The 103,643-nt window shown below is 42.3% G+C and overlaps 6 protein-coding genes, 3 long non-coding RNA genes and 3 pseudogenes across 30 annotated transcripts; 4 read left to right on the top strand and 8 right to left on the bottom strand.

The window, feature by feature from the left end:
- Positions 1-1,324: 1,324 nt before the first annotated feature.
- LOC136355243 (uncharacterized) lies at positions 1,325-4,499 on the bottom strand (annotated as a pseudogene).
- Positions 4,500-10,753: 6,254 nt separating this feature from the next.
- On the bottom strand, positions 10,754-13,275 carry LOC9267284 (uncharacterized). Of its 3 annotated transcripts, XR_001542852.3 has the most exons (5): positions 13,108-13,275; positions 12,563-13,019; positions 12,436-12,490; positions 11,366-11,607; positions 10,754-11,040 (listed from the first exon to the last, which is right to left on the bottom strand). It is a non-coding gene; the product is annotated as an uncharacterized lncRNA (long non-coding RNA). The 3 variants fall into 3 exon arrangements; XR_003241011.2 differs by lacking the exon at positions 12,436-12,490 and having other exon boundaries at positions 12,563-13,042; XR_001542851.3 differs by lacking the exon at positions 12,436-12,490.
- A 2,498-nt stretch (positions 13,276-15,773) lies between these two features.
- LOC136355448 (uncharacterized) lies at positions 15,774-18,811 on the bottom strand (annotated as a pseudogene).
- Positions 18,812-19,930: 1,119 nt separating this feature from the next.
- On the top strand, positions 19,931-24,320 carry LOC9270601 (protein SMAX1-LIKE 5). Of its 2 annotated transcripts, none has more exons than XM_015768935.3 (3): positions 19,931-21,718; positions 22,768-22,987; positions 23,202-24,320. In XM_015768935.3, exons 1-3 carry the CDS (start codon positions 20,259-20,261, stop codon positions 23,853-23,855), a joined length of 2,334 nt encoding a protein of 777 aa, XP_015624421.1. In that variant the 5' UTR covers positions 19,931-20,258; the 3' UTR covers positions 23,856-24,320. The 2 variants fall into 2 exon arrangements, with proteins under 2 accessions (XP_015624421.1, XP_025878695.1); XM_026022910.2 differs by having other exon boundaries at positions 22,765-22,987.
- Positions 24,321-26,601: 2,281 nt separating this feature from the next.
- On the bottom strand, positions 26,602-30,431 carry LOC136355035 (uncharacterized). The gene is made up of 2 exons (XR_010739057.1): positions 27,325-30,431; positions 26,602-27,207 (listed from the first exon to the last, which is right to left on the bottom strand). It is a non-coding gene; the product is annotated as an uncharacterized lncRNA (long non-coding RNA).
- Positions 30,432-33,156: 2,725 nt separating this feature from the next.
- LOC9266355 (uncharacterized) lies at positions 33,157-36,136 on the top strand. The gene is made up of 3 exons (XR_010739174.1): positions 33,157-33,603; positions 34,721-34,807; positions 35,742-36,136. It is a non-coding gene; the product is annotated as an uncharacterized lncRNA (long non-coding RNA).
- Positions 36,137-41,171: 5,035 nt separating this feature from the next.
- On the bottom strand, positions 41,172-46,020 carry LOC4329315 (uncharacterized). The gene is made up of 3 exons (XM_015767698.3): positions 45,685-46,020; positions 44,153-44,357; positions 41,172-44,056 (listed from the first exon to the last, which is right to left on the bottom strand). The coding sequence occupies exons 2-3, from the start codon at positions 44,268-44,270 to the stop codon at positions 41,424-41,426; spliced, it is 2,751 nt and encodes a 916-aa protein (XP_015623184.1). The 5' UTR covers positions 44,271-44,357; positions 45,685-46,020; the 3' UTR covers positions 41,172-41,423.
- A 2,677-nt stretch (positions 46,021-48,697) lies between these two features.
- Positions 48,698-55,973, bottom strand: LOC9267918 (protein ROOT PRIMORDIUM DEFECTIVE 1). 15 transcript variants are annotated; one of them, XM_066307358.1, is made up of 6 exons: positions 55,649-55,973; positions 51,757-53,884; positions 51,308-51,541; positions 50,623-50,729; positions 49,964-50,177; positions 49,159-49,380 (listed from the first exon to the last, which is right to left on the bottom strand). In XM_066307358.1, the coding sequence occupies exon 2, from the start codon at positions 53,792-53,794 to the stop codon at positions 52,586-52,588; it is 1,209 nt and encodes a 402-aa protein (XP_066163455.1). In that variant the 5' UTR covers positions 53,795-53,884; positions 55,649-55,973; the 3' UTR covers positions 49,159-49,380; positions 49,964-50,177; positions 50,623-50,729; positions 51,308-51,541; positions 51,757-52,585. The 15 variants fall into 15 exon arrangements, with proteins under 15 accessions (XP_015626644.1, XP_015626645.1, XP_066163455.1 ...); XM_066307357.1 differs by having other exon boundaries at positions 49,964-50,158; XM_026023490.2 differs by having other exon boundaries at positions 49,159-49,373; positions 49,964-50,158.
- A 12,559-nt stretch (positions 55,974-68,532) lies between these two features.
- Positions 68,533-77,122, top strand: LOC136355462 (protein ALP1-like; annotated as a pseudogene).
- Positions 77,123-77,399: 277 nt separating this feature from the next.
- On the bottom strand, positions 77,400-79,118 carry LOC107277269 (glutathione S-transferase T3). Its single transcript, XM_066307630.1, has 3 exons — positions 78,637-79,118; positions 77,951-78,532; positions 77,400-77,688 (listed from the first exon to the last, which is right to left on the bottom strand). The coding sequence occupies exons 1-2, from the start codon at positions 79,102-79,104 to the stop codon at positions 77,954-77,956; spliced, it is 1,047 nt and encodes a 348-aa protein (XP_066163727.1). The 5' UTR covers positions 79,105-79,118; the 3' UTR covers positions 77,400-77,688; positions 77,951-77,953.
- Positions 79,119-80,937: 1,819 nt separating this feature from the next.
- On the top strand, positions 80,938-90,045 carry LOC9270332 (serine carboxypeptidase 1). Of its 5 annotated transcripts, XM_066307108.1 has the most exons (15): positions 80,938-80,963; positions 81,082-81,298; positions 83,588-83,736; positions 84,141-84,220; positions 85,204-85,326; positions 85,400-85,502; positions 85,663-85,700; positions 85,869-85,970; positions 86,089-86,169; positions 86,247-86,393; positions 86,554-86,622; positions 86,838-86,959; positions 88,503-88,616; positions 89,671-89,716; positions 89,818-90,045. In XM_066307108.1, the coding sequence occupies exons 2-15, from the start codon at positions 81,105-81,107 to the stop codon at positions 89,902-89,904; spliced, it is 1,455 nt and encodes a 484-aa protein (XP_066163205.1). In that variant the 5' UTR covers positions 80,938-80,963; positions 81,082-81,104; the 3' UTR covers positions 89,905-90,045. The 5 variants fall into 5 exon arrangements, with proteins under 5 accessions (XP_066163205.1, XP_015624267.1, XP_015624266.1 ...); XM_015768781.3 differs by having other exon boundaries at positions 80,938-81,298; positions 85,672-85,700; XM_015768780.3 differs by having other exon boundaries at positions 80,938-81,298.
- A 5,062-nt stretch (positions 90,046-95,107) lies between these two features.
- On the bottom strand, positions 95,108-96,153 carry LOC107279934 (uncharacterized). Its single transcript, XM_015768586.3, has one exon. The coding sequence runs from the start codon at positions 96,049-96,051 to the stop codon at positions 95,848-95,850; it is 204 nt and encodes a 67-aa protein (XP_015624072.1). The 5' UTR covers positions 96,052-96,153; the 3' UTR covers positions 95,108-95,847.
- Positions 96,154-103,643: the final 7,490 nt, after the last annotated feature.

Here is a 103,643-nt window from a genome sequence, read left to right as displayed (position 1 = left end):
TTGGCATGATGACGAGCTCAGGTACGTCCCGGGGCTCGGTGTCGTCTTCTTGGGTTGAAGGTCGTGAACCAGGAAGGATGCAGCCGCCAGTACCATATAGGGAGGGGCCTCTCGATTACGAGCTGCCAGTGTTTTGTGACTGCAAAGTGAAGGCGGCTAGGTGGATTTCGTGGAGTGTGGGTAACCCCGGGAGAAGATATTTCACATGCTACAATGCGCGTGTGAGTAAATTTCTATTTATTTTTGTTTTGGCTCATTTGTTTGGTTTCAAACTCATTCGACCTTGGATTATACATTTATTTGTGTAGACTGGTGGTTGCGATTTTTGGGAGTGGCATGACCCTGAGTGAGATCCATATTGGAAGCAATTGTTGCTTAATTTGAGGAATGCTGTGTGGACTGCAAGAGAAGAAATCAATGGGCTAAAGGCTCATCTCCAGGACAACAGGGATGAAGCCTTGAAGAACAGGGCAGTGAGCCGTAGCAAAGAAAGCAATGAGCTTGAATCATTGAGAGCAGCTCTTGAGCAGATAGAAGCTACAAACTGTTTTAGTTGATAGGATTACTCAACAACAGAAATGTATGAACATGTTGATGTATGCTTTAGCATTTGCTGTTGTTGTTTTGGTTGGTGCTATGTATGTTAGATTTTAGTGCAATCCTAAGTGTGAAATGCTAAGTGATGGCATGTGATGTATGGATGCATTTGGCAGTAATATGAGCCTTAAGAAATTATGTATGTGGACCTTGTCTGGTAGTTTGGAGTGACATTTGGAATAAATTGGAATGGCAGTAATGGCATTTGGTGATATAGCCTTAATTTCTGGAAAATGGTTAAAGTTAGCAAGCAACTTGTAATTGCAACATAAGTTTGCATAAGAACAAATTCACATTTATGGCATAGTAGCACTGCATACTGCTTTTCTGTGATCATCTCAGACATGAATAGATTGCATTGCATTTACTGCATTACTGCCTCAAATTCAGACATTAACACCAAGCATTGCATTGCTGCCCCAAATTCAAACATTAACATTGCAGGAGTATCTCAGGTCATAACATGCCATCAGGTACTACACAAAAGATGTCACATGTCTTAGATTACAGAAGTTTCATGCCATATCTTACTGCAGAAAAGATGGTGAACTTCTGCCTATTGCTATCCCAGTAATCTGGTCCAAAAGTATCCCCACTAAACAGGCCCAAAAGTATACCCACTAAACATAAGTACTATGTGTCCTGCTAAACATGTCCAAAAGTATCCCTAGGTTACTTTCTTATCCTATTCACTAGCATTCAACTTGTAACTGTCAACTTTCAACATCTATCCAGAGGACCTTCTAACTTTCAACTTCTTCCTGGATTGCTCCACTGCAACCATTCCAGCTGTAGCTGATGTTCTCTTTGCAGATGCCCTAGGTGATGTCCTTGTCTGTGCCACAGTCCTTGTCTTTGCCACATTCCTAGGTAAAGTTCTTGTCTTTGCCACATTCCTGGGTGAAGTTCTTGTCTTTTCCATAGTCCTGGGTGAAGCCCTTGCCCTTGTAGATGTAGATGCACTTGCCATCTGTTGTATAAGAACAAAACAACATCATTAGGTACAGTTGGGACAAGCTTCTATATTGCAGTTCAAAATAGAATAGTGAAATAAAAATACAAAGAAATAAGCACTAGTTACAGTTGGTGGAGCATCTGGCTGAACAGGTGTGGAGCTGGGCTGAGAACCTGTAGCCTGCAAGATCAAACTATATTAGCAAAAGCAGGAAAAAAAACTCAATGGGAAATATCAGGAAGTGCAGGAAAAAATTCAGAACTTGTAAGGGAAGTGTAACCTGCACATTGGGCTGTGTTTGAGATCTCTTAAGACAAGAAGCCTTGTTATGTCCAGGTTTTTTACACAACCTGCATGTCATAACAGTTCCAACCGTTGAGACTCTAGTTGCCTTTGGCTTCTCATGTGGCTCTCTTCTCCTATCCTTTTTGGAAGGCCTTCCTGGCATTTTGACATAACTAGGTGCCTGTGGGCTAGGCCTATCAGATTTGGGCCAGCTCTCCATCCCCTCAACTGGTTCCAGGCAGTAGCTATATGTCTTCTTGAATGAATAGATTGAGTAGCATGGTGCGATGTATCTGTCTAAACAGTTGGTCCTAAAATGTATGCAGGCTATAGCATGGCAGCAAGGGAGACCACTTAACTCCCAGTATCTGCATGAACATGTCTTTTTTTCAAGATCAACTGTGAACCTATGAGTTTGATGCTTCACTTCAAACTTGTCCATCCCATTGCAGATTGCATGACAAGAACTAGAATCTATGATGTAAGCATTCAGTTTCTTAAGAATGTTAGGACAAACTGATCCAACCCATTTATCCATCACTGTCCTTTGGGCCTGGATTCTAACCATTACTTTCCTTCTAATAGCTTCTAGCATGCTAATAATGGGTAGGAATCTAGCTTGAACTATCCATTTGTTGAAAGTCTCACAAATGTTATTATCTACAAAGTCACAGTTAGAGCCAAACCTGAACCATGCCCTACTCCAGTGCTTTGGATCAGTGTTCATTATAGCTCTTGCACCTTCCACAGTTTCTTGTGCTAGCTTTGCCTTGGCTAAGTTGAACAGCATCACATTTGGTGCCTTGGCACACCTCCAGAACTTCTTTTGCCACTCCTTTTTGCTGAACTTCTTCTTCCAATTGGCATAAATATGTCTTGCACAGTTCCTGTGTTCAGCATTTGGTGCCCAATTTTCTACAGCATTTAGTATCCCCTGAAAAACATCACAGAGCAGACAATACATCAATCATCGGAGCAGAAATTAATAGCAAACAAAATTCGATTTTCGGCTAAAGTTATGTACCTTCTGCTGATCTAAAATAAACACCAAACCATTACCATCACCCACTCCTAGGTCCTTGAACAGCAGATCACAGAACCAATCCTAGGAATCATTTGTTTCTTTCTCTACTATAGCCCATGCTATTGGGTACATTTGGTTGTTGCCATCCCTACCTATGGCACATAAGAGCTCCCCATAGGTTGATCCTTTAAAGAAAAAACCATCCAACCCAACAACTTTCCTACAGCCTGCTAGGAATCCCTGTTTGGAAGCAGCCAGGCAAATATATATCCTTTTGAATATAGGACTAGGCTGGTCAGTATCTAACTTGACAACAACTGTACTCCCAGGATTACTCCTCAGCAACTCTAACTGATAGTCAAAGATTCTAGAGTATTCACCCCTGGTGGACTCATATATCTTCCTGAATACAAATGCTTTGGCTCTCTTGCACTGCCCAACACTAACATTTGCAAACATTTCCTCTGAAACAGTGGACTGCATGCTCTGTATACTCCAAGTTGGATTATCTGTGATCATCTTCTCATACTTCTGAGCAATCCTCTTGTATGTCACTAGGTGGTTATCTTTCCTTGGTGGGCGGGTGTGTTCATCAACTAGACTAGCTATTTGCCAGCTTTCTGTCCTGCTATTCTTTGATAGCAAACAAGCCCATGGGCAAGTTGCCCAATCACACTTGGCCCTTGTTCTGTAACCTTCATCCTTTATAAACCTTATGAACCTCTTGCTGTCCAGTGCAAGCTGCACCACTGCCTCTTTGAATTCTTTCTTGCCATCAAATTTCATTCCTAGTGCAAGCCTAGCAATTGGCCTATTCACATTAAATCTGGGGTATTTGGACTTCTTTCTGACCAGCTGTCCATCACTATCCTCTTCATAGGAATCATCATCTGCACTGCTGTTGTCATATGGGCTAGCACTGTCATCACCCTCAATCTGAACCAAAGCTCTACTATTTGTCTGCCTAGATGACCCCTCACATATAACATCATCCAAATTCCCTACCTCACCATCCTTCAGTTTCTTCTTGAACTCTTTGTAAGCCTTCCTGATCTGCTGAACCTCTTCATCTTCTTCTAATGAACATGAGTCTCCACCAACATAATCACTGTCAGAGTCAGAAATCACAGGTTTCTTCGGCCTCTCTTTACCAACTACCACTGCCTTCCCCTTATCACTAGGTTCAGCTACTACCATTGCTTTTCCTTTATCAGGTGTACGAAATGCTCGCACTTGTTCCAGATCTCTCTTTGTCTTCTCTGGTGTAGACACTATGACAAGAACTTCCTTCCCTGTATTCAACTCAAACAAATCCTCATCTTCCTCATCATCCCATTCATCATCTGCAGGAGATATGTCCTGCAGTTCATCTTCAAAGTCACTATCCTCCTTGCTGCCAAACTCACTGGACCCCTCTGCCATTACTATCTCTACATAAATATCAGCAACACCACCTTCCCCAACATAGTTTGACATATAATTGCAGACATCATCATCAATCAAAACCCTCAACCCATCTGCAAGTTCTTTGCCAGGAAACAACCATTGCAGAAGCATGCCAGGGATCACTTCACAATGATCTTTCAAATGTCCAACTATCTCAGGCAGAGAGACCTTATCACGTTCGATGTAGGACATCTCCTCAGATCCACCAATATAAAAGGTTTCCCTCCCTTTGTTAATGAAATCCCCACCAAAGTGAAATCTAACAGGTAACATATAATATATATGTTATATGTTCTACATTAGATTTACTTGTTATATATTTGAACAAACGTTGCTACACAATGAGTTCTGTGTGTTTTCATTTGCAGAGGTACTTGCTTGGGCGAAAGAAAAGAGACCGAGCGTAAGGAATGCATGGATGATTGAAGAAGTTGATTGGGGACCAAACCAAGACCTTCTCCAAGTCTTCTTTCATCTCACCACGTCACTTTTGGTCCATAGAAGACAAGAGATAAAGTTCTATACGTTTTGGATTCGGATTCGGGCCTCCTGACAGCATCAACTTCAAACGGATCTAGCCGCTGACCTAGAAGGAATTGGGTGTGCGCCCTAGGGCAACCCTAGGACGTCCCTAATCATACTTAATCAGTAGCCGTCATCGTTTAGAGTCGGGTTTTGCTTAGATTATTCTGTCAAGAACAGTTTCGCCGCTAGATCGGTTTGTGGAACCCCAAATTCGAGTACTTAATCATTCATATGCAATTTGGTTGCAATCTATCTTGTTCTTGCTTGTGTTCTTCGATTCGCATGCAAGAATTTTCCTTCTCGGCGAGGTCAACCGGGTTTCGGCACGGTTGATAACCAGAGGAGACGTGGTGCTGCGATTGCGGGGCTCAGTAGCGTGTTCGTTCAGAAGCCGGATCGAGTTGTGTCACGACTCCGCCCAAATCGATTGTTTATCAATACCTATCGGAAGATCGGGACCTAACTTCCCTCATCATGACTAAAATTAGTAGTTTGAAGAAAAAAGTTGGAAGTTTATGTTTGTAGGAAAGTTTTGATGTGATGGAAAAGTTGAAAGTTTGAAGAAAAAGTTGGGAACTAAACAAGAGCTAAGTATGATGTGTATGCAGAATGGTGAGAATGTTTGTGTGTCTTTCAGTAATTGGAAAGAAATTCGTAGGCAAATTAGGCGAATTTCTATTTTTAAAAAGGGATAATAACGGGTACAGTGATTTACCCTAGGGGGTAAAAATGTTTTTATGCGACGCGAGTACGTGACTAGGGATGGCAGTCGGGCACAAGGGGCACGGGTAGTAACTACCTTGCCCGTGCCCGTGAGGTAATTTATGCCCGTTACTACATGACGGGCAAGGAGTACTTCCCATGCCCGTCGCCCGCGGGCATGCCCGTTTACCCATCCAAATATCAGTTCAACCATAATTCCCACAAGCAAAGACAATGTCACAATTTAAAGAAAGGGTATAGTTGTACCAAGTTCAATACAAGCATTATAAGTTCATCAATCACAACTTCAAATGACATAGTTTAGCACAATCAACAAACTTCAAATGACATAGTACGCCGGAGGAGTAGCACACCGGCTGCTACTGGCCGGAGTACTTGCATGCTTGCTGCTGCTTGCCGGAGTTGTCATTACTTCAAATCACTAGTAATCAAATCACAAATAACAGATCAAAATCAGAAGAGACTAGATCGAAAAAATAGATACCTAGATCTAGAGGAGAGAAGGGGAATAGAAGGGGAATACCTCGGAGGCTCAGCGCAGTGGAGGCAGGAGACCGTGGCGACGGAGGCCACAGATGGATGGGGGCCAAGCTGGAGGAACTCAACGACCGGCCGAAGGGGAGCTCGGTGCAGACAGCGGCCGCAGCTTCCTCCCGGAGGTGGAGCGAGCCCCTCCCGTCCCCTCACGGCGGCGAGCCGGCAACTGGTTGGTGGGCGACGGCTGTGGAGGATGCTGACTGCCGAGGGCCCAAGGCCGAGGAGGCTGGGACTGGGAGGAGAGGCGGCTGGAACTAGGACAAGGAGAGGTGGCTAGGGGGTGGCAGAGAATCCCTAAAGATTTTAGATTAGGGTTTTTATACTAAGTTGACTGAGGGCCCACATGTCAGTTGGTTTCGCGGGTAAACGGGCGATGCCCGTGTGCCCGTTAGGTACAGGTTTTAACCCAATAAAAAACCCATGGGTTCTAAATGGAGAACAAACCAAACTCTATTAGGATTTTTATTTTATTTTTTTTGATCAAAGGGCCTTAACCCTCCATTTCCATTAAAAGAAATGTCACAGATTACAGCAGAAAAAAAACAGAAAACAACTGCGTCTAGAGTTTATAAAAGCGACAACAGACATTCAACAGTAGACTCCTCTTCAACAGGCAAACAACTTTGCTCTTCTGTTCAAAAGCTAGACATTTCTCTCTTCTCTTCTAATCTGATCAGCTGCTTGTAATCCTTCTGAAGCTGGCGTGCCACCCATGTCGTGAATTGAACACCTCATTTGTGACCTGCTTTAGCAATTGGATTCCCCATTGCAGCTTTTCTTGATTTCCCACCTGTCTCTGCAGAATAACCCAATCATGCATCCATGAGCACGCTTGATATAAAATGTCAGTGGAATCTTGTGGCAACAACTGTTCAAAATAGGCTTTATTTCTTGTTTTCCAGACAGACCATAACACAGTTGCTATCCCTACCAACAGTAAGTGTTTTGTTGTTTTATCCCATTTCTGGATCCATACCCCCAAAGCATGTTGAATGTTTTTCACAGGTTGCAAACCAAAAGTACATGCCACCACATTCCAAGTAAGTCTTGTCATGGGGCAATCAAAAAATAAATGTTGAATTGACTCTTTTTTGTCACAGAACTGACATGTTTCGTTCCCTTTTTTCCAACCCCTTTTCTTTAGATTGTCTTTAGTTAGAACACTATCCTTCAGCAAAAGCCACAAGAAGATCCTGATTTTTAGAGGGATTTTATCTGCCAAATCTTTTTGTGTATCACCCCCATCATAGAAGCAGCCTCTTGCATTTTCATACCAGTATAAAAAGATTTAACACTGAAGATCCCATTTTTGGTTAGTCCCCAAACAGTTTCATCTTTGGAATCATTCAAGTTTACTTGATCACATCAATTTTTGATGTAATTCCAATCCCTCAAATTGTCTCCCAACAAGTTCCTTCTAAAAATTATACTACCCCAGCCATTTTGTTTAACCTCTGCCAGAGTTATATAATGTGTATGTGTGATTCTATATAGGTAAGGAATTTTTTTTTCCCAGAGACTTCCCCCCTATCCAGTTATCCTCCCAAAACAGAGTATTTGCCCCATTTCCTGGTTTTTTCTAGCAATAACTATAAAAGACATCTTTGATTTCCATAATCCCTTGCCAGAAATGTGAAGCCCCCTTTTTGATTTTCTAGGCTGCCAAGATTTTTTTTGATAGATTTTTTCTTTTCAATAGCTTTTGCCACATACCATCAGTTTTCTCCAGGTTCCAAAGCCATTTACCCAACAAGGCCTTATTCATAATGTCTAAGTCCCTAATTCCCAGACCCCCTTGCTCTTTTGGAGAGCAAACAACTAGCCATTGCACCAAATGGTATTTTCTAATTCCTTGGTCTTCTTGCCAAAGAAACCTTCTTCTTACAAAATCCATTTTTTCTTTCACTCCTTTGGGAATTCTGTAGAAAGACAACAAGTAAAGAGGTGTACTGCTCAAACAAGAGTTTATCAAAGTAACTCTTCCTCCAATAGATTGCAAATTCCCCTGCCAACATCCTACCCGTTTTTCCATTTTCTCCTCAGTTTGTTTCCAGTCTTTGTTCATGATTCTTTTTTGATTAATTGGTATGCCCAAATACTTTATAGGCAAATTACCTATATTGCAAGTGAAGATCTTACTGTACTCCTCTTTGTTTTTTGTTGCTTCTCCTAAACAGATAACCTCACTCTTATTAAAATTGATTTTCAGTCCTGAAAGTTGTTCAAAAATGCAAAGTATTTTTTTCAAGTTTCTAGCATAATCTAACTATTTTGCATCAGAAAGATTGTATCATCTGCATATTGCAGGATAGCAATAGTGTTCTCATTATCAATACCCAATCCCTGAATTAAGTTGTGTTTTTCTGCCCTCTGGATCAAAACTATCAAAGCCTCTGCAGCTATATTGAAAAGAATTGGTGACATGGGGTCTCCTTGCCTCAAACCTTTGTGTGTATTAAAATAGGGCCCAATTTGATCATTGACTTTAACAGCAACCTTGCCCCCTCTTATTATTTTCATAATCCAGTCACAAATTTTCTCAAGGAAATGTTTGGCCTGTAAAATTTTAAAAATAAAGTCCCAATTTATTTTATCATATGCCTTTTCAAAGTCAACCTTACAAAGTATTCCACTCTGTTTCTTTTGATGAGCTGAACTCAAAGTCTCATGCAAAATCAGTATCCCTTCTATAATGTTTCTATTTTTTATAAAAGCAGTTTGGTTTTGTGATATTAGGTACTCTATTACTCTACTTACTCTCATCATCAATACTTTAGTTATGATTTTGAAACTGACATTCAGCAGACAGATGGGTCTGAACTTTTGGATTTGTAGGGCCTCTTGTGTTTTTGGCATCAAAGTTATAATTCCATAATTTAATCTTTCCACATCAATAGTACCGCTCTAAAAATCCTCTATAACAGCCATCAAATCAGGACTGATCAGATCCCAAAAGTGTATGTAAAACTCAATAGGGAACCCATCTGGGCCAGGAGCCCTGTTTTTTCTCATTTCATCAATCACATTTTTAACTTCTTCTTTGGAAATTTCTTTAGTTAAACATTCTCTGTCTTCTTCTTTGATTTTGGTAAAATCATTCATGTCCAAGGACATAGAAGCCCCTTGAGCATGCCCAAACAAGTTTTTATAGAACTTTGTGATATATTCCAAAAGATTTTATTGCCCTTTAATTTCCCCCTCTTCTTGTATCAATTTGTGTATCTGTTTTTTTCTTTTTCTCCCATTGCATTTAGCATGATAGTACTTTGTGTTGTTGTCACCATCAATAGTCTCTTGATCTTTGCATCCTTGGAACCATTTGAGTCTTTCCTCTCTAATGGTGAAATTCAGTTTAATTTCCAGCTCTCTTCTCATCTCTCTGTCAGTATTTGTCATTCCAACACTCTCTATTTTTTTATCAAGTTCCCTAATTGTTTTTAAATTTTCATTCTTTTCCCTCCTGTATCTCCCCTCCCAATTCTTATTCCATCCTTTAAGTTTTTTCCTAACAGCCCTCAGCTTTCCTTGCCATCTCTCTATACTAGAACCCCCACCTCTATATGAAGTCCAGACTTCACTTACCGTGCTATCAAGATCTTCTCTCAGGAACCAGCTGGTTTCAAAATTAAAAGGGGATTCACTCTTAAAATTCTCTCCAGAATCAACCAACAAGGGGTTATGGTCAGAATAAACATGTTCTAAACATTGAACTGAGATATGAGGATACATTTGTTCCAATTTATTTGTAACCAGGACCATGTCCAATTTTTCAAAAGTTGGGTCTTCATGACAGCTTTGCCAGGTATAACTAGATAACCCCATATCAATTTCCCTTAAATTCCCTTGTTCCAGTATAGCATTAAAGATAAAGCTCCACCTACTGCAGCCACCTGGTTTGTTTTTCTCACTTGCATTTCTAATAATATTAAAGTCTCCTAATAACAGAGGATTTTTTTGTCCATTCAACTCCTGTGCCAATTCTCTTAGGAAAGTTTCTTTTTGTTCTTTTTGGGCAGCCCCATATACAACCATGAGATCCCAGACTTTGTTGTCATTTACATTTTTTATGGAAGTTTTTAAGAAGAATTGAGATTTCCTCACCTCTATGATCTGAAACTTATCTTCATTCAAACCAACTAAACTTATCTTCATTCAAACCAACTAGGATCCCCCTAGATCTTCATGTTACAGGTACCCAGTTCCAACAAAAATGTTTGGATTTGGTCAAAGTTTTCAAAATGTTGCACTACAAGAAATCTTATGATAGATGACGCTTCATTTACGTCACAAACATTGAATTTTTCATCACGTTTCATAATCTGTGACGCTCGCGTGACGAAAATTCATTCGTCACCTATCATGCGTCTCTAATGGCGTTTTATGACGAAACCTTATTTTTTCGTCATTAATTTAGCGACGATCCTTCTGTTGTCATAACTTTATGACGCTCATATTCGTCATTATCTAGCTAAAAAACATCATAAAATATTTTATGGCCCATTAAAATCCATGTATTGAGCACCCTGTTAATGGGCTTAGCCCAATGGCAAGCAAACTATTTTTAGCCCAATTCTATTATATTCATTTGCTTTAATATCAAATAATAAATAGGCCAAATCCATTGCAAAAGCCCATATAGGCCCAAACATTATACCACACCATTTTCAACCCATCATATCATATTCATTATATTAGAATCAAATAACAAGTGGGCTAAGCCCATATAGGCCCAACAATCAAACACTAACAATCCATATAGCACAAAGGTTACAGCCCAATTAGCATCCATCACAACCCGACAAACATCCAATACAACACAAAATTTAAACACAGCAAATCAGCAAATTAGCAAATCAACTGGTTAGCCACTCGTGGGAAATGCTTGAACTGCAGCAGGGACAGAAAGTGCTTGAACTACGGCAGAGGCCTCAGCTTGCCCAGGAAGCCCCTGTATCAAATACACAGTGCAATAGATTAGTCACCGATTACATGATAAAATTGCGCCTGAAAAACAACTGAAGTGGAAGAAATAAGTGGTCACGCATGCATGACAAGTGCCTATGTTGCTTAAAATTATTTTTTGATCTGTTTATTGTTATTATTTTCAACAAGTCATTGTAAAAACTTAAATAACACAGATTAACATCTTTCTATGAGTTTAAAATTTTGAGACTCCTTATTTATTTTAAAAGTTTTAACGACATAATAGCACATCAGGAAGTCCAAGCAACAAGACAGGGAAAAAATGGAAGGTATGCAGAAATGATTCTTACAGTATACAAATACTCCACAGCCCGTTCTGGATTGTTGTATGCAGCTCCCAGAGCACGCATAACAGTGTCACGGTCCCAAGCTCCTCCACCCATTTCAAGAATTGACTGAACAGTCCCTTCTAAATTGCTTCCAGCAACAAGGTTCGACGCAGCTAGACCATAGATATCTGCTTCGGTGCTGGTAGAATCAAATTATCAGTAGTATTGTCAAAGTGGTCTTTCATATCTTTCCACCAAACTATCTACACACAAAAAAAAAGAGCATTTGTTAGATAACGAAGCATCTTCATGAATGGACATTTTGTGCTCGAACCACTTTAGCCCATGTATGTATATATCCAAGAGTGCATTTACAGGAACTCAATGCCAAACTCAAAGGATGGCGTGTCAGATTTGCTAGCGTGATGTGCATTGATTACCATACATGCATGCCGACCAATGCACTAAACAACATTATATTTTTCTCAAATGTAAAGTTTAACTCCAATAAAAAAAATTTCTAAGCCATTTACAACACAAATCTAAAACAAAAATTACTAAGAAACAGAGTGAAACTAATGACTGGGTAGAGATAAATCAATAGATTACTTGTTTGGTGATTAAACGTTGCAACACACAGCATGGCAGTGGTAGGCCACCAATATCCAGTTGCTCCACGGCCATTCTGAAGGCTTGTTATAAATTGTGTTTTCATATAATGTTCCAAAGCAAAATTTTCCTAAAGCATATGGAGTTGGTATATCTAAACAAAATTAACAGGAACACCATATAACAGATTAAACCATCGATGCATGGGCAGCACATTACAATTATGCATTCTGGGGATAAAAAATATATCTCAAGAATTTAAGCTAGATAACATTTCTCAAGTACCAGAAGACCCTTTGTACAATAAATGATTTCTTCATGTGCATTAGATATGCTCAGCAGCAGCCAGCAAGCTATAGAAAGAAAATCTCAGTGTTCACACTTCTTTGAAGGGCATAACTACGGTATTTGTAACAGACGGTAGATGTTCCACTCACTAAATCAACACTACGTAGAATCAAAAAACATAGCTTACTAACTACCTTGCTTTTGCCATCTAATGCATTCTGGTCTGGCAGCCTTAGTGCCTTGCCTTGCCTGACAACAATCAATTAGTTTGCTACTGCTACTCATTCGGACTGAAAATAAAAGTAGTTTCAGGTCACTCACATGGTCACCTGACTTAAAATCAGGTGCTTGCAGTTGTTGTTGCAAGTAGTTATCTGAAGATTGCAAGGTGAGACTGACAATGGTGGCCAGCAAGCAGCTCCACTCGCAGCGATGTGGCGGCCACTGCCAGCTGCACCACCACCGGCCGGAGGAGATCGCCGGCGCCGAGAGCCACGAGAGGGACGGGTCGAGCGGCTGCGGCGGTGCTGGTCCAATGGTCGTGCTGATCCTCGGGTCCGGCGCGGCGTCGGAGGCTGAAGATGACGGCGGCGGCCGCTGGCGCTGCTGCTGCGGCTGTTCCTGTGGTGCCGGCGGAGGGGCAGACGCTGGCGACGGTCTCCCCCCGATCTGTGGGCCCTCTTTTTGGGATCTGGGCACCGTGTCTCCTCCCGATCTGCTCTTCCCCGACCTCGTGGCGTCGGATCGCTGCCGTCGTCATCGCCACCTCCGCCTCAACCTGGGGGACCACGCAGCCGCCGACTGATTCAGATCGGTTAAACTGTAGGTTAAATTGGGACGAGAAGATCCGCGTGGGAGGGTCTCACCTTGGGATGCTCCGGCGACGCGGCCACGCCACAGCCGGACGCCGCTGCCGCCTAGCCGCCGCAGCCGCGCGCCCGACGCGCCGCCTGACCGCCTCGCCGCCGCACCGCCGCTTAGAGGCTGCTGATGGTTGGTGACGGCTAGGGTTGGGGAGTGTTCTGATTTGAATCGGTGGCTAGGGTTGAGGGAAGCAGGATACGAAGCAATCGTTGATGCGATTTTACCAAAATAACCATGGTGTATGATCAAAAATTATACAAGTTCCCTGGACAAAAGGGTCATTTCATCGTGAAATATTTTTGACATGGGGTAGAGGTGGCCAAACGGGCGGCCCGGCCCGGCACGGCACGGGCACGGGTCCGGCATGGCCCGTTTCGGCACGGCCCGTTAGGCACGGCTCATGAAACGGGCCGTGCCGTCCCGACCCACGTGCCGAGCCGCCGGCCCAAGCACGGCCCGTGGATGGCCGGGCCGTGCCCGTGCCGGCACGGCATGCGTGTGGCCCGCCGTGTCAGTACGGGCCCGTGAATGAAAAATGGGCCGTGGACGGGGCACGGTTGGCCCAGGAACCGAAATGGCGCGGAGGGATGCGATGCGGACTTGCGGAGGTGGCTGGCGGGCTGGGCCATCAGCTAGGAGGGGTGCTCAACGGACTTGCGGAGGCGGCTAGCGAGCTGGGCCGTCAGTTGGGAGGGATGAGATACGGACTTGCGGAAGGATGAGATGCGGACTTACTACAGTAGCCGTGCCGTGCCGTGCCGGCCCGCGGGCTCGGCCGGCGGCCCAAGCACGGCACGGCTACTCGTGCCGTGCCGGCACGGCCCGTTACTGTAGCAGGCCGTGCCGGGCCGTGCCGGCTACAGGTTCCGCCGTGCCTCGGGCCGCCCGTTTTGGTCCGGCCCGTTTGGCCACCTCTAACATGGGGGATGGGGCGCGAAGCTTCCCGCCACGCTGAAAGTTCACAACCCCTGTTTTGTTTTTTGCAAAAAAAATAGAAATAATATGTTAATTTATGAGAACTTTAAATTTAATTTTAGGATGATTTTTGTGTTTCAAATGTAAAAATCATAAATAAAAAAATTGTAGAACTCATCGAGATCTACAACTATTGTATTGGTCGTTTTTACAAATAAGTTCATTTGAACTATTCAAATTTTAAATTTTCAAAATTTGACAACTTCGAACAAAATTTGGGGTTAATAAATGATTTTAAATGGAAAAGTCACCAAAACCGAAGTTGTAGAACTCATCGAGATGCAAAATTTTTATTTTGGTCATTTCTCTATCTGACTCTATTTGAATAATTTGAAATTGAAATTCAAAGTTTGAGAACTTCGAATAGAACTTTTTATTAGTGAACGACTTCAATTGAAAAAGTCATTAACAACAAAGTTGTATAATCCATCTAGATCTATAATTTTTATTTTGGTCATTTGTTCATCTGACAAAGTAATTTGTAACGTTGTTCACAAAATGTACATATCTCCAATATAGTTTATAAATTGTAGGAGAGATATATAAATTTTGTGAACAATGTTACTATCGCTTTGTCAGATGAAGAAATGACAAAAATAAAAGTTATAGATTTTGATGAGTTATACAACTTTGTTGTTGATGACTATTTCAGTTAAAATCATTTAGTATATGAAAATGTTGTTTGAAGTTGTTATAATTTGAACTTCAAATTCAAATTATCGAAACAAAGTCATATAGCAAAATGACTAAAACAAAATTTGTAGATATTGATGAGTTATACAACTTTGTTGTTGATGACCTTTTCAGTTGAAATCATTTAGTACTTGAAAATGTTGTTTGAAATTGTCATAATTTTAAATTCAAATTCAATTATTGAAACAAAGTTATATAGCAAAATGACCAAAACAAAAGTTGTAGATCTTGATAAGTTATACAACTTTGTTATTGACATTTTTTTCATTTGAAATCATTTACTACCTGAAAAGTTATTTGAATTGAGAGGAGGGAGGTCAAATAGACTTCTCGGTGAGGGAGGAGCAAAAAAGCTGGGCCGGCGGCCCGAAGAGGGAAGAGGAGGGAGAGAGAGGCTGCGGGCTGAGAGAGGGAGAGAGTAAAATTTGGGCCGAAAAAGGCCCAAGGAAGAGAGATGAATTTTAATTTGTTTTTCATTTATTTTAATAGGTTAAATGAACTTTGGGGCATTAAAATAAGTTATTGAGCTCCAAAAATTCACGGAAATTTTCAGAGAATAATTTAGACCACGTAGAATATTAAAAAAATATTTCCGGCCATAAATTTTACATAAAAAATTTATTTTCCTCATTAATTCACTTGATTAAATTGCTTTAACTTTTAATACTCCCTCCATCTCATAATATAAGGCGTGCATGCATTTCAAGATTAAAGTTTTAAACATTTGACCAACACTTAATATAATATGAAATAAATTTTAATTGTTAAAAATTATATCATTAGATTGACATTTAAATTACTTTTATATGGTTATAATTTTGTTGCTACAAATCTTATAGTATATGAGAAATTATAAGCTAAAGATTAGTTTTGGAGACCGTGCCAACTTTAATGACACCTTATATTATGAGATAGATGGAGTATATTTTTCTAGAAATGCATTATATATATCTATGACGTTTGCTTTGTGCCCCTTATGACAAGTTAATATTCGTCACGATGACCCATTGAAATACTTTATCACGATTTTTAGTTGGCAGTAACAACGAACACATTTTTTTCGTCACTAAGCCACCCCGTCTCATACTAATCGTCATAAAATGGAATGTGCTAATGACGAATAGCTCCGATGTCACGAAGAATTCGTCACAGAAGATCATATTTCTTGTAGTGTAATTGACAGAAAAATTGTGCTTCATAGTTTCCTGCAATCCTACAAAGTCCACTTTATGTTCATCCAAAATGTCTTTCAAGTGTTTCATTTTTTCATACCTCTGATATTCCATATGATTCCTTTCATTTTTTTCTTTTTGGTATTTTTCCCTGGTTTCCTTTTGTTCACCCTAGGAGTGACCTTGACAATTGCAAGGTTTCCTTTCTTGTTTTTCTTTTTACCCTCACCAGATTGTGAATGTAACAATAAAGATTCTGCCCAATCCAGTTCAGAATTGTTGCTTTCACAGTCTGTTTCATCAAGAAAGTTAAATAAATCATCCTGAAAGTTGTCATCTCCTTTTTTATTTTCAATTGGTTCATCTTTTCCTACCTTTTGTTGTTCTTTCAAGAAGAGTTTCACTCTAGCCTCCTCTAGGTCATTTATCAATTTCATATTTGTATCCACCGCCTCAATTGAACATCCAAGACTAACTCCTATTAGATTAGCTAGATCTAGCAAAGAGACATTAGAATCATCTATGGAACAGGGAATAAGATCCTGACCTTTGTTGACAAATGCATTCCGAGCCTCCTTTCTATCAATTGCCATCTCCAAAGACTTCTTTTCTTCTCTGTCTTTGAATCTTTTGCTTGCTCTCCTTTCTTCTTCCTAACTTCCACCCTCCTCTTCAGTCAGCACCACACCAATTGACTTTGCAAAATTGTTTTCAGATTCTTGAGATTCAAACAATTCCTCACTGTCTCCTAAATGTACTTTTCCTTCTTCATCTTCCTCCATACCTTCCTTAATGGACCTCATTTGCTGGTTTTGTCCCACTTTTATCATAGGTAAGGATTCATCCTTACTTTCAACAGCCATAATTTCCTTATTAGAACTCTCTCCTCTTGTCTCCAAGCCTCTTTTGAGCACCTTGTGTTGTTCCTTCTCTTCCTTCTCTTGAATTGCCATGGCTATCTCCCTGTCTTGCATGATCTGTATTGCTTTCTTTTTGTCCTCCTTAGCTAACAACTCAATCTTAGCAGGGGTGTAGTACTGAATCTGGGAACTTTCCCCCCTGCCCTTGTCCTTCCCTAAACTTGCCTCTGCTTCCTTCAGTCCATGCATATCTCCTCTTTTTTCTCTGTCAAACTCCCCTTATGTTCAGCATCTTCCTTAACCTGTGTCTCTTTTCCTTCCATCTGTTTGCCTTTGAGCCACCCAACCTCCACCACCTTCTCTAGAGTAAAGATTGCCTCATACAGTAAAGCCTCAGGAGTAGATAGCATCAATCTGAGAGGTAATTGCTTTAAATCCATCATGCCAATTTTCATTCTGACAACATCCTTGGAAGTGATAGTTGGCATATCCACTTCCATCACCACTCCTAGATTAGAACCCACCTCAAACAAGGCTTGATATCCTTTCATCTCATCTGGTATTCCTTCTACAACAACCCACACCACATGCAGTTTCCCAATCGCAGCTGATTCGTTGTTCCATTCAGACACATTTACTTCCACCTTAGTGCCCTTGACATTGAAATGGTCAAAATTGGACAACTCAACCAACCTCATTCTGTTTGGGAATCTGACTTGTAATGTGCCATTAGCTTGTTTTTTGGCCCTCCATTCCTAGTTCCACTTGAACTGATGTCTAAAACCTTCTTCTAACTGGGTTTCAGATATGTCACCTCCATAAATCACCTTAACCATTGCCATAGGATTCATATGTTCCTTAGGTGGGATAGTCTTAACATTCTGAATCAATATGCAACCCAGTCCTAGAGCCCCATATCCTACCAACTTAGCCACTGGTCTCGGTTGTTTATCATATAAGCAATCCTCAGTTCTATGAGTTGATTTCACACAGTTGATGCAAAAAACATTGACATTGTAATCTCTCACAAGATGACCTCTCTCCTTGCATCTAAGACAAACAAGCCTTTGATTCTGAAACATTCCAGGGGGATTCTGATTTGGATTTGGAGCTGGTGCTTGAATCCCTTTTGGCTGTTCTGGAGTCCCCCTTTCCTTCTTCTGTTCTTGCTCCTTTTCCTTGGTTGCACTGGGCGATACTGTTGAGTTTGTTTCTCAGTGACCCCTTGCTGACCCCCTTTTGAACCTTCCCCCACTGTGTCTTCCATACCTCGAGCTTGTTGCTTCCATGGCGGTTGTTGATTCTGACTTTGTTGCTGTTGTTGCATCTGAAGATTTTGCCGTTGAAATCCCTTATCCCCTTCCCATCTCCTTCCACCACCACCAAATCCCCCCACTGTGGGTTGCGGAGATCTGGTCGCTGCAGATTTCTCCCCCTCCATCCCCCACCTTGATTCGCCATGTGTTTCTCGCGAACCACCTTTGCGAATCGTCGAGTATCACCGGAGATTGTGCCCTTCCACCGTGATTCTCCACCTCCTACTCCAACTCGTGGCCACTCCTCTCTCTCTCTCTCTCGATTCTCCTGGGTGGTGACGAATTGACGGGGATGCACACCAAATCCCCTTGAAACCCTAGACTTGTGGAAGTGCCTCTCAAGTGTTCGACCAAAAAATCAAGGTGGGCAAGCTGTGTACCTCTACTTACCAGATCAAATACCTTTGTCTCGCTGCCCAGCGGGGCCCGAGTCCCCCCCAGCTCCACCATGGGTGTGCCTCCTTTCCACCTCATCACCTCGAAAAGCACCATGCCGCCATTGGTGGGCTCCCAAACTTTCTCCTAAACTTGGAATTCCTAGCACACATAGGTCTAGGCTTCGTCCCTCCTCTACCGAGCTCACCACTGGCTGCTTCGGCGATCGCCGGAGTAGGGTTCCTCCCGTCGTATCACCTCTCCTGCCTCCAAGCACGTCGCCTCTCGAATCGCCTCTCATGTCACCTCTCTGCAAACGCGTCCTCTATTAGGATTTTTATCTGCGGGTAAACAGACAAACTAGCAAAACTACCATCCCTATACGCGACCTAATCAGGAACTCCCGGCCGGCGGACCCCTTTTGTTGTGTGTAGTCGTGTAGAGACTAGAGACTTAGAGTGTAGAGAGTCGGGTGGGAAGGAACGGCACGCGGGTAGGCTAGGAGGGGGCCGCGTTTTCGTTTTGGTGGTCAGTCAAAGAAAGGGCGGTCACACAGGCGGAGAGATAGCGAAGTAACGGCACCCCCCCGAACTCCGAGGAAAAAGATCGACCACGGCTAGTCCGTCAAGGAACCAATGCATGCCCGTCGTCTCTGACCAGTGATGACCCACCCATCCGTCCATCCACTCCTCGAATTCCTCCGCCAGCGGGGGCGCCCACCGGCAGCCGGCAGGCCGGCCAGCCAACCAGCCACCAACCCAGCACATCCATCCCTCTTCGCTCTCTGCTGTTTCGTTGCCTGCGCTGCACTGCAGCAGCCTTGTGTGTTCTGCCTGCCTCGTAGCAAAAGCAGCAGCATCTCCATCCGTCTCGTCTCACATTCTCATCACTGTGCTTGACATGCACGGAGTCCCAGGCATCGAAATGTCTCCTTTCTTGCCGCTGCCGCTCACTAGTCCTACGCGGCGTGGCAGGGGCAGGCACTGCGCAACAAACAACGGCGTACGGTGGCGTGCCGGTCCATGGGATGGAACAAACGATGGAATGACAGGGAATTCCCTCGCCTGCTGTGCTTGACGAATGACGATCGCCATGGCGCGCTCGTGACTCAGCTACCTGCGCGCCTGTGCATGCAATTGCATTATTATTCCTGCCTTTCACTTTGATTAGTGTGTGATTTGCTCAACGGTGATGCCCACAAGTGAATGAATAGAATGGATGGATCTTTGGCGCCATATTGTCACAGTGTGTGAGTAGGTACCTATCTGTACCTTTTCTGCAGGGTGGAAAGGGAAAGATCCCTGAATCCTGACGAAAAACCAAAGGCAAAGTGGACGGAAAAGAATGAGAAAAGAACAGAGAAAGAAAGGGTTGGCATGGCATTCAGATTGGCAGGGCACTAGGGCAGCATGCAGAAAGACAAAGAGATGCAATGCAACAACAGCAGCAGCAGTAGTAGTAGAAAAGAGACAAACTAATCCCGACCCCCCTTTGTATAGAAAGCAACAATCCACACAAAGGAGGAGCAGGGTGAAAAGAACATGAGAGGGATAAAGCCTGACCTGTGAAAACCACTCTAGCACTGTCTATTCTTTCTACTCCATTCTATAAACCCCTAAAAAGTGGAATACTACTACTACTAGTTACTACTCTACCATGCACACACAAAGCTAACCTACCAAAGGTGAACTGGTGACTCTTGCCACTGCACACACCACTGTGAGCATAGCGAGGGTGCAAGACAACATTGGGGGTGAAGGCGATGCGCGCGGGGGGGTACACGGTGCACCAGGCGCTGTCCGCCGACGCGGCCGCGGTGCTCAAGCTCGCGCTGGCGCTGGCGCGACGCCGCGGGCACGCGCAGCTCACGCCGCTGCACGTGGCGTTCACGCTGCTGAGGAGCTCCTCGTCCTCGTCCTCGTCCTCGTCGCCGTCGGACCCGCCTCCGTTCGCTTGCTCCGGGGGCGAGCCGTCGTGCTGCGCCCACGGCCTCCTCAGGCGCGCCTGCGTCAGGGCGCACCCGGCCGTGGCCGCCTGCGCGCCCGCGGCGGCGGCGGCGTCGCACCCGCTCCGGTGCAGGGCGCTGGAGCTCTGCTTCAACGTCGCGCTCAACCGCCTCCCTGCCACCAATGCGATGGCCGACTGCGGGCGGGCGTGCTCGCCGGCGTCGTCGCTCGTCCCGCCCGACCCGACGCTGTCCAACGCGCTCGTCGCCGCGCTCAAGCGCGCGCAGGCGAACCAGCGGCGCGGCTGCATCGAGCTGCAGAGCCTGCAGCCGCCGCAGCACGCGCTTCAACCGCAGCAGCAGCCTCTCCTCGCGATCAAGGTAGAGCTTGACCAGCTCATCATCTCCATCCTCGACGACCCCAGCGTGAGCCGGGTCATGCGGGAGGCCGGCTTCTCGAGCGCCGCCGTGAAGAGCACCCTCGAGGAGGGGGGCGCCATGCTCCCGAGCCTCGGCGGCCACCACGTCTGTTACTCGTCCTCCTCCCCCGAGCCGCACATTGACCTCGACGCGCACGCCGCCAGCGGCGGTGGCGCGCCGTGGCCGGCTCAGTTCTTGCACCGTCCTGACACCGGTTCGTCGTGCAAGGAGGAGGACGTGAGGGCGATCTTGGAGGTGATGGTGCGGAAGCAGTGGGCAAGACCCAACCCCGTCGTCGTCGGCGACTCGGTGTCCGTCGCCGAGGCGTCGGTGGCGGAGCTCATGAGGCGGCTGGAGACGGGCGACGTCCCGGGCGAGCTGCGCGGCGCGCACGTGCTGAGGCTCCACCTCTCCCGCGTCCACCTCCGCCTCATGACCCGCGCCGACGTCGACGCCCAGGTGGCCGAGCTACGCCGGACCGCGAACTCCATCGTCGTCGACGCCAAGGCCGCCGGCCTGGTCATCTACGTCGGCGACGTGCGCTGGGCCGTCGATGATGACGACCACCACCACCACCACGCCCTCGCGGAGTACTCCGCCCCTGAGGACCACATGGTCGCCGAGCTGGCGCGCCTGATGTCCGAGCTCCGCGCGGCGTCGCGCGGTCGCGCCTGGCTCGTGGCGGCCGCGAGCTACCAGACGTACGTGCGGTGCCAGCAGCGGCGGCGGCGGCGCCGGGCGCCGTCTCTGGAGGCGACGTGGTCGCTGCAGGCCGTGGTCGTCCCCGCGGGCGCGGGCGCGGACGCAGGCACCGGCCTGTCCCTCGGCCGCCGCGCCCCTCCGGCTCCACCCCCAAGGTGCTCGACAAATCTCCCTGTTCGTTCGTACGCTTTGTTTCATTTTGCCATGCTGTAAACTGTGCCATGACCGTCATCCTCTGCTGCTGTTCTTCTCTGCTTTGGGTTTGGTGTTGTGTACTCTGTTTGGACAAGCACACTTTGTGCTGCTTGCACAATGGTAGTACTAAAGAAATGTAGCCATGTAGGATTATATTCCACATTGTAGCCATGTAGGGCCCCTTTAAATCAAAGGATTTATATAGGAATTTCATAGGATTCAAATCCTATAGGAAATTTTCCTATTTGGCCCTTTGATTCAAAGGATTGAAACTTTTCAAATCTTATGAAATTCCTATGGAATGACACATTGCATGTGGATTTTGGAGGAAATTTAGCAAGAGCTCCAACCTCTTGGAAAATTTACTTTGAGTCTATCTCTCTCATCTGATTCCTACGTTTTTCCTGCGTTCCAATCAAACGACCATTCCTATGTTTTTCTTGTGTTTTGTAATCTTCTATTTTACACTTCAATTCCTGTCAAAATCCTATGTTTTTCCTATCCCTCTATTTTTTTCAACCCTGCGATTCAAAGGGACCCTTAGGATTTAGGAACCACTGAAATTTAATGACCTTTCTAATTTATTGAAATTTTTAGATTTGAAATAGTAGTGGTAGTATTTATAGAGTACTGTAGTAAATAGGAACAGGATGGCTTTGTGTGGATGATTCTGATTTTTTTCTTTGGAGATTCTTTCTTCTTCTTTCTGGGCCAGGCAGTTTCTGGTTGTACAAATGTACAATATGCTGGAAAGCTGAAATCCTGAACCTCTCCGATGGAGAAAAAAACAACAACATTGGTTAATGATCTTTCTGGTACACCGTTGTAGTAGGTGAACTTTTGTAGTTTGTTCGTTCCTTTTGCTTGTCTTTTCCTTCATCTAAAGGTCTAGAATATGTGCTATGGTCACTTTAATTTCATCAGAACAGGAAATTTAAAATGATTCAACCCCCATGCATTGGAACTTAATGGGCATCTCTTCTTGTTTCCATGTGGCCATGTGTAGCAGGGTGGCAGAAGATGATCAGATTGCCAAGCTTGGTGAGATCCCCACACTGGACCTTGCATTGGGAGGAGACGACGGTGGCGTGCCGGCCCTTTGCGCCGAGTGCGCCGACGGCTATGAGAAGGAAGCATCGCAGGTGAGGGCGAAGGCAGATGGCACCACCCTTGCCCTCACCTATTTCCCCGGTTGGCCACACGCAAACGAGCCCCAGACATCACACAAGGTAAATCCAATGGATGAAATCCTCTATTGAAATTGGGAATTTTCCTGACTCCACAAAGGCGAAATGGTTATAGGGGGAGTTTGGATGGGGTTAAAAAATTTTAGTCCCTGTCACATCGGATGTTTAAACACTAATTAGAAGTATTAAATATAGACTAATGACAAAACTCATTCTATAACCTTGTACTAATCCGCGAGACGATTTTACGTTGCAGGCTGAGCTGATGGAGCTGAGGAGGAAATGGGGAATCTTGTGCCAGAGGGTTCACTCCCGCAGCCACAATGATCAGGCGTCTGTTCCCTCACCGATGCCATGGTGGTGCAGACCATCATCGGTGAGCCGTGACGGCGAGGCGCGAACTGAGCTGAATCCAAGCTCTGCCGGGCTACGCTTAAGCTTTGGCACACCGGGCGATCATGACCGGAGCGAGAGCGTCGACGAACGTGGTGCCGACACTACACTGAGCCTCCTGCCTCCGGACTCGGCGGCGGCGGCGACGACGTGGCAGGATACTCGTGGTCGCTGGAGCGAGGGAGGAGGAGGAGGAGCAGACGGCGAGATGATGACAGTGAACGGATTGGATGCCACCGTCGACGCGGTGAGCATCCGGCGGGTGTGGCTGGAGCAGCTGCTGCTGTCCGGTGATCTCAAGAGGAAGGCGGAGAAGGGCGGGCTCTCCGGCGAGCCCAAGCCCCGTCGGAGAGGCGGTGTCAGCCTCGACCTGAACATCTGCGCCGCGGCTGACGACGACGACGACGGTGGCGACAGCGAAGAGGAGGCGGCTCCGAGTGACCTGACAAATGAAGGTGGATGTGACGGCGGCGGTGAGCCGGGACGCCTCGACGACAGCCTCGACAGCCACGAGTAGGGCGCGGGTACGGTTGCCATCACCGCGATGGCGGCGCCGTACAGCAGGGAAGAGCCCGGAGGATGACGGGGAGAAGGTGGTCGTCACCTCTCTGGTTTTGGTTTCCAATTGAAGTGATCAGGAGAGCTTGGAATGTGGGACTTGCAGAAATTCAAACTATGAAATTGGCGGGAAGGGATGTTAGGCTAGTCCCCTCCTACCCAATAGGATCCATGGATGTGGACACTGAACTGAATTGTTCTCATGGGCTCCGAATTTTTGTCCTTTTTGTATTTTCTGGAGTACTTTCGGTCTTAGAATTAGTCTCTTCCTAAGTTATATGTAAAAAAAAATGTTTACTGCAGTAGTATTGGGATCTTAGGTGCAGACTAGTGATCACTCAACACCCTTTTGTTATTAGCTGATATCTTAATCAATGTAATATTTTCATCCCCACAAAGATTACTGTCGACAATTTTTTTGGGAGAAAACTTTCGATTCTTAGACCATTGGATTTGTTCCAAGACTCGTGCAAACATGGATGAGAAAATAAAAAACATTTGATGCGCCTGTAAGGAATCAAATGCTGGACCGTTGTTTAACTTCCTGCTTGGATTGTGTTACCGCTTCACCACATGACTATTATGATAGAAATATTTCATTTATATAGAAGTTACATACAAGTTACAATAGTTACATTTAGAAATTTTTCTCCCAAAAAAGTATTTCCTCTAGAACACATTTCTTGTTTCATGTATATTATCTAAATAGTTATGTTTTTTTAAAAAAATTAACAAGATAGATTAATATGAGTATTAATCTATCTTTTCAAATATTTAATAGAATTTAATAATTACTTAGGGACATAAAAGAACGATGGGATTGAAAATCCATCTCCCTTTGTTCATAATACAGAACGCTGATAAACTAAATTTCCTCTTCGATTCCAAATACTCCTGTAGTGTGTATTACGTTTCATGGCAGTTCAGGCGTTTTTTATAATTTGCCCAAACCGAAAAATTCCCTAACCGAGACGAAATTTCACCGCACTGAGATTACCAGTGCCGTTTTTATTTCCTCCAACGCCTTTTTCTTTTTGGTGATAGAGGGAAGGCATCCACGCCTCCCCACGAGAACAAGAAAAATCAGACGGTGATACATGCAATGTACTCCTACAGGAGAGACATTTTTTCTGACCACCTCTCCGTATAAATGTCGCCCTTTTCCGCAGCTTTAACCTCCTGTTCCTTTCTTTCTTTTTCTTTCCTTGGCCCCTCCGGGCTTTTTGTTTGGAAGCAAGCGGGCACGCTGGAAAAGGGAAAAGACGTTGGAATTTCGGAGCAACAGGAGGGAGGAAGGGAGGGACGAGGGATGCTGACTGGATGAACCGCGGTGCTCCCGAGCCCGACGCGGCAGACGGCGGGCGGCGGCAGGAGATGACAGGCAGCCAATGCCCGGATGGCCCCATATGGGACTATGAGGTCTGCTGGTGAAGTGTGCTGCCTTTCCGAACTCATGAAAGAAGGAAAGATCATGGGCCGAGTAGGGGTGGCAATTTCCCCGTAGGGTACGGGTACCCGCCGGGGACCCACCCCTACGGGTCCAGGGTCGAGGCTATATTTGGCCTCGTGGGTGCAGCGGGGCGGGGCCCCGAAAATATGCGGGGTGCGGGGCCGGGTATGTGTTTCCACCCGCGGGTGACCCGGGGACTCGAAAATACCACATATAGCCCACTTAAAATGTGGCCCAATAGGCCCAGCTTGTTAAGATAATTTTTCGTATACCATCTTATATACCCAGCCATACAGGAATGCGTATCAATCAACCACCCAATCCAGATCGAATCAATGTGTAGCTACTGCATCAGCGCTGCCGCTGTCGTTGCACGCGATAGCGACACTGCGCGGCCACTTCGCCTCGTCAGCTCCTTGCACCGCCGCCCATGTCGGCGGCTGCGCCGTTGTCTCGGCCGCGCGTTGCCAGCTACTGCGCTTCCACCGTGCCGCCGCCCATGCCGGCTGCTGTGCCGTCATCTCGGCCCCGCGTTGCCGGCTGTTGCGCTTCCATCGTGTCTCCAGTTGCGGTGCCTCCATCACGCGTCGCTGGCTGCTGCGCCTTGGCCTCCATCATGCGTTGCCCGACTGCTGCACATCCGCCACATCTCCGCCTCACCGACCCCCTCGACAAGCCGCAATCCTAGTTTGCCCTCTTTCTCTACAACTTGCAAGGCTCCTGTCGGGGTCGGGGATCTGTAGGGGCCAGGGTCGGGGGAAGCTTCTCACCCGAAGATATTACCGGGGCCGGGGGATAAAGTCGGGGGTTGGGGACGGGGCCGTTCCTACTCAACCTGGCTCCGACCCGCCCCGTTGCCATCCCTAGGGCCGAGTTCATACTCGGTTGGAAAAAAAAAGGATCGTGAGGTGAGTACTCTGAAAAAGTATACTTTGACTCCCTCAGCTATTGCCCGAGTATGATTTATATCCTCCAACCACAAAATCGGGTATATCGACTCCTCCAACCACAAAACCGATGCAAACAATGTCCCTGGGTGGTTTTGGAGGTGGTTTTGGTTGACGTGGCGCCTACATGGCGGTTTTGACCGGGTCTTTATACTACGTGGCGCTTATGTGGCATTAGAATATAAAAACATAAAAAAAAATGTAGGACCCATATATAAATTTTTTTAGTGTGGGACCCACCGACATCCTCCCTCACCTTCTCTTCTTTCTCGTCCCTCCCACTCTCTCCCTTATCTCCCTTTCTCTCCCCCGGCCTGGTAGCGTCGTGGTCGTCGTTGCCCATGGCCACCAGACGCCGGCGCCGGCGCTGCCGCCTCGACCGCCGCCCCCACCGCCACCGCCACCGCTCCTGACCACCGGCGAGCTCTAGCTCCTTCCCCGTGCGCAGACGGCCTGCGAGCTCCTGCCCGCGCGCGGACGGCCGACGAGCTCCTCCCCCGCCCGCGAACAGCCTGCGAGTCGCCGTCGCCATCGTCAGCTCCCTCCGCCATCCACGGCGCCGACGGCCTCCTTCTGCTGCGCGCGCTTTAGGAAGATCACATGGTGCTCGTACGCTGCCAGCGCCGGGATAACCTTGCGGAGGAGCTCCTCCAGGGCGTTGATGGCGGACGCGACCTTGTCAAGGAAGCCAGCGAGCAGGGACGGCTGTGGGCGGAGGTGGAACATGCCGGGGTCGTTGTCACCGGCAGCAGCGGCGACGATCTGGCTGTCACAGGCGAGGTAGAAAGTCTTCCCGTTGAGAGACCCGATAACGTCGCGGAGGTTGGCAACCATCGTTGGGTCGACCGCCGCCGTGTCTAGGCGAACCAGGAGCAACACGGGCACCACCATCGAGATCGATCCGACCTAGCTAGCTAGCTCAAAACAAAAAAAAAAATCAGCAAGATGAGATAATCAAATTGAATGGAATTCTGTGATCACTTCCTGTACGTAGAAGCAAAATCAAAGGCAATCGAGATGAACTTACGTACCTAGCTAGCTCGCCGGTGGCCGGGGAAGCAGCATTTGACTGCAGCGGCGGCGGCGGCGCAGCCGGGGGGACAGACCCTATCCTCGCCTCCCGCCGTCCGCGATCCTGCTTTCGCCACCCAAACCCGTCGCCGGCCTCCACCACGTTGGAACTCAGCTGTCGCCGGGGGGACGGGACCCACGGAAGCCAGCGGCGCACTGATGGCCTTCGCCGGCCTTCCGCCTCCCCGCTTGTCCTACCGACACACGAGATGACATGTGGGGCCCACATGTCGATGGGTCCCACTTTTTCTGTGTGAATGACATGTCGGTCCCACTATTTTTCTGTGTGAATGACATGCCGGTATGTTAGAAACCCAAATGGGCTGCCTGTGGGCTGTCAACCACTTTCAAAGCAAGGCCGAAGCAAGCAAATCAGGAGCATTATATAAGCAGCAGGAGCAGCACCAGAGAGGGGATCGAACAGAGAACGAACAGAACCGGCTGAGGGGCTTCTCGGCGGCGATTTGGAACCGGGCTTGGTTCCTTGTCGATCTTTACTCTCCCTCTTCCTCTACCTGTCTAGAAGCTACTAGAACCTTCTAGCCTTTTATCCTATCATTTTCTACCTCAAAACCCCTCCACTATTGTAACAGACTAGGTTGTTCCTTGTGTTGGATTTAGTACTTCTACTCCTGAAATTGCATTGTTGAGTGGGTCTCTAACAAACCTGGTATCAGAGCCACCAACCCCCACCAAATTCACCAAGCAAGCATCCATGGAAAGTGAAGATAAGTTGGATTTGATTTTGAGGCGGATGGAGGAATTCGAACGGAGGCGGGTGGAAGCAGATCAGAGAAGGAGAGCTGAATACCAGTCTCTCAAGGTGGCGGTAGAATCGTGGATGCCTGAAATCCATAAGAATGCTGAAGACCTGCAGATTTTGGTTGGGGATGAGCAGTCCAAGGTGACGCCCACCACCTGTTCGACGTAGTGCCCCAATGGCAGCAGCCCGAGCACAACAGCGAGATCCATCTACGACGACGAGGGGACTACTCCGACGATCATCCTGGAGCTTGGGGATGGTGAGGACAAGATTCATGACCCTGACATCGTCGCCAAGGTCTCTCTTGAGGTCACACCCACCATGTGTTCGATGAAATGCTCTGTCCCCGACACCGAGTCCAATCTCATCATGGTTGCGGAGGTGACCTATGCCAGCACAGCCACTGTCTCTATGGAGTTGGTAGCTGCTCAGGAAGCCATTGGTGCCACGTACAGCGACACCTCTGACCATTCCAAGTTGACGCACACCAAGTGTTTGACGGTTGTCCTCGATGCCATTGGTGACACCGGTCAAGCTATGGTTGTGTTCCAGACCTGGACAGATGCATTCAAGGACGTTCCAACCTCCGTTCAGTTCATGGACTTTTTTTCATGAAGTATGATGGCTAACATCAAGTGGAACACACCAATGCCCATTAAGTATTCGGTGCAGTTCCTTGGGCATGACATGATGACTACAAACCCTCTTGATGTTAATCCATGGCCACCTCCTTGGTCAGATGGAGTGATTAGAGGCCGAGACTTAAGGCCTTCGCCATGGCCGGGATTAAATTTTTGTGGGACGGTGGAACACTTGATGCCACCATGGCCACCCCCAACTCAGCCAATGCCTCTAACGTATCCATCAAAATTTGGCCTTGTGTTTACAATAGATGGAGTACACATTGATTGGAATCTTGTTGTTGCAGTGCATAAGATATTTTGGAGTGTGATGATCAAATCAGTGAGACATGTACCAAGCATCAGTAGTGAGCTGGATGACATCCAAGGGAAATCCACTAGGATATTTATTGTTGTTAAAATTCCTGAAGGATGTAATCCAAAGAAATCAAGCTCTGCGACAACAGAAACACAAGTATCACATTTATTCAACTCATTCTCAGAACTATTAGATGTGCACTTGACCACTACTGAAATGAGCCAAGAAGTTCGTTGTTGGCAGGGAGCTCTTGAGTTGCAAGTCAGTGTGATCTTCTGGTTACTGGCAAGGAACATCCATCCTCCTAAAATTGAAGTACAAGTACTGGAGTTTTTATTGAGGGTGCTCATTGGCAGTTTAAGTGAAAAATACTCTGGTAATACTATTGATCTTGAGGTGTGTTTTTGGAAAATAGGTATATGTTTACACAGAGATGTCCTTAAGTTCCCAATTTCACAATCAACAAATTCCTGCATTACAATTTTTGTGTGATCGACATGATGCTTTCAGTTTTGACACGAGCATGGAGTGGAACAGTGATACAAGAAAAATCATACAAGAAACAATGAGCTTACTTGAGCATTCAGTGATGATTTTTACTAGCATGCTGGACCTACAATGGTTTGTAATTAATACAGAAAAGTGGACTTCAGGATCAGTACCATCCTCATATATTGCTCTTGCTGACAAGTACAAGACTTCAAGTTTTTCCATGGTCTATTGCAGTAAACTGAATCACTCTCACAAAACAATAATTGTGCACTTACTGATCAGGAACAAGCTCAAGACATGGATATCTGAAATGATTGGAAGAACTGATCGTGTTGATGCTAAGTTCACAATTGTTTGTCAGCTATCAAGATCACTTCAATCTGGGACACATATTCTTGACCTTTATTCTGCAGAGGAGCACATTTTTGACAATTTCCTTAATGCTATCATGTGGTGTTCAGTTCCTATCAAGAATCTACATAAACAGTGGGACCCTGGTGGCTCTGGTGATACTTTGCATCGGCTTGGGGACAAGCCGAAATTTAAGGAGAGGAGATTGTTAGGAACCCAAATGGGCTGTCAACCACTTTCAAAGCAAGGCTGAAACAAGCAAATCAGGAGCATTATATAAGCAGTAGGAGTAGAACCAGAGAGGGGATCGAACAGAGAACGAACAGAACCAGCTGAGGGGCTTCTCGGCGGCGACCTGGAACCGGGCCTGGTTCCTTGTCGATCTTTACTCTCCCTCTTCCTCTACTTGTCTAGAAGCTACTAGAACCTTCTAGCCTTTGTATCCTACCATTTTCCACCTCAAAACCCCTCCACTATTGTAACAGACTCGGTTGTTCCTTGTGTTGGATTTGGTACTTCTCCTGAAATTGCATTGGTGAGTGGGTCTCTAACATGGTCCCATGTATTTTTTTACTCTAAAATGCCACATAAGCGACACGTTATCGACACGTGGGACGAATAACAGGTCAACACTGCCACGTAGGCTCCACGTCAGCCAAAACCGCTTCCAAAACCACTCAGGGATATATTTTGCACCGGTTTAAATAGTTGGAGGAGTCGATATACCCGGTTTTGTGGTTGGAGGTTATAAATCATACTCGGACCATAGTTGAGGGAGTCAAAGTATACTTTTTCTAGTACTCTGCTGCCTTTTGAGTTTCCACCTCAGGTGGTATTCGGATCCACGGACTAAAGTTTAGTTCCTGTCACATCGGATGTTTGGACACTAATTAGAAGTATTAAACGTAGACTAATGACAAAACCCATTCCATAACTTGGACTAATTCGTGAGACAAATCTATTGAGCCTAATTAATCCATGATTAACCTATGTGATGCTACGGTAAACATGTGCTAATTATGGATTAATTAGGCTTAAAAAATTTGTCTAGCGAATTAGCTCTCATTTACGCAATTAGTTTTATTATTAGTCTACGTTTAATACTTTTAATTAGTGTTCAAATATCTGATGTGACAGGGACTAAAATTTAGTCCATAGTCCATGTATCCAAACACCACCCGAGATTTTGTAACGGACTCAAAATTTCAGGGAAAATTTTTTGCAAAATATTTTAAGTCATGCTCTTGTTGATTCTTACGCTAAGCGACCTTACTTTCTCTTAATCTCTTTTACTTTGGATCTAAGCTTTATTTGCAAAGTTAATCGCTCCCTTTTAAATTTTACAAAACCTCTTTATTTATTTTCTTTAATCTCTAACTTTGGCTCTAGATTATATTTCCTTTGACTCCTTTACCGAACATCTCCAACATCCACAAATACCCTTACAATTCCCGCTCAACCATCTCTAGAGCACATGAAATATCAATCTCTCTAGAGTTAATACTTTTTTTTATTTAGAGCTTACCACACTACCACCAAATCCAGTTTTATCTTCCACCAAATATTTCTCCTTTGATCTCTACCCAAACATATGAAATACCAATTCTTATTTTTCCCTAGAACCAATACTTTCCTTTTGATCTCCACTCAACTATCTCCAGAATACATGAAATGTCATCCTCTAACCTCCCTAGAGTACAATTTCCAATTTCCTCAGAGTTAATACTCTCCCTTTGAACTCTACCCGAATATCTCTAGAGTACATGAAATGTTGATACCTTTTCTTTAGATCTCCACCTAAATATCCCCAAAGTCCATAAAATATCCTTTTCAATCCACCTTCGAGTCAATATACCCATACTTTAGAAGTTTATCAATCTACCACCAATTCCGTTCCTATAAAAATTCCCATCCACATATACCTCTAAATCCAGTTCTATACTCCCACAAATATTTCCCCTTTGAAATCTCGTTCATCTAAATTATCCATTCAAGATTTCAAAGTCCACTATTTAGCTTGGGCCAATGTTTTCCCGATTGACCCAACTCTCTGTTATATCCCATTAATCATTTTTATCTCTGGGACGAAACCAGTATAACTCCTTTTTTGTTGGAATTTATTTTGGATCACACCTTTATCTAAACCTATCCCCAAAAACCTTTATTTCCTCTACATTGATCCAAAATATTCTAGGGTCAAGTTCCTGTTTTGATCGAGCCGCCAGTTTGATTCCTATGGCTTGATTTCCTCCTCGGCACAAGAACTATACTATCACAAATAATTGAGTGATTGCTCTTGTGCTAAGAAACTTATTTCCAATCCCTTCTATTCAAAATACCAACTTCCTTTAGCCACAAATATTTCACCGAGAATCCATACCACATATTTTGGAGGCTAAAATCCTAGTTATTTACCTCCATCTTTTTTTTGCTATCATCCCAAAATTTATCCAAAGTTAGAAGATTAATTATTTGTATTTTCTTTCCTCCCATTTGACTATTTAAATTTTACATTTTTAAATATTAGAGAAACTATTTTGTGATAAGTTTTATATTTGGTCCTTATTGAGTTCTATAAGATTGGAGCATATTTATTTTTATCCTTTTCAAAATTTATATCTCAAAATAAATATCTTTGATTTTATTTTAAAAATATTTCAAACTTCTTTTTTGCTTTAAAAATTTTATATTTAAATTCTTTTTATAAAGTTCAAAAGGCCCCAAACTTTTCTCTTCTAAATTTTATCTCCTTTAAAATCTATTTAAAGCCTTCCATCCAAGTTCAAAAAGTCCACAACCATCTATCCTTTAGTTTTCATCCCCTTTGAATTCCAATCAAAATCCTCCACACAAAATTCCTATAGACTCCTATTCATTTTGGGCCTAAATTCCTTAATTCGGCCCAGTCAGTACAAGTCTGTATTCCCTCCCTCTTTCCTTTCCTTCCTGTGGGCGCCGCCGCTCACGGCTGCGCCGCCGTCCGTGGTCTTCTGCCGCCGTCACCGCTGTCTTGCTGACCACGGCAAGTCATCGCCGTGCCGTGACTCTCCTCCTCCGCCGCCCAATCTCGGCGCTGCCGCCACGAACGCGCGCCGCCTTTGTCGTCCAATGGAAGAACAGAACCGGCGCCGTCTCCTTTTCCACGCCGCCGTCACAAAGTTCTCCTCACCCTTCTCCTCCGCGAACCGCCATCGGAAACCGATCTCCGCAGCCTATAAAAGGACGACGAGGTCGCCCCTTTTTCTTCATCACAAGCCGAGCTCCTCAAGCTCTCTCTCTCTTCCTCAAGACCGGCTGCCGCCATCGTCGGCCGATCTCCCTCACCGGAGCTCCACAAGACAAATCCTTGCACCACTAGCTTCACCTCACTCCGGCGAATCCATTTTACCCATTTACCCCTTCTCTCCCACCTCAAATCAAGCCACTACCACCACTCTTCTTGCTGCCGCGGCCAAGATCTTGCCGCCGCCGTTCCGGCCATTCTCCTCTCTCCCTATGCCTTCCTCCACCTTCCTCGGGTGCGCGTCAGTCGGGAACACCACCGGCCGCAGACGTCGCCGATCCTCGGCCACCGGAGCACCGACGCCCTTCTCCCTCCCTCTCCTCTGTACTCGGCTGGAAGGAGAAGAGAGGAAGAAGAAGACGAGAAAAAGAGGTTGAAGGAACACCTGACAGTGGGCCCCACTTTTATAAAGTAATTCTTTTTCCTTTTATTCCAATTCCAATCTTTGAGCATCCATATCTCCCAAACCACACATCCAATTCCAGAAATTCTTTGACCTAAATTCATATAATTTCAAACCCTTTATTTTGATACCAAATTTTCTATTTTAAAATTTTATTTAAATTTCTTTGTTTAAATGCCTTTTCCTTAATTATTTATTTACTTTCTAATTTTAAACTATTTTAATTAACATTTAAAAATTATTTTATTTAAATACCTTTACATCCCTTTAATTTTAAATTTCTTGTTTTATTTAAAAACTTTTAAAATTAAATTATCCTTTAATTTCTTTAAATGCCCTTTTCTTTATTTTAAAATACCATTTTAAATTTTATTTCTTTAATCTCTTTTAAAACCCCTTTTTGAATTCAAATTTCTTTGATACTTATTTTTATTTTTAAAACTATCCCTTAACCACCAAATAACCGCCTTGGGACTTTATGGCTTCCATGGAGACATTCGCGTGGTCTCAAACCCCGACGTCAAACCGTTGGTCGTAAAACCCAGCATCACCTAATCCTAAGGTCGAAGTGTTGCTCTTCGCACCCCACGCCTCGACGCGTACAGTGGTCGGAGCCTCGCTACTCCTTCGACCTCCACAACACGCCGCACACTAGTCCTTGAGCTATGTGCGATCCTAACCGCTCTACTATCACTCACGACTGTAGGATAACACTATTCCTCCCCGCAAACCTGGATAAACCTTCCCAACTCTCTAGTCGTTGTGCCACTTGATTATAGCATCGACTAGACGAGCCGATATTTAGCCGCTATGTTGCCTATCCTTAGCATCGGCTAACCAACTCCAAATATCTAGCCATCGTGCTACCCAACTCTAGCACAGACTAGAAACCAAATCCACCAAATAAACCCCACCTATCCAAATTTATCCTTTCTTGATTTTATTCAATTCCCAACCTTTAGAAACCAAAACCTCTCTTTTATTCTTCAAATTAAAAGTTTATTTTAAACCCCTTTCCTTTTTCCTCTCGCCTCGCTCCAATTTTTTTATTCCTTGGCTTTATCGCTTCTTTGTAGCAATTTGCTTATAGGCTTTATTTGCTATCTTTTCGTATCCGTACGTTAGACCATACAACAAGTTTTATCAGCATCCAAGGAGCTAACGTGGACCCAGATGGCTACGCTGAAGCCGCGGGAAATCTTAAGGCGCAAGGCAAGACATAACTAAAATTTGATCATATAGAAAACTTAATCCTCATATTTAATTTGATGCATAATATCCTTTAACATCTCATGGGTAGATGTTATAATTCGGAATAATATTGTGGTAATTATTAATGCTTTCTAGCATTGTTACATGAGGTTATTGAAAGATGCATTGGACATCATTTTATGTGGTTTATTATTCAAATATCTTTACAAACTTAGGAATCCGGTTAAAATGGGCATTTATGAATTGAGTTTGTGAATATTGTGATTATGAATGTTGTTGAATGATGATGATGGTGTGGGGAGTTTGGAAAGTTTTGGGTGGTTTAACCGGATTATAATTACCCCCTTATACCATAGGAAATGACATAGTTGCATCAATCCACACGACCAAGAAATTGGACTTAGCCTAGTACATTGTCCCACTATATGAAAGACTGTTGGGTGGCTCTATGAGCGGTTGGGGTGAACATGCGTAAGGAGTTAGGGGGCAGTGTTTCACAACAGTGGGATTCAGGAAAGTGTGACGATATAGATACCTTGCCCTAGACCTGGTAAGAGTTCGACCACTATGATGAACCAAGACCCCATTGTGCAGTAACTAGTAGTAAGTGGGACCTTCGAACGGCTCTATTGTTCTCAGCCTAGCTAGCTGTGGGCATCGTGCGTGTAAAGCTGGACAGTCTCTGCAGAGGTGAATTAAATCATTCGAATGTGCCGTACTCCCGGTTCTGGAGTTGTGTCATCAGGGTGATTCCTACTCCTGAAGTATAAGTAGTTTTAAAATTTTAAATGTTGATGATAAAGATGGTTTATGATTTTTTATTACTTCTTTACTTTACCATTGTTTTAGCTATTTATATCTATTTACACTTAATTATTTATAATATGTTTTGCTGAGTACATAAGTACTCACCTTTGCATAATTTGATATATAGATATTGTGCTAACAAGAAGATCAGAAGGAAGCGAGGTCTACAACAACGACGAGTTTATCTAGGCTAGTCTACACTCGAGCGTTTGCCTGTGGAGTTCTTTGGAGTGTACTAGTTGTAATTCTAGTAGTTAAAGAGTTTAGGAGTTTAATACTTTGGATTTTCTTGTATTTCAAATAAGGATATATTAGTTTGGATCTTTTCACCCTTTAACAGTTGTATAATTAGCATGTATAAACAAATTTGTGTAAATAATCGAAAGCTGTTCTGTATATCAATCTGTGCGTGATCGAAATCCTGGACGATCACGAGTGGATTTTCGGGGCACCAAGCTTAAATTGGGTGTTCCCACAGATTTGGAATGAAATATCGCGAGCTGAGTAAAGTTCATATTTAAATTTTGTGTCAAAATATTTGTTGTTCTCATATTTCAAAGCACTTTTTAGAAATGCTCTTTCCTCAATACAGTCATACGATAGAACTAAAGAAGAAAAACAACGGACCTCTCATCAAGTGTGGAGTTACAGGTATCAAGGAGAAACACATTCTGATAGGCTATGGCACCCTCTTCACTCAACGCTATGTTATAAAGGTAGCCTGGCCTCTCGTCCACGACCACCATGTTCATCATTCTTCTGTGATTGATGAAGATTTCACTCCTTCCATATCTTCCAACATAAGCGTCGCATCAAACGCCTAACAGGTTGTTCTGTCCATCCCCTTGTGAGAGTTAGCCCACCAAACGGTAAGGTCTGCTACGCCGGCGCCTAGGTCGAGCACATATTTGAAGATAATGCTGGACAATGCCCAAACTTGCTTGAAGAAGCTACATTCGTTGACTATGCATGGTTGCAAGTTTGCAGCACCGCCACACAAAGAAGGCATGCTAGCTACGTTGGCCATCCATGTTTCTCAAAATTGCCCCAAGGTATGGCGTTTCTCGAGTAGCCAAGTCAATGAAAAACTTATAACGGCCAAGTAGGTCTTCTAGTGGAACTCGCTGCAGATGGATGGTAAGCGGCCACCGCATAGAAAGTCTCAAGTCACCAACACAAAGTACTCATTATAGATGACCATATGTCTCAAGGCCTGACGGCCCGGGCCAAGGCCCGGCCTAGGCAAGGCACGGCCCGACTCGGGTCGTGCCCATGCCTGCCTGGCCCGACAGTCGTGTCGTGCCCAGGCTGCTACCTCGTCACGCTGGCTGGCACGGCCTGACACAAAGTTCAGGGATGCAAAATAGACTTATTTTCAACCATATGTAAGGCACGGCACAAAGAATAGGGAGGAAAAATAGATGTATTATATGGCACGGCCAAAGAGTAGGGACGTAAAATAGACTTATTTTAGCTATATATGTCATAGCCCAAAGAAGAGAGAGGGGAAATAGACTTATTTCAAAGAAGGCATGATGAGCCACCCATGCTTTCGGGCCGGCACGGCACGGCTTGACTGCTGGTGGTCCGTGCCTGGGCCTAAGGTGCAGGTGCAGCCCGTGGGCAAGCACGACACGACCCGAAGTGCCAACCGTGCCATACCGGCTCGATCGCCTCGGGCCGTGCCTAGCCCGTGCCTGGGTCGGGTCGTGCTAGGCGGGCCTTATAACCATCTATAGTAATTATTGCCAGTCGGGCTTCCATGGTATTAGGATATGTCACATCCACCCATCTATCTATTATATTAATAAAGTAATAGAAAAAGGAGTCTCCACGTTCGCTCTCACGGCCTAGAAATCCTCACATTAATTAAAAAATAAGAAAAAAGAAAAATAGAATTAGATTAGGATTAGTTAAAAACTGAAAAAAGGGAAAAAAAGGTATATTAAGACACTCGAAACGGACAATATATTGAAATGAGATTAGGATCAGTCAAACGGACAAGGATATATTAAACGGATGAAAATATGACAAGAAAAAAAAAACAAACGGACACGTATTCATGAAACTGTCGAACATTAATAAGAAACGGACTCTCTGGTCATAGTGTATTACCGTGGAAACGGACAAGAGTTTAGACTCCAAGTCAAAATAATACAATTTAAAATACATGAAATTCAAAATAAAAACTAAAAATTAGAAGAGGAGTGAAGGTAGAAATACAATTTAGATTATTCTGAATTTTTTATTTTAAAAATAAACAAATACTAATAGAGACAAGAGTTATATAGAATTTACTTAAAAAAACTTCATATAGAAATACAATTTAGGAGAAAGAAATATGAATTTCGAAGTGAAATTAAAAATAGTTAATATTGAGAGAAGAACCCATGTAAAAATAAAATTTAGAAACAACAAAGGTTTGGATTAAAGATAAATATTATGGAGAAAGAGTTAAGTAGGAGAACAATTTAGAAATATTTTAAATTCAGATTACAAACAAATAGTATGAATATAAAAAGTTCAAGTAGAAATAAAATTTTGAATATATTTAATTCAGGTTAAAAACAAATATTATTGAGAAAAGAGTTCACGTACGAGTACAATTAAGAAAAAAATATGGTCTATTTAAATTTAAATTTTAAAATATCTATAATTAGGTAAAATAAAAAAAAATTAAAAAGGAGATTCCATGTAAGAAATATGATTAACAAAATTCAGAATTTAGGATTAACAATTACAAAAAAATAATATTTTTGTTAGGAGTCCATGGAGAAATACAATTTAGAAACATCCAAAAGTTCAGATTGAAAGTAATAAAACTAACATAAAGACTCCACATAGGAAAATCGGATTGAAGAAAAATATTATAGCGAAAATAGTTTTGGGAGGAGTGCAGTTTAGAAATATTTTAAAATCGGATTAAAAATAAATAATATTGAGGGAAAGAATCCATGTAGAAATAAAAGTTACAAATGTCTTAACTTCAGTTTGAAAATAAATATTAGTGAGAAAACATTTTATGTAGAAGTTGATTTAGAACTATTTTAAATGTGAATTAAAATAAATAATATTGATAGAAGAGTCCACATTTTTACAATTGAAGGCTAGCTCTTCTATTAGTTCTATATTAATACTATGAGATAAAAATTAGCTAAAAAATATCACGTAAATTAGCTAAAAAAACTAGCTGATGAGATTGGATCTTAACCCTTTACCAATGCGACAGGAGTTCGTAAAGTCCAAACTGTGAGAAACATTAACAAAATAAAATATAAAAATACTCAGTAACATAGTAATATTGATAACGATAGAGCATTTTTAATTTAAGGTTATAAACTATTATGAATATATAATACAATATGCCATCTTTACTAGGTGGAAGAATGTCATTCCAGGTAGTGGAAAGATGCAACTATAGATACAGATGTAGGGAAATAAGACAAACAAATATGCCATAGGATTTATGTATATTTGATTTACTAGCAAAAATGCCCGTGCGTTGCAACGGGTAAAAAAAATAATCCAATGACAATAGACATTTTTCAAGCGTACCCATATCAATGATAATGTTTCTATGGATCGTTGTAGCTAACACAATTAGAAAATTAGAGCATCTTTATGTAATGACCCAAACTCGATGATGGCAATCTTTTTACCAATGCTTGCTTTAACTAAAATAATTGGATTATTCATATAACAATATACATATAATAAAAAAATATTCTTTCAATATTATTCTTGCAACCAATAATAGGTTAATCAAATCCTACACTCAGGATCAAGTCTACACAAAATAGTCACCGTGCACTCTTCTTTAAATAACAATTAAAAATATGTTTATTTTTAATACTATTTTCATATAATATGTTATTAAAAAAAGTCTGATAATGATAATTGCATACAAAAAGTGCAGGGATTAGATGAGGAAACAAATGATGTGTAGGAAATGATGTGTAGGAGATGGAAAAATATCGATGGATCTTATCCGACCCAAGCGTCCATCAATTTTATCTCGCTTTGAGTCGGACGGTTTCTCGGAGCGGTTCTTTTTATAAACGGCGGTTTTTTTCTCGCATTGAGTTGGATGGTTTCCTCTATTTTTTTTTCGAAATGATGGTTTTTTTCTCGCATTAAGTCGGACGGTTTTCTCGAACCTTATTTTGAAACATCGGTTTTTTTCGCGTGTTGAGTCCGTTTGTTTTTTTTGATCTGTTATTTTATAAACAGTGTTTCATCGGTTAGTTTTTTCAGAGCGGCTTTTTTTTATAAACAGTTTTTTTTTCTTGTGTGGTTTTTTGAAACCATTTTTTTAGAAATGGTGTATTTCTTTCTGATAGTTTTTAATAGCATTTTTTTTGTTTTTTTCAGACGAAGGAAACCGTATTTTTCCCGCGCATTTTTTTGGAAATTATTTTTTTCTTGCGCATTTTTTTCCTTTTTAACGGATGATGGAAACTTCTCTTTCTAAAAAGTTAGATTAGATTGATAGATTAGATTAGAGTTAAAGAGATATATACGGATAACAAGGGGCGACTTTAAGTTTGGTCGGGTCGTTTTTTCCTCCTTTTCTTTTTACGGAGTTTGAGTTAGATGTTTTTTTTTCTTTTTTTTTATTACGGACGAGAAAACCTCTTTTTCACGAGTCGGACTTTTTTTTTCTCTACGGGAGTCGGTCCTTTTTTTCCTTTTTTTACGACAGAAGGTTTTTTAGAGATAGATATTTATTTTTAATTAGGTATTTATTCACGCGTGTTTCCCTTCAGATAGAAACTTTTTTTTTCGCACTATTCTTTCCTTTTGTAGGAAGATGGAAACTCTTTTGTCGCTCGGAATTTTTTTTATTTGGAATCGGACAGAAACTATTTTTGTGGGTAATTTTTTTATAATTAAAAACGGAAATTTCTTTACCGGTTTTTTTTGGATCGGACAAACTGGTTTTTTTCGCCCGGTTTTTTTTCACCCGGTTTTTTTGACGAACGATGGAAGTACCTCTTATTCTTATTTTTTAAGTAGTAGTAGATTATAATGTTACGAGAATACTAAAAATTCCATCGTGTTTGTTTTAAGGACATGGGAATTATTATATTAACCATTTGTCATTTTAAATACTTTTTCACAATAGTTTGGTCAAGTTAGGTCAAAGCTCAAAATCATTTGTCATTTTAAATATTTTTTTCACAATTGAATGTGAAGTATATATGTTATTGTACGTGGATATTTTATAGCGATGCTAACCGCGCAATCTGCGCGGGCCACTTTGCTAGTTATCTTTTATATTATGGGACCATTATCTTTTATATTATGAGACGAAGGGAGTACTAAACATAAGCATTAAACTTTTTCATCATAATCTAAATTATATAAAAATTGTTAGCGATCAAAGTTAAAACAGTACTAAGTGAATGGTGAATGGTGACAGTTATATTGGGATGGAGGGAGCTTAATATACTCCCTGATGCACGTAATTATCACGTTTTGTGCTCTAGCAACGATGGGTAAATACCCGAATATCACCTCATTTATTTAGTTTGAGCCACATTCCACACAAACATCAGATACTAACAGCACAAAATGTTATAATAATCTTGAATATTAACAAATTTACAGCAAAAGAATATACAGCACATATACCAAGATGACCAAAGAATCTGACAAACAATAACATCAAATGGATTCAGATTTCCATGGGAAAACCTGTGAAACTATTTGCAGGCAAGATGTCCGCATGTTTTCAAAAACGAACTTAACAACGGATCCGCAAAACTGTTTGCCTTATAATCCTGCTTACAAGGAGCACTGCAAAACCTCAAGTGTTCTTTCTTCTGGATACTCTGCTGGATACTGGCACCATTGACTCAAAGCTCTCGTATCCGTCATCATAAACCTTGCTGTGACGTAAGTCATGTAGTAGCTGGCTTGCTGAATCATATCCCATGAGTCTATGAAGTGTCGAATCTGAAACATTCTTGCCACTTTGTGAGGCAGCAAGGGCTGATCCAGCTTGAGTAGAGAAGCTTCTTGTGAAAGATGCTCCATATTCTTCATTCATACTGACAGGATCTCGAGTAAAGGACTCAGCAAAATGAGAAGCAGCATCCTCAGGCTTAACGACTATGCTGCCTTTGTGCTTGTTTGATTTTGAGGCTACCTCCTTACTGCTATTTGCACACGCGTGGTGTATGGCAGGAAATGATAATACAAGAACCTTGGAGCACTGGCCGCACTGCATTTTGCCCATCTTTGTTTTGGATATGTAGATATCTGATGGCATTTGAACTAAATTGAAACAGCTATTGCATACTGTAAATGGTGAAGCACCTGACACAGGCCGCAAAATATGCTTTCGCACCACTCGCTTCTGCTCCTTGTAGCTTGAATTGAGTGAGTCATGATCAATGATTGAGCTTCCAGCATATGAAGGCTGGTAATACGAATTGAACTCATCCCAAGCACCATAATTGTGTGGCATGTGCGTTTCCACATGCCCAAAATGGCAGTGTGTGCATGAATGAGGTGGCGAGAACTGGTTTCGTGGAGGGTAACTTGGTTGCTTTCCATTCCAATAATAGGACCCTAGAGTAGAGGAACTTTGGATGGAATCTGCATCAACATTTTGACTATGTTGGTCAACGTAGTAGCTACTCAGTTGTGGCTGGTACTCAAGGCCTTTCATCCGATACCTATTCTCCAAGCGCTTTTTGCTACAAAGCCTATTTAGCTGATCTCTTAGCTCATCGATCTTCTTGAGGCGCTCAAGTCGATCAAACTTGAATTTGGTTGATGATTTCAGAGACAAATTTCCTTGATTGGGAGACCCACTTGAGAGAGAACTTGATGTCCCATCCATTTGTGACTCGATAAAGTTTTGGATTGACATGAAGTCCTCAGAATCAAGTGAAAGTCCCTGATAAAGTTGATTAGCTCTGTATTTATCTGATCTCTCTTCTTCTTTCTCATTAAATATAGGTGATTTGCAGTGAATCCCATCATTTGACAAGCTTGAGAAACCAACAACAGTTGCATTATCCTCATGTGCACAGTCGGTCACATTGTTATTGCCCATATGGCTCTCCTCCTTTTGTTTATTTCCATCAGCAGTTGGCTCATCTTCTTGAAAACATTGTCCAGATTTGAGATGTCCATCAAATGAAGAAATGGTTCCTTCACATAATTTTGCACTTTCACCATCCAGCAACTGTGGATCCTTATCATGCTCACTATGAATCTCTGCAATGTCATTGTCTGCAACCATGGCATGCTCATTCCCATGAATACAGTTGATCTTGCTGTCATTTTCCAAGAGACCATGCTCCTTTTCTTCAGTTTCATCAGCTGTTAGTTCATTCTGTTGAAAACTCTGACCAGATTTCTGATGCCCATCATCATATGATGAGATGTTTCCTTCACATGGATGTCCACTTTCAGCAACCAGGGAAGTTGGAACCTTGCCATGCTCATTACCAAAATCTCTCTCTGTAATGACCTTATCCACAACCACAACATGCTGCTCCGCTGCTTCTTCTGCATCACTGAAAGATCTCTCCAGTTCTTCAATCAGTCGACCATGAGGATCACTTCGAGAAGCATCATTCATTTTGCTACCTGGAGAAAATCTCCTGCTACCAATTTGAAACTGTAGAGCTTCATTAAGTTCATTGTTGCCAGTTGCATCCAACAAGCTCTCTTCATCATCACTAAATGATAGAGATCTTTCCAATTCTTCAATCAGATCTTCATGAGATTCAACATGAAAACCTTCATTCGGCTGTGACCTCTCCTCCATTTGAATCAATTCATTACAAGACTTGGCCTCAGTTTCCTTACACAGATTGGTTCTTTCATCTAACTCTTTGCAGTTCACATTTTTATTGCTAACAGAAAATATTTGGTCAGTCACACTATCTACCTCCCCCTTCATACTATGATTAGAAATTGCTCCTGGTTCCTCACCTGCAATGTGGACAGCAGCAACATCACTACCAGCATTTCCATCAGATACACAATCGTAACTGTAACCTTTTCCCAAGTCTGTATTTTCACTTGTGCCAATATTCTCTACTTTGTCAATCAACATAGGACTAGAATCAGCTCCAGTGCACATATCATGTGGCACTTTGACCATACAACCAGTGTCTCGGATATCTGCATCAGTTGTAGGACATTTCTCCTTATTCTCATCCTCGGTAGGGGTTACGCTCTGTACAGTGGTCGTATTTTGTTCTTGATTTACTGCTTCACATGATTTTGCATCCTTGGTAGTGGAGGGAATGTTTTCCTCCACAGCGTCTTCATTAGGCTGAGCACTAGAAGAGTCAATTTTCTGTCCATCTGAGCAAGCTGATTCGTTGTCCTGAGAGGACCCATTCAAGCTACTTGAAATATTGTTGTGTTCATCAGGTTTGGATCCAGTTTGTGTGACAGACATGAATCGGTTCTTTGCTGCATCATTATAGACTTAATATAAATCAAAACTGTTTTATGCGAAGATGTAAATATTACTGAATCAGCGAATGGCAGAAATTATGAGATTTATACCTCTAAGAACAGCACCACAGCCACCGCACTGGTAGACAGAAATGGATGGATATTCCACAAGAAGCTGGAGGCATTTTGGGCATCTAACGAACCGAAGCTTATGTGCTTCCGCCGACATGATCTTGCCCCTCGCAATAAATTAACTGGAGAGGCTAGAGGTACTTCAGTCAAATGATACTACCATCTATCAAGATTTATGAACACCCTGTTGATAAAAAATATCACACGAGTTATGATCCAAAATCAGGCCATGTATGAACAATTACCAAGACTTTTAGCTAGAGGAACAGCGGCCCTGTGTTGTACACATTAGAAATATGATTTGAAGCAAGGGTAGACTTCTAGCAGTGATGTGCCTACTTCGCTTACCAGATTTCAGTTATACCGTAAATCCAATATGTGTGTACAAAATTTGTTAAATCACAAAATGTCTAAAATCAGCAAGGTAAGTTCATAATTTGAAAATGGAACAAAATAAATGGTCCAAAAACAAAGGATCTTATAAATAGATTTTTTTTTTTTTGAGGGGAAGACGGCAGGAGCTCTGCCAATTGCAAATAAGGAGGAGCAGAATTAAAGGTTGTTTTACAAGCCAGCCACGCAACCTGTAGGCACGCTCACAGCTTGCGAGGTTAAAACAAGGGGGGGGGGGGGGGGCGGGGAAACCCCAATCTTAAGAAAATGAACTGCAACGAGTAGGAGAAGGCGTATAAGGCTCATCTAGGAACTAAGGGGCTTCATCGAACTCTTTGCACAAAGCAATGATGGACTCGACGACCTGAGCAACCATGTTGTAAATGCCATTGAAGATCCTTCCATTTCTCTGCAGCCAGATGCCCCAGGCTGTGTAGATGAAAAGGCCATCGAAATTACGTCTTTGCTCCTTAACTAGCTCCTTCCTGCAAGCCTCCCACCAATCTAGCAATAGCCCCGGATAAAGAGAAAGCGAAGGCATGTGAAGGCCGAGCTTGCTCCAGATGGAGCTCCAAACTTGTCTTGCGAAGGCACAGTCCATGAGTAGGTGATGAGCCGTCTCTGGCTCAATGCCACAAAGGGGGCAGATCTCGCTGTTATCTTATAAATAGATATTACAGGGCTAGTACTACCCTGCTCTATGTTTTCTCACAGCCATGGAATTCTTTGCTATATCATCCTCACCAATATGGGAGAAGAAATCCCCCTCAGTAAATATGAATAAACTATTGCTCAATAATGTGTCACATATCTATACTACTTAAAATATCAATATTGGTGGCGCCCGTTCTACCATACCAACTCTACCACTGAAATTTAACCCCCACAATCTATACTGTTACACCACCCTCCACCCCGTTTCACTGCTGGTTCTCTCCAAATTTCAAAATCACCATACTTGTTAAATAAGAAAAATCATAAAAGTACTACTTAAACTAAGTATGTGCTTACTTGAGTTAATAAGCTAGAAACACAATTTATCCCGTTGCAACGCACGGGCTCTTGGCTAGAGTACTCCACTGTGTTCTTAACCAAGACAAACCTAATAGAGAGCTCACCGAGATTTCGCAGGCCTTCTAAATTGGGCCAATGGAGCGGGCGGTAGCCGGTTGTGGCGGCGGCTGCCGGCGGCCGCCGCACTAAGCCTGCGGGCACCGGGAGGGCGGCAGTCCGGCCGTCGCAGCGCGGCGGGTGGACGGGGAGGGGCTGCGGCTGGTGGGGACGGAGACAGGGAAGGCGACCTGCGACGGCGGCGGCGGCGGCGGCGACGGGGAGGGCGGCGCGGCGGCTGGGCTAGTCGAGACCCGCGGGCGGCCGGGCGCGATGCAGTGCCTCAAGAAGTGCCTTGCGTTGGCTACGGAAAGTGTGCTGAATAGAGTAAACGAACTAGTACTAGTTGCAAAATTGCAAAGGCAATTCTTTTTTAAGTGTTAGCTTAGCTGGTAATTAAACAAAGTACTGCTTCATACTCCTACTTACGAGAGACCTCAAGGACTATTATTATATGTAGAACTAGATGTCCTGCATAGCATTAGATAATGTTGTTGTTTTCTTCTTTCTTGTTGATTTAAAAAAATCAAATCTTGATTATGAATCTAAACAATGTTATGTCCATATTTATAGTAGAATTAGATTTATTTTGTAACGAGCGAAAGATGTACATATTATATATATTATAATATGATTGATGGGTTGCTGCTGATGCTAAACTTGTACAAATTGAGAGAATGGTGTGTTTCTTTAAGACCACAGCTAAATCTACAGGTTGTAAGCTCTAGATTTATTTTTATTTTCTTATAAAATAGAAAAAGATGATGTACTCCATATCAATGCAATCATAGATCCAGATCAATAGATTTCGGAATTAGAAATACCCCGTTCTAAGCAATCTTAGATTTTAAGTTATGTGTCGGTGCGTACTGTTCATGTCCCTACCATCTCTAACTTCTCACGATTTTGACGAGCGTGATATTTCAACCATACTCCCCGTAGCTAAGCTCGTCCTGGCCATTTTGTTGAGGAGGCAATTGTTTCTAACATTGATGCAAAAACATGTGTGTAAACAAGGAAATAAATAAATCATGTGGAACAAAGAGAGATTGTTCACACCCACACACAATACACATTTCGCAGGAATTTTCAGGATTCCGTTCTTTTTTTTGTTTGTGCCGTATAATAGCCGAAATACTTCTCTGTCTGAGACCATCCTTTTCGTTACGACCTCAAATTTCTGACCAAGTCCAAAAAGAGCAAGGCTAATAGAAGCGCTCGCCGCTTACTCAAGTAATTGCCACATCTGTTATAGCCATGGTAAAAAGTTAATACATACAACAAGTAGTCTATCCATCTTTCTTTAGTTGCAATAGTCTATTATTTATTTATTCTATCTTCTCTCTCATTCTACATCACATCTTCATTTTGTATGGTGTAGAAAACATGCAACGGGTCCCACATTTTTTGGAGATTGTGTGACGCTAGCGCTTAATTAGTCGCCGGCTGATCCTCTCTCTCATCAGCTTTTTGGCCAACGCAGCCTTTGAATTTATTATCGCCGGCTCTTCAGCCCCTATTATACTTTTGCTCTAACTCTTATCAGTTTTTGGGCCACACCAATTACCAAATGAATCATTGGGCCACATTAGTGGGCTAAATTAAGGTAAAATTGCAAAAACCATTCGATGAACCATTTTAAGTTTGAAATTCCACCTCATACAATTTGTCGATCAAATTTATGTAAACATCACCATGGCCGAATTACATCAAACCAAAACAAAAATAATGTCAGGGAGTAACTGAGCTGTAAATCAATCATTCTCAGACCTTGCCGCTGTTATAGCCATCAAAGCCGATCCGACACCAAGGATGCTACATCAGCAAGGAGCCTCTAAGCAATGCCTCCAATACCATAGCTATTCCATACATCTAGAACTAGGAAAGTCTACCCAAAGACATGAAAGTGTGGGAGGGGCAGTAGCGATATCACCTGTAGGAAGGTATGTGGTGCCCATAGGCCTCACCAATATCAGTGCTCCTAGCGTTGACAAGGCCGACCCTAGATATATGGCGTTATAAAAATGATCTCCTCCTTGGCATCAAGTGACATTAGTGGCTTTCCCAAGGACAATATTGATGATGAAAGTAGGATCCGAATCGGTGAAAGGTGGCTAGAGAAGGTGCTTGAACCTTCGCGGCCCAGATCCAGATGGTGATGATGGCAGAGGAGCCATCGCCTCCCCATATTACCCTGCCTTGAACGCATAATATCGACCGTCTCGCCTCACCGTAGATCGGTGCAGAGACATGCTAGCTTCCCGTGCCTCCATCTCGCCTATGTGCAAAGAGGAACGCCGCCGGTTGACATTCACATTTACCATGTTGCAAGGAATGGATTCTTAATAAGTCAAGAAATGAAAGGACAAATGGTTTGCATGTTATGGATTACTAGATGGGTACCCCGTGCGTTGCTGCGGGAGAATTGTGTGATAAAATAGTTAGATATGAGTTGTAGAAAAAATATCTTATTTACTATATGATTTTCTTTCATGTGCTTGTATATTTTGTACCTCGATCAATTATTCAAAAGTTATAAATGGTTGAGTTATATGGTGTGGCTTTTAGGGAGAAGAGATGCAATTTGCACCCTTGATGAATCATCCAAGGGCTAAAAACAATTAAGATGATGTGGCTTCATGAGAGAAGAGAGAATTAGTATTAATTACATTTAGTGGGGATGAGCTTTATAGATATATAGGATTGGGTCCTGTTTTTAATTTAAGGAATTGTTATCTCAGATCCATTGGAAAATGATGTTTTGTATATGTAGCTTTATTCTTGATAGTATACAGATTGATACATCATATGTACATTTTAAACATGCCTGTATCAAGCTTCTGAATTTGGGTTTATTTTGTATTTATGCATACCTTGCCGTACCTTTTTACCAGTTGTTAATGTATTATCATTCCAACAGCTGATCATTATAATTCCAACAGCTATACTTGTGTTTGCCAACAAGGGTAATTGGTTGTTCAAAAATTGGTTTTTGCTTCAGTTTACTTTATAGACTGTAAATATTACATAAAGCTCAGTTTCATTTGAACATTGCCAAGTATATCACACTAATCACATAAGATCATTACAACAATCATATCCCATTTACTTGTAATATATACGTTGCCCACCTTAAACTAATATTTAATGAAATATGGGTGTTATGACTAATTTTTGGAGTTATGATTTTTTATCGTGCTTTCATAACAGGGAGCAAATTGGGACCCAGAAGGACATTCTGCGTCATTATCCTTTTCTAACTCAATAAGACCGGGCTGAATTCCCTTCTCATCGAAGCCGCCATCTTTGGATAAGCACAAGTACCCTCTCTCACTACAGCATTTATACATGAAGTTATGCTATTTGGTTTATTGGCTGTGTTTAGGCTGTGTTTAGATTCAAAGTTTGGATCCAAACTTCAGTCCTTTTCCATCACATCAACCTGTCATTCACACATAACTTTTCAGTCACATCATCTTCAATTTCAACCAAAATCTAAACTTTGCGCTGAACTAAATACAGCCTTAGATCCAAAGTTTGGATCCAAACTTAAGTCCTTTTCCATCACATCAATCTGTCATACACACACAACTTTTCAGTCACATCATCTCCAATTTCAACCAAAATCCAAACTTTGCGCTGAACTAAACACAAGATACTTTAGAACATCTGGCAGCTCGCTCGTTACCGGCACGACCTGCATGCTTCGTTCACAAGATACTTTAGAACTTAGACGAACTCGCCAACAACTGAGAATGAAAGTGATTCTTTCTGCATAAAACTTCTCTAGAAATTGTAGGAAACAATTCCTGATATAACCAAATAAACAGGTTCCTGGAAAGCTTACAGATAAACCTACAAAGGTGATTGCTAGACAATGGAAGACATACGGCTTGGCGGCTTGCACATGCGCTGGCAGACTAAAATTTTAATTGCTAAATCCAGTGCATGGTAATGAAACGAATAGCTTGTGATAAAAGCAATGGTTGTCTTACCTTGTTTGGTTCACTAAATGAATCTTCATCCAGCACGTTGCCGGATGTGACAACAGCTTGAAGATATTGTGAGGTTCACAGTGTTTGGCCCAAAGTTTACTATCTACAGATCTTTTGAAGATGAATATATGTTCTAAAATCCAAAGTCCAAACAGATGTTATGCAAGCATGCAGTGGTTCAATCAGTTTATATCGTTGTAACTAAATCATTCAAAACATTTAGGGGCTTGTCTAATGAATCGCTGCAATGGTATTGGTATGTAAGTTAGGAGAAACTGGAATTGTTAACTACCTTTACTCTCAGAAAGATATCTGAGTGTCTTGCCAGGTGATTGCAGATGCAGCCAACGCATCAGAGTAGCCAGAACTGATCATAATCGGATGAATCACAGAACCACTTGATTCACGGAAATATTATGTCTGCATCCAATAACTATGAGTTCCATACTGTTGCCAGGAATTGAACACAATTGCATCTGGATTCCAGCTGATCATAACATTCAGACCTAGTCAAACTCACGAACTTGTGACCAACAAGAATGTTATAAAAGAAAACAGTGCAAAGCCAAAGGTATTAGCATGCGGTCATTGTCATTTACGAAGAGTGGTGCATAAACTTGCCATCTGAACAACATCACTGCAAAGAAACAGGACAGATACTTCTAGTATATTCATGATAGAGTATTAATTTTTGCTGCTCACTACTAGTATTTACAATATCAATATGTGCATATTTATTATCTTGTAATTTCTGAACAGATTTTTTCCCTTTGGTTCAAATTTGATTATCTGAATAGGGTCATAAACTCTTAATTATCCATGGCAATATTGACATTTGTCCTGGAGAAGTCATGAATGATCTAAATACAGCCACATGCGTGATTCAGTTAGCCCCAAGAATATGGAATGAGAGATTGATCCAAAGAGAGGAAGGAAAGTGAGAGGTATCACCTATTTTTCTCTAACCCAGTAAGGAAAGCAGCCTCAGCCAGTGAAGCAAGAAGTCTTCCATTGCTAGCATCCTTTCATTCATTAACAGCATACTCACTGACAAATACCTGGAACAAGGTCACAGCATAGCCATTTGTAGCATACTTACTGTATATGCAATATCGAGATGCAAGAGAAGTAGAGAATGATACAGATAAACAAAGCCTGCTAAAGTGTTGTGACACTACTACATTATCATTAATGGAATCTGCACATATAATATTATGACTTCAATATAATTTCTAAAGTAATTTAATAAACAAATACGCTGATATAATTTCTGAAGTAATTTAATAAATAAAGATGCCTACTCAGGTAGAATATGGAAATAAACAATGTCCTAAAAATATTCTACCAAAGTTAGGAATGACAGGTACAAGCAAGACCAACCTTTATATAAGTATTTTAAGGATGTATCTATTGCCAGAATAAATTAAAAAAAAGCCATTATGGCCAGGGATTCCAGACCATCCAAACAAGGGCTAAAACATTAAACATAAGTTAGGCCCAATATGTGATATCATGAGAAAAAGATTAGCGGCACTGGTATAGATCTTAACAAAACACAATGAGAAGTCTCTTAGAAGTCATGAGATATAATTTAAACGGTGAAAATGGAAAAAATATTTGGAGGAAAGAAGATTACATGGAAATCATACAAATCAGCAGGATGGTCAAGTGGCCTAGATGATCCATCAAAGTTTGAAATCATTTGAATGTCTGGATAGGCCTTGGATATAGCATCATAGAACTTGAGATAGTCTCCTGTACAATTGGATTAGAAACCATCATGGACAACTTGGAGGCAACTAGGATGTCTTCATTCTGGAGGTTATGATCAATTATAGCTTCATGTGCAAAGAAAATGTGTCCTCAGAAACTGGTAAGATAAATAAGCGGTTTAAGATATGCAGATCAACAGAAAACAATCATAAATGATAAGAGATTATATGTTAATTACACTTGGCCATCACATCATTTTAGCCTATAAATGTGCCTAAGTTATTGAAACCTAAGGAAAACAACTATGGAATATTGGCATTGACAACAAATGAGATCATTGATATGTCAAACTGTGATTAATAAAAATTATACCTTGGTAAAATTCCTTCCCACAATCTTCATTTGCAACATACTTCACGGGAACCGTTCAGATTGCCCCATTGCAGCTCTAACAGAGCCCAGTGTTGATTCTGCACTTCCCCTTGCAAATTCAAGACTATCCAATACATCATATTCCAAACAACTGCATTGTTACTATCACTGAAATATGAAATTCACTGATCAACAAAATAAAATAATCATGAAAATTTGACATCAAGATGTAATTGTACACAGCACGAGCTGAGTAGAGATTTGTGTATGGAAGAAATTGCCGCACTCCTCAATCAGCAAGTTTTCAATTGCTTTGAGGATCTTCTGACCTCTGTTGGCTCTTTAAGAAAAAAAACTTCCACTAGAGAAATGATAATTGTATTTATGATAGACCAGTCCAAAGCATAAATTACTGCCCTTAAATCTTCATTGGAGCTATCTCTGCAGTGAAAATAAATCAGTGTTGTACATAAAAAATAGATCTGTGGAACAGGAACAAAGGTTGACAACTGATCCTGCTCAAGCACCTCCTCCTTGTTAGCTGCTAAAGCACCATGATGCATTCATTCTTCCCTGGGTGCAGACTAGTCACTCTTCAGGACAACTGAATTTCTTAGCTTGCACAATCAGTACATTCCTCAGCAGATGATGCTCTACCACTGACATCTCAAGAGTAGCATACCATTATCAGCAACTCTAGTGGTGACATCATTAGGTCAACTTATGTACTCGTGTAAAGAATGTCAGAGATTAAAAATGGCTAGTTCTTTGACAAATGCCACTTTGAGCTTCCAACAAGGCATTCGGTATTTGTCTGGCACATGTGATTCTATGACTCGTTACTGCTTTCCTGATTGTACTCCTCAGAAAACCAAAGTGGACTGTCCATTTCATCAACGCCACAACATCCTGACAAAATAAGCCCTAGCATTTTCCTTCTTACATTGTAGACAGGGTTAGGATGAACCAGGCATCCCTTACTGTAACTCTCTCTAAGAAGGACAGTTTGTGTGCTTCCTTTGGTTGAGATGTAGAAAATGCCAGGGTGCTTAAGAATAAGTTCCCGCAGGTTTACCTCCATTTCAAAAGGTTTTCTGAAGTGTGACAGCCTCTCAAGTGGTATCATCTTTTCTATTGTCAAGCTTAAAAGCTCATGAAGAATGCCAACAATACGTTTCTCGAGCCGCTCGATATTGCGGATTGGATGCAATTCATTCTTCTCATAAGCCTTAGTGTAGGGAAGCCTCTGCCAATTCCCAAGCTTTCCCCTAAAACCTTTCTCGATCTTAAAGCCGGTTGGAAAGTTAATAGGAAAAGCATATTTTGTCTCAGATTCAGCTAACCATTTTTCTGTATATTCCTTTGCTCTCCATTCTTCAACATCAGCTACAGCAAGATTTTCATCCCTAGTGATCAATGTCAGAGTATCAGGGGAACTTAGAGAAAAATCAGACTGATGGTTTGGTAGTATAGAGCACCTATAGTCATCAGGCAGGCCAAGTTCTCTTCTTACGAGCCACAATGCATGCATATTCAGAGTTCCATCCTTCGATAGCGTGAGAAGCTTCTTGAGCCGCTTAGCAATAGCAGGCTCATTTTCCCTGATGGCAGCATCTTCTTGTGCAATCAATTCAGACATTTTTGGGGTGACCTTACAGCATTCATTTCTTTTGATTGGGTGCACATAAATGTCGAAAATGTGGGGATATTTCTTGAGGAAAGCGCCTATCTCAATGTTCAAGCCGACCTCATGTCTCCACCTGGAGAGGAGTTGGAGAGATGCATATTTGTTCCTCTGCTGAGATATCAACTCATGTAAATCCAAAGCCAGCCTGAGGTTCTTCAGCTGAATCATCAGCTTGTCCAGTTTATGATCCCTTGTTCTGCCCTCCAGACGAGTTCTTGCTGAATCAACTGGCTTTTTCCACCTCCTCTGTATGGTACAATTATAAGGACCATGCTGGTATACCTCATCCAATATGTGCCTTCTCAGGGGAAAGACACACAGATTTCTATGACCAAACAATATAGATGCCATTCAGTTGTATATTCAGATCCAGACCTTAGAGCACAGAAAACACCATCGGCATGCAAAAATGGTTATGTGAATCAATGTCGACTTGTCAATCTGCAACAAAGAAATTCGATGCATTGTTATCTGTAATACCAAAAAGATGAACTAACTTGTCATGTAGAACTACAACCAAATATTGAAGACTGTTTTCTTTTATTATTGTTTCACAAGGTCGTGCAAAATAGCAAAGAAGAGCAGGATGGCACTCAATTTTGAAACAAGAAAGTGATAGAACCTGAACCTTAACCTTGCTAGGCATTTCATCGAACAGCATGCGCTCGAGGTGGAGGAAGTAAACTCTTAACTCTACCAGGTGGAAGGTCGTCAAACACACACCACGCGGACAATAATGTGGGTGATGCGGACGAGAGCAACGGCGACGAGAGGGATCAATGATTCTCTGCTTTCCCCTAGCCCTTCTGCTTGGCTGCTAGCTAGAATTGGGGAAACTGGAAAAGGAGATCGAACCGGGGTGCATCACCTGTCCCCCGCTGATTCGCCTCGGCTCTCTCGTCGCCAGGCCCACCATGGCATGTTCGCCGGAGCTCCACAACTGTCTCCGGGGAAGAGAATGGGAGGAAAGCGAAGAGACGGCCAAAAAATTAGATGAAGTCACCCTTGACCCTCGTGCGAAGAGTTCACACCCCCACGGCGCGGTTCACCGGTGCCGTGGCCTACAGAGAAGCCGTCGGCGGCGGGGAAGAGGGTGGCTCGGCAAGGCGGCAATGGCGCCGCCGACTGCGGATGGTGGGAAGAGGTCGGCGGTGGAGCACGGGGCGGAAGCGGCGGCTGCAGCGGGAGTAAGCCTGCCAGTGGGCTGTGATCCAATTTGAATCCACCCCAACCCACCTCATGGAATGGCATGCCAAACCAACTCACCCCATTTCCTCTCCTCCAAAATCCAAACCAACCCACCCCACATCAGATTTCAGTCCAACCCACCCCAAACCATTGCAGAAAAATGGGTTCGGTCCAGTGGCGGGCCCAGGATTTAGAGGTTAGGTATTCGAAATAGGTAGGGGTAAAACAAAATTCTTTTTACTTCCAGAAGTCCAATAATTAATTGGTATAATATTACACATTACTAATTGTATAATATTATAGCATATAGAACACAAAATTGGCCATAACTTTATAAATTGATAGAATTGATCATAAGTCCAAATTCTTTAACATATATAAGTACTAATTGTTCGACATATGAAAGTGGCAACATATATAACATGTAAAGGATAGAAAATGGTAAAATGATAAAAAAAACTTACAATTTAGAGGAGAACTTTTCAATGCTTGATATTTTAAAAATGAGTGATGATGTCCTCATCCTTTAACTTGTACAAAAAATTCTCTTCCAATAAATGCAGATTGTTGCTCATCTTGCTTCTTGTTTTTATATAGTTCATCGAAGAAAACACCCTCTCTAAATTCTCTAAGTTCCTAACAACAGCTCATATATAGCCTCATACTATCATCATATATATAAATTTAACACACTGAAAATTAAATATTATGGTTCTAAGTTATCTAAATTCCTAATATTTACAGCTTTATACTATCAATCTATCAATAAATATACACTTAACAGTTAACACTCTGAAAAATAAAGAAGACAGGAACTGAGGAAGTTGAATCCTTCGGTGCTAGTGAACTATTGAACTACTATAGAACAAATCAATGAAACAAGCCGTCGCCACCAGAAAACATAACTACTATTGAACTACCTAGAACAAATCAATGCAGTGAATCAATGAATCAAGCCCCTCACGCAATCCATGACAGGCCGGCGAGCCGTGGTCGTTCGGCCGCCGCATCGCGTACCTGTGTGGTGGCCTGGCGGACTGGCGGCCTGCACGCCTGGCCGAGCCCCAACGCCGCACGGCCGCAGCCGTCGACGCGCCGCCTGCACGCCTCGGCGCCTCCTGCCGCCGACGCAGCCGCGCACGCCGCAGCCGGAAGCCTCCGCCGCAGCCGCCGACGAGCACGCTGCAGACTAGACTGCAGTCGCCGCCGCCCGACGCGCCGCCTAGGCTCCTACCCGCCTTGGCGCCGCCTTCCGCCGACGCAGCCGGAAGTCGCCGCCGCCGCACTGCCGCACGTCCTCGCCGCCACACCGCGCACGTCCTCGGTCCTCTGGTTAGGATTTGGCCGATTTGGGAATTAGGGCTTTGGTTTGCTGTGCCTAGGCGAGGAGGGGAAATGAACTAGTTGTGGCCCAAACTGATTGTGGGCTGAGATGAAAGGGGAGGGAAGTGGGAAATTTAGGCCCAATAGAGAAGAAACGATGAAACAGGGCCCAAAATGAGTAGTTTTAGCCTTTTTCTTTAATTTCTTAATACATATACGAGGTATAGAGTACATATACTTATTTTTTATCCAAAAATCTTGGGTATACGTCTGAATACCCTTGAATCAATAGTGGGCCCGCCCCTGGTTCGGTCCACTTCACTGGAATGGATTCAATCCATGGATCCCAGCTACAATATAGAGGGCTTGGAGCCATTACGCCTTTGATTCGCTCGTGGATGTTACGTGAATATTGTGCTGCTCCAAAGGAGCCCATAAACACACCTAATACTGCAAGTTACAAACATGATCCTCCACAGAACAAAAGAACTGCACAACTACTACGTCAACTAGCTAAATGGCTACATGATGCAGAAGAAAGCATAAGACAATCAGGGAAGGATTGGGTTAACTTAACTCAATAACTCCAAACATACTACTCCTGTGAAACAAAATGTGTAACAAACTGAAGAATGCAACATACTAGAACATACTGGGTGTTAGTCCACATATGCATATCTGAAACGAAATGCTTCAGTCCATTATATGCAGAAGAATTCAGACATGCAACCTGTTTGGTTCATAAACACAGACAGAGTACTAAGGGATCAGTCCCATGCATCTCTGAAACAAAAATGCAGAATTCAGAAAAATGTTGTAACGATGTTTTCCCTTCTCAATTCAATTCACACCAGAATCCAAAACGCAACAAAAATCTTCCCAAATACAAATTCATGGCCAGGGAAACATTCCAGATCGATCAAGCAGAAAATCTGCAATCCAGTCTCTTGGATTGGAATCACATCAACAGAAACACACCAGCTTTCTTGCGGCGGTGGCAGCGCTCGGCGCGGGCGGCGCTCGGCGGTGGCAGCGAACGGCGGTGACGGGGCTCGGCGGTGGCCGTGCGCGGCGCTGGCCGCGCGAGGCGGTGGCGGCGCACCGCGCACAGCTGTGCGGCGTGGGGCGGTGGCGGCGCCTCTGCGGTTGCGGATGGTGTATAGAGTTTGGAGTGGAATGGGAAATGGTTTGGTTTGTTTTGGGGCTGACGCATAGGCTGAGTCCATGGATTGTCTTCTCAGACCAACCCGCATCCACTCCAGCACAAACCACAATTCTTCACAGGCCAATCCGCTTCAATCCAAAATTAATATCAACCCACTTAAATTGTCACACCCTAAAGTTCTTCTCCCAAATCTAAATCAAATTAATAAATGGTCTCGAGAAATTACCTGTGTAAAAGCAAGAGAGAAACCCTAATTGAATTAATGCAAATAATAATCGGAAATGACATGTGGGATTTTTTTTTGAGTTCTACAAGTCAAAATATAGGATTTTTAGTGGAATTTTCAGAGCTCTAGAAATAATTTTAACAAATTAAAAATGAGCATGAGTAATTATTTAATCCCTGGAATTCATTTCTTTTTTTTTCTTTCTCTTTTTCCCCTCCTTTTTCCTAATGGGCCGCCAGCCCTTTCCTTTTCCCCCTACCCCTTCCCGAAGGCCACGGCCCAGCAGCCGCCCGCGCCTCCTCTCTCACCCGGGGTCGCCGATAGGTGGGGCCCAACTGTTGGGTCCTCTCCCAACCTCCAGCCGGCGTCCGCGCCCGCAGCCGCCGCCTCGCAACCGCCCGCTCCCGCGCCTCCCGGGCCACGCCGCCCACGTCGTCGCCTCCCCCGCGTCTCCCGCTCCCCCACTACCCATCTTCCGCTCACCCGCGCCCACGGGATGGCCGGGATTCGAACGAATCCCGCCTCTCTCTCCTCTCCCACTCCCCCACGTCGGTCGGTGATTCCCGCCTCTCCCGGCCACGTCCGGACCCCTCCTCCCCTATTTAAGCACCACCGCCCCTCCCTCTCTCTTTTTCCCCATTTCGCCGAGCTTCCCAGTGCCCTTCTTCGCTCTAGCACCCTGCACCCGCCGCCGCCGCCGCTTTTCCGCTCTCCGGCCGCCGCTAGCTGTCGCTAGCCGCCGCGTCGAGCCTCGCCGCCGACGCCACTACATTCGCCATCGTGTGGAGCACCCTAGCCACCGCTCGATCGACGCTGTCCGTCGCCGGAACCCCATCCGCCCCGTCCGCCGGTGAGTTCGGCCATGGCCGCCGCCTTCAGCCGGCGTCCCCGCCCTCTATGATCTCTCTCTCCCTCTCTAACTTCTCCCATTTTGCTCCTTAGGTCGTCCCGGACCCTGTCCGCCGCTCGTCGACCTCCCTCCATCGTTCCTCGTCGCCGTTCGCCGTCGTCTCCCTCCACGCCGGTCGGACCCCTTCGGTGAGGCCGCCCCCTCCTTTTTTCCCTCTCTTTTCTCCTGGTAGCGCCGCTGCATAACCGCCACCACGCCACCGCCGTCCGCCGGTCGCCGCCGGTGCCGTGCCGCCGCCGCGCCATGGCCGCTGGGCCGGCTTGAGCCGCCCGTGCGCGCCGGCCGCGTGCCGCCCCCTCCCCCTCCACCGTCCATCCGGCCGCCCGCGTGGTCGCCACGTGTGCGCCACGTGGTGAACCTCCCCTCCCCGGTCCCGTGGACTTGGTCCACCATGGGCCAGCGCCCTTGAGCCTATGTCTTGTGGGGACCGCCTGTCGGCGCCACCCTTTCCCTCTCTGATGACGTCACCAGGGCTAATAATTGCACAATAAATTAATTAAGGATTTTTCTGTTTATAGTAAAAACACAGTGAATCTTCTAAAATTCATAGAAAATTCATCCGTGCTTCGTTTAAGCCCATTCAAGTCTCAGTAAATCAAGAAAAATGTAAAGAATCCATTAAAAATGGTTTTGTTATCTGTTTCAGTAGTCTTATAGCATGTTTGCGTTGTTTGCCTTGTATGTCGCGTAGATTCCGGCTCTCCTGACGCTCCGGTGTACTTCGAGATAGTTGCCGAGGTCCCTCCAGCCATAGAGCAAGGCAAGTCATGCTTGTCACTTGAACATGTTGATCCCATATTGCAAATGCTCTATTGATTTCCTTTAAACACTGCATTGTTTTATAATGATACCATGGGATGATTACCTATTGTCTCGGCCATACTATTTATTTACCTTGTTCCTTTGTTAGCTTGGGGATGTAACATGACTAGATGTTGGCTTAGGGATTGCTTAGCCATGCTTAGTTCAACTAGCACACAATGGGGGAATTACATTAATGTATAGATTTCAGATTCTAGTATTGGTGTTGGACTAGTACCATCGCTCTGGTGTTGGTTAATTAAAATATATTAAATGGTGGGCTGTGGGTGCATGGTTTTGATGGTCGCGCCCATGGCAATTAAGGACCGGTTCGCGGAAAACCCTGGAAGAATTCCTCGTACTTACCACAAGCCAGCGTGGGCAACGGCTGGGCTTGTAGTGTAGCTTTCCTCTAGCTGACGCATCTAGGCAAGGGTGGGCATGATGGAGTAGGATGGGCCCTGCGACGGCCTTTGTCGCTTCCGGATTCACCTAGGCACGAGAGGAGACTGCCCGCTGCCTTGCGAGGAGTGGGGGTGAAACCTGAGGTGTGGTGTGTTTGGTTAGAGGGGGTTATGCGAAGGGTCCTGTCACGGCCTCTTTCCGGTATGTCGTGGTGGCATGTCGGCGCACGGTAACGTGTCGTGGGGCTGTGTCTTGTGGGTACAGTTGTACACCTTTGATCAGAGTAAAACTATTCGAATAGCCGTGCCCGCGGTTATGGGCGGTCAACTAGATTCACCGTGATTAGTCTCACCCCTAGTTGGTTAATGGAACTGATTAGTGCAGGTGGTGGTTTGGGCCTGTCTCAACGTGGTGTAGCGTTGAGCAGTGATTGGTTTAATATTGGTTAATTATTACAACTGTTTTACTGCATTCGACTACTGTTTATAAGTGCCAGCTTTATGCAAATGATCCCCTTTAGCCTTCCTTTGGTTATATATTGCATCATACCCTCTGTTCCGGTATGACTTGCTGAGTACAGTGGGTAGTACTCAGTCTTGCTCTATCTCCCAACCCTTAGAGTTCGAGTATGCGTCCGATGGTGATTTCTCCGAGGAGTAGGCTTCGTCCGTGCCATAGAGGATGCCTGTGGAGTGGTGTTCCCGCTGCAATCTTAAGTCAAGGCTTAGCTCTAGTTATCTTTAATTTTCCATTGCATTTATGTAAGACTTTTATAATGTTTGTAAGACGTGGATCTGTATGTCAACTTTGTTGTTTGTGTACCCTGGCCGGTTCTGGACAGGGATTTTAATGCACATTCTGCTTGGAATTCTATTCGGGAATTTCTGGGTGTGACATAAATCCAACCATCACCATCCAAATCAGCATCCAGCCCATTTCACCCAATCAAACCCGCCCCACTGGCAGGCTTAAGTGGGAGGAGGCGGCGTGGAGGCACGCGGCGTGCGGAGCTCAAGAGAAAGAATGTAAAGTTTATGTTCCGTAAATCACTGAACTACGGAGGTAAAGCACATCACAACTACAATGAAGAAGACAACTGAAGAATTCTAGAAGATAAATACACAAGCAGCATCAAAGTAGAGGCCTAGAGGGACAAGACCAGACGACACCTTGCTAGTTGAGTATGAGTGAAACCATCATATAAGACTTTGTATATCTAACCATATCATTTCCAGGTTAACCCTTTTACGGGAAACAAAAATGAAAGTGTAAATAGAGTGCTATGTGTAAGTGGGTCCATCTATTGGATGGGCTAGGCTATGTGGTTGACTGTTACAAATTTTCTTTGTGCTCTTTTTGTAAGCAATGAACAATCAACACCAAGACTACAGAAGAAAAATCAAATTTGTTTAATAAGTGACCATGTTTTTGTGAATAGGACAAGAATCACTGAGTAATATACTTAGATGTAAGTGCACTAGTAATATGCCTGTACTAACGTTACGGTAACATTTCATAAGACAATGGTGATAAACAGAAAAGGAAATTCCTTCTGAGAATGAAACAACTTTATAGTGTAAATGAAAATGATGCTGACCAATTAATTATACTTGTCCTCATAGCATACTGATTTACACACAAAACTTGCTAACACATAAAAGTCATTGCATGATCAGTTTTGCTTGAGCTATCAGAAGGGTTCTCTCAAAAATAAGTGTAGCACATACAACAGTAGTAGAGACCAATCATAATTTACAGGATCATTGACATGTAATTACAAGGGCTATAGACATGCTTTCTCCTTTTCTTGCCTCTAGAAATAGGAACATTGATTCAAAAGAATGGTATGCTAATAGTTCACCAATCCTACTCTGCCAAGTTATTCCAGGATTGATGACTTTAAAGATAGTCTCATTTCCAAACAACATCTTTTTAAGGTGTTGGAGAGGTTGTCGTAAAACTACAGACATTAAAAAATACGGGATTCAGTATGAGACATTCAATCAAAGGCTCATAACTGTTCACAAGAAGTGTTTCATATGGCCTGACACAAAGATCAAAATAAAATACACTAATAAAGGATCGGCACAAACATGAATATTGTGAGCAAGGTTGGTATTTTCATTTTACCTCTCTTTGCATATAAGATCACAAAGCTTCAACCATGCAGAAGTGGCTTTTTTAAATCACAACACAGGAGTTTATTGATATGACATCTACCATGTTAATTCGCACACACCGCATACCTTGTTTCATCCCAAAGGGATATTCTCACCAGACGTGCATCTGCATCCTATACTATGTCCTTAAAAAGAAGCAAAACTAACAGAGGAAGCAAACACCTGAAATTCTATCGGTCTTGATGGGTAGAATCTGGAGCTGGCTTGGTGTACTTATCCGCCAGGAAAATCAACGATGACGGTGCAAAGGGATGTTGGAAATGCCGTGGCGTCAACTCCCCCAACGCGCCGGCGTGCAGCGGGGCGGCGAATGGGGAAGCGGCTGGGAGCGCGACGGCGTGCAGCGGGGCGGCGGATGGGGAAGCGGCGTGGTGAGGAGGGGACGGGGACGCCGGGAGCAGGAGCGGCGGGGCGGCGGCGATGCAGAGCGCAGGGTTGTGGCCTGTGGGCTTGTGGCGGCTGGCGTGATTGAGGACTGGAGTGGTGGAGATGGGCCATGAAGTGACAAAGTGGAATGGGCCCTCAATTGGGCCTAATATTTTTGTGCATGGAATAAGGCCGCCATGTTGGGGGCCTAATATTTTTGCGTGGGGCGGTGGCGGCGCCTCTGCGGTTGCGGATGGTGTCTAGGGGACGCGTCTACAGATCGGACATCCAATTTTTTACGGAGAAATCGGACGCCAGCCCCAGCCTCCACCAGCGCATGCAGGCGCAGCCTGCATAGTATGGAACAAGATTCTCTGAATAAATTCAGCCTGCCCGCATAGAATGCATATATACTAGTAACCAACAGTTAGTTAGGGTGGTTAAGGTTTTTAAGCAAACTTTAAACTATTTTTTCTCTTAAACTATTTATCCAAATCATGATCCGATTGCACTATTAAATTCGTTGCAATTAATTTTTTAAAACAAGACCACACATGGATATATTCTGACAAAAAAATTTTTAGCTTATTATTGAATTATTTTTCAATGTTGCACGATGTTCCACCAAGTATATCGGAATTGTTTCACTAAGTAGATCGAAAATGTTTCAATCGTTTAAAATGGGCGTTGTTTCATCTTTTATAAAAAAATGTTTCGGCAAATAGCGAAAGAATGTTTCAGTTCACTGCAACATTTGATCCATATATAGTGAAACATTATGAGTACACTAGGCGAAACATTTTTTGTGGAAAAAAAATAAAACGAATTCTCTTAATAGAGGGTTTCCAAAATATATGGGTGATTTGTTGCAAAAGAATGTTCCAATTCACTACAACATTAGATCTATACATAGTGAAACATTTTTTGTGAAACAAAAAATGAAACGAATTCTCTTAATAGAGGGTTTCCAAAATATGTCGGTGATTTATTGCAACGGCGCGTTCCATAATATCAAAATCCACTGCAACATGTAATCCGTACATAGTGAAACATAATGAGTACACTAGCTGAAACATTGTAAAACTACTGGTTGAAACATCAAAAGAGACCATATGCAACATTAAAAAAAATCAATAAAAAACTAAAATATTTTTTTGTTGAAATATAATCATGTGTGGTCTTGTTGTAAATATTTAATTGTAACGAATTTAGTGGTGTAATCAGATCGTAGATTAGATAAATAGTTTACGAGAGAAAATATTTTGAAGAAATGAGAGATGTGAGCATGTGGGGAAAGATTCTTTGAATGTAATGGCAGGCACATGCATGTCCGATTTTTCTCCCCTCCCATCGGACGCCCGACACCCAGCATTATCGGTGTCTAGGGTTTGGAGTGGAATGGGGAATGGTTTGGTTTGTTTTGGGGGCTAACGCATAGGCTGAGTCCATGGTTTGTTTTGGTTTGTTTTGTGCATGGAATAAGTCCACATTGACTCCCTTAAAAGTGACGTGGATCTAATCTGTAACCCTCAATCGCAAAACCGGATAGAACAACTCCCTGAACTATCAAAACCAGTGCAATTTGACTCCCCCAGCGGTTTTCGAGGGTGGTTTTCCTGATGTGGCGGTGTTGACCTGGTATTCATCCCATCGTGGCGCTTACGTGGCATTAGAATTAAAAAAATATCGGCGGGACCCATTTGTCATTTACAACACAAAAGGTTGTGGGCCCTACTGACATGTGGGGCCCACATGTCATCTCTCTCTCTTCTTCCTCCTCCCCCTCTCTCCCTTCTCTCTCCACATCTTGATCCCCTTTCTCTTCACCTCGTGACGCAGTCGGCAGGCAAGGGCGTTCTCACGCCGGTGGCATCGATCTGGAGATGGTCGGCAGGGAGGGGCACCATCGTCGTCGCTGTAGAGGGGGAGTCGGAGGTGTCTCGCGACGCGGTCGGCTGGGAGGGGTGCTGGCGGCGTCAATCCGGAGCCGGTGAGCGCCGCCGAGGCCGAGGGCGGGAGGCTTCATGAAACCCCGCGGCGGCAGCGGCGGGGGCAGGACGTCAACGACGGAGGCGCTCTATGAGCGGGAGAGGAACTCGGCGAGTCGAGTAGCGGCCCCGGCAGTGTGCGGCGACCTCGGTGGCGTGGGTGGGGAGGAGGGAGGTGGAGGAGTGCGAAGGCAGGTCGAGCGGCGGCTTCGGTGGCGTGCGACAACCCTGGAGCGGAGACTGGTCTCGCTGGTTGCTGCGACGCTTACATCGGGCGTCAGGCGCCGCCGTTGGTCCCACCGGTTGCGGTGACGCTGGTCCCGCCTGTTGCGGTGACGCTTCTGCCCAGTGCCAAGCTCTGTCCCGCTGCCATCGCCATCCACCACCAGTCGCCGACTCGTGCTCCATCACTGCCATCTGCTGGCGCCACCACCCTAGAGCCCCTTCGTCGAGCTTCATCCTGTCGGTGCCTCCTAGAGCCCCTAGAGCATGGCCTGCTGGTGTTTGCTACTTGCCGTCGTTGTCCTGATGGAGCTCCCGCAAGCGTGGGGCGGCGCGCCAACGGCTCCCTCGAGCTCTGGCTCGTCTCCCTCGATGCCGCCGCCCTCCTGCCCACCGCTGCCACTCCGCCGCCGCTCTGGCCCTTGCTCGCCGAACTGCCGAAGAGGGGGAAAGAGAGATAATGGGGAGAGAGAGGGAGGAGGAAGAAAGGATAGACCCACATGTCAGTGGACCCCACAAAATTTTCCTTTATGTGAATGACAATTGGGTCCCAGATGTATATTTTTAATTCTAATGCCACCTAAGCGCCACGTCAATTGCAGACCAGGTCAACACTGCCACATAGAAGCCATGTCAGCGAAACCGCTCTTCAAAACCGCCGAGGGAGTCAAATTGCACCGGTTTTAATAGTTCGGGTAGTTATTCTATTTGGTTTTGCGGTTGAGGGTCACGGATTAGATTCGGGTCACTTTTAAGGGAGTCAAAGTGAACTTATTCCTTTTGTGCAGCGGCAATCTGCTGAATAAGGAATACATTCACTTGAGGTCCCTTAACTTATCAACAAATCCGACTTTCGTCCTTCAACCGGAAAACCAGATACAGCGTGTCCTTCAACTACCAAAACCGATGCAATATAGGTCCCATAACGGTTTGGACATCGGTTTTAGCTGACATGGCGCCTACGTGGCTAATTTGACTCAGTCTTCATCTGACGTGGAATATAAAGCAAAATTTCACCATTTAAAAATCAAAACAAAATATGTGGGCCCACATGTCAGTCAAATAATAAGATTAAAAATAGTAGGACCCACATATTAGTGGGCCCCACTTCCTCCACCTCATCCCCTCTCTTTCTCTATCTCCTATCATTCTCCTTCTCCCCTCTTCCCCAGATGCGACTGGCACGGATGCCGACACTCCAGCGAGCGAGAGCGGAGGCAGAATTGGGGGAGGCGCAGCGAAAGCCGAATCGGCAGAGGCCGGTGAGCGGGGTCGGGGCGGGGAGGGAGGAGCATCACCGGCTTGGTCTCTTCGCGCACTGCCAGTAGCCGCTGAGCCCGCGGGACCCGTGGTCTGCCGGCGAGCGCGTGCAGAGGGGGACAAACAGCGGGCGCTCGTTGGTGGCGGCATCCTGAAGCCGACCTCGCTTTCCCTAACCTCCATGGTTACCCATCGCCACCACCACCTCACTCCACCATCGCCCACGCTGATTCGCTCCTCTCCTTGGCCTCCCCGCAATCCTCTTAGCACCACCCGTCGCTCTCCCCCCGATACCGCCGATGTCATCTGGAGGGACACCCTCGCCATCATCCGATTTCGGTGACTGGAGAAGGGAGAGCACCCGGCACCATGGTCCTCCACCGCTCCAACTGCCTCGTCGGTGTGCCGCTCGCCAGCCTCCTCCACATGTATTTGTCGTGGACACTTGACTTGCCAATGTGGAGAAGGATCGGCGCGGCGAATGCGGCCGGTGGGGGAGGAACGTGGCGGTGGATCTCGACCGCTCCTATCCCTGCTCCCTTGGATATTTTTTTTTTCTGATTTTATATTGAAAGTCTACAAAGAAGTTGAGTTTTTGAACTTTCAATTAAAAATTTCAGACGGTTTGAATGAAAACCTTTCTTCAATTAGCATATGCAGTAGCAGCAGGTGTCCTTCGGATTGGGATGTTTTCTTCGGGCAGGTACCACGCTTCGGTGCCATATACTCCCTCCGTCAAAAAAAAAGTGAATCTAGAACTGGATGTAATATATTATATGTCCAGATTCATCGTACTAGGATATGTCACATCCAGTACTAGATTGGTTTTTTACGGGATGAAGGATGCTGCAATTTGTACAAGATATTTTTTCCCAACACCATCATCTTGTCAGCTACCCCTCCATCCAACTTGTCAACTACTCCCTTCATCCAAAAGTCTTAATCCAAAAGTTTTAAGCATATTTCATTTTTTTCCAAAGAATATTATTATATTTGTAGTCCCTATGTGCTAAATTAAATTATTAACAGAAACCAAGCAGTCATTTTAATACTAATTGATTGTATGCATGCATATGGTTTCTTTTTTTTATAGGGAGATGAGTTAAATCCTTTGGTTTTGATGACAAAGAAATAGTATGTTTTAGATGGAACATCCATGCTTTTTTAATCTTAACTAGTATCTCTTACACCGTAATTCATTACTTATTCGACCCATCTTAATTCTCACCTTAATTTACTTTAATCAACACCGTCCAAATATTTAATATTAACCCACTCTATAACGTACTCCGGCTTAGAAATTTTCTATTTATCTTATTAATGTGGTAATTTCTAGCATGGTTTGAAATTTTGGTTCTGAAATTCAGGAACCCCACCAAGCAAATATATCTCATCCGAAATTTTTGGATTTTCTAAAATATTTGTGAATTTGGTCAAAATTTATTCAAGGAATTGGCTCTAACTCTATATAAGTACGTCAAAAGAAAAGAAAGGTCAGTGCAGGAAAGACTAACTAATGACCAATGGATAGAAGACATCAAGCACAACCTCATAGTTCAGCTAGTCAAGGAGTACCTTGAGGTATTCAACCAAGTTTGGAGTAATGACACCACCCTCACGGAAGGTGTTGACGATACCCTAACTTGGAGATGGACGAGCAATGGGGAATATAGTACGAGATTAGCCTATATAACACAATTCAATGGAAGGATAAGCTCAGTTGCAGCAAAACTAATCTGGAAGCAATGGGCTCCCTCCAAATGCAAACACTTTGCTTGGCTGCTGCTGCAAAATAGGATTTGGATAACGGATCGACTACATATCAAACAATGGTCAAACAACTATTTCTGTCAATTATGTTATAGGAATCTAGAAATAGCTCAACATTTCTTCAAGGATTGCTCAACATTTCTTCAAGGATTGTCCTTCTGTACGACATATTTGGGAGAGGGCCCTATGTAGACTGAACTGCAATGAAATTGGCCTGGCACATGATGAAAAAGAACCGTTGTTGAACTAATGGATCAAGAGAACATATCAAGGTGGGAAGGACAAAGCCAAACAAAAAAAAATCAATCCATATGCTAGTAGCATAGGAAATATGGTGCAAGCGGAACAGACGAGTATTTCGAAATCAAGAAAAAAACCCTGTCATAGCTACTAGACAAGATTCATGATGAATTCAAACTATGGAGAATATGTGGAGCAACAAGCATTGCGAGAATCGGCCTAATACTCATTGATTAATTAGTGGTTTTTTCTTTTTCTTTCTTTTTTCTTCCTTCTCCTTCTTCTTTTTCTTCCTCTATCATCTTTCCTCTCTCTCTTCCCTCTTTCTCTCCTTCAGCACTGGTGATCATGTAAATACTCTCTCCCCTACTTAATATAATCTTTTTCTTTCCTCTATCCTCTTTTCTTTCTCTCTTCCCTCTCTCTCCTTCACCGCTGGTGATCATGTAAATACTCTCCCCTACTTAATATAACACAAGCTGTGCTGGCTCGGTTTGAAAAAAGAAAAATTCAAAAGTTGAATAAAAATATGTTAAAATTTAAAATAGTTTCATAAAAGACCATCCGAATTCTTGAATTTCAGGGTTTAGAAATTGCAAACCCTGATTTCTAGTGTTTAAGAGCATCTCTAATAGATGTACAAAATTAGAACCCCAAAAATCCTCTATTGGGAACAACCAAAAAAGAATTTGGCCTAAAATACACCCCCTTCTCCAAGAGGTGCCTAAAATGTTGGTTTCCAAAATTTTAAAATTTGCCACATCATCATTAGTGGGTCCTTCTAAACTAATTTTATAACAACCAGTGATTGATTGAGTCATCTCCATACTGTTGCTGCATGCGTGCACTTCGCTAGTCCCGTCGTCGGCCGTCCATGCCTTGTGGCATGAGGTGCCATGCAATTTTTTTCCGAGATTGCGACGCGCGAGGGGACTAGGCCTGGTCAATCGCGAGATTGCGACTAATCCTAGTCGCGCGTGAAATAACGACTGAGACCATTCACAAGGCTATATGAGACGCATCGATATGATAATGAACGAAGGACACACTGCTGCAGACGCACGCAGAGCTGTTCCTCTGTCAGCGCCGGCGGCGTTAGCTTTTCGGTAAGCCAGGCAACGGCAGCAAGCAGCAACGAGCGAGCAGCAACTATTGGTGACAAGCACAAGCACTTGTACGGTGCGTATAAACCATGCTAGCACAGGTAGAAAAAATTTGCTAGCAACTATGTTTTGCTTTGTTGTATTTATTTTGTTATGTTTTCGATCTGTCAATTTTTTTATGGAGAAAAACTTAACTTGATATGATGAATAAATATTTGGAAAAACGGAAAGCCTAGCTGATCCTCTACATGAACGTGTCATCAATCTGTAGGTTAATATCCTAGGCGACCCTCAATGTTATGATTTTCCCCGGTTAATCACATTCTTTTTTTTAATTTGATCTGACAATATCGCAAGGGGAAAAACCTAATTTGTTTTGACAAATAATGGTTTGGCAGTTGATTTGATCCATGATGAGTCGTCCTCGCTCCTCGTTTCAACGGCTTGTGGATGAATCATCGTCCGATGATGATGATGATTTTTTTTTTGCTGCGGCACAAATCGTGCATAGCTATTGTCACTCCGCCAATACTCTAAAACATGGTGGGTCTGTCATGGGACATGAAGTGGTTGATCGTAACAGAGAAGCACGACACTTGAGATTATACCAAGACTACTTTTCTGATAATCCTACCTATGGTCCAGTTTTATTCAGGCGCAGGTTTATATGTCGTAGATTTTATAAGATTTTTTTGTCATATGCATCTCTACTACTTATTAATAAGAGATGCTTCCATCGTCCGTATAAAAAACCGGCCAAAAAAACCGGACCAGCGAGAAAAAAACCGGGCGGAAAAACCGTAATTGTCTCACAAAAAAAAGGCGAAAAAAATCCGATTCCCTGCAAAAAAAAAGGCGAAAAAAAACCAGCGAAAATTGGCGAAAAAACCAGACGAGCGATAAAAAAACCGTAACCGTCCGATAAAAAAAGCGAAAAAAATAATCCGATTCCGTACGTGCCAAAAAAAAGGACGAAAAAAATCTCCGTGAAAAAAAAAGCGAAAAAAATAATCTGATTCCGTACGTGCCAAAAAAAAGGACGAAAAAAATCTCCGTGAAAAAAAATAGCGAAAAAATAATTAAAAAAAGTCCGACTCCTATCCGATTCCCTCTCAGAAACGAAAAAAATCCTGACTGTAGATCCGATTCCCCCGAAAAAGAAAAGGCGCCACTCCTTTTGAGTCCGAGATACCCGCCACCACTCCTCTCAGTTTCAATCTATACCGTGATATCTCTCAAATTTTGGTGAAATAAAATGATGTGCCGGATTAAAGATCTGTTTATAAAAACGGAACCTACTGGTCGAGAGCATTCCATTTTTATATTATTTTAATTTTTGGGTTTGTAATTTTGCATTTGAGACCCTGTAATTTTTATATTTACATTTGAGTCCCTGTAATCTTACAATTAGGTACTTATGGTCGTTTTTGATAAAAATCTACTATATACTACTTAAAAAATACTTAAAAAATAAGAGGTGCTTCCATCGTCCGTCAAAAAAACCGGGCAGAAAAAACCAAGTTTGTCCGATCAAAAAAACCGGACGAAAAAAAAAGTCCGATCCAAAAAAAAAGTGAAAAAAAAAACCGGGCGAAAAAAACCAGGTTTTTCCGATCCAAAAAAACCGGACGTAAAAAAGTGCGAAAAAAAAAGAAGTCCGATCTAGAAAAAAAAGGGGCGAAAAAAACCAAAGTTGTCCGATCGCAAAAAAAAAAAACGGGCGAACAAAAAAGTGCGAAAAAAAGAAAAGAAAAAAGAAATCTGTCCGATAAAAAAAAAAGGCAGGTTTGTCCGATCCAAAAAACGAATCCGATTCATCAACGCGGTAAAAGAAAAATCGGGAAAAAAAAAGAATATGTCCGATTCCACAAAAATAGGAAACAAACTCCCATCTGTTTTCGTTTGAGCTGATTAGGACTTTGTTTCTGTTTGGGCGAATAGGACTTGGTTTGAATTATACCAAGTCCTATTCGGTTAGCATCACCAGGAGAACAAGTGCATATATACATACATAGTATAAAAAATCATAGCACATAACAAAGAATCACATGCAGCATTATAGCACTTTGCACTGGGTAAAAGGCAAAACAGCACATAACTCTCCTTCAGTCCAAAGTGTGCCACCGAGAGTTCCGCGCCTATGTCGATCCCAGGTAATCCAACAACTCTGTTGTATGCATTTTACATATTACTCTGCTGTGTAGTTAATAATACTACATATTACCTGTAGTGAGTATTTTGCACCAGCAGTTCCAAATCCTTGGGGTTCCCTGTAAAAGACAATGAAATAGATTTACATATTACTCTGTTGTGTAGTTAATAATACTACATATTACCTGTAGTGAGTATTTTGCACCAGCAGTTACAAATCCTTGGGGTTCCCTGTAAAAGACAATGAAATAGTAAAATAATGCATCTGATTTTCCAATAATGCAACAAAATAACTAATGTAACTTTTTTGTTTATCATCAACAGCTCTATCTAGCATGATAAATAGTGGTGACATGCCATCTATATCGTTGTCCCCACTCTTGGATCATAATGAACAAAGAAGACAAAAAGATAGGGAGCGATATGCGCAGATGACTAATGAGGATAAGGAAAATAAACTTAAAAGGCGTCGTGAAGCCTATAAGCGCAAAAAAATTGAGGATTCATATTGCATCTCTATCCAAGAAAAGCGTGCACGTGCGAGGGTGAAATATAATAGTATGGAACCAGAGCAAAAGCAAGCTAAGATAGCACAGGTTAATGCTAACCGTGCAGCGCGGCGCAACACTCCAAGCGAAGATTCCATTGCACTGGAGAACCCTGGGTATATTGCATCAGATATGCCACCCCCTCTTTTGACTAGACCACATAGAAAACCTGTAACACATGGAGAAAGGCACGCATTGATAGCTCGTCGTAATGAAAGCTTCATGATTAGACGGGACACAAGGACATGTGACTCATTAGAAGACCCTTCCATAAGTGTACAAACAACCAGCGACATAGACCCTCCTAAGCAGCCAAGCATTCAGAACACTGGTGAGAATGCTATCTATAAACACTTGCTTCATGTTCTGATGCAATATATATTCTTGTTGTAGTTATAACCAATTTTTTTTTCAATAGACAATTCGTGTTTAACATCTCAAGATACCAACAATGTAGAGCCTACATCAATGTCATTCATCAATGATGACGGTAAACATTCTCACCTATATTTATGTTCACTTTCACTACAGTTAGGAAAAGCATATGTATAAACACACTCACTGGTTTCTATGTAGGTGATGGTGAAGTCATATTTGATGTTGATACCGACGAAGAGAGTGACATGTTTTATGATCAAGGTAATCCTATCACTATTTTCTACTGCCACATAAACAGAGACTTACGTCTTGGTGCTGAATCATTTCAGATTGGGAAGAATACGATGACATGGAAATAAAAGAAGTTGCCGATACCATACCTGAGGGCTCTAGCGTTCTCGATGAGCTTGTGTATAGCAACATACCACAAAGCACTCATATGCTGGAACCTGTGAAAAATTGTGAATTTTGTGATGCAAAGAAGTTTGAGCATGAGCCGAAGGGCTTCTGCTGCAGAAGTGGACAAATCAGACTAGCCAATCAAGACACACCTCCTGAACTCATGAGGCTCTGGACAAGCAATGATTCTGATGCCCAACATTTCCGCAACAACATAAGGTTTTTCAATGGACATTTCTCATTCACTTCTCTCTATTGTCACCTTGATAGAGAGACAACAGACATCAGGAATAGTGGTATTTACACGTTTCGAGCTCATGGCCAGATGTATCACAATATACATTCATTTGGTACTAATGGTTCAAACCCTAAGCATCTGGAATTGTACTTCTATGATGATGATCCTACCCTAGAGCATCGGTATCGCCGTTGCCGACCAGATCTATACGAGCAAGATCAACAAGTAGTCAGCACTATAACCAACATTCTACGTGGTAATCCATACTCTGAGCAGTTTAGAAGTTTGGGGCAAGTCGAGAATCTCAAGGACTACCGTGTGGTGTTAAACCTTGACCAATGGTTGGATCAGAGAACGTATAACGCGCCAATAACTTCAGAGGTGGCTGCGGTTTGGGTCGAGGGAAACGAGCGACGAAAAACATTTGATAAGAGTGTAATCCTACAAGGGAACAACAACGAAATAGAAGGCATCCGGTCATACTATGGATGCTACGATCCGTTGTCTTATCCGCTATTCTTTCCTAGAGGTGAATTGGGTTGGCATGCTGATATACCAAAGTTTGGTGTTAACCTAGAAGATGTGATGAAGGCTCGTCGTAATCGCAACAACAATGACGAGAACCCAGGTTTATATTTCAACACCATGTTTTGTTATGACACATGTTTACATACGTCGCTCTCTTCTAATCTGATGTTATTCACAGATTCAAGTAACAGACTGTGTGTTTCCGTGAGAGACTACTACTGCTACAAGTTCCAAATGCGACCTGGCATATTCAACCCAATATTGCATGGCGGACGTCTTTTCCAACAGTTTGCGGTTGATACATACATCAAGATTGAAAGCTCGCGGCTAGACTACATATTTAATCATTAAAAAGAGATAAGGGCAGATCTATACCAAGGCTTGTTAGATAGCATTAATATCGGAGAGAACAGAGGGAATGCAGTAGGCAAGCGGACGGTCCTTGCTTCATCATTTATCGGAGGGCCTCGGGATAAATTGCGCCGATACCTAGATGCAATGGCTTTAGTTCGAAAATATGGAAAGCCAGATGTCTTCCTCACGATGACCTGCAACCCCAATTGGGAAGAGATCGTCCGTGAACTCGAGAATGGGCAGACTCCTCAGGATCGCCCAGATCTCATCGTGCGCGTATTTAGAGCAAAACTAGAAGAAATGAAGAAGCAATTGTTTGAAAAAAGCATTTTTGGTACTGTTAAGGCTTACACCTATGTTGTGGAGTTCCAAAAAAAGGGTCTACCACACGCCCACTTCTTATTGATCATGACAGGGAAATACAAGTACACGTGTGCTGAGCAATATGATAGAATCATCTCCGCCGAGCTCCCAGACCAACGCAGATACCCAGAGTTATATACAATGGTCGTCAAACATATGATGCATGGTCCTTGCGGCCCATTGAACCACAATTGCCCGTGCATGAAGAATCGTTCATCTTGCAAGAACTATTATCCCAGACCTTTCAACGCTACTACCATTCAAGGCAAAGACTCCTACCCTGTATACAGGAGACGCGATGATGGTCGCACTGTTATAGTACGAAAATGTCCACTAGACAACAGGTGGGTTGTTCCTTACAACCCTTACCTCTTGCGGATGTTTAATTGCCACATAAACGTTGAGGTGTGCTCAAGCATAAAGGCCGTGAAGTACCTGTTCAAATACATTTACAAGGGTCATGACCGAGCATCTGTGTCTGTAAATGGGGTAGATAACGAGGGGGACATTGATGAGATCAGGCAATATAGGGACGCACGATGGGTGACACCCCCGGAAGCATTATGGAGAATCTATGGCTTTGATCTAAGCAAAATACATCCTGCTGTGTTGCAACTACCGCTTCATCTTCCAAACATGCACATGGTTGCATATCGAGGCAAACAAGACATCCAGGAAGTGCTCAATGAGGATGGTGCCGAGAAATCAATGTTGACTGCATACTTTGAAGCAAATAGGTTATATAAGGAAGCTCGGGGCATCTTGTACCAGGATTTTCCAGAGTATTATACTTGGCAAACAGGCAAAGGGAAGAAGTTTTGGCAAAAAAGGAAAATAGCTGTCCATCAAGTTGGCAGAATTGTCTTGGCCCATCCAGCGGAAGGTGAACGATACTATCTACGAGTTCTATTGAACCACGTGACAGGCGCAACATGCTATGAAGATTTACGAACATTTGATGGCAAAATACTACCATCCTTTCGTGAAGCTGCAGAGAAAAGGGGTTTGATTGAGGCAGACAATACACTAGATGAATGTCTCACAGAAGCCGAATTGTTTCGAATGCCGTCATCACTCCGAAGGCTCTTTGCAACAATTCTGGTGTTTTGTGAACCTAGCGACATCCGTACCCTCTGGAACAATCACCTTGAGGCTATGTCAGAAGATTTCCGTCGTGATTGCCAATGTCCACATGCAGTTCAACAAATGGTTTTAATAAATATTAGGGATATGTTGCAATCAATGGGCAAAGATATACGATCGTTTCCTCTTCCTGAGATTGATGAGTTACATGACACAACAAATGGTGTGCCTAGGGAGATCATTGAGGAATCTACGATCAAAGTAGACCCTGAGGACGTAAATTTGTGCAACTCCCTCAACACTGAGCAGAGGGCTGCCTATGATGAAATTCTAGCAGCAGTTGATCACAATGAAGGAGCCGTATTCTTTGTGGATGGCCCAGGAGGCACGGGTAAGACTTTCCTATACAAGGCATTGCTCGCGACGGTTCGTAAACAAGGAAAGATTGCAATTGCGACGGCTACTTCTGGTGTTGCCGCTTCCATAATGCCTGGAGGAAGGACCGCACACTCACGGTTCAAGATACCACTAAGGATAGATGATGGTGCCATTTGCAGCTTCACAAAACAAAGTGGGACGGCCAAACTGCTCCAGATGGCATCACTGATCATTTGGGACGAAGCCTCTATGACCAAGAGGCAAGCAGTGGAGGCACTAGACAACAGTATGCGGGACATAATGAACAAACCAAATATTCCATTTGGTGGGAAAACAGTTGTGTTTGGAGGTGATTTTAGACAAGTTCTCCCTGTTGTCAGAAAGGGGTCTAGGGCTCAGATAGTAGATGCATCGTTGCGCAGGTCCAACCTCTGGGATTGCATGCGACACTTGCAGCTCGTGCGCAACATGAGGGCACAAAGTGATCCGTGGTTTGCAGAATACCTACTACGGATAGGTAATGGCACTGAGGAGACCAACGATAATAGTGAGATACATCTCCCTGACGATATATGTGTGCCATATACAGGAGATGATAGTGACCTAGATAAATTGATTGAGAGTGTCTATCCCATGCTCAATGATTGCCTAACAGATCCAAATTACATCACATCCAGAGCTATTTTATCCACACGGAACGACTGTGTAGATAGTATTAATCTAAAGATGATTGATCGCTTTCAAGGGGAGGAGATGGTGTACCATAGCTTTGATTGTGCGGAAGATGACCCTCATAACTACTATCCACCGGAATTTCTTAACACTCTCACACCAAACGGGCTCCCTCCACACATATATATATATACATATAATGTGTATATATATAATATGTATATACACACATATATATATACATACATACATATATATATATATATATATATATATATATATATATATATATATATATATATATATATATATATATATATATATATATATATATATATATATATATATATATATATATATATATATATATATATGTGTGTCTCATTAGTTATGATTGCGCAGGAATAGAATGAGCAGGCCTCTGTTTCTCTGCATAATGAATGTGGTAGCGGATCACGATGACTATTTTGTGCAGAAGAGAAATGCAGCTGGTGTAATTGGGTTAAGTTGTCATCAAAAGGTCACTGCAGCAATGCGTCAGTTGGCTTATGGTATAGCAGCAGATGCATTGGATGAATATCTTGGTATTGCAGAAAGTACCGCTATAGAGAGCCTGAGAAAGTTTGTGAAAGCAGTTGTCGAAGTTTTTGAACATGAGTACTTAAGATCACCCAATAAAAACGATATAACTCGATTACTTGAACTTGGGGAGAACAGAGGTTTCCCTGGCATGTTAGGCTCCATAGACTGCATGCATTGGAAGTGGAAAAACTGCCCTACGGAATGTCATGGTATGTACCAAGGGCACGTGCATGAGCCTACAATAATTTTAGAAGCAGTTGCTTCAAAGGATCTCTGGATTTGGCACACTTTTTTTTTGTATGCCCGGATCTCATAACGATATCAATGTACTTCATCGATCCCCGCTATTTGCAAAGCTAGCTGAAGGCAAGGCTCCTGAAGTGAACTATAGCATAAATGGTCACGATTATACGATGGGATATTATCTTGCTGATGGCATATATCCTTCTTGGGCCACATTGGTGAACACCATACCAGAACCACATGGCAACAAGAGGAAATATTTTTCCAAAGCACAGGAAGCAGTAAGGAAGGATGTCGAACGAGCTTTTGGGGTTCTACAAGCTCGCTTTGCCATTGTTCGAGGGCCAGCTCGATATTGGGATGAAAAGACACTGGGATACATCATGAAAGCTTGTGTTATCATGCATAACATGATTATTGAAGATGAGGGAGAAGTTGATTGGGAGGAACGATTCCCAGAGGGGGGAGAAAATGTCAGAGTGTCCCATGATGAAATACCTGATCTTGATGACTTTATTCAGTCGCACAAAAAAAATAAGGGACAACGAAACCCACTATCAACTACGTGAAGACCTCGTGGAGCACTTGTGGCAGCATTATCCTGATAAATATTGAGGTTTTATATTTATATTTATATTTGAATTACATGTAATAAATATATCTATGAGGATTTGCCAAATTATTTTAATTTGGTCTTCGTGTATTGAATAAATGTTGTATTGTTCGGTTTAAGAATAGTACATGAGAATAAATAATAGTGTACTTCCTTTAACTTGTCAACCTAGTCATAGGTACAGTTCAGCTTATATATAATTTGCAAGATATGCATCAGCTTGTCAGCAAGATGACCGATCATTAGTACAAATTTCAAAATATATGAGGCTTCTGACTCTGTCAACAGCAACAAAGACAAAAGCATTACTGACAGCAGGATGAGGGAATTACCCAAGTACTGAATAGACAATTTTGAATATAAATAGTTTGCATTGCACAAACTTAGTAAACTCACCTAATTTAGACACACAAAATAGACACAATTGTGAATATAAATAGTTTGCATTGCACAGACTTAGTAAACCTAGGTAAATTTCTAACAAATCTTCACTAATATGAACTCCAAGTACGATTGCCACCAAATATTGCCATCTCCTTCCCTCCCATTCTCTGATCTGGTGGCTTCCCTGTTGATAGCAATGAGATGGAGTGAAAATGAATCAGAATACATGTACAGACCAAAGTTCAGACCAACATTTGGCAGTGCATCATGCAGCATATTTAAAAATATATGTAGTCCCATGTATTAGTGGATCATGCAACATATTTAAGAATCAGATGGTGTAGTGTAGCTGTGCAAAGGCAGCATTTCAACAAGATGGACACAAGAACAAGTATATGCATGGACACAGGCACTCAACTGAATGTAAACTGTTATGAAACACAAACCTATCAACCAGAACTGTTCATGCGACGAGAGATGATCTCATCTTGTACACACTTGTAGAATTGCTGCTGTGAGAGAGGCTTGGAAGAAATGTCCATTGTCATAATTCTCTCTTCTTCTAATATCCTCTTCAACTGTATCTCATCCATCTCATTCGCGACCTTTTTTTTATCTAACTCAAGCCTCTGCTTATCTAGTTCATATGACTTTTGGTGCCTCTCATCTCTCTCCTTCTCTGCGTCAGCTTCTTTTTTTTTCTCCCACAAATGATCAAAAGCATCTGTGCATGTTTCACCTCCACCACGCCTCAACTGCTCTTTGGCCCTCTTCTTACCCATCGGTCTCTTTGGCTCTTCGGTCTCTGTAGGTTCATTATCTTCGCCAACATGATTGGTAGTTTCATCATTTGTGGGTATAGCTTTTGCTGAACCATCTGTGCTTGGCTTCTGTCTGTTTGTGGCACATGGTTTCTGGGATGTTATTTGCTTCATCTTATCATGCCACTTAGATTGTGACCGCAAGAGAGTCCAACAGTGAAGAAATTGAAAGGGCTTTCCTTCCAACTCCTTAAATACAGCAATTGCCTAAGAAATCTGCACAAGTCAAGTATGGTGAATGTAGTTAGCAAACATCACATTTTTTATTTATAAAGTAACATAAAAACACAAGCTACATAACTATGTATTACCTTGTCGTGTATACTAACCCCGCTTTGCCTTCTACCCTCAATCTGGCTCAGATATCCACAAAACTTGTTGACATTCTCTTGTATAGTTTTCCAACGATGCATAAGTGAATTCTGGCTGCGATCTGGTGTGGATTTACTCGTTTTGTAGAAGTGCTCGTATATTCTAGTCCAATATGCAGCACGAGTTTGATTTGTGCCTAGCACTGGATCCAAACTTACATGCAACCACGCCGACACAAGTATCTTATCTACTTGTTCGCTAAAATTCTTCGATCTTTTTTGATTTGGTCTAGCCACGGTAGTCCTCTCAGCAGTGGGGAACTGCTGCGTGACAGGCTTGCTACTCATGCCATTCTCATCAAGCTGGTTACTCATATCATCCTCCACAGGCATACTACTCAAACTATCCCAATCTAAGGAATCGTTGCCCTCATTCATCAAATTAGTATAGAATCCTTCTTCTTCCATTATCAATAGGACCTACGAATAGTACATGTTTGTTTAATTTAGTGATCAGATAAGAACAATACTACTAGTACGTTTGTAGAAGTACTAGCATCTTGGGACTCTGCAATTTAATTTCACACATGTTCACTGAATCCATTACAAAAGGCTAAAAAGTTAAGGTCAGAAGATACTAGAAGCTAATAGCAATATCTAGCCAATGAGCATCTAACTGGTCAGGTCATCAAACACTTAAATTATCTAAGAAAAGGTCATCAAATACTGCTGCAAGCAAACAAAACCATGCACATATAGAAGCTCATTGTTTAGTTAATTTAGGGCTCTGTACAACCTGAAGAAGAATGCATCTGACTGAACACAAACGCAAGCAAACACTGTTGAATTAACAATTGGTATAGTCCAGTAACTTTTGTGACATCCATGTTAGTATAATCCTCAAATTATATTTGATCAGTATATTCGTAAAATGAGTTCCTGATTTAACAAAAGTTAATTTCAATCTAGGAGAACAATTCTCAATTGCCTGGCCTGAATGATCCTGAAGCTGAGAAGCAGCAACAGGTATGATGCTTAGTAATTCTGAACTTCTTTTCAAGCAGTATCACAATTCGTTCAGGTGTTGTGCCTCAACATTTTTTTTCTGTATTTTTCTGAATATCCATGAGTTGTTGATCAAGTGCATATCTGAAGATCTGGGTTTCTCTATTGCAAGGCCTATTGCCGCATACCTCATCTACCGATGCCTGATCCACTGGAAATCATTTGAAGAGGACAGGACAACAGTTTTTGATTGCATTATTCAGAAGATAAGTGCTGCAATTGAGGTATGTGGCAGTGATTTGGGAAACATTTTTTTTCTTATCGGGCGCGATGATTTAAGGGAGGAGCTTTGCATCTCCATCAAAAAATTGGGGAGATATCCCTATGAACTAGATGGCTGTGTGGGGGATTGCCGGTGTGGGGAAATCAGTACAGGAACTTCAAGCTTGAAAAGAATAAAGTTGTTTCTCTGAAAATACCTCGAAGTGAATCAGTAACAGCACACGTCGTCGTCGGGGCAACCTGGATGGACGGTCGACGGCGAGGTGGTGGTGCCCTGGACGGGCGACCGGCGGTGCTGCCCCTGGATGGATGGCTGGCAGGCCGGCAGTCCCCCGGATAGGCGGCCGGCGGAGCCCTGGACGGATGGCCGGTGAAGCCCTGGACGGCCGGCCGGCGGTGACTTGAATCGGCAGCCGACGGTGCTCAGGACGGAGCTGGCGCGAGGAGCTCCCAAAACCCTAGCCTGGCGGCGTGGGCGCTGCTTCTCGCGAGAAAGAAAACGGCGCGAGGAAGGAGCGAGAAGGAAAAGGAGGCGGGCGGAAAAAAAAATGGCGCGGACGGTAAAAATAAATTGGCGCGATTGGTGGGAATGGGAGGGCGTACCGCTTCCCAAATTCTGAAGAGATTGGCACCGATTTCAGGAGGGGGTAAATTTTAGGACCGTAATTGACAGCATGTTGGAGACCAGTTTTAACCAAAATACTAAAAAATAATTTTCAGGAACCTATTTGGCTCTCTGTTGGAGATGCCGTAAGAGAGATTGCGAAGGCCTTACCCAGACACGCAAGCAGTCAGTCACAACACATCACACCTCCCACGGTCCGGTCCTCACTCCTCCCGCGCGCGCACCATTTCCGGAACAAAAAGCACGCGCCCACGCCCCTCCAAAAAGTCAAAAAAAAAAAACAGAAAGAAGCATCGACCAAGAAATCAAGGCCAGCCAGCACACCTGCACAAGCGGACGACGGACGCCGGGGAGATATATACATCTCCCTTTCCTCCCACGATCCGCTCATCGGCGCGACAGCTGGCACCTGCCGGTTTTGATATGATCATATGCATCCCCTTTTCAGTTTCATTTCACCTATTTTTACATGTCTATCTTTTTTGTGTGTAGTACATAAATGCAAATAATGCGTCTCTTTTCTCTCATCATAGCCTTTCGATCGGTAGAAGCTAGAATGCCAGAGATGGTGAGGGCGTCAACAGCCATCTCTGCGGGAAGAGTCGTCGTCGTCGCCGGAGCGGCGGCGTTGGTGGTTGTCTTGCTGTGCGCGGCGCCGGCGCCGGCGGCCGTGGAAGCTGTCCCGGCCGGCGCCGAGGTCTCCGAGTTCCCGGGGTTCGACGGCGACCTCCCCTCCAAGCACTACGCTGGGTACGAATTGAACAAGGAATATATTAGATCAGATTTATTGAATAACTAGATCAGATCCTTGTTGCTTTACTTTGCTTAATTACGCCGTGGGTTTAATTTTGTTGTTGCTTCGCTTTTGCTCTCTTGATGTGTTAGTTAGAAGACGCGTGCCCACGCTCACCAGTTTTCTCCTCATTTATATATATCTGCTGTTGTTCTTTTGCTCTCTTGATTTGATTTGGTTTGATTATGAATTAAGGATTTAAGGTGTTGAAGTTTACGAATAATGAATTGTAATATAAACTGGACGCGGATCCGGTGTAGTTTTCTTTGGTAATAAGGAGTATGGTTACATGATCGAGCATAGCCAGCTATATATATGCGGCCGTTTGCAGCCGTTTTCAGTTCGATACCAAATTCATCACCACCCCGTTTTGGAAATCACTAATTTTTTTCCTGAATTTAAATTATTTTGTTGCGGTCTTTTGTAAAGAGTGACCGATATAAGTGACCATGTAGCTCTGTGAAGTATTAGATTTATAAGTTAATGGTTTTTTTTTCATTTATATATTCAATCTCCATGTCAATCTATTATATATTGTCATTTCGACATACCTTCTTAATATTTTTTTGAGTAAAGTGCATTGGCGGTACTTAAACTTGTAGGGTTGTGTCATATAGGTTCCTAAACTCTCAAAAATGTATATCCAGGTTCTAGAACTTGTCAAAATATATCATCTAGGTCCCAAATTGACACATCCCCTCTATGATCCTATGTGGTGCTGATGTGGCAATGCCACATGGACGTGATGTGTCCTTTTTTTTTCTTCTTTCCTTTTTCTTTTTCATTTTCTTTTCATTCTTGTTTTTTTCCTTTCTTTTGCACGGATCACAGAGAAAAGGAGAAGAAAGGGAAAAAAAGAGAAGAAAAAAATAAAAAGGAAAAAAATGGGTATCATTTATCAGTCAAAATAATGCCACGTCATGTCTGTGTGGCATGCCACATCAACGCCACATAGGATCATGAAGGGGTTGTGGCAATTTGGGACATAGATGACACACTATGACAAGTTCTGTGATTTGGATATGCATTCTGAGAGTTTAGGGACCTAAATGACATACCCATATAAGTTTAAGGACCGCCCATACACTTTACTCATATTTTTTTTACCCAAGTTAAGATTTTGAGATTGCACAGCACAAATTCTAAAATGCATTTTTTCTAATAACAGAGAGAGTATCTGTTATGTATCATTCTAACAATTATGATATACATTAACTATTACCATTATTAAGCATCCAATCGTTTTCCTAAAGCAGTCATTAACTCTGAGTAATTGTTGTGCATGGCTAAAGTAATGAAGGGCAGGAGGGAAGATCACCTACAATGATTTAGAATATGGAATGAGAAAGTATTTTGATAAACTAAATTGAATGCTAAAATTAAAGTAATAAAACGGAGGGTATCAAATTTGGTAGTCTTATATAGGGAACTTAGAGCAAGTTTTATAGTGGATTGATAGTCAACTTTAATTTTGTCCACATCATCAACTCATTAATTAAAATGTACTCCCTCCGTTCCAAAATATAAGGCACAACCACTATTAACCCAAAGACAAGAAATAATTATTACCACCTCATAGTTTGAATCATCCTAATAAATAGAATGCATGCACCCTATCAAATTAGATATCTTGATGGTGGAGGATTTAAATAATAATATTTTAGTGGAAAAGAAGTGCTATTTAATGACATGCATGTATGCGCGCCTTATATTATGAAACAACTTTAAAAAGTAGTTGTACCTTATATTATGGAACGGAGGGAGTAATATACACAACACATTACCTCTAGCACCCTTGCCCCAATACACCATATTAATTTAATTTTATTTGTTTCCTATCAATTCATTGGCCTCTTGCTCTCTTCTCTCTTTGAAGTTGCTCCTTGCATGAGATGCAACTCATTCTCTCTCTTTATTTATCTCATCCACCTTATCATGTGAGCTTATATGGCACTTAGGGGAAAGTGTTCAGAGGCTTATAATACTTTCTCTTAGCTCTTAGCTGTACATGATCTTGAATTCATCATGTTTCATGAGTTTTTTTGTACCATTAGAAATGTTGGGGTCCATCGAAGTGTATGTTGTGTGGCCTCAATTCATTCGTGGGCCAGTTCGCCCTGGGGTTAAACAACATCAATCATATAAATTGAAACAGCATATAAAAACCCAAAGAATTTTGAAACCATATTAGGCATCTTAATCCATATTAAAAAAATATATAAATAATTATTTTGTTTGTTTGACAGGTACATAACTGTTGGACATCAGCCGCTAAAGAGACATATGTATTACTATTTTGCCACTTCCGAAAGGAACTCAACCACTGACCCTGTCATCATCTGGATAAATGGTGGCCCAGCATGTTCAGGATTTAGTGCCTTTTTGCATTCAATCGGTAAACATCATATTTCAGAATTGTATGAAGTGTTACATGATTATGCCATTAGAAAAAAAACCCACTGTTATTCTATTGTTGTAGTTGTAGACGAATTTGCAAAGTATAAACTTTTCTAATAATGATTTTTTTACTGGACAACATATATGTAGATTTGTCGCATTTTACTAATACAATTATATATGTAGATTTGTTGCATTAGTAGTGGACTTATAGGCCAACAAATAAGCATGGAAAAACTATGCTAAGAGAAATAGTATAGTGAGCATTTTGCTAGTAAGATGCCTATATACATATCTAAATATACCTGAGGCAGGTGCATATTTTTTCTACTGATTATGTTCTAATTAATGAAGCACACATTATTTACATATATAACTAAATTTCACAAAAACTATTTTTAGGACCATTGAAAATAGAGGGACCCATGATTCATGCCAGAGATGAGCCAAGGACCAAGTTAAATCCTTTCTCATGGACCAAGGTATGTGGAATTAAGTTTTTAGGGTTGAACACAAACGAGTAGAGAAGTGTTTATATGTAGGACAAACAAGTGTATTTTAGATAGATGTACAGTGTATGTTCTTACTTACGTAATTATGCCTACAAAGATCTCAACTACAAGTTTTATTGAACATTTTAATGAATGCAGTTCAATTAACCTTTTCACACCGAAGCCCATTAATAATGCTTACTATTTCTCTTAATTACTTACAAAGGTAAATTAATACACTAACTAGCAAGCAAGTAAACTCATGTTTACCAAGTCCTTGTTGGTATTAACTATATTTGCCATTTCCTTTTAGTTCTGTCAGGGGATTAGATATATTTGCCATTTCCTTTTAGTTTTGCCAATTTCAATTCTTTTTGTCATATGTCAGTATGTAGTTTAATTTGCTTCTACACTTATTAAAATACAAAGTTATATTAGTAAGGTAACCACAAAATATGCCCGCACATGGGCTTCTCTTAATATGGACCCTCTCATTGATCAATGTCATGATGCTTCATAAATCACACTTGTACTTTAGGACACCTTAATAGTTAATTTGTTTGATTAAAGAGTGATATCATGAAACATATAGAAAATGGGAGGTATATGGTTATTACTCCATGCATTTTTTAAAATCAGTGATTTTTACTTAAACTTTCTACCTTACATTTGGAAACTTATATTAAGAAAAGTCAATAGATAATAATATTATAGAGTATTACAATGACAATTCTAAAGGTATAAGTTTTCACATGGCCATTCTAAGTATCTCTGGATAGGTGAAAGTTTAGAAAGTTTGACATCACTGATTCTAAGGTGATACATAAAAAAGGAACGCAGGCAGTGCTTTTTTAGAAAGTAATGACAAATCAACTTCATTCAGTTTGTATGCTACTTCCATGTATAATATATCTAAATACAATAATTTTAGTTCCTGGATATTACTGATGTGCTCTTGCTTGTCCCAACCACAGATGTCTAGTGTCCTTTTGGTTGACTCACCAGCAGGAGTGGGCTATTCTTATTCTGAAAATGAAGATGACTATGTAACAAATGATACAAGCAGAGTATTGGACCTGTATGATTTTTTATCGAAGGTCTGTGATTTCTATGCATGTTTTGTAATGGACATAAATTTCTTTCAAACTACTGAGGTGATTGTTTTTCCAGTGGTTTTCTGAATATCTTGAGTTTCTATCAAATCCTTTCTACATTGCCGGTTGCTCCTATAGTGGCGTGATAGTACCAGTTCTTGCACAAGAAATTCTGAAGCGTAAGTGGCAGCGCAAATCTTTTAAAATATAAATATTAGATATGAAAACAATATGCTCTCAAAGTGTTTCTATGTATTTATTAACCTTCCAAGATATATGTCATGATGCATATTGTTTCTCATTTACCCTTTTTGTTTCTAATGTATTGAAATATTTTAGGAAATGAAGACAATGGCAGAATAAAGATAAATTTTAAGGTGATGTTTCAAAACATATTCCAAGCAATTTTAGTTGAAATTGTATACAGTTCTTTTGTATTTTCTATTTAAATTGTATTCTTTATTGATTATTTTGATATATGTAACTACATATTTTTAATTTATGCTTTATGTTTTCAACTAAAATACTTCTATTTTGTCTTCCAGGGTTATTCACTGTGTAATCCAGCTGTTGATGTAGAAATTGAAAATAACGCGTTTGTACCTTATGCATTTCGAATGGGATTGATTTCAGATGAATTATATCAGGTATACTTATTTTAAAATTTGATTTTTTTTATTTTCATTTCACATATTCTTTTTTCCTGAGGCATGCATTCAAAGTTTCAAACTCATCAAGTAATTGGTTTACTTTCTTTGGGAGCAGAATTTAGTTAGTACGTGCAATGGGAAGTACTGGAATAACAAAGGCCCATCTTGTCTAGCAAACTTGGAACAGTTTCATAAGGTAAACAAGATCTGCAATGCTACCTATATATCACGTTTTGTTCTACTATTGCCAAGAAAATTACCATTGATGTGCAGCAAATCAGTGGCATTAACATGGAACATATTCTTTGTCCACCATGTCGTTATCAAATGGGAATAACCAAAGAAGCCAATGAGGAATATGATTTTGGTCAGATGTTTGAGCTCCTTTCCGAAAGCTCCGAGTATGGTTTAGAATGCAATGTAAGTAACTAAGGACCAATATGTGATGAGATCTGGGACATGATTTTCAATATCAAAAGTTTATTTTAGTTGTAGAATGTATACACTGGTTTGGAACTCATGGACACGTCTCCTGTTTTATGAACATATTCAAACCACTTATGTTAAATTTATATTTTAGAATCAAGAACTGGTCCTCGAGAAACTCTTTGACACAAAATCCAGCAGAGAAAAACTGCATGCCAAACCGGTACAATATTCTATTTTGTTACAATAGTTTGTGATTTTTCTTCAAGTAATAGTAACCGTATGAACCGGGATCCTTCGTAGTTACACTGCCACTGACATGCATGTGGGCTCCGTTCTCCATAGGGCCCACGTTTTAGTGGCAGTTACCATATAATGATAACCACGGAAGATCCGCATGATATTTAATCATTTTTGACATGCTATCTTCTTCCGCAGATTGAAATATTACAAAAGTGGAAGAGATGCCCCAACTTTATCCAATACACAAGAGATATTCCAACTTTAACAGAGTATCACTTAAATGTAACATCCAAAGGTTACAGAGTGTTTTTATATAGGTATGTACATTAAATGCAATTGGATACTTCTATATTTTCATGGCACTAATTAGGGATGAAAACAGATCGAATACGGTCGGAAACTAGCTCTATCATATTCGTTTTCATATTTTTTTTCGGAATCGGAAACCCAGATATAAAAATGGAATCGAATATTATCGAATACAAATACAGAGCGAATACGAAGTGAAACGAATACGGTGATGAATATTAATCGGAATATAAAAACCCCTCACTACTCACAAACGATTTTTTGCTATTGTGTTTCTAAAATCATGCGCTATCATGTTATTGTGTTTTTACTGCTATTATTATACTCAAAACTTCAAATAATATTTTGAAGCAGTAAATAATTTCAGCTGAAAAAGTCATGAACATAAAAGTTGTAGAACTCATCAAGACATACAACTTTTATTTTGGTCATTTCTTCATCCGACAAAGTGATAGTAATATTGTTCACAAAATTTACATCTCTCTCTAATAGTTTATAAAACCAAATGAGAGATGTAAATTTTATAAACAATGTTACTATCACTTTATCGGATGAAGAAATGACCAAAATAAAAGTTATAGATCTTGATGAGTTATACAACTTTGTTGTTGATGATTTTTTTCAATTGAAATCATTTAGTATTTGAAAATGTTGTTTGAAGTTGTCATATTTTCAAATTCAAATTCAAACTGTTCAAACAAAGTCATATAGAAAAATGACCAAAATAAAAGTTATAGATCTTGATAAGTTATACAACTTTGTTTTTGACAATTTACTACCCGAAAAAAATATTTGAATTTCATATATTTTAAAATTCAAATTTTATATAGTTCAATCAAACTCGGATGGAGAAATGACAAATATAAAATTGGTACATCTCAATGAGTTCCATAACTTTGTTTTTTACAACTTTTTCATATGAGTTCATTTATTATCATAAAATTCAATTCGAAGTTCATTTTTTCCAAGAAGTCTGATTTGCCTCCGCTTTGGGTTGGGCTGGCTTATGGGCCTTGTGTGTAAGTCGGATATCTAATGGAAAATACCGGATAATATCCGACGGATATCACCTATATCATATTCGTTTTCATAACCGAAAAAATATCCGAATTCGAAAATTTCCAGATATATCCGACCGAAACTATCCGAACCCGAAAAAAGATCCGGTCGGACGGAAATTATCCGAATCACTTTCAACCCTAGCACGAATAGGTATGTAGGGGTGTGTGTGTGTGTGTTATTGTAGAGTATTATTTATTCCATATATACAAGCTAATATGTTCTTGATATTCTGTGTAGAAACAATTGAAACATGGTGCTAGAGGACAACTTTTGTAGCCTAACTCATCCCAATAGATAAAAATTTGGAAAACTAAAATAATTTTTATAGCATGATTTATGCTATTGAATTTGTTTGTTACTGATCAAAGTTATATCATAAAGTGCCACAAATATTTACTTTTTGAGATTAGTTTCTTCTAGTTATATAATGTCTGCTTCTTTTACTGAATATAATATATGTGTTTAATTGGAGGAGTTTTTCCAATGCAGTGGAGATCATGCCTTGCTTGTCCCATTTTCTGCAACTTTAGAGTGGCTAAAAACATTGAACTATAAGGAAATTGAGAAATGGCATCCATGGTTTGTAGAGAAACAAATTGCAGGGTAAGTAAATCTCTACATTCGAATAGTTATTAAGTATCCAATCTTGGATATATTTAAAATAACTAATATTTCTATTCTTTAAGCAAACAGCAAATTAATCCAATGGTCAAGCTAACTATTGTAATTCATCATATAAATCTTGGTTATTATTCATAAAAATAATAGAAAATTTAATTAGTCAAGGTGCAAAGGATGCTTGATTAACATATGCCTTGATACAATGATCATATGTGTGACCACTATATAAACCTCTACATCGTACAAGTGAAGGACCAAGTGCAGACACATGTCTACAAAACATTTCTATTCCTATGAATAATGATGATAAGATACAAAAAGCCCAATTTAGAAAAAAAGAAAACAATTGTTGTGTTCTCAGCTCTAGGGCTTCTTACGATTAGTTTGGGCTACATCTCATTGTCAAGAAGGAACCAAACCTTTCATGCTTATGGGCAATATTTCTTTCATCATTGCTATTGTAGAGTATCATGTCCTAACCCGGCTTACATTATAGGCATGGTTAATATCCTTAAAATAAAATCCAGAACCGAGTCAACATAAAAGGTGGTCACTTAAAACTAATTTGAAAGCAGAAAGAGAAAAAAAAAACTATTGCATATTTGGTTTGAATTATATTCTAGGTTCCCAAACACATGGAGGATTTAGATTCTGAAATGTTAAGGAAAAAATGATGAAGAATAATATGTTCCCATTATCCAAAGAACGAAAGAGATTATAACACCGAGCACTCCGAATCATCAATATATAGTTATACACGTTATTCCTTTGTAGAATTGCCAATAATATGAGCGTGTTAGTCTTCGCATGCTCTGTGGTATGTGACAGAAGTGCACCATTTTTATTCTATTTTTTGTGCACTCAGACACCATCAGTTGTCAATATTAAATGTCAACATCTTTTTTATGTTATACTAACTCTAAAGTTGTAAATCATCTCTTTCTCTTATGGAAAAAACACACTTAAGTATTAAGACATTTTAGATAGTAATTTATGTTATGATTAAGCTAATTTGCACTTTGTTGATTACTAATAGGTATTCAGTTCGGTATGAAAATAATATACTATTTGCAACAATCAAGGTAACAATTTCTCATCTTTCTATCAATTGAACACAGTATGATTGGTGGAAATTTGGATGTTGCATCTCTAAGTCACTATTAATTTCCTACAATTACTTCAGGGAGCTGGCCATGTCCCATCAGATTACCTGCCATTTGAAGTATTTGTTGCCTATCAAAGATGGATAGATGGTTCTGATTCTTTATAGTAGTTTGACTAATGTTGTGTCATTTGTACATGAATAATCTTAACTCAGTACCAATATACAATGGTGATATAACCTCTGTTTTGAGGCCAATGTGAAACAGTTTCAGGCAATAGATGTGCATGATACATGACTAGTTCTCTATATCTCTACTACCTAAAAAGTAAAAAAGGTTTTCGTCATCCGCCAACGTTTTTCCTCTCCAAATCGGTTTCTGCATGACACGCTCTTTCGATTTTTGCTGCACGAGCGCATCCGCCAACATTCAGCTGTTCCGCTACGTACAGGACTGGTCACACCTTGGCTTCTGCCAATGGAAGGTGCTCGCTGCTGCAGCTGTGATGCTACTCCGATCCGGCTCCCCTCACCACGCGAGCAATCACATGCAGTTCAACGTTGACACGTCACCGAATCAGTTTGGGTAACAAAATCCTACATGGTCCCACCCACAGATGCATGCACTCCCTTTTCTAACTCGATCAAGTTAGTTTCTCTCAATTCTTAATAGATACTCCTATGGATAAAGACGTGAGATTGTGAGAACGGCTCCACCATTGTTCCTGCATGCGCGTCTCATCTGATCGTCTCGCAGCCGCATAGTCGCCCACCAGCTGATACACTTGATATACTACCCATTGCCCCATCGTCCATTGATCGTGTGAACGTATGTTTGACGATAGGTACTTCCTGCATGCGTCTCATCCTCGTCTTCCTCTTTCAGTGCATGCATGCATGATCTAAGCATACACACGCCACCTCTAGCAAAGTGTAGGTATAAGTTTTTCCTAGTTTGGTGTTGCTGCCATGCCCCGAATGCATGTGAAGATATGTCTCTCTCTGTGTCACAAGTTGATACTGCTGATTACCACAAGATTTTTACATGTTAGTATATTTAAAGGAATAATAATTTTTGCATTATTGTAATATATGCTGCATGTGTCTCTCAGTTTACTGGCTAATTATTTACTTAGTCAATCTCCATGCTAATGCCCATAAGCGACATCCCACCGTCCACTATGCGCGTCATCATTGTCAGCACTTGGTCGAAATCCACATCTTCTCTTCTTCAAAGAACACCAAAATGTAATCCTGCACGTTCGGAAACATACGTTGCTCCATCATTTCAAACCGTTTCCAAACCGAAGTCATTGGTTCTATGTCTAGAGCAACCGTGGATTTTGGACCACTTAATTGTAACCGACCGTGCCTAAACTAAATCGGCCAATTTGATAGGTCTGGCGCCGGTGATCTCGTTGACAGCAAAACCATTGTTTGGCACCCCATGTCATATTAGATCACCAAAATTAAACCCTAATCATCAGATAGTTGTTGTAATTTCAATCTTTTTCCTGTTGCAAACACTACTACAAAACACATTTTTCTGATGGCTATAACATATTTTTCTTGGCGATCAGTCGTTCCGCCAGTAACTAAAGGTCAATGAAAATCAAAGATTTTTGCTGGCGGTATCCGCGCCCATTAGTTAAAATCGATTTTTGTTGATGGGTGACATAACACAACCTCCAGTGAAAATCGAGTGCCACATTTTCATTTTGAAATTTTTAGGTGCGAAAAATAAAATAAAAAAAATATGACATAACACAGCCGCCAGCGAAAATCGAGTACCACATTTTCATTTTGAATTTTTTAGGTGCAAAAATAAAATAAAATAATTGATTTTATGCATTTTTTTAGATTATATTCACAATTATGTAATTTGTAGGATTCAAACACAAGATCTCTCTCCACACATATATTACATTACCATCTCACTATGAAGCACTTGTTGACTATATACAGAATGCTATTGTTTTGATTTCCATTGTTCGAAATTTAAAATACTTATTTACTCTCTAAATGATTCCAAATTAAAAAGTCATGAACTACAAAGTTGTAGATCTCGTAGAGCTCTACAACTTTTACATAGATCATATGTCCATCAGAGGTTATTTGAATCATATATGTGAAATTTTGTAAAGTAGATCTTGAATCTTATAACAAATATTTTGAACCCTAAATGATCTCAAATGAAAAAAAAAATCAACTTTTAGATCTCATTAAGATCTACAAGTTAAGTATAAATTTTATTTTCATTCGAGTTTATGAAAAAGCTAGACACAAATACTTATTTTTCTAACATTGATTTTCACTGACATACATCTTAAGCGCCCATAAGTGAAAATCGATTTTCACTTGCGGATGCTTATGTGTGTGGGATATAAGAATCCGCCAGTGAAAATCAATTTTCACTAGCGAGCACTTAAGACATCCACCAGTGAAAATAAACGTGATTTTCACTGGTGGCACTATTTTTAGTCCGCTTGAAAAAAATAAAAGGAAAGTGTCATGGAAAATCATTTTTTAAGTAGTGAAAGCACGAGTAATTTGCTAGTCTTCTCTAGAATGTAGACGAGACATTTCTATTTGAAGATATATCTGCCATTGTGCACAACACATTTTATTCAGAAGAATTATATATTGTAGTCGTGTTATAGTTTCTTAATTCTTTAACACTAACGAGGGGGACGTACGTGAGTTCCGTATGTACGTTTTCTTTAAAAAAAGTGGCGTACATACCTTGAGGCCCAGATAGGCCCTGTGGGCCTATAGCCAAGACAGTACCATAGCCATAGATAACCTAACATAGATCCCTCTATGTTACTAATAACTAGTGCTCAGGACACTAACATAGATCCCTAGTGTAGATTCTAGCCACCTCCAATTCCCCTCTCCACCCTCAAGAGTCAAGACAGTACCATAGCCATAGATAATCTAACATAGATCCCTCTATGTTACTAATAACTAGTGCTCAGGACACTAACATAACCTAACATAGATCCCTCAATTATGCATGGTTGATAGTTTTACTAATAACTAGTGCTTAGGACACTAACAGACCAACCACACAGACAAAGCTCTGTCACCAGAGAGTACAAACGTGACTACACCATTGATCTTGACATGGACGGCTAAGATGAACCTAATTAATGGCCACACTAGCTGATGTCACCATTCCTTACAACCAGACACTCGGACGGACGCGTGTGTGTGATGAATTAATTAGGACAAGCAGCAGCAGTGTCTGGCACATTTCACGAAATCCTAGCCACCTCCAATTCCCCTCTCCACCCTCAAAAGTCAAGACAGTACCATAGCCATAGATAACCTAACATAGATCCCTCTCGTTGCTTCGATCTCCCACCCCACCCTGAATTCTCCCCCATGGATTGCGATGGCAGTAGCAGCCACTGGCGAAGCGTGAGAGGGCCTCCGGCGCCGATGAGGGTGGCGCCTACAAGGGCCCTGACCGCATCAGCTCCCTTACCGACGAGCTGCTCCACCACATATCCTTGTTTTCAACCCTTGGTCGCCACCATCCACTCCTGTGTGCTCTCCCATCGCTAGATTCATGTCTGGACAAGCCTCCCCACGATTGCAGCTCGACGATGACACGACAGATACCAACGAGTGCTTTTCGGACCTCGTCAACGGCGTCCTACACGCTAGGATGCCTGCGTGGGCTTGCGCGACCTCAACATCTTGGTCCTTGGGAGCAAATTTGGCTTCGAGAGCGCATACATGACTGTAGAAATGGTTTTTTCGGACAAGAACACCTGTAGGTTGCAGGTGCTGCCATAGCTACTCTCGCTTAGAAAAATCGCTCCCCGAGGGGCGGTTCAGGGGCTGCACGGGTAACATCGAGAGCAAGTTCGCCCCACACATCCCTGCACTAGCCGCACACTATTTTTTTCCAACACCTTTTTTCTCCTCCTTTTCACCGTATCACTCCTTTTCTTTTCTCCTCCTCCTCTCCGTTGGTTTAGTTCATCACTGACCACTTGTATATATATACAAACGAGAACCGTTAAAAAAAGATATACATGTTTAAGACAACCTTTTTAGATGAAGAAATATATAATTGTTAGAGCATAAACTGACTTAGCTGACGTACTAGAATCATATTATTTGTCTTTTATCTTTTTTAGAAATTTTGCTATATATATTAATCAAGCTGATGTTCTATCTACATGATAGTAACTATGAAATCATATTATTTAGATCACAGTCTATCTTCTACTGATTTTTTATTTTATCAGTGTTTGTCATATTTATTTTTTTTGTCAGTTGAGATTTGTTAGCCTAATTATAATTTTGTTAGTAAATTTTAAGGTGTAATAAGTAGTTGGCTAGTATTTCTGTTGTGTTCCCCTAAAATTAATGAGGAGTTTTGTGTGGTAGATATGTTTTTCCTTTGTTCCTTTTGTTTTCTCTCATATTTATGTTTATTTTTCTCAGTTTTTTAAATTTTGCAAAAAAAAGTATTTTTATTCCATTTGTAATTTTGTTAGAATATTTTTAGGTATAGTGAGTAATTATGAGTAGTAGTTTTAGATGCATACATTCAGTACTGCAAGGCCTTCAAGAATATGTTTGTCATATTTGTGTTTTTTTTTTGTCAGTTGAGGTTTCTTAGCCAAATTATAATTGAGCTGCCTCATCAATGACGACGGAAATCTAGGCATTTTCTATGACTTCTCTACCTAGATTTCCACATAAGCAACTAACCATTTTTGTTGAATCGCGATGAATCTTTTACTGGGGTTTTTCCGTATCCTTGATTGACCTCAACGATCATCCGAACACTCGTGCACAATGTCTGCTACAGATCTCGAACAAGCCGATAATACAAAGCAGATGGTTGAGCTTAGGGTTCAAGAGGCTTAGTAGTTTACATGTTGTGTTAAGTATATTTCATTGTGACACACAAGAGCCCAGATGAGCATCCTTTCTTCCCTAAATATTTGCTAGACCGGTGCTACTGTCTGTTCAATATAAAAATGTAAAACTGAACATAGCACTACAATTTCTGTTTCACTTGAACATAGTGAATATAGTCATTTGTGTTGATGTGTGTTGTGCTGGCTTATTTCATGTATATTGTGATGGACTCTTTTTAAGACAACAAAACAGGTTTTTTTTTTAAGAAGCACAGACCTGACGAGCTAGGCGAGATGGGGCGTTAACTTGCTGATGTGTGTTCTTTTTCATTGATTCCTGAGCTTTTTCTTCACTGACAGCACGGTTCACACGCGTCACTGCGGCAGTACCGACGCCTCCCGGAGAGGAACACGTGTAGCGACGCTGCCGCCGGCCGGAGGATCGAAAGCTCTAGAGACGACCAGATCGGGGTCGTCTACATGAGATCACCAAACCTCACTCCTCACCACAGCCTCGCGAGCTAGCTAGTGTCCTCCTGCATCGCCCCGTCCACCACCGATCCCAATCTCCATCGCCGCCTCCACTCCAGTGTACCGCTCGACCGGGCGAGGTCCATGGAGCAGCGTCACGCCAGCCACGGCGGCGGCGAGCCCGCGAGCGCCCAGCAGAAGCAGAGGCAGCGATCTTGCGACGACAGCCAACTGCCTGCTTCTTCCCTCAACCCGACGGCGGCGAGGCTGCTCCGGGAGGCCATCGTGTCCGCGCCGGCGGGCGGCGGCGAGAAGACGGCCGCCGAGGGCTCGTCGGACATCCTGGCCTTCGCTCGCGCCGTCGACCGGGTGGACTCCCCACTCGAGTGACCCCTTACTCTGCTTCTTTCTTCTTATTTTTTTTCCTCTCTCTTCTCTTCAGCGTGTTTGTACCTGTACCGTGAAGAATCCGAAATAAAAATGCTCTCGACGACTCGTTTAATTCCGATTTCCTTAATTTTCCTGGAAATTCCCCTGAATTCGGTGAGTTTCGCTGAATAATCTCGCAGAACGCTTTCTTGAACCGGATCGATCGAATCGAAACGAGCCCAAATTCTCAGTATGCTGTATTATATCGAGCAATTTCAAGTTATTACGTCTATCACATCACCGATTAATACAGGTACGGTAAACAATCTGAGGAGGAGCAATTTGTACAACATGATTACTACTACTAGACATAGATAGGAGTACGAGCTTAGGCGACGGAGACGAGGCGGCGGGAGCAGAGGGAGCAGAAGAAGCGGCGGCGGAGGCGGAAGCAGAGCGGGAGGAAGCAGAGGCGTGGGGCGCTCTCGACGTCGGTGGCGACCACCCCGCCGCCGCAGTAGGGGCAGCGGCCGGGCGCCTGGTACGTCGCCACCACGCGCTCCGGCTCGTCGCACACCAGCACCACGCACATCCTCCTCTTGCTTGCTTACCTTCCTCGATCAGTTTCCTCTTTAGCCCAGAGCAGCACGGCGCTTGCTTGCTTCAATACCAGTTGCTTTGCTTTGGTCAAGGCGGACAGATTCCTGTCTCGGTCTCTGCTTTATTCTCCAAGCAAGGGAAGGCATTGGATCAGTTTTCACGATTAGCCCCTTGGAAAACATATTTTTCCAGGAGCGCCCTTACTGCTATCTATCTATCCTTCTAGCAGGGTAGCTGTTAGCTGACTGGGTGGTCACTTGGTATGGCTAAAAGTGAAGATAAATTTGAAATACATATGGTAAAAATAATTTCAGATTATAAGATATTTTAAAAGTTTGTGGAAGTTTATAGAAAAAAATAGTGATATTTCCAACCCAAGATAAATTTATTATAAAAATATATTTAATTATTAATTTAATTAATAAAACTAATTTGGGAATGTAAATATTACTATATTTATCTATAAACTTAGTTAAAATTGAAGCAGTTTAATTTTAACCAATGTCAAAATATCATATAACCTGAAACGGAGGGAGTAGATTTTAAACACTTTCATAGAGAAGAAAATAAGTAAAATAAATAAATAAATAAAAAGGCAAGATAAAGAAGAGGAAACAAAATATGAGTTTTAGCTTTTTCATAATAAAAAAGTGACTTCATCATGATAATATCCTATGTTTAAAGAGAAAAGTGTCTTTATAAATACACTACTATAGATGCAATAAAAAAACTAAGCAACAAATTTAACTAAACAAAAACAATAAAGAGGGAAACTAGATGTACAAAGTAGCAACAAGAAATTCGCTGAAAATATTTGCATAAATTTCGTACATCAAGAAATTGCTAGGTTCGCGAAAAATATTTGCATAAATTAAAGCATTTGTCCAGAGTTTTTCGTAAAATAATCAACAAAATCGATAATCTAAGATACATTTTAGGACACATAGTTCGTGCTATTCTATTACTCACATGTGAAACTATCTATTCTAAATATCGCCTAACTTTTCCCTAACATCATTTTGAGCGATTTCTCAAAGTTAACAAGTCTATATAACATAATAAACCCACCAATAATGATATACTATTAATTGTTTGAGCTATTACGTGTAAGCCATAGAAAAATAAACTACGCAAGCGAAAATAGTTTATGACAATATATCAATGTTAACAGAGGTTAAAAAGAAAATGATGAAAATAAAACTAAATTCACTAAAAAATTCAATTTTTTTATGCAACCGATAAGTTAACCAGCAGTTGATGAAAGACTAAATAACATATATGGATTATAAACTGGTCGGCGTCATTTCTTCTATAAGTTAGATATTATTATTTTCTTTTTCAGAAACATAGTAAAAACGTAGGTGCTCATATCATTAGAAAATTTAACTATTTATCACTTTTGCTTTTGGCAGTTAGCCAAATATTTTTCTTATATTTGCACTTAAGAATTTGCCAATTTGCCACTAGATAGAGAAGCTTTTGTAATTTTATTTTGCCACTTTTTACACTCTAGAGCGCCACATGTGCATGACAACGTGAACAGGGCACGAAATGACCAATCCACCCCCTAGGCTGGATCGAGAACTATATTTGGACAAAATCGATAAACCTGTTATGTATGAACTATTTATGTGCGACATGTGGCCAAACTTTCTTGGCTGCAATTTGTATGAACCTCCAATTCATGACCAGTTTCTCTTGGCTCACATTTCGAATATTGTCACTGCAGTTAAGCTTTTTCATAGAGAAGTTGAGCCATTAGGCATTACAGCCTTATAGTAGGTACATAACATTGTCTTCAGAAAACTGTTGTTGTGAGGAGAAACTGCTTCCATTGCTTTCGCAAAATCAATTGCAGAGGTGTGAATGCTGTTCACTGTTATGAGGCGGCCGTTGATGGTTCGAGTGGCAACCTGCTCACTTGATGGTCCTTCATTGTGACTAACATTAATATTAAGAAGAGATCCACTGAGATCGTTGTGACTACGATTCAGAAAGTTTCAAGATCTAGAGTATTTTGTTCGTTGTTCGTATGGTTAATGTCTTTTTTCATGTAACAACAGTCTTATGTGATTTTTTTTAAGAGAATTCATTCTATGCCCATAAGTTTACTCTAGTTCATGATTTGCCATAGATTTTATCTGTCTTTATAATATGCCACTGACTTTGTCAATTATTCCTACAACATACCACCCGGGGTGAATACTTCTAAAAATGTCTAAAATGCCCTTCAAGCCATACAAAGGATTGCCAATTGATTGACTCATTATAAGTTTCAAAAGTATATGATAGTTTTTGTGTAGCCTTCTTACACAATATAAAAGTTTGTGTGTATATCTTAAGATTTTCTTCAATGTATATTTTTGAAATAGTATTTTTGTGTGGCATAATAAGAAAGAGGAATCACATACACAAAACATAGCCGGATTAGAAAATAAATTTTCTGTAGCATATATTCTATTAGCATATAGAACATAAATTATATTTTTGAAAAAATTAATACATGAAAGTTGAAAATCTTAAAATGTACACACACTCCATATTATGTAAGGATGCTATGTGATTTTTTTTTATATTTTTTTGATATTTCTAGTAGCTCAATCATTTGTTAACCCTCTATGTGTTGAAGGGCATTTTTGACATTTTTGAAAAGTATAAACTCCAATGACATATTGTAGAAAAAAAATGAAAAGTTTAGTGGCAAATTACAGAGAGAGACAAAATCGATGATAAATCGTTGAACTAACATAAACTTAGGGGCATAGAATATATTATCTCTTTCTTTTCCAAATCCTAAAGATAGCTCGAAAGTTCTTTAATATAATATTTATTTCAAATAAAGAGTAAAGCACACCGCCGGTCCTTAAAATTGGAGCATGGTGTCACTTAGGTCTATGATCTTGTAAAATCGACATTAAGGTCTATGAACTTGTTTGAGTGAATCATTGCAGTCCAAAACACGTTTGACTGGGTTGACTGTCATACGTGGTTGTCCAGCGTGGCCGCATATTTTCAATTAGGCCCTTTCACTTTCACACCACCGGTTTGGTCGGTAGAACAGTTGGGGCGCAGAAAACATGGGGGCAGCGGTGGGGACAAGGGGCATGTGAATACTATCCATCCTAGGTCGGATGCGGCGCTGATGACTGGCAGGAAGGCTAGATCCAATGCCAGCGCCCAAGCGGAGCTCGACATCCATCACTCTAGCGGCGACGACTCGAGAGAAGGCTGGATCCAATGCCCGCGACTAGGCGGAGCTTGGCATCCATCACTCTGGCGGCGAAGCGTCACGACACAGATTCGGTGACGTGGATCCAACGCCGATGACCATCGGGAAGGGCGACCGGTGGATCTGGCCGTCGGCGAGGCACGGTTCTCCCCGATGGTGCTCCTCTCTCCGGCGATGGTGGAGGGATGGCTCCAGCGAGGGCGTGTAGCCTCAAGATCCGTGAGGGTCTCTCCTGTTCCCGGTGACGGCAGATTGGGTAGCGGCAAGCTTGGAGGCTTGGCCATGGGCGGTGAGTTCGCGCCGCAGATTCCGCTTGCCCGTCCACCAAGTCGTCGGGCGTCGTCGAGCTGAAGAGATGGGTGCCACCTCTATTACACTCCTCTACCTCGCCTAACTCTTCCGTCATCGCTGCCGCCGTCTTCCAGGTCGCCTCCTCCACCGGGCTACTGCTGCCCCCCTCACCGAGCCAGGCCATGACCGTAGTTGCCTTCTTCTCTGTCGAGCTCCCAACGGCCACCTTGTCGAGCTCGATCCCGATGGTGGCAGCAAGAGCTCAAGGGCACGCAGGCAGGGGCCACCTCGGTGACGACGACCGAGGCGAGCTCGCCGGCCAACTCACCTGCAGGGCAGTTGACAAGGGTGCATTGTGGAGAGGAGGGGTGCGGCGGCCATGGGGACCTTGTCGGTGGTCATCAGTGGCAGCAAGAAGAACCGGGAAAAAAGAGAGGAGAAGAAAAAGAAAATGATTTGGGGGGGGAGAAGAGGGTGGATTGGGCTCGGATGGGTCTAATAGCAAATATGCAGCCACGCTGGATAGCCACGTAGGACGGTCAAACGTGTTTTGGACCACAACGATTCACTTAAACAAGTTGATGGACCTTAATGTTGATTTTACAAGATCATAGACCTAAGTGATACCACGCTTCAACTTTAAGGACCGGCATCGTATTTTACTCAAATGAGACGAATGTTAACTGTCAATTTACATTGAGAATGCACCGTGTGTTTGCAATATGGAAATTGCTATGCATCCGACCATGTGTATAACTTGCATCTGACTAGCATGTAAAGGGCTAAAAGCATACTCCCTCCGTCAAAAAAAAAAACTCAACTTCTACCAACTTCTACCATCCTACCTACCCTCAGCACGTAAAACGAGAAGCTTTATCCCTTCAATATTATTTACCTACCTATCACTCTTACTACTTTTTCAATGATTAAGGGTATTTTAGTCATTCTTACTCTCTATTATTTTCACCTTGGGATGGTAGGAATGAAATTTTTTTTTTTGGACGGAGGGAGTAGGTGCTGCTTGTCTGAGCCTGCATGGTGAGAAACAAGCTTAGTAAATGATGGATGTGACACAGTCAGATGAGAGTAGTAGGTTGTACATATAGCAGGATTTACAATATTTATGACCATCAAGACTTAAACCCCAATAAACCGACGAATTCATTGCTATCGAGCCGGTGTTTCTTTGGTGTTACCTTTATTTGGCGCCTTGCTATGTTAGGACTTGGGGATTTAGCTTTGTGTTGCGATTTCTTTTCATTATTTAAACATTTTCATTAAATAATTTTAAAAACATACCCTCTCAGAATTTATTTCACAAACATGACATGTCGCCATGTCCTATGGCATAGGCCTATAATAACCACATACAATTCGCTACTCTTCGACCGATTCGTTTTCTCTCACAATACCCCCACTCAGAAAGTGATAACTGTCCTAGTGTGTTCTATGAAGTAGCAAAACGTTAACTATTCTATATAGGGAGGCCCTGCTATGTGGATGCATTTCCTGGAAAGTACTGCGGGAAGTCCATTTGCAAAAGAAGATCTAAATTAAAGGAAGGTCAAATTGTAAAAAGTAGGCAAAGAAATGAATCTGATTCCTACAGGACACTATACAAGGCATCCGAAGCATCTTATCTTGCTGCGTCGGTCTATTCTACTCTACGACGCCCTCTTTCCAGTGATGGGGCGGAGCCCGGTGCGACGCAGGAGCCCACATCCACAAACGAAAATTGCAGTGTATTAGCCCAAACCAAAGCGGTGAAGGCATGTAGTATTAAGGCAGAATAAGTTCACTTGAGGTCCCTCAATTTGACATCGAGTCTGAAATTTATCCCTAAACCGAAATATCAGATATAAAACCAACTCTTAAGGTCCCAAGAAGGTTTGGATGAAAGTTTCGACTGACGTGGCATCTACGTGGCTGGTTTGACTGAGTCCTCGTCTAACGTGGCGTTGACGTGGCACCTGTAATCATAAAAAATGGTGGGACCCACATATCAATGAATATCCGATTAAAAAATAATAATTTATAATAGGTTTCACCTTCCTTTTCTTTTCTTTCCTTCTCTTTTCTCTTCCTCATTGCTTCTTCTCGTTCTCTTCTCCTTGCGACAGCGAGATGGGGTGGCAGGAAGGGATTCTGAATGGGTGACATAGTATAGGCATGTCACAAGGTGACATAGGGTGGATCTCAGCCTTCTAAAACAAATCCAACGACTTCGTTGCTTGGGCCCGCCTGCAGGTCCAAAATAATCCCCAATCCATCCAGGCAGGAGATAGCGCCCCCAATCCATCCCGCGCACTTCGCATCGCCCTCGCTCGGCCACCGCCGTGAGCCAACTGGGAGGCGCGCCGCCGCGGCGACCGAAGAGGCGCCAGGCCACTGGGCTCGCCGTGAGTAGGGAGGGAACCAGGCGACCGCCGCGCGAAGCGCCCGCGCTCACCTCACCTGCATCCGGCCATCCACGAGCCAGCTAGGAGGCTCGCCGCCGCCGTAACCGGAGAGGCGCCAGACCGCTAGGCTCGCCGCGAGTAGGGAGGGAGACCGGGCGACCACCGCGCAAGGCCAGGGCCGGGGCCCTGCCGTCCCGGCGTGGCCAGCCGCCGGGCCTGACGTCACACTGGTGCAGGCGGGCGGCCGCCTAGCTCGACGTGTGGAGGAGGGGACGTCCTAGCAGGGGCGGAGCCCAATGGGCTGGGGGTGCCCAAGAACCCGGCCCAAAATTCTAAATAGCCTCTTACCCCCATAATTTCACCATATAGGCACTCCCCCAACCCAAACTAGGGAACGCCCTCCCCCTAAGGCCCAAACCTTTGGCCCAAAACTATAACTCTACAAGGGCCAACAAAGAAAAGGATATGTGGCATACGAGAAGTCGCGTGTTTCGGTCGATCGCGCACGACAGAGGTAGGGTTGAGCGATGCAAGGCGGCACCGTTTCGATTTGCGATGTTTCCTCTCCCAAAAAAAATCAAAACTCGCGATTGTTTCTCTTTCTCACCAATCGGTCCATCGTTGTGACGTGGTCTTACCGTCTGCCAGCCCACTGTGGCACTGCACTACGCCGGTGCGCCCCTCAGGCTGTCTGGCCGTGCCCGAGCCAGCCGCCGGCCGGTGGCCGCCTGCCCGCCCAGCTGGCCAGCCGCCTAGCTGTTGACGGTCGTTAGCTATCAGTTTCGACCGTCAATATTACCAAAATAGAGAACTAGTTATGCTTGCAATGCATATCCATGTTAGAATAATAATATTCCACTAGTATTTGGTTCACTAACCTTTTGTAGGGAATAACCATAAAGTGGAGGAGAATCGACATCGAATTAGACGATAAATCAATCGGACGATGTCGAAAATCAGACTTATGAATGAATGGGCCAAGAACTCAGAATTGACATGATGAACTAGACCAAAATTTATAAGTTTGCGTATGAGAGTAATGGAGGAAGGAGGCCACCTGCCGATTTTGGGCCAGGCCGGCCCGACCCATGGTTCGGCCGAACCCCACCCCCCTGGCAACGCCATTCAATCTAGGTTTCTCCTGGACGGCTGAGATGACTCCCCAATGACGGTTGGTGGGTATTACCGACCTTTCCAACCGTCACAACCGTCATTCTCAAGCTATAAAAGGAGCTCTCATCCTCACTTCACACACACACCTCAAGCAAGAGCTCTCTCATATTCTCTCAAGTTAGTTTAGTGTTCTCAAGCTAGTGGAATAGGAATGGGGTAGAAATCGGAGTCCGGAAGACTTCGGAAGAGTTCGAGTATAGCTCTAGTAGCTCTTCTCTTCTCTTTTGTAAGCTTTGTACTTTATTTAGAATACTCTTCTATATACATTTATGGTATTGAAATACTTCTCGAGTATATGAATGCCAACTTTACATTATGTTCATGTTATACTGATTATACTGCTAGCTTATCTGGGAGATGCATTGGTACGGGTATAGTGTTTGCTTATGCAATTACTCTATGTCATGCCGATGATATTAGAGTAGTATCTGGTAGTTTAGGCATGGTGTCTAGATTACTGGATATTATTATTTGGAGTTATATGCTGCGGAT

Source organism: Oryza sativa, chromosome 2, assembly GCF_034140825.1.
Source record: "Oryza sativa Japonica Group chromosome 2, ASM3414082v1".
NCBI classification, from domain to species: Eukaryota; Viridiplantae; Streptophyta; class Magnoliopsida; order Poales; family Poaceae; genus Oryza; species Oryza sativa.
Note: the sequence above shows the minus strand (reverse complement) of the source record. Positions and strands in the feature narration are given on the sequence as shown.

What these genes read in the sequence shown, in the direction of transcription:
- LOC9270601 (XM_026022910.2), top strand. Translation starts at nt 20,259, where the DNA reads ATGCGCGCGGGGGGGTACACGGTGCACCAGGCGCTGTCCGCCGACGCG. An exon ending in CCTCCGGCTCCACCCCCAAG is followed by an intron (nt 21,719 to 22,764) that starts GTGCTCGACAAA and finishes GGCCATGTGTAG; the next exon opens with CAGGGTGGCAGAAGATGATC. An exon ending in AGCCCCAGACATCACACAAG is followed by an intron (nt 22,988 to 23,201) that starts GTAAATCCAATG and finishes TTTACGTTGCAG; the next exon opens with GCTGAGCTGATGGAGCTGAG.
- LOC4329315 (XM_015767698.3), bottom strand. Translation starts at nt 44,270, where the DNA reads ATGTCGGCGGAAGCACATAAGCTTCGGTTCGTTAGATGCCCAAAATGC. An exon ending in CTGTGGTGCTGTTCTTAGAG is followed by an intron (nt 44,057 to 44,152) that starts GTATAAATCTCA and finishes ATAATGATGCAG; the next exon opens with CAAAGAACCGATTCATGTCT.
- LOC9267918 (XM_015771158.3), bottom strand. Translation starts at nt 53,794, where the DNA reads ATGGCATCTATATTGTTTGGTCATAGAAATCTGTGTGTCTTTCCCCTG.
- LOC107277269 (XM_066307630.1), bottom strand. Translation starts at nt 79,104, where the DNA reads ATGGAAGAAGAAGGATTCTATACTAATTTGATGAATGAGGGCAACGAT. An exon ending in GGGTTAGTATACACGACAAG is followed by an intron (nt 78,533 to 78,636) that starts GTAATACATAGT and finishes CAGATTTCTTAG; the next exon opens with GCAATTGCTGTATTTAAGGA.
- LOC9270332 (XM_015768780.3), top strand. Translation starts at nt 81,048, where the DNA reads ATGCAAATAATGCGTCTCTTTTCTCTCATCATAGCCTTTCGATCGGTA. An exon ending in TGCCTTTTTGCATTCAATCG is followed by an intron (nt 83,737 to 84,140) that starts GTAAACATCATA and finishes AACTATTTTTAG; the next exon opens with GACCATTGAAAATAGAGGGA. An exon ending in ATCCTTTCTCATGGACCAAG is followed by an intron (nt 84,221 to 85,203) that starts GTATGTGGAATT and finishes TCCCAACCACAG; the next exon opens with ATGTCTAGTGTCCTTTTGGT.
- LOC107279934 (XM_015768586.3), bottom strand. Translation starts at nt 96,051, where the DNA reads ATGTGCGTGGTGCTGGTGTGCGACGAGCCGGAGCGCGTGGTGGCGACG.